We start from the raw sequence: 144,179 nt of genomic DNA on the forward strand, positions 1-144,179 counted from the left end.
TTTTATACATTAATTTATTGTATATAGGAAACTATAGTGATTGATTGTATTTCTTCTTTAATTCATTGATCCTTTTGAGCTTGGGCTTGAGTAGAGAGAAAACTAAGTTTTCATTTATTTATTTAATTTTTATACATTATTTATTGTATATAGGATTGATTGTATTTCATTGATCCTTTTGAGCTTGGGCTTAAGTAGAGTTAAAGCTAAGTTTTGATTAATATATATTATATTTTTATACATTAATTTATTGTATATAGGAAACTATCTTGTTCTTAATTAATTGATCCTTTTGAGCTTGGGCTTGAGTAGAGTGAAGGCTAAGTTTTCATTAATTTATTATATTAATTTTTATACATTAATTTTTTGTATATAGGAAACTATTGTGATTGATTGTATTTCTTGTTCTTAATTCATTGATCCTTTTGAGCTTGGGCTTGAGTAGAGTGAAAGCTAAATTTTCATTAATTTATATTATATTTTTATACATTTATTTATTGTATATAGGAAACTATCTTGTTGTTAATTAATTGATCCTTTTGAGCTTGGGCTTGAGTAGAGTGAAGGCTAAGTTTTCATTAATTTATTATATTAATTTTTATACATTAATTTATTGTATATAGGAAACTATTGTGATTGATTGTATTTCTTGTTCTTAATTCATTGATCCTTTTGAGCTTGGGCTTGAGTAGAGTGAAAGCTAAGTTTTGATTAATTTATATTATATTTTTATACATTAATTTATTGTATATAGGAAACTATCTTGTTCTTAATTCATTGATCCTTTTGAGCTTGGACTTGAGTAGAGTGAAAGCTAAGTTTTCATTAATTTATATTATATTTTTATACATTAATTTATTGTAATATAGGAAACTATCTTGTTCTTAATTCATTGATCCTTTTGAGCTTGGGCTTGAGTAGAGTGAAAGCTAAGTTTTCATTAATTTATTATATTATATTTTTATACATTAATTTATTGAGAGGAAACTTTTGTGCGCCTAATATTTGTATTACAACAATTTACTGATCATTAGCAAACAAATATAATATAAGAAAAGAATCAACTTTATATACTATTTTTACACGTAAATTGAGATGTATGTAAATAGTCAAAAGTAAAAACTTATTTATATTTCATAACCCAAAGATAGTAATGTTTTTTTATTATTATTACTGGCTGGTAACATAACAGATTACTTTATGCTTTATAGTAAAATACAATTCTTTAAAAAAAATTATAATAAATTTTATTTTAGTTGAATTGATATATTTTTAAAATACTTATTTATATTTCATACCCCAAAGATAGTAATGTTTTTTTTTATTATTACTGGCCGGTAACATAACAGATTACTTTATGCTTTATATTAAAATACAATTCTTTAAAAAAAAATTTAATAAATTTTATTTTAGTTGAATTGATATATTTTCATATATGCATAGAAATGCCAAAAGGAAATTTAAAGGTGGAGCTGAAAAATTAAGAAAAAAAAATGCTGTTGGTCTCAAAGCAGCTGGTGCTGATCCAAAACAACTTAAATTATCTTTTTTTGATAAATCAATACCAAGTATTTCAAATACTATTACTCCGTGTAAATAAACTATTTTTTTAGAGATATCAACAACTGCCTCCCATTCACCACTACCTGAAACAACTACCTTATTTAAAATATTTTCATGTATTATGGCATCACAATCATTGCCACTATCCTCACACTTGTCAGAAGCAACTACATCAATAATGCCTTCAGATATTTCTCAAAGTGGATTATAAGAATTGGATGTGCATACACATGAAAATTTTAAGTTGCAATTAACAGCCACTATATATCAAGAACTTAGATTTTTAATGCAACATCCTAACAACCAATAAACATTAAATATGATAAATTATATTATCGAATGGTAATGAGTGAAAAAAATACCTAGAAAATGGATTACCATAAAAATTATACGCAATAAAGCCCAAGCTGTGTACTGCTCAATCTGCCTGGCATTTGCAGTATGTGAAAACACTTTCACAACAGGCTCTACAAATTTTCGTCACATGCACTCAGTTATTAAAATAAATGAAAATTCAAAAGTGCATATTAGTGCTGTCGAGGCCTACCTCAGAGCTTCAAAAAACCAATCATTTAATAATTCAATTAGCGTTAAAATATTAAATGAAAAAAATCGACAAATTCATAACAATATCCACATAATAAAATCAATATTTGATATAATAAAGTTTTTAGGTAAACAAAACTTACCATACAGAGGATCAAATGCTACCGAAACACTTAGCCTCTTTGATAATGAAAATTTAAATCATGGCATTTTCCTGGAATTGATCCGTATTATATCAAAGAATAATCAAATACTTAGAGATCATCTAGTGAAGGCTATTTTAAAAAGCAAACGTAGAAAAGATACGCTTAAACTGTCTAACAAATCAAAATCGAAGGAAGAGGTTCTCTCATAACCTTGTTGTCAAAAACAACTGTCAACAAAGTTATTGATGCTGTTCTTGATCAAATCAGGAATTTAATAAAAAAGGAGATTGGTAACAAACGGTTTAGTTTGCAAATGAATAGTATTCAAGACATTTGAGTTTATGATCAAGCAACCATTTGCCTACGATACATATATAATGGTAAAATAACAGAAAGGCTTTTTGCACTTACAAAAGTTACGAACTTTCTGAAAAAGAATTTGTTGATATCTTGAGTGAATGCTTTTTAAAACATGAAATTCAAATGAGAAATATAATTGGAGAATCATTTGATGGTGCTGCAAATATGCGGGAGGATTTGTTGGGTTGCAAGCTCTTATTAGACAAGAGGCTCTAGGTAGCTTGTATATTTGGTGTTATAGTCGCATATTAAATCTCTGTATATGTGATTCATGCGATAATATTGAAGGCAAAATTTTATTTGGATTATTGAACAGACTAGCAACTTTCTTTGGTGAATCATATAAAAGGATGGACGCTTGGGTGAAACAGAATAACTCAACTGGCCAAAATAAACTGAGAAGGCTGCAAAAAATAGGCGAGACAAGGTGGTGGGCAGTTGAAAAAGCTCTTAAATGGATATATGGCAAAGAGAGCTTACTTCCAATAACGATAAGTGCACTTCGATTTATAATAGATAATAAATCATTTGAGGAAAAAATCTCATCAGAAGCGCAGTCGTTGATAGATAATTTATGTAAATTTAAGACTCTTAGTACAGCTGTAATATATTTAGAAATTTTTGAAATAATGGGGCCATTGTCATTGTATCTTCAAACCAAAAATTTAGATATTTTGTGGGCATGTAAGATGATAGAAGATGCTAAGTCTTCTGTGTCATCGATAACTATTACATCAATTCAAAATAAAGCAATAAAAATGGCTCTGATTTAAATGAAACACTTTCTTATTTAAAGCTTCCGGAGAGTATCTGTGTACAGACTGCTCTGCCAAAAATTCGAATAGGACGAGCAAAGAGAATATATAGTGATGAAGGCCAGGATGAACGTCGTCAAGAATGGATTGACCTTTATATGGTTGAAGTATTTCGTCCTATAATTGATCAAATTATAAACAGTTTGTCGGAACGCTTTTTTGCGAATAGAGAGCTTATTTTGAATGTGCGAAATTTGCATCCAAGGCATTTTGATGGCATAAATAGTAAAGGTATTTTTGAAATGGCCTTGCAAAAACTGACGCAATTGGCAAATATATTGAGTGATAAATTACATAACGAATTGTGTTCATTTTAGTGTTTTCAAAGATTTAATAGCAGAAATAAATAAAACGGACGATGATATCTTATGTACAAGTGAGGAGTCGAATGAAGAAGATGGAAAACTACAATATGATAATAACTCGAAGTGTGATAAATGTAACAATTGTTTAATATGCGTGTATGAAATTCTTAAGAGGTACAATATGCATACAAGTGCATACACTAATTTATTTTTGGCGTATGAATGCATTTTAACTTTATCATTTACCCAGGTTAATTGCGAGAGAACATTTAGCAATTTGAAAATTATAAAAAATAGGCTGAGAGCTAATATAGGCCAAGAAAAATTAGAGGCGTTTTTAATGATGTCAGTTGAACGAGAACTATTATCGCAGATTGAAATAGAAGATATTCTTGTTTATTTACGCAAAGGTTCAAAGTTAATGAGAGATTTATTAACATAAAAATTATATATTATTAAATCATTTATTTAAATCTTATTTATATCTATTACAATATGATCTCTAATTTTATAAGTGCAACAATTTTATTCTCTGTGCAATATTGTATAATTGTTATAATTTTATATGTGTAATTAATTGATTTTATATATTGAGTATGTATTATATTATATTTAACATGTGATGTATGATTTGATTTTATAGTGCAATATCCTTGTAAATCTAATATAAAATATATATGTGCAATGAATATTTTTTTATATGTGCAATGAATATTTTTTAATATGTGCAATGAATATTTTTTAATATGTGCAATGAATATTTTTTTATATGTACAATGAATATTTTTTTATATGTGCAATGAATATTTTTTTATGTGTTCAATGAATATGATTTTGGATGTGCAATTTTTTAAAATAAAATATATGATTATCGTGTCATTATTCTTTTCCTTTTTTAAAATGTAAATTGTTTGAACCTATAAAAAATAACAAGTAATAAAAATATATAATTTAAAGAAGCCATTTAAGGGAACCCTGCCGAAGGCCCGCAAAATAGGGGGTATGGGGGCGAAGCCCCCATAAAAATGAGGCCGCTAAAAATGCCCACGAGGCCGTAACGTCGCCAGTCCGCCCCTGCTCATGATATTGCGTAAAAACATCAATCCTAAAAGATATAAAAATTATAGATTGAAATATTGCATACTTAGAAGATTTATGGGTTCATTAATTGATTGAATATATGTTTAAGTAATTAAATTCCAATTTTTAGAGCAACAAAACATGCCTCCTTTTATTTCTAAAAATAGTTTATATGTTAAAAATATAGAGAATTATTAACTATGCTTGTAAGCTTGAAGATTACCAATTGTTTATAATATATCTGATGATAATTGATAAAAATATATTTATATTATAAATATACAAGGTTTAACCAAAATCTTCAAATAAGCATTTGAAGATTTTTTTGCCCAAAGAGCAAATAATCTTTGAAGATCAAAAAAATTGTAGATCTTTTCGTAAAAAAAAATTTTGATAACACCAATGATATATAGTTATATATATCATTATATATCATTGGATCACACTCAAAAGAAGATTTTTGAAAAAAATGAAAAATTTGTAAAAATCTTCTTTGAACATCCTCAAAATTTATTATTATTCTTTTTTAAAAAATAACATCAAAGGGAAAATCAAAGAAAATTCTTACAAAAAATATTTTTTATTTTGCTGAAATTTTTTTTTACAAATAATGTGAAGATTTTTGGATCATTTTTGAATTTTGAGCAACTGTTAAACCTGAAAAATATAGAAAATTATTACCTGGACTCAGTGACGAAGCGTCGAAGCAAGGGAAGCATTTCCCTTGAAATTTTTCTTACAAAATTTTTAAATAAACTTAATATAATCTTTGTACTAAATAAACTAAACTGACTTCGTTAAAAGATTAATATAATTTTTATAACGTTTATAATTTTTATAAAGTTAAAAAGATTAATATAATTTTTATAACGTTAAAAAATTAATATTATTTTTACTAAATTAAGAAATACTATTATTTTTTACTACATTAAAAAGTTACTATTTTTTTACTACGTTAAAAAATTTACTATTATTTTTACTACGTTAAAATAAATATACATGAGGGAAGCAAATTTAATATTGCTTATTTTTTTTAATAAATAAAGAGAAAATCATGTCATGGTATTGTGTAATTTTACCATTAAAAAATAAGCATTGGGGAAGTAAAAAAAAAATGCTTATTTTTTAATAAATAAAAGTGAAACAAATTTTTTTATTTAATATTTTTTTCCTTACTTTTTTAAATAATAAATTTTCGTTTTTAAAATCCTTAATTATTTAATAATTGTAGTATTATTGAAAATTTATTAACATTATCATTTAGCTCAAGAAATTTTGATGCGAAAAAATTGATTATTGAAAAAGGAAGACCAAAACCAATTTTACAAATCTTAAAAAAAGAAATCGAAACATGCATCCGTAATTATTCTATCGATAAATATGAAAAATATGAATCGCTCACTGGATGTGGATTTTCTAATTCTCTATATTGTTGGTTATGCCTATTATTCCCAAAGGAAAAATATGTTTAAAATGATAAAGGATTTTTGGATATGAATAATTTTCAAAGGCAGTTAAACGGCAAAGAATCAACCGCTCATTTGCAGTCGATGATTCAATTAAAAAAATTTGGCCAAAATCGTATTGAAAATATGATAGATTCGATGCGCAATATCAATCGAACAGCATAATTCTAAAGTCAAATCAAATAGATAAATATTGAAAATATTCTTGGAATTCAGGAGCTCGTATTCCGTGGTGAGGATGAATCTTCTAATTCAGTAAATAGAGGAAATTCTATTGAATTAATTTATTTGTTCGCGGAAGAAAATTAACTATTAAAACATCATTTAGAAATGGTGCAGTTTTTATTGAACTATCAAGCAAACCAAAAAATATTAAATTCGCCGAATTGTTAGATATTAGTAAATTCCAAATAATCAAAATTTCCCAAAATATTTTTTAGATAATTTAAACGACACTTGTTCTCAATTTTTCGACTTACACAAGCTGGAAACCGAATTAAAGGTAGTGTTTCCGGATGTTTAATTTAGAAAGAAAAAGAATGTTAAAGAAATACTTGAATTTTTATATGCACCGATTTGATGAAAAGTTTTAAAGAGTTTTTTAAATTATGCAAATTCATCTTAACTTTGAATTTAACAACAGAAAGTGCAGAACGGAGTTTTTCATCTTTAAAAAGAAGCAAATCTTATTGCAGAAACAGGATGCGCTAAAATCGATTATCAAATCTATCTTTGATTTCGATTGAAAATAAATTATTAAAAAATTTAAAATCTAGCGATAACTTTTATAATGCAGTACTTGATAATTTTACTCAAAAACAAAGACGAATATTACTTATTTATAAATCTTAATTATGTTTGAGCTTGACTAAAATAAAAGTATTTTTTGGATTTCTTCCCTAGTAGTAAACTTGACGCTTCGTCACTGCCTGGATTTCATTTTCTTAGGAAATGATTGTATATAATAGCCGGGATGTTATTATCCAAATATCTGCTCATTTAAATATTTTCGTAAAATTCTATCTATTCGTTTTCAGGTAAGAGCAAGAAAGAAAGATAGCATTTTTTTTCTTGCTAATAGGCTTATGGAGTACAGCATCATCTTTCTTAATAAAGTAGAATCTGATCTTATTTTATTATAAAAAATTAATGTTTAAAATATTTATGGATAATATTTTTTTAATAGAATGTTTCAATGTGCCGATAGCCACACAGCTTCCATAGAGTGCCATTGTAATAAAGTAAAATATAATCCCATCAACACTGTCGATTGTTATTGCTTTTTCTCCAACCATTACCGATTTTATTAGCCTTTCTTTTAATTTAAATAATTAATATTATATATTCTATCTTCAATTTTTTCCCCCTAATATCTAAAATTGTTAAAATGAGAGAAATCATATGATTTATATTTTCTATCTTCAAATACTTTCATAATATATATAATATTATTAAAATGAGAGAAATTAAATTTTTTAGTTTAGTTTATAATAAAATACTAAATGAAAATTAAAATATTAAAAAACAAAACTTTGTGCTCTCTATCTTCTATGCTTAAATAGTAGCGTCCACATGATAAAAAATTTACTGTAGGCAAACCCCCTGCAAAATTATACTACTACCCCCATCCTCCCGAAAAATTGCGGCCTTTGGTCGGGATATTCAGCGTCTACACGACAGGATTTTTACACCCCTTTCAAAAACCTTCGCCTAATTATTGTTTTCACCTTTTTAATTTATTGATACTCTTTTCAGAGAATTTATCTAAGATAACTTAAATTAATCTATCTTTACTACCAACTATCGATATTTTGTGAATATAAAGAATTTATTTTTTAGATAATAAATTCAATTAAAACCTCCATTATTTACAATGAATTAATTATCATGGCATTATGAGCTTGCTGATATATCTAATCCTTTTAAATTACACATTTAAAAGGATAGCAGAAAGATTTATTTGGAAAACAATGTGTATGATTGTTTGCAATATATAGATTTGGTCGATGAATTGCATTATAATAATTCTATAATAAAAGTATTAATTTTTACAGCAATAAATTTTGTCCTATTTCATCTCGAAATTTAATAGATAACCCCCCAAAAAATTTATCCTACCCCCATTAAAACAGCCTATCCCATACCCTCCTCAAAAAATAGGATGCAAACTGTTCCTACCCCTACCGCTCATGTAGAGACTGGGGATATTTACCGACCCATTATGATTTAATAGTCCCATATTATTAATTCAAAAAATCTTATAATGAGTTACCATTTAACAATCATAAATAAACTCTTTCAGGGCTCATAATTATTTATGACTGGAATAACTAATCATTAGTTGGTAATAATCAACTAGATGTTACTAACCATGCGTTTATTTATTCAATATTTGATCTGAGCGAGCTGGATATTAGAACGATGGAAATGGTGTGGGGGGGGGGGGGGGTCGACTACGGTCGATGGTCCAGGAAGAAAATGTGGGCTGGGGAACCCTTTTTTGTCGAAATCTTGGTCATGGTTCCTTTATTATGCATGTATATCCAACATTTTAAACCAAGATAGCGACTTTCCATGTTACTTGAAATAAAAATGGATTTCTCTACATAGTAGTATAAGTGCGGGTTTTTCATTCTAATTAAATTTTAAAAAAGGAATGGAGATCCCCTCACCTTAATATAAGTGCGGCTTTTCTTCTAATTTATTTTAGGGAGCTGTACGGCATGGACCACAATAAAAGTGTGGATTTGTATTAAACAGGGTTAATATAGTGAATCATTTTGTTTTTATTCAATTTCAAATAAGTAAATTTATCATTCTATTTATAATCTTCGGTAAGTAAAATAATTTATCGCCGAAATAAGAAAATAAAATAATCGTCTTTAATTTCGTTTTTCATGGTCTATGTATCCAAAAGAAATCCAATAATCAAACAAAAAAAATTAATTTACTTCAATAATCGTATTATTATATCGTGAGGTTAGGTAACCTAGATGGAGATGTCCATATTGGGTATAAAAAAATATATCAAAAATGGTATTTATTTATACAATTGAACGATAAAAGGAAAAACAGAACACTGATTATATTTTTACAAATTTTGAAAACACAAAGAGAAAAAAATATATTTAGTATTGAAAAAAAGAAAATTAAAATACTATACGAGTTATATAGAAAAAAATATTTCGAGAGTAAATGCAACATGAAAGAATGAGAAATAAATATCTGAAATGTATTTATCAGTTATTTTTATCTTTGATTTACAAATATATTTTTACTTTACCCTACCCCCTTTGAATGCCTACTCCCTCCCCCAACTTTGGATGCCTACCCCATACCACCCTTTAAATGCTTACCCACCTTTAATTTCCCTACCCCCCCTCCTTAAAATGGAGGCAAATTGCTCCTACCCCCCTTCACTCATGTAGATACTGTATAAAGGCGTCTGGCTATTAAAAAATATATTAAAAGGGATTCTATTTTTGAATTTATAAAAATTTTAATTTTTCTACTAATAATAAAGACTATGATCTTTTAGATAATTAAATATCTGTTTCAATATCATTTTAATTGGATTTGGGATAGAAGTAGAACTCTCTTTGAAATAAATTATCATGTTCAAACCGAAAGAATATTCATTAGAAAAAGATCCCTTAATAACCTATAAACCCTTCCCAGCCCCCCCCCCCCAGAAAAAAGTTATCAATCACAAGTTTACAATTGTAATGGAAAAAGAATAACTTACATTATCAATATTCGATCCTCTACTACAAACTATTAAAAAATTGTTAATATAATTACCTTTTAAGAATATGAATTAAATTAATTCCCCTCATTTACAATAAATATATTATTTTCAGTTATGTATTGCGAGTGAATCTACGGGAAGCTAAATTCCTCTTCATTAATTATTTTTTGATTTTGGGCTCCCTTTCCAAAAATTTAATAATTCTTCAAAGGCGTTAATTTTAAACCACTTTTCTCTTTACAATTAATATAAAAATTTTATGGCCACGGTGTGGCGTTTAAAATTTTTAATATGCTATTTAATTATATTTATATATTAAATTATCATTTTTTAAATTTGAATTTAAAATATGAATTTCATTGGTATATAATTATATTTTCTAATTCAATTATATAAACATAATGTATATTATTAATATATTTATCTTAATGGATCAACACATTATATCCAATAATATACAATCATGAAACAACATCTAATAATCTCTAAAACTTTTTCAATGACGAATAGAATTTAGTTGATGAACCATTCGCATTACTAAATAAATTCAGAGTGACTGTAGAATTTAATTCCCCCCAAAAGGGATCAACGATTAATGATGGTTTATTATTTTGCAGTGATATAAAAATAAATATCAGAGACTTGCTGAGGTAAGATTGCAAGGTCCAGCCCGCCCCGGGTTTTATATTTTCAAACCCAGCCCGGCCAAACGTTTTAAATGAACCCTGTTTTAAATAAATTCAAATTTAGTTATATTGATATTTATGACTGATGCATATATATTTTTAGTGAAACTGACATTTATGACATGTAAAGATTAAATGTAATATTTTTTATTGTTATAAGCAATTTTGCTTTATTCTTTTTATAAAATTTTGTATTTAATATTAACTCTTAATGTTTTATATATTAATTAAAGGTTAAGTTCGAAAATGTCAAAGCTTAGAGATAAAACAGTTTTAAAATGTAGGTAAGATAATCAACTATTTATTTTCATGTTACCACTTAAGGTTAGAAATAATATATAAGTTATTAACAATTTTTCAATAATTTATTTCTACCACATAAATTATATTTTACAAAAAAAAATGGACAATATGCTTATATCATTTTATATATATAAACAATAATGTGTATCTTATATATAATACTTTATTTAATTTGTATATAAAATTTTTTTGTATATATAAAGATTAAAAAAACAAGTCAAAAGATATACGATTTAAATAAGATAATATAAATAAGATCAATTTGTGATATAAATAAGATTAATTTGTGATTAAAATAAGATTAATTAAAATTCATTTGCGATCAAAATGCTCGCGATAATTTCTTAAATATATATTCAAATTAAAATTTTTTGATGTTAATTTTTAAATTGGCGTATAATATGCCCTTTATAAATAGTGTGGATAATTATATTTGTCTGAAGCATAACTTCCCTGGCAACTATCTCCACCTCTGTTCCATCCCAATTTCTGTTGATGGGAAGAAAAGGATTTACATCATCTTTCTTGGAAATTACAGTCATCACTGTCAATTTATTATCTAAACTAGTAGAACACCCGTCAAAAATGACAGGGAATGAGATTTTTATTTATTTTTTGCGATAGATGTCATGCCAGGTTCAAGCTCACAATATTAGGAAGCATCCAAGATCTTATAATTATAAAAAAGTTTATCAAGCCCAGCTCAACCCTTAATAATTTGTAAAAGATATTCCCAAGTCAGGTGCAAGCTAATATTAATTTTGAAGTTCCAAGCCCTGTCCTACCCATTATAATTTTGAAAATTTTTTCCCGCCTCGGAGATAGTTAAATTTTTAATATCATCATATGAACGGGAAATATCTGATTTATCAATTAGTCTAATATGGAAAAAAAACATGTAAATTCCGTATTAAGGGAAACTAGGAAGGCCTGGGCAACCACTTATTAGAGAATCATGACAAATAAAATAAAAATAACCGACTCTTACTTTTTTGTAATATGATCAATTAAAATTATATCTAAAAAATATGTTGTTTATTATATAAGGTTATTGTTGTTTTTCAGATAAATTTAATGTATGTCTTGCATTTCTGAAATTATTTGTCAAAGAATTTGATAAGGGATATATATTTGTTTATGTTAAGTAAAAAAATGCTGTCTATTTAAATTACAAAATGCCATTAAACACTAATGAAACTTATATGCAAATTATTTATATATTTTTTAAGATATTTTTTTTTATTGACATATAAATTTAGGATAATTTTTTTAAAAAATAATGAGGAATATTTATTAAGTATTTGATAAAATTAAGAGCAAATCCTTGTTGAAATTTTAATTTTTGATGGAGAAAGTGACAAAATAAATCTGGGCGGTCATCTGGAGAGGAAATAATTAATGTAAAATTTTATATCATTTAGGGTTGTAGATGAAAGTAATGACGGATTACCAAAGCAGTGTACAAAACACAATACGTCCTGATAAAGATGATATGCCTATGCCTTGGGATACTGGTAAAAGAAGAACGCAAAACGATATTTCTGTCAATGTCAGCATTGATATCCCCCTTTAAAATAGAATCATGAACGACAATGTTAACTAAACCATAAAACGGTCGTAAGTATTGTTATAAAGGCCACGACAGAACTACTGCATAATTTTCCATTAGTAAAGTTGATGAAATTGGCTGTACTGTACATTCAAGTTTGAACACGCAAAACGATATTTCTGTCAATGTCAGCATTGGTATCCCCTTCTAAAATAGAATCATGAACGACAATGTTAACTCAACCGGATCGTAAGTATTGTTATAAAGGCCACGACAGAAATACTGCATATTTTTCCATTAATAAAGTTGATGAAATTGGTCGTACTGTACATTCAAGTTTGAACATTCCTCTAAATATTCATGAAAGTTTCTCAGAGAATCGGATAAAGTAATATTTATATTAACTCCTAGTGAAGTGAATGATAGTACAGAATTAAATGTTTATATTTGTTAAAAAATAGGCGGAGGTGGCATAGGAATTGTGGTAGTGGTGATAGAAATATCATTTGGAGAAATGGGTGAAAATAAAATAAACATAGATATAAAACATAAGATAAAAAAAACAAAATAAACCTCCAGATGAGTTCATTTCAAGCGTAGTTCTTTATTATTTTGTATACCAGTAACTCTAGAACTGGTAAGGGGTTTGTTTAATCGTCATTATTTTCTTTGCGTATCTTTAATAATAGATTCATCATGTTTTGTAGCAATGTGAGGGATTTTTCTTTATAAAATATTAATAATTTGTAATATTTGGTAAATAGACATATTTAATGTATATTAACATAAGACTAACATTTAACTTTGAAAATCCCAATTTAGGTTCAAGTCCACAATATTTGGAAAAAATTTCCAAGCATCCAAGATCTTAATAATTTAAAAATATTTTATCAAGCCCACCTCAATCCATAGTAATTTTGAAAATCAAGCCAATATTCATTTTGAGAAATATTTTTTAAACCAAGTCCAACCCATAATAATTTTGAAAAAATTTTCCCAAGTCTAGAGATATTAAATTTATAAATAAAGGGGAAATATCTGATTTACCAATTAGTCTATGGTTAACTCCGGGGTCCCTATTAAAATTAGGAGTATTCGGCTATATATGCAAAAAAAAATGTGAATTCGTAATAAGGGAAACTGGGAAAGCCTGGGCAACCCCTTATTAAAGAATCATGACAAAATCAGGTCTGCCCTAATATTATTATAAGAAATAACAAATCTTACCTCGTAATATTGGATTTATAAAATGCTTTTATAAAAAAATACTATTTAAAAATAAATTAAGACTGTTGGTATTTTATTGAGTAAATATATAAAATATTAATGATAATATGAATAATTGTAATATTTTGTAAATAAATATATTTAATGTATTACTTTGATATCCAATAATTGAATGAATATTATATTATATTTTACTAACTTATTGTTTAGAAATTAGGACTTCGATTATTTGGGGATATTTATTTTGCTCATTAAACAATCATCTCTTTATTTGTTTGGCAATGATAGATTAACCAAAATTTGTTCAGCTATTAAGAGGTTAAGATAGGGCCTGTTTTCTAAAATAAAATCAAAATATAAATATAAAAAATAATAATGCATTGAACCTGCATAGGAGACAATATTAGGAATAACTCTCTAGGAATTGTGGAATTATCTTCAGATGTAAAGCTAAAATAGTTTCTTTGTTTGGCAATGATAGATTAACCAAAATTTGTTAAGCTATTAAAAGGTTAAGATAGGGCCTGTTTTCTAAAATAAAAGCAAAATATAAATATAAATATAAAAAATAATAATGCATTGAACCTGCATAGGAGACAATATTAGGAATAACTCTCTAGGAATTGTGGAATTATCTTCAGATATTGGTAAAGCTAAAACAGTTTCTTTGTTTGGCAATGATAGATTAACCAAGATTTGTTCAGCTATTAAGAGGTTAAGATAGGGCCTGTTTTCTAAAATAAAAGCAAAATATAAATATAAAAAATAATAATGCATTGAACCTGCATAGGAAACAATATTAGGAATAACTCTCCAGGAATTGTGTGAATTATCTTCAGATATTGGTAAAGCTAAAACAGTTTCTTTGTTTGGCAATGATAGATTAACCAAGATTTGTTCAGCTATTAAGAGGTTAAGATAGGGCCTGTTTTCTAAAATAAAAGCAAAATATAAATATAAAAAATAATAATGCATTGAACCTGCATAGGAGACAATATTAGGAATAACTCTCCAGGAATTGTGGAATTATCTTCAGATATTGGTAAAGCTAAAACAGTTTCTTTGTTTGGCAATGATAGATTAACCAAAATTTGTTCAGCTATTAAGAAGTTAAGATAGGCCTGTTTTCTAAAATAAAAACAAAATATAAATATAAAAATAATAATGCACTGTACTTGCATAGGAGACAATATTAGGATTAACTTTCTAGGAATTGTGTGATTATCTTCAGATATTGGTAAAGCTAAAACAGTTTATTTGTTTGGCAATGATAGATTAACCAAAATTTGTTCAGATATTAAGAGGTTAAGATAGGGCCTGTTTTCTAAAATAAAAGCAAAATATAAATATAAAAAATAATAATGCATTGAACCTGCATAGGAGACAATATTAGGAATAACTCTCTAGGAATTGTGGAATTATCTTCAGATGTAAAGCTAAAACAGTTTCTTTGTTTGGCAATGATAGATTAACCAAAATTTGTTAAGCTATTAAGAGGTTAAGATAGGGCCTGTTTTCTAAAATAAAAGCAAAATATAAATATTAAAAATAATAATGCATTGAACCTGCATAGGAGACAATATTAGGAATAACTCTCTAGGAATTGTGGAATTATCTTCAGATATTGGTAAAGCTAAAACAGTTTCTTTGTTTGGCAATGATAGATTAACCAAGATTTGTTCAGCTATTAAGAGGTTAAGATATGACCTGTTTTCTAAAATAAAAGAATATAAATATAAAAAATAATAATGCACTGAACCTGCATAGGAGACAATATTAGGATTAACTCTCTAGGAATTGTGGGTATATTTACAGATATTGGTAAAGCTAAAACAGTTTTTTTGTTTGGCAATGATAGATTAACCAAAATTTGTTCAGCTATTAAGAGGTTAGGATATGGCCTGTTTTCTAAAATAAAAGGAAAATATAAATATAAAAATAATAATTCACTGTACTTACATAGGAGACAATTTTAAGATTAACTCTTCTAGGAATTGTGGGATTATCTTCAGATATTGGTAAAGCTAAAACAGATGTAATCTAAAATGTAAATTTATCGTGTTTTAAAAAATTTATTTACTTTAAAAAAAAAAATACGTACCGATGACATGACGTAGCGATCACATGACGTAGCGATAACATGACGTAGCGATGACATGAAGTCACGATAACGTAGTGAGGACATCGGAAAATTATAATATAGATAATATGCATAATTAAATAATAATACAAATTTACACCTTTCTCAATAAACAGGCCTATTTTGTCAATTACAGCTGGTACATTAGGAATATGGGGCATAACTAATAATTTAAAATACAATTAATATCAATTTATAAAAATATTACTGTTACCTCGATGGCTACCAGGCTCTACCATCTTCGTTTCATCATTTAATATCTTAACCCTCTGCACCATCTAAAAAATACGTATAATATTGAATATTTTATATTTTTGGTCTTCACAATTCTCATCCTCTTCTTCAATAATCGTGTTGAGTAATTTTGAGACTAAATATTTAAAAAAAAATTAATGTGAGTTTTCAAAAATAAGACCTTTCAAGTGATTTTCATGGGCATTTAACTCCTCATCATAACTCACTACCTCAGAGTTTTCATCATCTAAAAAATATGTATATTACTAAGTAATTAAGACAATTATATACTTTTTTGCAAAGTAATGTTTTATATTACATATATTTGCTTTGCTCTTTAAAATTCTACCACTAGCATTCATGAGCTCAACATTGCCTAAATATTAAAGATAATTTTATAATAATGATAAATTTTACTTTTAAGAGTCCTAACTATTTTATAAGGACCCATCCAAGGCCTGGTCATTTTAACGCCTTTCCTATCAGTCCAACGGCTGTTCCAGATAAGCACTTGATCATTAACTAAATAATGATTATCCGTACCAGCATTACGACTTCTATAATCGCTCTGCTGTTTAAGCTGAGCAAGATCTATATTACCCGCCTATCTCATGAATATCATTTATCCTGATCTTGAAAACAAGATTCCAAATCTGCTTCAGGTACATTATCAGGATCTAAATCCTCTTTCTCGTCAACCATAAATAGAGACATAATATATAGTATATGATTTAAAAATGATATATCATACATCAGCTCATAGGGTGTAAATTTCGATGATTCACTGAGAGACGTGTTATAGGCAAATATTATGCCAGGCAAGGCATCTGTCCAACTAATTAATAATTCTTAATAAACTTTAGTAATGCATTTTGGATGATCCTATTCACTCTTTCAAACATGTCATTTGTTTGAGGGTGATAATTGATAAGCACTTGTCAATCTGCATGTCTTTACGAGTTTGTGATAACTCACGTCCTTGATCATTAATTTGAATCTAAAATATAATATTAATATTTTATTACCAAATTTATTAAACTTTTGCCTTACCAGTGTACATCAGTGGCGTCGCTAGGAGGGGGGGGCGCAGGGGCTCGAGCCCCATGAAAAATTTGAATAGCGCCCTGAAGCAAAAAAATTTTTTTAATGGCTCCTTAATATCCCCTTGAACTAAAAATAAATTTTTTTGATTGCCCACTGAATGATTTCTTTTATAATTCTATTGAGTAATATATAGATTTAATTTTATAATTTAAAAATTAATAAGTCTCTCTAAATTATTCTTAAATGAATACTATTTTAATTATTAGATTAAATTAATAATAATACTTTCACTATGTCAGCTTGCAATCAAATTATGTGTTAAAAAAGAATATTAATATCCACTAAATATTAAATTAGCATTAATAGTTAAAGCTATATTTACTTTTATTATTTAATTTATAATATAACCCTAAATAAATATTAATTGAAAATTAATAAATTTAATATTTTAATTAGCCGAGTTCAAAATCCCTAATTAACTATATTATTGATATTTAAATTTAATTAACATGCTTCTTCTTAAAATTATTTTCAAGGTCCAAATCCAAATAAGTATAAGAGATTTATTTATAAAAAGTAAGTAAACATATAGATTATAATCTCTATTAGATATAATTGCTTGTAAGATATTAGGTTAAATACCACTTTTACAGACGTATTTGACATTTATATAATATATTACAGTTAATATTTTAATTAATTTTTCTAATAAATGCTTTTGATAATAAATATAAGCAATAAATTGCTTTTAAATATTTAACGCTATCTATTTATTTAGAAATATGTTTATAAATTTAACATCTTATTATTCATCCCACAATGGATGTAATAAATTAGATATCTTTTCTTCTCATTTTTTACGTTTATTTAGAAAAGCTATTTTTTTCTTCTTTGAAAAACAGTTTTGATTAAAATTTTTAATACGAATATATTTTAGATATTATTACAAACTACTATTAATTTAAGATATAATATACCAACTAGAGGTGGAGCGACAATAATATATAAAATCTTAATTAATTTCTTTTATCATATCATATCACTCTTGTTCTTATTTTATAGTTACAAAATGTCACATTTCTAATATGCCATCTCTGCCTTGTAAATAACTTAAGGCTTCAATACATTTACATAGTTTCTTCTAAAGTTTTTTAGTGTTTTTGTTTTATCAATTTATCTAGAATAATAAATTCTGATATAAGTTAATATAGTGAGTGTCTTGGCTATGACTGCAAATTAACCAGCATCTATTATTTGTGTGGTTATGTAATTTAAGATTATTATTACAGCTGCTGAGAGCATATGATTGCATATTTTATAAGCAATAATGGTCAACTTGTAGTAGTTTATATATCATTCAAAATGGAAGATAATCTTTTAGAAATTTAATATCTCACAATTTTTTTCTCAATTACTTATCTAGCTACCATCATGTCATTTAAGAGGAAGCTCTAATCACTATATAGTTTTATGATTTAGATTGGTCGTTTATATTCTCTTCTCTGAGAATTGTTGATTTGGTTAGGCCTATAAATTTTTCCTTATTATTCCATTCTATAAAACATTGTCTAATTCTTGACCTTTTGTTAATGTAAGTTGTTAATTTTATAATATGTAGTTTTTAAAAACCATTGTTAATTGAGGCATATGTATGAATTAATTAACCTTTTTTCACTTGTTATTCTTTAGACGCAATTTTTTTTATATCAGCAATCGAATATATTTTATACTGTAATAAATAGATTTTGTATTAAAAAATAATATTTTTAAAAATGTCTTAATGTTAGTTTATTTTGTATGCATAATATAATAAATGACAAAATATGAAATTCAGAAAAATTAATCAGTTAGCAAATATTTAAAAAGTATCATATATTAATATAAAACCCGGCCGAAGGCCCGGAAATGGGGGTATGGGGGGCTTCTCCCTTCTATAAAAATTTTTTTTAGTTGAGCCCCCTGAGATAGTAAAGGCTAGCGAGCCCCTGGTGTACATAGTACCGAGTAGAGGAAACGCGATACCGATTTCGCTGTTTTATCTTTTAGACATGGCTACAATATATTTATCAACTGCTATAGCAATGTATTTATAGCCATCCTCACTTTCAGGCAAAACACTTAAATCAAACCTATTTGTGTCCATACCTTTTGTAAAATAAAAGATTATTGTTATATTATATACTCCATTAGGAAGGGAAACAAAAAATTTTAGTTAGCTAAAAATAGAAATTAAGTGTCGTAATTTTTAAAGAGATCAGACCTATCCGGGATCATAACGGGTTTTAAAGGGATAACTAAAAAAATTAGGGTTTTAAGTTAAGGAATGATATGGTATTATCACGTTTTAATCGTGATAAAGAGGAATCTTATTTTTAAAAGCATTTACGCGCGCTTTGTTTTATTTCTTTTTAATTTTATTATTATCTATAAATTTTCAATGTTGTATTTTTGGCCTTATGAAATAAAATATGTCTAATATAGGGTATCAATCGATAGCTGATCTATTCAACTAGAGGTCAAACTCTCCCCCTTAATGAGCGGATCTAGGTCTTGGGGGGTCAGGAATATTTTTATCATAGCAAAATATCGATATGGGTATCAAGTAATAGTTAATTTAAATATCTTTTGAATGAAAGTCTTCATTCTGGGTCTTGATGGGTATGACTTGGTCTGGGGAGGTGAATAAAGGGGGGGGGGGCAAAAAATATTTTTTTTTGATATGGGCATCAAATAAAAGATAATTAAAATATTTTTTATTGTAATAATAACAATCTCTCATAGCGGGCGGGTCTAGGTCTTGAGGGAGGAGGGGGGGGGGGTCAGAATAATTTTTATCATTACAAAATATCGATATGGGTATCAAATAAAACCTAATTTAAATATCTTTTGATTAAAAGTATTCATTCTTGGTCTTGATGGGCAGGACTTGGTCTGGGGGGGGGGGTGAGGGTGGTAATAAAAAGATATTGATATGGGTATCAAATAAAAGGTAATTAAAATATTTTTTTTATTGTAAAAGTAATTAAAATACTTTTTTATTGTAATAATAATAATCACTCAAAGTGGGCGGGTTTAGGACCTGGAGGGGTCAGGAATATTTTTCAACATAGAATATCGATATGGGTATTAAATAAAAGGTAATAAAATATCTTTAGATTTTAATAATAATCATCACTCTAAGTGAGTGGGTTTAGGTTTTGGTGTTCAGGAATATTTTTATAAACACAAAATAACGATATGTGTATCAAATAAATGGAAATAGAAAATCTTTTGATTGTAATAATAATCATCACTATAATTGACGGGTCTAGGTTTGAGGTCAGGAATATTTTTATCAACACAAAATAACGATATGGGTATAAAATAAAAGTTTATTAATATATTTAAATGTATTAATTATACTCTAAGTAGGCGTGAGGTCTTAGGTGATCAGGAATATTTTTATATACACAAAAATAGGAATTAAATAAAAGTTAATTTAAATATTTTGAATGAAGTATTTAATCGTATCTTAAAGGGCTGGATTTGATTTGGGAATAAGGGGGGGGGGGGGATAAAAATAAAAATTGATATGTGTATCAAATAAAAAGTATTAAAAAATCTTTTGATTATTTTAATTTTATCTTAGTAAGCGGGCGGGTTAAGATGCCATGAATATTATTATTAACACAAAACATCAACATAGGTATCAAATAAAAGTTAAATAAAACATATTTGGACTTCAATATTAAATATCATTATAAGTAGGGAACATATATAGTCATAGTCAATGCTTTTTAAAAATTCATTATAACCTTATGATAAAATTATTTTCTCGCAACTAATCTAATATGTGATATTTTTAAATCTCAAAATTTCTGGAGGCTATATTTGAAACCATCAATTCCCATATTTCACAATGACATTATAAATTTTGAAATTATTCCAGTATAAATTATTACACTTCTTTACAAGTAAATCATTCCTATTATTAAATTTTTTTTCAAGACATATATAAACAACACATATTTTATTTGATTTTAATAATTGAAATTTAAAATATAATTTTGAACAATTATTTATTATTTACGCAAATAATATTTACGTGACATTATGTCACTATAAATAATGCCATTTTTAAAATATTGGTATCTCTTATTGTTGCAACTTTTTTGGAAATTGCAAATTGATTTACAATTAGGGGAGACCAGGGCTAGTCGGTGCAATTTTTGTCAAAATCATTATAGCTCCGAAAATAACGATAATATAAGATCTTACAAAATATCAATAGATACCTTAAACATCTACCTATAAATATATACTGTTATATTTTTTAAATATTTAATAATTATTTCTCTAGAAAGGTTTAATAAAAGTTATTTTTTGAACCTAGTAGCCCCGAAACCCGTGGTTAGTCGGATCATCGATGGGGCTAGTCGAATCAAGTGGTTTATTAAGCTTCTTATGGGACAGAATTTTTTTTTTTAGATTTTAATATATAACTATGATACTTTATTTATATAATATTCTATTTACAATTATAACAAATAAAATAACAATCTTTTTTGACAGAGGACCACTCTACATTGAAACCAATCTTCAAAATTGTGAAAACTTTTATAATCCTGTTTACATATATTTTTTATTAATGTTTATTTTTTATTAATAATAAATTTACTCAAAATTTATCTAATTCTATATTTAAATATAACATCATTTGATTTTATTATCTGGCTAAATATAATCTGATAACTAAAATGTTCATGTCCAATAAAATGAATTAATTTGAATCATATTATATTGTCAATTAAAATAGATATATACATAAATATTTGTTTGTTAGATATAATTCATTTTAAATATATTGATATTATTATCAGGCTTAAATTTATATGCTAAAATGTTCACATCTAATAAATTGTATTAATTTGATTTGAATCATATTGTATTGTCAAATAAAAAAAATATATATATTATATTTGTTTGCTAGATATAATTAATTTAAATAATTGATCTTATTATCAGGCTAAAATTTATATATGCAATATATATAATATCTATGACAATATATAATATATTATCACAATGTTTATATGAAGATTTTAGTTTGCAAGATATTAATTTAGGTCTGATATTATATTATTATTGAAATGTATTATGAAAAATCAATCATATTAATAAATTTATATAAAATGATTATTTAATGTATTACATTTATAAAATATTATATTTTAACCTGTAATAAATGGTATTTTTCTTAATGAGATATCATTTTCATACAGTTTTATAGTTTCTTCATAATCTTTTTTAGTAAAAATTTTACTATTATGAATTTTGCATATATATTTGGATACCATAATAATATATTAAAAATTGACTGATTGCGCCGACTAGCCAAGATTCTACCAACCTCAATGGTGGTAATATTACTAATTTGATCTTAACATATAAGCATTATATATCAATCTGAAACTTTCCCAAATTAAAATAGATATTTAACTTTCATGTTCATTTGTCATGTTTAAACTTTTAATTTTTTTAATACAACCTAATAATATTAAGTGAAAATATTGTAATTTTTACGTCAAAAACATGTCATAACAGATAAAAATTTAAATAGCTAAATATTAAAAATTATTTTCATCCCCAATTATGGATATTATAGAATTCTATTTTAGAACTAAATTTCAAATTTTAATCTTTACTAGTTTTAAAATAAAATCCTTTGAACCGAAAAGCCCCTTGCGCCGACTAGCACTGGTCTCCCTTACCATAAGAAGGTGCACTTCTTGATGCTGTTATTATGGAGATGGTCTTATTAAGAATGGCTAAATTTTATTGATTTGTGAACGTTCATTTTTAAAAATGGGGAATCAATTTTTCCCAAATTAATTCCGACCCATAGTTTCTCGCCCCCCCCCCCCCCATTTGGAGAATTTTAGCTTCAATATTTTGGGGCATCGATTTGATCTATCATTTTTATTTATTGAGATCAGTACGTGATCCCCAATGAATAATTTTATTTTTTTGTATTGTCTCTCTTATTCCTATCTATTAAACAGGCAATAAACGAAGGCTATCTAGCTAAAATATTTTCTATGCTAAATCCTATTGAGTAAGTGGTATTTTTATCTTGCCATAGTATTGTGTTTCCTATTTTATATTTCCTTCTCTCCGAAAGAATATATTTAATATTGTAAAATTATTCGTAGGAATTTTCCATTTTTATTTTGTGAGCAATCACTATACCCTCAGGTTCATTAGTAATATTATGGTTATAAAGAAGATATAAAATATTTGTGAAAATCGGATTAGAAACTGAGGTGAAATCTGGTGTAAAATAAAAATATATAAAGATGAAGAGTTAAATTAGTAGGCTAGAGTTAGTAAAATATTCATTACTTCCATCAGAAAAAGAATAAATGATCAATTCATTGACATTGTATGATGAGCTTGATATAGAATGTTTACTTAGAGTATAATTATTATAATCAAGCTTTAATTACCTTTTATTTGATACCTATACCGCGTTATTTTGCGTTGAAAAAATATTCCAGACCCCCCCCCCCCCGGACCCGCCCATTTAGAGTGATAATTGTTATTGCATTCAAAAGATATTTCTTTTATTTCATACTCATATCAATATTTTTTATTTTTTACCCCCACACCCACCTTGACCAAGTCCTACTCCTACCCATCAAGAGCAAGAATGAATGCTTTCAGTCAAAAGATATTTAAATTCGCTTTTATTTGATACCCATATCAATATTTTATGTTGATAAAAATATTCCTGACCCCTCCTAGGGCCTAGAAACGCCCACTTTGAGTGATAATTATTAGTGTTGCGTAACCGGCTAATTTTAGCCGACTACAAAACGGCTTAGCCGAGATTTTAGGTGAAAAAATCGGATAAACTTTTTAGGCTTAGCCTAAAAATCGGCAAACCTAATTAGGCTTAGCCTAAAAATCGGCTAAAACTAAATTGGTCGAAAATTCTGCATCGGCTAAATCGTCCGCCAGCGTTACATACAGTGGCGTAGCTACAGGGGTGGTTTTCGGGTTTGGACCCCTCCCAGAGCAAAAATTTATTTTTAGATTATACATTCAAAAGACTTATAAGTGGTGACTTTATATCAAATAAATACCAATAATATTTATATTTTTCTGATTTTGATGTTTGTGGAAGGATATTATATTACTATTGAAATTATTCTGGATAGTATTATTATAAAGTCATTGAGAATAATCTACTAAATTATAAAACAAATTATTGATGCATTTAAAAAATATATTTATAATATATTATCGAAGATATGGTTATGATTTGTAAGATAAGGGGGTCTGGGGAGCCCCCAGGCTTTTATATGTATGGACCCCCTCTAAGAAAAATTCCTAGCTACGCCACTGGTTACATAAGATATGCCTAGCATTAATTATTATTTAGTTATTGCCACTTTCGGGGGGGGGGATTTTATTTTTTTTAATTTTACTTTTTTATGTTATTTTTTTTGTTTATTTTTTTAAATTAATATATCAATTTTTTATGATATTTTACAAAAGTTTTTCCTACAAATTTTTATTTAAGATATCTTAAAAAGGTTTTTTTCTACAAAATTTTGTATTAGGGGTAAAATAAAGGAATTCTTAATTCCGCAGCGTTTATATATATGGAGGGAGGAGAGGGGTAGGAGAATTTTGCCTACAAATTTAATTTCGGGTCAATCATTCGCAAAATTTTGTTGATCCAAATGACAGATCGATCCACACCCAAAAAGTCGAAAGACTGTGGCGGGATCTAAAAGCAACTATAAAAGACAAGGGGATCGGGATAATATTCATAAATATCTTCTTGAATATAGATATTTTCGAAAATGATTATTAAATCGTTTTTATATTATTCATTTTATTAATGATTGTATAAATTTCAATAATATATTTCAATTTAATGAATAAAATAGCGTCATTTAATACTATATTTCATGTATAAATTTTAATACTATTTTTAATTGCGTCATTTAATATTATATTTCAATTTAACCCTTCACTACAAAGGTTAAAAAAATCACTTAAGCTTCAAAGGCAGGGTATATTTTACCCCTAATACAAAATTTTAGATTATTATTTATTTCCAGAAAAAAGTTATGCTAATTTTCCTAAAGTTGCTTAAATTTTATTTATTTATGAGATCTTCCTTTAATTAAGTATTATAACCAAAAAAAAATTAAAATGAAAAGTTTCTTCTACCAAAAATTTACCTTACCCTTATGTCCCCTTTAAAAACTTTGTAGGCAATAAGTAATTTTCCTAAAATCGCTAAATATTTTTTTATTTATGGGATCTTCCTCTAATTATAGTATTTTCACCAAAAAAATTTAAAATGCAAAATTTCATCTACCACAAATTTTGTAGAAAAAACTTTTTTCAAATATCTTAAATAAAAAATTGATATATTAATTTTAAAAATATAAAATTTTTATGATTGTTGATTCGCGATAAAAATTTCGCTCTAATGTATTCGCTTTAAAAGTTTCGCGATAAGGGTTTAGCTATAAAAAATTCGCGATATTTGTTTCGAGATATTGTCTTCGCGGAAAAGTATTCGCTAATGTGGATTCGCGATAAAAGTTTTGATATAAAATTCATTCGCGATAAACGACATTCGCGATAGAAGTTTCGCGAAAAAGTGTTTCTCGATAAAAGTTTCGCTGAATTGACATGGAACTAATTTTAATATAATATACAATCTTTTAGGTGAATGAAATCTTTTATAGTTTTTTTTTATCGTTTTACTGAAATTATTTTTTACGTATATTAAAAGAAGTGGTAATTTCTAAATAATTTATTTTTAAAAATTTATATCAAACTTTGTTATGTTATTTATAAGATTTTTTTAAGGATAATATTTTAATGTGTTAATTGTCATAATATTCGTTATTTTTTACCATTTTTGAAATTTTTTGGCATAAAAGGTTTTATTATAAAGATAATAAATTAAATGAAGATGTTCTTTGAATAAATGCTAAATATATCTGTATTTTTAAGATATTTGACTCATTTTGTCGAAAATTGGAAATAATTAATATTGCAAACATTTAAATAAAACTTCAGTTAATATGTACTTTGGTTAAGTGACAATTGTCATAATCGTTATTTTTATGGTTAATAGAATTTTTTTGACACAAATGGGCAAAAATAGATGTAGCAAGCATATTGAAATAAAATTTCAGGGAAGATGTACCCTAGATAAGTGACAATTGTCATAATCATTAATTTTAAAGTTTATTGTTTTTTTGTCACAAATTGGAAATAATTAATATTGCTAACATATTTTAATAAAACTACAGTTAATATGTACCATGGATAAGTGACAATTGTCATAATCGTTATTTATAAGGTTTAATAGAATTTTTTTGACGCTAATTGGAAAAAATAAATGTAGCAAGCATGTTTAAATAAAATTTCAGGGAAAATGTACCCTAGATAAGTGACAAATGTCATAATCTATAATTTTAAAATTTTTGAGAGTACTCACCAGATCATCGACTCGAGCACAAACTTATATTATTTTATTGTGAAATGAATGTGAATATTTTGCTCAATTATATTTTGAAAGAGGACGAATATTTCAATATTAACAGAAATATTCATATATATTATTTAATATTTAAAAAGTTCCTTTCATCGACCCAAGCATGTGACCGGAGCACCTACTCCAAACCATATTATATTATTGAGAATATTTTGTCCAATCATATTTTTATGTATAGAGGACGAAATATTAACAGAAAAATAATCATATATTTACTGTTGTTAATTTGCTTGGTCGAAACAATAAAATAATATAAGTTGGTGCTCGGGTCGATGATCTGGTCGGTACTCTCAAAAAATTTTAAAATTAAAGATTATGACACTTGTCACTTATTTAGGGTACATCTTTCCTGAATTTTTATTTAAACATGCTTGCTACATTTATTTTTGCCAATTTTTGTCAGAAACTTTAAAAATAACGATTATGACAATTGTCACTTATCCAGGGTACATATTAACTGAAGTTTTATTTAAATATGTTTGCAATATTAATTATTTCCAATTTTCGACAAAAAAATTCAATAAACTTTAAAATTTCTCTGAATGCCATTAAATTTACATTCTTTATTGAGTCGTGCTACACGCGTGACCCAAGCCGAGAATGTCTCATCCTTGCCTTGAGTTGCAGCATAGAATAATGATAGTTTAGCATTCTCGGTCTTCGATGGATGTTGCAACTTGAATTTGCCAAGCAGGGTGATTGAGTCTTGGATGTCTTCCTCAGTACAAATTGCCCCAATATAATTGAATTCATCATCAGGAAGACTTCGGAGAAATAAAGCGACCTTTTCTCCATTGGAGATCTTGCTGGTGTTGAAGAAATTCTGCAATTTCCCTATGTAGGCGCTGTCATCGCTACTAAATTTGGGGAAATCCAGCTTGACAAATTCAGTCATATATGTGGAATTGTTCAAAGCATCCATCGTAAGAGAATTATATTAGATAAAGGCGTGAAATAGAATATGTGTACATCAATAAATCAAGATCACATTTTGCGATAATACTTACGCAGAGTTCAGACGTTGATTGGCCTCCATATTAAAATTGAGTTCATATCCACATTATTATTTGAGAATCATTTTATATAGGTTTATTTTATTTTCTTATAATAATTTAAATTTTCATTATAATAAATTACATTTTTATTTTCTCAAAAAAAAGATGAATTACATTTTTTTTATGCTCCCTTTTTTTAACAAAAACAATCTCTATATATATCTTTTTTTAAACAATACAAATTGATATATCAAAAAAACGTTAAGTGAATAAACAAATGTCACATTAAAATGATATATATAAAAAAAAGTTAATATAAAATTTTGACCGAAAGGTATAATCTCTATTATTTAACAATGATGTTAATATAAAATTTTAACCGAAAGGTATAATCACTATTATTTAACATATATTATATTGAGAATCATTAGGATTGCTTGTTAGTTCATCAGGTACATTTTTAAAGCTAGTAGAAACATTCAAATTATCTAAATTTTGTATTTGTTCTTCTTCATCATTTTTAGACATTTGATTGTTATAATATATTAATATAAATTTTATATTGTTAATTTGGTTTTAAGCTACAATTTATTGTAATAGATTAAATAGATGAACAATTTTGTAAAATATATATAGATATATATATTTTCTTATGCCTTAAATTTTTTAAACCGCTATTATCGATTAATTTGAATGGTCTGCTATTAAAAGTGACCATCTCAATACAAGCATTGATTATTATTTATTTATTTTTACTGATATCGTTTGTTCTTTTAATGATTCTTTTATCGTCTGTTTGGTGACATCTTAAACTATTTTATTTTATTCGACTTTTGTTGTGATATTTTGTTAATTTTATCGAATTCTAGAGGGTGGTTTTTTTTTATGTAACGTTTTAGATTTGTTCCATGATGGCCTTCCATATTTATTTGACAATCAGTAATATTTTATTTTGATGTGTTATTTATAATATTATATGTAAATAATTTATATCAGAGACCTGCAGAGGTACCATTTGCACGGCCCGGCCCGGTTTTAAATTTTTTAGGCCCGGCCCGGATTTAAAAATTTTAGGCCGGCTCGGAATTTTTTAAAATTATATTCGACCTGGTATATACAAAAATTCACCTATGAGGTATTTTACCATATTTTTCAGCGAGTATTATCGCTTATTATTTAAAAAATACATGTAAAAAGCTAATATTTTGAGAATATTATATTGAATTTATAAAAATTATAAAACTGTTATTTATAAAAATGGATATTTTGAGCATATACTATATTTTATATTGCATTTATAAAAATAAAACTAATATTCATAAAAATGGTAATAATATTTTGAGCATATACTATATTTTATATTGCATTTATAAAAAATAAAACTAATATTTAATTTATAAAAATGAAAAATATTTTGAGAATATAATATATTGTATTTAATTTACTATTTAATTTATAAAATAAAAATAAATCGCTATTTAAAAAAATGAATGTATAATAAATAGTGTATTGAAATATAATCTAATTGCACAATATTAATATAATTTATTTTATAATATAAATTTTTAACAAAAGAAGATAATTGTATTATATAATATTGTAAAGAAAAATAATGAAAAATGTTGGATTAAAAACTTTCATGACTCAAGGTAAATATAATAAATGCAATAAATATTTGACAGTTTGCAAAGTAAAAAACCAGCATGATTGACGAAACCCTATACTCAAGAAAGATATTAAAAATTCACAAATTATCATGAAGAAAGAGAAGCATATCTACCTTTTCAGGTTGAAGATTACTTCTTCTTTCTTCAAGAATTCTCCAAGTAGTGGAAAAATTCCGCTCACAGCTTGCACTTGAAGCAGGAATTGCCAATTTTGCTAAAATTGGAAATTCGCTTTGATGAGCCGCCCACCACTCTAACAAATTATCCACCTTAAATGTTTCATCTATTTTTTTATTTATGTAATTATAATATTCATCATCGGGTATTGACATATTACCAGAATTACCATCGCCCCATTTGTCATAAAACGATTCAGTTTGTTTAACAACAGTCGTAATTTGACTGGTCGATGGTATTTCATTTACTTCCTGAGCCTCTTGTAATTTAATATAATCTTTTATATAGTTTTCCGTCATCTTGCGATCTGTCCCTGACTACATACGTAATTGCTTGAATTTGGGACAGAGAAAAAGAGAAATAAAATGATACTTGTGTAAATCAAATTTTACAATTAAAAAATGCTTTATATTAAGTAAAATCAATTTTATTTCTCCTTTTTCGCTTTGAAAGGTATTACAAACTTCAAGAAGTGATATTCCTTTATTTGATTGTTTTGGTAAAATATATTCTAAAAATTTAGATATGAATTATAAAAAAATATATTAATAATACTTGAATATTAGGGCTTATTTAAAATATTCCTATATTTGATTGTTTTGGTAAAATATGTTGTAAAAATTTAGATATGAATTATAAAAAAATATATTAATACTTTGATTAAATTTGCAGGAAATTAATAATTAGATCGATCTGTGGGTGTTAGGTAATGTTAACCATCACCCAATATTATATTAATCATAACTATAATATAATATAATCTTATAACCATTAACTCATAATGTAAAAATTTTATAAAAAATATTAAGGCCCGGCCCGGGTTTAATAATCTTAGGCCCGGCCCGGATATATTTTTAAAAAAAATTTTTAGGCCCGGCCCGGATATATTAAAAAAAAAATTTTCTAGGCCCGGCCCGGCCCTGGTATATTTAAAAAATTTAAAATACGGTGCAGGTCTCTGATTTATATATTGGATTTAATTTTTCTCTAGGGTATTAATTTATAAGCTTAAAATATTTAAAAAATGTTGTGAAATGGCAATATACTAAAGTTTACAAAATTATGACTACATATCAATCAAATGTGATCGATAGTGGTTTAGTTCAGGTTCGGCTAGAAATTTTTTAGCGGTTTAGGTTCGATCAAAAATACCTGTTTTTAGCGTTTTAATGGTTCGGTAAGGTTCAGTTTGGATCCCTGGATATTATTGACCCACTAATATTTTAAAAATCAAATTTTCTTTGAAAAAATTTATAACTCCTATAGAAATTTTCATAGATCCCCACCATTCCCCCTTTTTTTTAACTTTAGAGAGTAATTCCAAGTAATGATGATAAATGACTCAATTTTTAGTAGGTTTTGAGCCGATTCTAATAAGATCAAACCGAATTTTTAAGCGCAAACTATTATCTTAGTCTCGACATTTTAACTTAAAGAATAGCTCAATCTTGAAAAAATAATATACTCTTGCCCAAGGCTCAACAAAATTTTTCAATATTAGGATTGAGCCGATTTACACACTACAGGCAAGAAATTATCCAATGTTATTATGATTAATCAATCCACTTTGAGAGAAATAATAAATGTAGATATTTTTTTTATCAAATACTTCGGTTCCCTTTGCCAATGAACTATTTATTTATTGATTAACTGGTTAAAAATATCAAATCATTAAGAACATATTAACAGTAATATTTAAATATCATATAGGTGGATATTTACATATATCTCTCGATTCATAAATTATACATTCATTTAAAATATACTATTAAAAAAAAATACAGAACTAGGTAAGAAAAATAGAACAATTTATAATTCCTCTAGAAAGCATTAAGAAGTCCCCCATCTAATGGATAGCTTTTCTTTTAAAACGGGAGTAAAATGACTTGAATAAATTTTATTGAAATTATTTTTTTCATTTTAAAATTCTCTCCGATATAGTCTTTATTCAAAAATAAAATTGACTTAGGAACCTAGATACGCGATTTGGCAAGAAGAAAATAAGAATAACAAAGATTGAAACTTAATAAATATGAAACGATTGCTGGGCTTCGACAATATGTCGATGATCCCAAAGAAAAATTAAAAAAAAATTCTTTAATTGTTTGAATACTTTTTCAAACAGTATTGCCAAGTGTAAAAAGGTCTTTTATCATATGAATTTAATCCTGGTAGATAATCTAGCGAGTTTAAGTGTAAATAATTTGTCAAATTTATTGTATATGCAAAAAAGACTATGTATGAGACCATCAGTCAACAGAAATTTATGTTTATAAAATAATATATGGAAAGGAAAATTACCTTTTGCATCACGTTTTCTTTTTAATATATATTACAGTTGATTATTTGTTTTACTAAATAAATCGTTGTTCACATTTAATTTTTATATAAAGTATTTAAAAATACAGCCTAAAGAAAATGAAAGATTTTATGGGAATTTTTAAGTATTTATATATAGATTATAATCTGCTTAGATATCAATATTAAATTTATGATATTATTTTTATAATATAATGAATAAAGAATTTTTTCATAAATAATAATAAAAAAAATCGATTTAATACATATCATATTTTTGATAATATATTTAAAAAATTGGTACTCCTCAGCCAAATTTGTAAGCAATACACCACTGATTATTATAATGAATTGTTTATCATGAATATGATTCTAATATAATGTCTAACCTCTATAAATTAAAAGTAGAAAATTATCGTAAAATAATTTTTATTTAAAAAATAATGGCAGTGATTTTGATTTTATGCAATTAAATTTGGTCTATGTTTGGTAATATATGTATATTATAATAGGTCTATAATGAAAGAATTATAAATTTTTACTGCAATATATTTTGCCCTATTTAATCTAAAAATTGAATTGATAACCCCCCAATAAATTTACCTCACCCCCCTTAAAAATACCCACCCCTCTCATGTAGACGCTGTTTGGGCATTTACTATGCAATGATTTTTGAAACAGCTTAAGATATTATTGATTTTATATCATTTTGTTTATATTATTCAACCTATCTAAGCTATATGGATATGTAATAATAGCTAAAAAGGTTGAGTTTGTTTTACATAAACTTTAAAATATCTTCCCGATATTTAAACCCTTTAAAAGTGGTACACAAGAACGTGTGAAAGAATTTAGTTTCTTATAAAATTTCCTCCATCTTCAACCTAGACGTGGCGTGGATTTAATATATAATTTACGGCTCGCTCGTGCACGCACTTTCAGGCTTACTACTAAAAAAATTTGACCCGACCCGCTCACGAAGGATAATATTTTGATTATGCCCGAAAAATAAAGGTGTTTTAAAATTTTCAAAACTTGATTGTTATAGCTTTTTTGAATTTATTCTATCATAGTTTTTATTTCACTAACCCCATTAATTAAAATTTATAAATAAAATTTTTATTTAGAAAAAGAAGAATGCACATGTTTTTTTATTTCAATTGTGTCCGCTTCTCTAATAAACAATCGGCTATAGAAAATAACCATTAAACTAGAAATGTCAGGACTGACAAAATTAACTAAATTTTCTCAAAAAAGGAAATTAATTTTCCTGCTTCCAAAACTAATTGTCATCGTTATTTGTTTTATGAGCTATGAAACTTTTAAGTTCATCCTCACAACTTTGATCGGTAAATGTTGATCAGAATCATAAAAAAATTCTCTATGTTGCATTTAGAAAAATTTATAAATGATAGGCATTGACTTTGCATATCAAATAATTTTTTATTTTTAGTTGTTAACGTTCCTTTTTAAAAGTAGCTAGCTCCCGCTTCTAACTTCTCAAAAAGAGCTAGCTCCTGCTCCCGCTCCTACCTTCTCACGAAGAGCTACTCCATAACCTCTCCTTTGATTTTCATTTTTTTAGAAGTTACACGAAATAAAATCATATTTTTTTATCAAAAGGTTTTATTTATATTAAATGATCTTTCAAAATATTTATAATCTTTTATTAACCTCTAAAAGTAATAAATTTTCTAAATTATAATCTAACAAACATTCATGCCTCTCCCCTACCTGTTTTGCAAATACTAAATAAGCGCTCCACAGGAGCACTATATGGAAGCGGGGTATTGTATTTTATAAAGATATTTTTTAATTCAGGTATAAAAAATGAGGTTGAACAAGTAATGAGTAAATTAGAATAAATATTAAAATATATTTAAAAAAGCATCATATTTAACAACCCAGGCTTAACTATAATGAAGTGCCCAAAAATAATTATAACCATTTTAAAAAAATTATTCCAAAATAAAAAAATAGTTATCATTTTGTATTTAAAAGAAAGGTTTTTTACTTTTAAATGCTTTTTTGATTGAAGCTGCTCATTTTTGAAAATAAAATACTTTTACTTAAACACAAAAGGCATTTTGCCCCCTTAAATTTGTTTGATCATTTGGATCAACATCTTTTAGAAGTTTCAAATATTTTTTGTATGATTGAAATGGAAATTCGATTTCTTCTTTTATGATCTCTAAATCAATAATATCTAAAACTATTTTTTATTATATATCTATAAAATAAATATTAATATGATTTACAAGATTTTCCATAAAATTTTCAGTATGAAAATGAAAAACTTGATGTTTAATATTTAAAATGATTAGATGAAAAACCAATATAAAACTCGGCTCAACATTTATTAATGGATAAATTTTAATAAAATTTCATTTTTATTGAATTTTAATTAACAAACATTATTAATATTTAAAAAATAATTTAATTTATACCTTAAATTTAAAGGAGCGGTGGAGCGGCGCTCCTCCACTCCAGCCCTAAAAAGAGCTAGCTCCCGCTTCTCATTTTTATAAAGGAGGGGGCTCCAGATGTATTTGAAAAAATATAACTCGTCTATTAAAAACTTACGACTTTCGAAATTAGGATCTATAGACCTACCCTATGTAGTGACTGCATAATAAATCCTTCCTTTAGAAACGTCCTGTTTTTAAGGTTTTGATTATTATTGTATCACCTTCTGAAGGTATATAAATTTTACTAATTTTTGCTTCCATTAATAAACTTCATTTATTGTGGGAGAATCTGCACTCTGATTATTCAAGTATTCTTTGAATATTGATAAAATTTTAGTAAAGAAATATGAAAATAAAACATATTTAAATTAAATTTATTTGAGATTTATTTTTCATTGAAATTTTATAAGACGGAAAGAAAAATGTTATTAATAAAATGCGGAAGTTTTTTGCAAAAGAACTAAATTAAATTAGAAAATACATATTATAATTATAATTGCAAATTTATATTCATAAAAAATCAATTTTAAAAATCAAAACTTCCGTGATTCATAGGAAATTTATGTTCACGCCCAACCATGCCAGGCAAAAATCTTGAGAAGGTCGGTCACGCCCAATAATTTAAAATTTATTCACACTCACGCCGTGACTCATCGTGTCACGTGTAATTTTACCTTCAACCTCGGAGGTCTTAGACTTTTAATAATAGCCGCCTGATGACTTGTAATACTTTTTTATCTTTAACTGGTAAAGTTAATTGCTGATTATTTGTTTTTGATGATTCAATAGACTTAATTATTTAAAATTATTATATTGTGTTAGCAAAGGTTGTTTTCTCTAAAAGAAGGAACAAATGGTTAATAAATATACCCATTTGTTTTAAGAAATTAATGGTGTTGTGATTGTAAAGCTTTATAACTTGATGGCAGCTTGTACAAGCATCACTTATGGTCTTTTTTTTAAAAATTTGGATTGAATATTAGCAATTTAGATTTATCTTCCAGTGTTAATGGAATATTCCTAAGGTCAGGAATGATAACCAAGATTTTTTAAATTATTAATAATCGTTTTTGGTAAAAAATTAAGATTTAAGAAGAGTAATTATAAAAATACTTGTAATTACTAATTTTACTTCTTTTTTTAAGTGAAATTAATTAGTTATTAATTTTTAAAAAAAGAAATATAATTAGGTAATTAATTTTTGCACAATTTTGCCGCCACGTCTAAAAAAAATTGCACATTTATGTGTTATAATAGTGCCACGTTCTGGTAGCCCTTCTGCTATAACTCCTCAACTCTAATATCCGCGATGACTATTTAACCGACTTGGTGTATTATCTCCTCCAAAAATCAGCTATGGCTCTTAATCACATAGTAATCTTGTAGACGCTATTAATAATATGTAGAATTTATATTAATGATTGACCTGTGACATTAAAATGGCGTCTAAGATTTCTATTTATGTCGACTTTTAAATGCATGTATAAATATATCGTCAGTCTAGACTAGTATATCAATGTGAGGAATAGTGTCAATAATTTATTATATTAAAGAAATTATAAAATTATTTTAATATTTTTTGAATATTCTTATTACTATAATATTATAATCTCCAAATAAATATTATAAATATATCTAAAAAAAATAAATTTATATAATGAAAACATTATTAGTTTACAAGGAAAATAATAAATTAGGTTCATATTTTTTTTGCTAAATAATTATCTATACATAAGATATTTAAAATAAAAAGAAAAGTTATATGAAATATAGATAAGAGTATTAAGATACAGTGTATAAATACCATTATTTATAAAATGTGCCAAATTAAAATATCAATGTAAGGCAGATGATTACTATTTTTTTTTCAAATAGGATTTATTACTACTATAAATTAATTATAATTTTATAAATCGGGAGGGGGGAGGGTGGGGGATTTAATTAGTTTAAGTAAAAGCCAGTCTGTTTCAGGGCAGTTAGGAGCCTAGTTTTGAGGATGGATTCGTGAGAATATTCTGGAAGTTTAAGGTAGTGAACGCAAGTATTGACAGAGGGATATGAGCTATCGGTTCCATCAATTTTTTTAACAATCGTAAGAGGCGGTTTAAGGCTAGAAAGACCGCCGGGAGGTAAAGAACTACAGCCTGTGGTAAATCTCAAAAAGGCTTTCCGCTCATCTCGCCCAAACTCGTTCAAAACGTTGACGAAGCGCAAAAAACCGGGGCTAATTTAAAAAAAATTTAATCGGAGATATACAAAATAATCGATGCTAGTTATAAAAATTTGTTACTTTTAATTGTGTGTAACAAAACGTGAAATCTTAAAATGACGGAAAAACTTTTATTATTACCTATCACGCGTATAACCGAGTTTGGGTTGGGTGAATTTAATGATATCGTCAATTGTCCAGTCTGGAATTTGCTCACCGCATATCATTAGTCGCAGTTCTTCGGGATCGAATCCGGATAAGGACTGCATTGGTAACACTTTATCGAACCCAACTATAGCAAAAAAGGGTGAGATTGCATCATGGCAATTACAATTTAATGTATAAATATTGCGACTATGAGGCAAATTAAATATGAGTATCACAGTTGAATTTCAAAAGAAGGATATAAAAATTTAGATTTAATTTAACGAAGATTTATAAAAATTTATTTTGGTAAAATAACTTTTAAATGCGGCCATTTGTTGATTTATACCAGTTTCCAGATAAAAATCAGTCATTAATTCGATATATTCCTCCATATTATAGATTGTTACAATCTATAAAAAAGAAACATAATAACTACAATTAAATAATAAATTACCTGGTTTTCTCCATCCGAAACCAAATCATGATGTAAGAATTGATATATATTTGCAGGGGGATTATACTGAAATGTCAGGCTATTAAATATGTGTAATAATTACAATTATAAATTGAACCATTAGGTACAAATAGAAATAACAATAGTATAATATTGTATTAAAAACCATAAATCCGATAATTGCACAAAGGTGGATGAGTGAAAACCGTCATTGGATGGAATCTCCAGTTGCAACATACTTATATCTTCTAATTTCTCATCTTCTGTCCTAAATTTATCACAAAGTATGCTATGCTTAAGTAGTGATAGTCGTCTTAAATGGTCAAGCATGCGAGCCCTGATGGGGTCAATGTCATATAAATCTGTCGGGTCAAGTATACCCTTGATCCAGCCATCCGTCTATTTGGTATAAGATATAAAGTAAATTATGAAACATGTTATTTAAAATTAGCTAATGGCGTCAACATAGAAATAAAATAAAATTATTGAACAACTTGATCAGAAATTTCTTCCGTTCGAGGTGGACTGGCAATGATGGTACCGATTTTCTTTAATTTTTTACAATTTTTACCATTGGCTCCATTATTATTGTTACCGTAAGCATAATTTAAATCTAGAGCTGAAATATCTCTACTTTTATCGAGTTGATAGTCTTGGACGGGAGGGGACGAGTACATGTAGGCGAAATTAAAAAAATTATTTTTTGTTTCATTTATATAGCTAATCTCTCCTCTATTCAGGTTGCGCCTGTGAATTCTATTATAAGCGCTTTTATCTTTTGCAAAATTTATAAGTTCTTCAGACCCGCCGAATTCTTCGGCGATTATCCCATCTTCTTCCGTACCTTCGTCAGCCGAGGATGAAGGATAAGGAGGAGACATAGCTGTATAAGTTTTTTTTTTAAATCTAAGATAAAAACAATGGAATTATATCATTTTTGTATCTATAGTAGTTTTTATGATGAAACCGATTTCTAAGTTTAATTTTTAGAAATTAGTAGATAGGCAAAGAGTATATTACTTTAATCTTAATTAATTCCAAGTGATTTAACATTATATAAGAGCAGGGTGTCGAACCTTTATATACACCGGTTATTCCATCCCGGTTCATAGTTTAAAAGGTTTTAGTTACCAACCGGTTATTTGGTTGGTACCGATTCTTATAAGTTTTGATTTTTCAAAATAAATTATAATATATATTTTTTTTATTGGCCCATAAAAATATATGTACAAAGGAACAAAAAAAATATCATAGCACTGAATGAATGGATAATTGCTTCTATATAGCATCAATTTTTTTGTGGCATACATAAGCCTGATCAGCCACTGAAATATTAGAACCAATAAATACTGTCAACTTAATTATTTTTATCCCAATAAGTAACAAATGGTGTTTCGAAGGTTAGCAAATTAATATTTAAGCGATTAGTACTAAATAATCTACATAAGAGAATCCATTGCAATTGCATATCCATATATTCAGCGTTTATTTAGCCTCTTAATAATCATTTATAAAAATATATTTACAATAAATGGTAAAATTGATATATATTTTTTGTCCTTTGTGCTATATATAAATATTATTTATTTAAAGCAATTTCTATAATAATTATTAAAAATATTTAAAAGTTTATTAAAAAATATTAATAAGATATAAGAAATTAAGTAACATAGCCAAACATAAATCTGTAATATTTATTTTATAAATATTTTAAACTATGCCAATTCTTTAAAATAAATATAATTAAATTTATGAACCAATTTAAAAATATTTATAACGGATCGGTTCTCCCCTTTGACGTTTATTAAGGTTTCATAGTTCGGTTCTATATTTGTATAAGAGTGAATTAAGCATACTTTAAAAATTAACGTTTTAAATAATAATGATAAATGTTTATGCGATAATTTGTTTATTCTTTTTAAAATTTGTATATAATAATTTAATTAGCATCCAATTTTTTTACCGTCCTTTTAAACAAAATCCCGAATTTTTACGTATAAAGGTTATTTTTAGGGGGTTAAAGATTATAAAGCCCAAGTTTCAGTTAGGGTTTTTGAACAATATTAAAAAATTTAGTGGCTTTTGTTTTTTTACATAATTTGATTAAGGGTTTCGTACTCCCCATCCTGCTTAAACTAACGACCATTTTCTTTTCATAAAACGTTTTAGAATGTAACCATAATATTCATCGTAAATAGAATCGGGAATAGAGGTGTCGAGAATCTGCTGCGATTGAGGAGAACTGTTGATTAATTGCATATCACGTGATACCAAACGTATGTAGGTCAAAGCTTCATTTAAACCATTTTGCCTTACTTTGTTTTGGGTCAGGGAGTTATCTTAAATTAAGCAACAATTTTATTAATATTATTAGTGATTGATAGAAAATATATGCTATAATCAATCATTCGTGCAATTAGTAATATTTTTGCTATAAAAAACGACTGGCAATACACTAAAATAAGAAAAGATAAACTCAAAGTGAACATAGTAAAACTTACCAACTCCCGCCAAAAGCTTGAAGAAAGCCGGGGAAAGAGGTAAATCCAAGTACCTACCATCTTGCAAAGCCTTAGCCATAAGACCACCTAAAAAGGCAAAAGAACTCAAAACGCTCTGTATTTTATTGCCGTCATTTATATCTTTAGTAAACAAAGGGTATGGATAAATAATAGAACAAATAAAATTTGATTAAATAAATAAAAAATCAGAAATAAGTTTCAAGCATGTATCGATTCAAAAAAATTAACTTTTTGGCTAACCAAAATGTTAAGAAATATTAGCTAATATAAACTCCTAGATAAATATAATTCCTTAGTTGGTTGTCCATTTAAATTATCTCAAATAATCAATTTATATACAGTGTTGTGATGATATAATGAAACTATTGACGATTAAATTCAGAGTTGTTAAAAGATACTTTTTATATGGATCTAGATACAGATACATCGTCTAAAATAATATCTAGATACAGATATTTTAATCAAAAATCTATCTAGATACAGATACCACATTTTTATATCTAGATACAGGATCTAGATACTTGTATCTAGATCCTTTAACAACTCTAATTAAATTAAAACCCATCCACATAAAATTATTTTCTTTGCAAAAATAATTAAAATAACAAAAGGAGTAATAAAAGAATTTTCAATAATGCTTTGTCTATATTCTAATTATTTTTACAAAGAAAATAATTTTATATGGATAGGTTTTAATTTAATTGTCAATATGTTTCATTAAATCATCACAACACTCTATTTTTATATATACAAAATACCTATATCTTTTATATCACGATTATTCGCAGCTTTAAATCGAAATAATGAGGGAGGGTAAGGAGCCGGAAATAAGCCAGTGGGCCAGGTATCGGATTCATCCGTAAATAGCCATAATGCGTGGCGATGATGACGAAGTTCGGTAGCTATGAGGGCATAAAATTCGAGGGACGGGCCAAGGCCGGTCCCTTCTTCTCCAACATATTCGATCTAAGAGGTAAGAGAAATAAATATATTTGATTTAATTAAAAAAATATCATTATCAGGCTCATATTTTTTTGTATGGCTGAGATTATTGCATAATTAAATAATAAAAATTTGCATTCATACACAAAAAAAATATTTTAAAATTCAAAAAACCAAAAACTGCGTTTCTTATTTTTTATTTCGACAACCCTATTATGTACTATTGATAGAATAGCAAGAAATCAAATGTGATTTAAAGGTTATGAAAAGTTTACTGTCATGATTATTAGCTATTAAAAAACTAGCCTTCAAAAAATTGATTATAAAATTTAAAAAAAGAAAATAATGAATTGGAATAAAAGCCCCTATATTCTTAAATTCAAATATCTTTGCATATTAAGCTCAAATATTTACAAGAGAAAAAATTTTAAAACCTCCAATACACTTTTTCTCGATGCGTGATATCGCATAACGCTAAAAGCCCACTCGATAAATTGATTAGAATCCGATCTAGGTATCTTGATTCTGTCGTGTTTTAGTCGGCCTCTAACAGCTATTTGCCTGTTCCGGTCCAGGGCAGGATTTAGGTTAGCCTCGAAACGCTGTTGGAGCCATACGATTGATCTTATTAAATGTATTAGCATTACTTTAAAGTAATACTAATTATGCCGTATGAATGATATTATTATAAGTATATTTGGGAAATTAATAAAAAATAATAATTTTGTTTTTATAATTTAACAAAATTGACCAATTGTAGAGATTCTGTAATAGAAATTTTAAAAAATGTTTATAAATAAAAAAGGATAGATAAAAAAAACATAATGGGAGTTGGCAAACCTTAAAGGTTCGAATATTTTCAAATTATCGAATGAGGTTGTTAACCTCAACCCTAGCTTTGCCTTTTAGTTTCAGTCGAAATATATTCTTTCCTAATTTTCATTCACCTTTTATTTTATATTATTTCACTAAACATTAAAATCAATAAACAATTTTAAATGAAAAAAAAATAGGATGAGATAAGACTGCATCTTAACTTGACTTAATTTATGAAAAGCTGTTTGGACACTATTTTTTGAATTAAACTATCAATTTTGACTCAAGGTGTTGATATTTTGGCGGTCTTCATACGTCTTTTTACTTTATAAAATTATAAATAGCTGTTCCTATTAGTGATTTTAGATTTTAAAAATAGGAATAAGTAAATCTTTAATCGTATTTTTAAGATATCACCATCCTTACGCCAAAATCTATTATTATAAAAACCAAAAAATGATGTCCAGGCTGCTTTGCTGAATAGAGTTCAGAATAAAGAACAGAAATTAAGTCGAGTCAGGAGGTGGCGTGAAAAACCTGGTTATTCCCAATTTTGAGGCGTAAAAGAATAACGATCGGATGTTAAAGGGGAAAATCATTCTGTAATTAGTGTAAAGATGCTGACACCAATTTGGCAAGGAGTTGGTAGCTAGGGCTAATGGACTCTGTGATAATATAAACATCATTAATTGTAATCAGTAATTGAAATCTTTGCGTACATATATATATAATGTATAAAAAAATACGATTTTGGTCAACTAGTTCTATTAAATTAAAATTGCAATTTGGAGAAAATAGCCCATTATAAAATTTAAACTCAATCTTCAGCTAAATTGCAAAAAGCACAAGACAAAGAATACCCAAATTAGAAAATAAAAATAGAACTAGCATAGTTAATACCAGAGGTCTGCAAAGCCCGGTATCCGGCCAATGGGCCGGGAAACATTTGCAAATTTTTATTTGGGTCGGGTCAGGTAAAATAAGCCTTGTATTTAAAAATACCGAGCCTGATAACCTTAAAAAATTGGAAACAGGTCGTGCTGGGTAAATGGTCAGGCAGGGCAAGGTAAAAGCTAAATTCCAACCGGGCGAGGCTGGGTCTAAAAATTTTGCCATTTGTAGACCCTCTAGTTAATACTCAATTATGTTTAAAAAAAATTTCCAAACGTGAATTTGTTGGATAAGTTTGTTGGTGAGTTTCTTGGAACAAAAGAGATTGTGTAGCAGGGAAGTATCACGGTCTTCGTCATTAAACGTGAAACCTAAAATGAATATATAAATTGGCTCAATTATTGAAAGGTTCTAAAACTCCACTCATTGTCGAAATAAATTAGGTTCAAAATCTTTTTCTTAAAAAGCTTATCCTCTACCTCTTTCACAACCCCGGCCCCATTTAAAAATAATAATGTCTCCTTTTGCAAAACTGATAAAAGAAAAATCAATGTGATTGCCAATAAAGACGCAAAATTAATATTTAAATTAATAAGTGTATATATATTATTTTTAAACCTTCAAGAGGTTGAATGGGGTATTTGTTGCGTTCCCCAATTATGTAATATATCATTTTTAATAACTTTAAGGTTGTATGAAATGCGTCTGGTGATAAAAATTCATCCTTTAAAAAAACATAGATGAGTTTTATATAAAAAAAAAGAATTAGTTAATCATTATAATTTTATTAGGAAGCTTTACTTTGTTGGAGTTTATATTTGTAATGCAGGAAGGGGATGATGTATTTTGAAGGTCCGAATCAACAATTTTATAGACCAAGCTAAATAATATAAAAAATTTAGATTGTAAAACAGTATATAATCAGAGCTATTCTTAATTTAATCTCAAAAGTTAATGATGCCTTAGCTAAACTAAAATAGAAGAAAGTAACTCCAATAGTACGGCGTGGTTACTTAGAATGTAACGCGCCCTTGGTTACTTTTGAAAATAAAGCAAGGAACAGTGTTACTTTAAAACAAATATTTAATTTAATCGATAACTCACGTGAACATCATAGGTTCCCATATCTTCTTTAATTTTTCGACTATAGAACAGCACTTTAAGTGTCGCAAGACAAATTTTTGTGTAACGGAGAATATTGTATCATTTTCGTCGATATTTTCAGAACTCAAATCCATTTCACCAACATACTTTATGTATATTTTTTTAAATTTTACTTTTTTTATTTTATAATATAAAAAAACAATTTTTTTACGAAAGTTTAGAAAAGAGGTTTCCCGAAAAATAAAGTTTTATTCTATATTTGCAGTTAGCCTTAGAGTAAAATATAGCTTACACAAATCGCTGTGAGTGTGCTCATTTTAAAAACACAGCTAAAAAAATAAAATGACTATTTATTTCTAGATAATATGATGCAGCGATGGACGTCATTGTTATTTTCACTTAAAATGATAAGCATTGAAGAAATATTCAAAAAAATTTATTTTTAGCTATATAATTTTCTAATTTTTTACGATTTTGCCATGGAAAGCTTTGAGCGTAAGATGTAAATTAATTTTGGCAGGCTTTTGGACGCATAACAAATCTTCGCGATCTTTTATATATATAAAAAAATATTTATTTAAATTAAATACACGAAAATGTGAGGTTTGTAATTCCTTCAATCAAAATCTCATTAAATATATAAGTTAAAACTGCTATTTAATAGCTTCAGGTTCAATCATCAGTTCAAAAAATTCAGGTTAATAATATTTTTGATCGAGTTATCAGTTAGATTTCACCGGAAGGGTAGATTGACGTTCAACTTTCAAATGATGAAGCAAAATAATTTTGACCTGCCTTGCTAAATAACCAAAACGCATGCAGGCTTTCTTAATATATCTGTATTCAATAGGACAGGCAGGAAAATATGTGCCAAATCCCGGCCTTTCAGTTATAAAATAAATGCCCTAATTACTGACCGACCCAATCCCGCTAAAAAAAATTAGGAAATTTTTGATAAAAACTTAGAGAGGATAAATCGACGTCGACCGTTTGTGGTAAGTTATTTCGGCCGGGTCGTGGATCGAAAGCGGGTATAATGGCGGAATATTTGCGCGTTAAAATGTACTCGGATTCGTTATTGCTGTTTAAAGGGGGAACTTTGGAGTATTTCGAGTCCGTCAATATACTGGTGGTGGTGGGGTAAGACTTTGACAAGCAAAAATAGATTTAAAAAATGGAACAGCGGAGGAGAAAAAAATTTAGTGCAAATAATTATGCTTTTACTCTTGTTAATATTTGATAAACATTAGGGCCTTAAGTATTTCCTATATCAAATTAACCATTCGCTCCCAACTTTTCCGCCAAAAAAAATATTAATACTTTTTCACTATTTTATTTGATAGCACCTTTAAAAATAAATATAACACGATATTAAAATGGCATCCGTGATAAAAATAAATATGCATGAAAATAATATTTATTTTGTAAATGAAAAAAATAATTACCCCATTTCAATGATATCCGCACTCTTATTTTATTCTTATATAAATTTTTAATTAAAAAAATAGAAGCGTAAACACTCGAATCATATTTCAAAATTTGTATTTATTCTTATATTTAGGAAGAATAAAATCTAGACTCTAGATGATGAATGATCCAAAACAAAATTAATATTATTATCTTTATAAACATTTTTAAAAGAATTTAGCAGTTTGGAAAAGGCTTTTTTAAAAATTCATTGCTTTATGGCTTTTAAAATTATTTCGTTTTATTTTCTAACCCTTAATCGTCTTCTGATCTCTTAATAGTTTTATATTTTTAAAACTATTGATATTTTTTTATATCATGAAGATTCATTTTATATTAATATTTATTATTATTTCTTGGTTATAAGAAAAAATTTATAAAATACTAGTAGATAGCTCGTCAAAAATGACGGGGAATGAAAATTTTCTTCTTACTTTTATGCATGTTACTAGTTATTTGAAAATAATATCCAATTTTTATTCTTCTTACCCCCTCATCCCTTCAGGCCAGGTTTAATCCATTAAAACTAAGTGCTATGGTTTGAGTAAAAATAAATTTAAAGCATTTACTTGATAATACCAATATTATTTGTTAAATATTACTGATTACTTATACCTAATATTTAATATTAAAAAAAATTCCCAGGCATAGTCCAAAGCCATATTAAATATGAAAAATTCTTCCAAGCCCAATGAAAGATCATAATAATTTTGGCAGTTAAGAACTGAAATAAAATATTTAAATAATCATAATGAATTTAAAAATACAATCAAAATTCAGACTTTCATGGGCCTTGGTTTTTTGATCAGGTCAAGCCCAGGCTGCAAAAAAATTTGTTTTGAGCCAATGTCTGACCTATAATTAATAATAAAAAAATTCTCAAGCGTCCAAGCTCATAAAAATTTTAAAAAATATTTTCCCAAGCCCAGCCCAATATAATTTATAAAAATATTTTACAAGCCCAGCCCAACCCATAATAATTTTATAAAAAAATTTTTTCAAACCTGGCCAACCGATAGTAATTTAAATTTTTTTTCCAAGCCTGGAGATAGGCAAATCTCTAAAAACCATATCTATTTTTTAGTCTATTTTTAACCCAGCTCACCCCAACCAAGGCCAACCCAATAAGACTAAGAGTGAATACTATTATTTTGAATAAAAATATATTTAAATTAGATTTTACCTGAGGGCCATATAAATATTCTGTGTTAAATATTACACCTATGCCTAATATTAAAAAAATTCCCAAGCCAGGTCCTAGCACTTGGTTTTCTCAAACCCGCAAAAGACCATAATAATTTTGATAGTTGAGGACTGAAATAAAATATATAAAAAGTCACAATGCATTTAAAATGGTTTTTTGAACAGGCCTGGCTATGTCTGCAAAAAAAATTTCAGACCAATCTATAACCCATATTTAAAATTCAAAAATCTTAAAGCACCTCTATTTTAAATTTTATCCAATATGATTTCCATCACATTTTTAAATATTGATATTTCTAATACATGCTCACAGATTACATTGCAACAATTTTACCTCTTTTACTCTTAAATTTTAATAATTATATAAAATTTATTAATAAAGTATATTTAATACCATACACATAAACTAAATAATTACCCTTCAACACATGGTTTTTTGATCAGGCCTGGCTATGTCTGCAAAAAAAATTTCAGACCAATCTATAACTCATATTTAAAATTCAAAAATCTTAAAGCATTTCTATTTTAAATTTTATTCAATATGATTTCCATCACATTTTTAAATTTTGATATTTCTAATACATGCTCACAGTATACATAACAATTTTACCTCTTTTACTCTTAAATTTTAATATTTATATAAAATTTATTAATAAAGTATATTTAATAAATACCATTACACACAAACTAAATAATTACCAGGCTTGTTAATCAATCCTTTTAAAAAGATCGAATCCCGATCACGATCTTTTGAAAAAAAGAGGATTGAAATGATCGCGATCCTATTCTTATTTAAATTTCTGATCGATGCAAAATTAACTAATATAAAAAATAAATAAGCGATGGGATACAACAAGGTAACCCTCTAGGTTCCTTTTTGTTCTGTCTGGGCATTAATAGTCTAATACGATACATTAATGACCAATGCAAGCATCTTCATAACTGGTATATCGACGATGGTATACTAGGCGGCCCACCGACTAAAGTTATAAAGGCAATCCAAATAATAAAATCCAGCGAGAAAAGTTTGGGACTTCGAGTTAATTAAGAAAAAGCGAATATTGTCCTCTTGAGATCATTGACCTTAACCGCAATATATGTTTAATCATACACTATTGAACGCTTTATCACATCTCGGATCTCCAGTAGGTAAAGACGAGTAATTTATCAAGTTCTTTGCCGCTATTTCACGAGAGATATCCTTTATGCGCGATACACTATCTAGCCAAGCTTTCTTCTTATTAAAAAACTACCTTCTAATTCCAAGAATTTTATATCTTTCAATATGACGTCAACCTCGCTGCACACGAACTGGAGATTAAACGCCTTACAGAAGATATACTCAATCTTAAATTTGGGGAATTATCATGGTTACAGGCTACCTTACCAAACAAATCCGGCGGCATTGGCATAAGATCACCTTCCCTACTTTCCGTTAGTGCGTTCATATCCTCTCGCCTGTCCTGCGAGCCCATCATACAAGGTAGATTCATTAGGCATTCAAAATGCAATGATACCATTGCCAGGGCCTTAAAATCCGCCGGCATCCCATCAACCCTCGAACCTACTGGCCTTTACAATTCCGATGGTTGGACTATGATCCCTTGGAAGAGGGGGAATTCCTAACCTGGGATTTCTCATGCATAGATCCTCTTGCCCCTTCCAATATAAATAGAGATGTCATACTAGATGCCGAGGCGAATACACCAGCTAAATATTCGCCATCTCTTCCCGCCAATTATACATTCCTACCATTAATCGCCACGACTCTAACGTTGTTCGGCTCTCATGCCCTGGCCTTCTTTAAAGAGCTGGGAAAACGGATTTCTGCTAGGGCCGAGGATCCCGACGAGGGATTCTACCTACGCCAAAGATTAGCCATAAACATAGTAAAATACAATTATCTCAGCTTTATCTTTTCAATATCCGAAACCCCCTAATTGAACACTATGCAAAGGATAGACTTTGGCCAATTTGCTGCCTATTATAATGTTAACGCTAAAAGGGTACTTGAATCTCAATCAATAAAAAATAGCAAGAATTAATAACTTTATATAATTGTGATTTACTAATATTATATTTTTTTTACTATTATAACTTACTTTGTAATAACATATTATAATAATATATATATGGATTATATATACAATGTTCAGATAAAATCTTTAATTAATTTATTGTAATTGAATAATATAATATAAGTATAACAATTAGAATATATTTATTTATAATTAAATTAGCCTTAAATAATAAAAAATTTTCTAAATTATCATCATTTAAACAACCACGTTTTTCATTAAGTACATGTTTAGCTTTACAAAACAAGCGCACTACAGGAGCGCTTGATGGTAAACGTGTGTTATATTCAATAAATGTTTTTTTTTAAATTAACATAATTATTAAAAATATTCACTGAATCATCATTAGAATAAAAAAAATATATTAATGGAAAGAGCATTTTGGTGACGAGTTTTTCCCATAAAATGTATCGATCCATGCATTCATTTGAAGGATCTGCATATGGTTGACCCTGTATTTTAACAACAATTTGTGGCAGATTAATAAAAGGCCAATTAAGCTTAAATTTTGGGTGAATTATTGATGCCAATATTTTACTGTCATCATATAGTGAAGGAAATCTATCATTTTTATTATATGCATATGGTTATGAACTTCACAAATAATAAAAATTGTATTTTTAAAAGAATTAATTACTTCTAAATGCCTCTTTAGGTTTGAACTGCAAATCTTTGAAGAAGATATTTTGTTTTTGCATAAAGAGCATTTTTCATAGATCATTATATGGTTACTCCATCCGTTTTACATAAAGTAAAATACTTACGTAAATTATGAAATGGTAAAAGATTCTCATTGTCACTTATATCTGCTGTCACATCAATAGAAGTAGATATATTATCTTCTAAATCTATAATGGAGGACATTATTAAAACCTAGAATTTGTATTATAATATAATTAATAAATATAACTTGTTCTTACAAAAAATTTGGGAAATTGATATAAAATCTGGTGGAATGGTGGTTGATAAAATATGATTGTAAAGATATATATTTTTTTAAATAATATTTAAATTTAATTTTCAAAATTTTTATTTCATTTATTGCTTTTTAAGTAAAAAAATAATTTTATCGGGATCGAATATTTAAAAAAATGATCGCGATGACGATCCACATTTTAAGGTCAGGATCTTAAATCCGAGAAAATTGACAAATTAGGATCGATTCCAGGATCGGCGATCTTTTGATTCGATCCTTTAACAACTCTGATAATTACCCTTCAACATCTATATAATTAATATTTTAAATTTAATTATGTTCAAATTGGTGCATGCGTGAAACTTTAATATATATATATAATTAATATTTTAAATTTATTTATATTCAAGTTGGTGCATGCGGTAAAGCATATGCCTTTGAAACGGGAGGCTCGAGTTCGATTCTAGTTGAGAGCAAAAAATTAACATTACACTATATAGTCTCCTTAAATTTAAGATACATTAGGGAGACACGAAAACGATCGTTTTATGTTTATGGAGATTATATATATTAGATTAGGGAGATACGAAAACGATCGTGTTATGATTATGGAGATAAAATTAACATTACACTATATAGTCTCCTTAAATTTAAAATACATTAGGTAGATACGGAAACGATCGTGTTATGATTATGGAGATTATATATATTAAATAAATAAAAAATAAAAGTTTTGTCGAAACATATATCGTAGTAAAAAAAAATTTGTTATTTATTTCTACATCAATTTCTTTATATCATTTTTTGCGAACAAAGGAAAAGTCAATAAAACGAATATTTACCCTTAAAAAAATATATTTATATATATAAAACAACAAGGATTTCCTCTAAATAATCATTTTTATCACTGTTAAATATCAATGTCTAGAAGGCTACCCGCCAAACCCATAAAGAAGGTCCTTTGGAAATTTTATTTGTGGCACCAGTCTTTCTGTCATTATTGCTGTCCGAGGTCTCATTATCGTATCTTGTATAGGCCTAACTTTACGTTGAACTGCTCTGGGAACGGGCCGGACCGTTATCGTTTTAATCAGGGGTGAAAACCCAAACTCTCAATATTTCGCTAAACCCAAATCCTTTTTTAAAATTTAGGGGGCCCAAGCTTTTTTTTAAAAAAATTTTATTTTAAACTTTCATTTATTTATTTTAAGTTATATGTTAAAAATAATATAATATAAAAACATGTAATTTACGATTTTCATTTATAAAAGATTTCCTATTTAAAAAGTGTTCTTATCAAAAAAAATGTTAATTTAAAAAAAAAACATTTTCGCGGAATTATTTTTGTCGGCCATTTTTCATAAAAATTTTAAATTTTACCCAAAGCTGATTTTTAAAGTTTTTTTTATAAATGATTATAAGTAACGAAATCCTTGTTAAAATTGATTTCTCTAACGCCTTCAACTCCATTCGCCATTCTCACTTTCTCCCACAAATATACCACTCATTCCCCACCTTTTCTCAATTCTTCCATTCCTGCTATTCCATGCCATCTCATCTCCAATTCAACAACTATTTACTTTCATCATCAAAAGGGATCCAACAAGGCGATCCTCTGGGCTAGATACTTTTCTGCATTGGAATCAACGAAATGGTCAAAAACATTTCTTCCAACTGCAATCTTCCACTGCACACTTGGCATATTGACGACGGAATACTCAGTGGTCCCCCTAACGAGGTTGCTAAGGCACTCACCATCATCAAAACACATTTCCATGCTATCGGTCTCTCACTCAATAAACAAAAAACTGAGATCTGCCCATTTCATTGCTCTATCCCATTCGCCCACAACCGAACTCTCATTCCTCAGTCATCTCGGCTCTCCAATCGGTGGTCTGGACTGAAATCCATCAATCACTTCTTCACTAACGCATCATCCAGCTTACTTCATTTCAAAAACATCTCTAAGTTTCTCCCACCCCATCAAGCTTTTTTTCTCCTCAAAAACTTTTACTACATTTATAAAAATTCTCTATACCCTTCGATCCACCTCAATTTTCAAATTTCCCGACTCATTAAAATCATTAGAAATCTCCATCAAATCTCTTGCTGAAGAGATCCTTAATCTCCGCTTTAACCATATTCATGGTTACAAGCATCACTTCCATGCAAGCTCGGGGGTATCGGCTTACGCTCACCTCTAACTCTTTCCATCATTGGTTTCATCGCCTCTCGTCCTTCATCTGATTCACATATTAGCCAGCTTTCTAACTCCCCTGACCCCTTATTAGCAGAAGCCCAGACATTTTGGGATAATTCCGTTGTCCCAAATACTCCACGATTTTCCTCATGTTTACAGAGAGACTGGGATATTCCACTCAACGAAGGCTCCGTCGCTTACCTAAAATCGAGCCTTCACGACGATGATCTCACAGTTTTTCACCAATTGAACCAAGGATTCGGTTACGAGTTTCTGGAAACCATACCCTCCAACAACCTCGATTTGTTGCTCTCCGCTGACGAGCTAAGATTTGCTATTGGACTACGGCTCAATTGTTCTTCCGTACCAATACAAACATTGCGAAACCAGCGTCGACCACAAGGGCAGGCACTGCCTCCATTGTCGCTTTTGTCGTGGCCGTTTTTCAGGGCACACCAAATGCAATGACATCGCGCCCTCAAATCAGGAGGCATTCCATCTAGGCTTGAACCAACCGAAATTTTTTGAACCGATGCGAAACGTCCTGATGGAATGTCCTTGATTCCTTGGTCAAGGGGTCAGCTCCTGGTTTGGGACGTCACCTGCATTGACCCAAATGCACCATCAAACCATAACGTCGATGCCCTCGCCCTCGCAGAATCTCGGAAAACCATAAAGTACAGTTTTTTAGACCCTTCTTTCCTATTCATACCCATCGCCTGCTCCATTCTCACCACCTTCGGTAGCAAAGCTCAACGTTTTTTCAAAGAATTAGGCAAGCGGATCCGCGAAAAAACCAATCAGCCTAAGGAATCCCTATTCTTACGCCAAAGACTGGCTACCGCCATCATCCGCTCTAACTATCTAAGCTTCATCTCTTCCATTGAATAACCTTCCATATTCAATTCCTTTTTTTTATCCCTATCCTTTCCCGTAAATTCTATTTCTACATTTTTCACCATTTTAAAAAATTAATTATTTGCTACTACATTTTGACAACATATCAGTAAATATTCAAATAAAGTAACCCATGACTGGAAAAAAAAAATATATAATAATATTTATTTTAGGATATTTTTGTTTAAAGAGAAGTACAAAATCACGAATATATTATATTATAATTAAGGCTGTGCCAATCGGCACCGATATTTAGCGTTTTCCAAAAATATCGAATCGGGCCGATATCTGTAAAAACCGATCAGATTTGATCTTTTTACTTTTCTTTTTTTTGTTATTTTACGTTATGTATATTTATTTTACATTATTATAATATTTTATAAATAAATTTTTTTTAAACAATGCAATGCAAATGCACAACACCCTCTAAATTTTATTTCTTTTTTAAAATAGATTTATAGTATTATAAAAGTTTTTTATAAAAATAGAAAGGAACACCCACAGTTTTATTTATTTTAAATCTTTTTAAATAATAACGCCAATTTTATTATTTATACTTTAAATAAAAGAATTTTTTTAAATATGGTATCTGAATTATGGTAATATTTTACAAAAGACAAAGGTAATTTTGCAAAATGCGTTATCTGCGGAATCATCTGAGTCTGCCTTCAGTACGGCAGGGGATATAGATAATTCATATAGTAGACGCTTATTGCCAGAAAATCTAGAGGCTATCATATTTATTTTAAAAAATCTAATATATTATAATTTTTATATTAAATATTACAATTTTATAATTCGATTTATTGCCTAAAAAATATTGATTTCTTAATTACATTTGGTTAGTGTAAATATCGGATCGATATTAAAGCAATATCGGATCGGTGAAAAATATGTGGATCGGCACAGCTCTAATTATAATGATTATTTTTATGGCAATACTAATTCAAATAAATTTTCAAAAAAATGATGTTTCTGTTGTTTTAACTAATTTTAATAAGCCATTATTTTTCTGGCCTCCGAACCCTGAACCCGAACCGAGTTCAAAGATTTTTCACTGAACCCAAACTCGAACCCATATTTTTAGTAGGTGGGTTCACACCCCTGGTTTTAATATTCATACTTGGAATACTGGCAAATATCAAACAGTACAGAGTGATGCTGCGAATCATTGGCGTTCCGCAGATGGCCGACAAATGGATGAACTGTATTATGAGTAACCAATATATTGGCCAGACGAATCACGTAGCAATGGCGCCAGTCGCATCAGATAATAGGTCCATATCAGGACACACATGAATGGTCAGGGACCCACACAATTTTGGGGATGCTATCACTGCCATAGACAAGATCATATTAAAAAGTACTGTCCACTCCATAGTAGGAATGCGACCTCGGACAGCAACAAAACTGGTATCACAAAAAGGGAACGAGCCTTGGAGACATTGATGTTAAGCAGTGATGAACAATAATTTTTCTAGTAAGAATGTGTGTTGTGGATTATATTATATAAGCTCTTTATTTTATATATTTATTTTTTTTAATTCGGCAGCCATATTACCGAAGTGTACAATTTAGTTGGTCTAAATATGGATTAATCGAGTAGATCAGAACAAGTAATATTTGTTTTTGAAAAGATTTTATTATATTTATAAACAAAATAATTTTATTACTTTACTTACTCAAGTTATTAATACCGGAAGTGTCCTTTGGAAAGGGGCAAGGGCTGGACTCTCCTAAAAAAATTGATATCTTTTTTAAGATAAAATTTTGCTTTTTCTCATTTTAGAATAGAAATACCATTTTGTGCTAATTTAAAAATTTCCCAAAAAGTGACCCCCCCCTCTTGATGTTATAAAAAGGATTCAAACTATTTACAACATCTGCATTATATATTCTTTTGGTATTTAACATTAAAAATAATATTTCCCTATTTCATATATCTAATTATGCCCTTTTAAATGAATATCTTATTTTTATGATGTTGCTAAGGTTCAGTGAAATCGCATGAATGTGAACAAAATTTCAAATAATTAATTTTTAAAACGAGTAATTCAATGCTTCTTTTGTTATATAAACTAATCTTTCAATTACAAAAATTCTCTTGATTGTTATCTAATTTGCCAGCATCTTTAAATTTAATTTCGTTATTTTAGTAAATCCCACAAGACATAAACTACGGATCCAACCGATATACAATTCTCTGGAAGTAAATAAAGTAGTCAATTGTCTAAAGGCTTTGGGGTGTATAAAAGCTAAAGACGATAATGCAAGTATGTGTAGAGTTGATTTGAACATGTTGGAGGTATGATATTGTACAGATTATAAAATTAAAGCAGTTAGATTATATGTTAATTGATATCCGTTAAATAGATTCGTGAGTTATCAATACCTGCCTCAACACCATATGAAAGCACTGGATATAACGAAATACATATCTTATCAGAGGGTTGATGCCGACCTAAAAGAATCTTTCTGAGAAGATCATTATAACAATAATTGGGCGCCAATAACCAATATTGAGCGCACCGGTGACCAAGAAGCAGAGAACGAAAATGGTAAGTGCATCATCAGGATTTTATGTTATAAAGTTATTATTTTACAATGGGGTATTTTTTTAAAATATAAGATATCAAAATAAAAGAAAATTATTTATAACAATTTAAATAGTACAGTGGTGTACTATGAAGATAAAAAAAATAAGAATCGAAAATTTCGAATATAAACGAATATTTTCTAATAAACGAATATTAGAAGTAAATTAATATTTGATGAATAAATTTTCATCATTTTTCCATTTTAATTGAATAATGCGTTTTAGGTTTACTAGGTAAAAATTAAAATCTGTTGCACTATATACTATAAAAAAAACATACAAATTTTTTTAAATTACTTTTTGATAATTATTTTCGCTGGTAGAATTTTTCTTATATCGAGCGCAGGTAGAACTTGAAAAAAAGGAATCCGCTTTCAATTCCCCCTTTGAAAAGTCATCGGTGCCTTTGCTATTATCGTTTTTGGGAGTCGCTATTTCAAAACGAGTAATTTTACAATATAAATTAATTTTTTTTAAAGTTTTCAATGCATTTGGTTTAGGTTGAGGCAGAGCCTGTAAAAAGGCTTGGGTTGCGTTTGTGTTCAAACAAAATGCCTAAACTAGTTTCTCAGAATCACAGTTAAAATCCCTGTCACAAATTAAGATACATTGGAATTGAATCAGGGGCTTAACTTTAGAGCAGGGATGTGAACCTTTAGACAAAAAAAAAGGGTCCGGGTCTAGTAATATATTTATAAGGACCCGGGTTCAGGGTTCGGGTTCAGAGAACATAAAAATAATGACTCAAAATAAGACTTTTTTTTAATTCATTTTTTATTATACTTCAATATATACACATTCATAATTCAAAATGAAATATTTTATATATTTAATTCAATCGCACAATCATGATATCTTCTAAAATATCATCCTTCAGATTTCCACGTAAATTAGACAAAATATATTTCAACGATGAAAATTAACGTTCTACGCTTACATAAAATAGATAGTTATTTAATTGTACTTGTGTCGCCGGCACAGCCATGACGATTCTAGACAAGGTATATAATTCTGAATATCTTGAAGGATTTTCCTCCCAGAATTTTAAAATATTTGTATCTCTATTTATTCTCTTAACTTCTGAGAACTTTTCTATTAAAGATACAATAGATATTTTTTGCTCCTTTCTATCTGATGATAATTTGATTTTTTTCTCTATCTATTAGTAAAATTTCAAGATCATCAATGTTGCTATAATTATCATTATTATAGGTATTGTCATACCACCAATATATTGTAAATAATAGGAGTTTTGGGTATGCCATAAATCCTCAAGATGGTCTATAGCCATTTGTTTTTGCTCAATACTTAATAAAACCTGATATCGAGGGTCTAAATATATTGAAGCATATACAACACTAATTTGTAAATATTGTTGCTCTCTAAATTTCATATTTTCTAATACTTCATATGAAAAAGAACTTGTAAACCTTTCTAACTCTAATCCACATCTTATCCATATGCCATAAAAATCCGATAAACATAACTGTTCTGCTTGCAATCTTAATGTAGTTATTTTTAAAGGAACCAACACACTACTAAGGTCTTTTATTTGATTCCAATCATCTTCCGACAAAATGACTTCACATGCTCCTATAATAAAATCATTACAGAAATTTTTCAAACTTATTAATCGCTTTAGCATCATACAAATAGAGGACCAACGTGTTGTGCAATCTAATATTGCCATTTGCCTTTTCATAGATTTTAATATTCTTACAATTGTGGGAGTTTTTAAATATTTTACATCCCTTGCTTTATCAATTATAGTTTTAAAGTGATTATTTTTTAGGGAATCATTAATAGCCAATTGTAGTGTATGGGCTGCACATCTGATACAGTATATTTTTGTGGAGAAATCTTTTATTATTTCCTGTAAATCAATTTCACTTATGTCCTCATAATTATTATCATCTATATCATCCATTTCTTCCAGCGAACATTCATTTAATAATTTGATTGATTTTACTAGATTAGCACCATTATCCATAGTAATTGTATAAACGTTTCTTATAGAAATCTGAAATTTATTTAATGTTTCTAATATCATTCTTTTTATATTTTCAGAAGTTGAACTCTCTTTAATCTCCTTCATAACTAAATTTGTTAATATTATATTATTTCCTTTTATATACTGTATATTTATTCCTAGAATATTTCTCCCTAATCTTTGGGAGGAATCAATTTTTAATGAAATTAATTTGTTTTTTGTTTCTTTTATTATTTTTGCTTGTATTTTTTTCGATTCATTAACCACTAAGTCCTTAATTTTAAAACGGTTAATTGATGTTCCAATTGCCTTACTAATAGGATCAATAATTTTTTTTAAACCAGAATCCTCAATAATATTGAAAGGTCTTCCATTTATTGTAACAAGCTCAACTAAAGCATTCATCAAATTCACCTCAGACATTTGAAAATGAAAGCATTTTTTAAAGCAAAATTTTTCAATATTATTTTATTTTCATCCTTCTTTATAATACTGACAGTAGACTTTGTAACAATGTCTTCTTATAAAAATTTGGTTTTTCTATTTAAATATTCCTCAAAGATTATAGAATGATGTATTTTAAATGTCTTTCCAGGTTAGTATTGTGTGAACCTTTTATCATTATGTGGCAGGTTTTGCACTCAGAATCCCCTTTAATTGCATTATAGTACTCTAAAAATACCTTTTACTTTCATACTAAAAAAACAAAATTTAATTTGTTTAAAACTTAAACATAGAATGTATATATTTTTTATTAAGGCTGCATCCAAAATCTTAAAAATATAAATAAATAAATTTTGAAGAAAAAAATTACATAATCTATTTTTAATGTAAAAATAAAATAGTGTCCAATTTCATTTTTCATATTTATAAAAATTTCACAAATTACAAATTGAAATTTTTATAAAAAAAAGTACAATTCTTCTTAATGCTGTTAATTTTTATAAATTTACTACCCAAACGATTATAGCCTTTTATATTAATATATTTTACGAAAAAAATTATAAAAATTTTATATTATTTTTTAACATTATTTTTAAAAAACTATATTTTTATGTTAAAAATTTTTTTATAACACCCTGAACCCTTGGACCCTCCACTTTTTAAAAGGATCCGGGTCCGGGTTCGGCCAAAATACGAGGGTCCAGGAGGGTTCAGGGTCCGGGTTCACATCCCTGCTTTAGAGTGATCGTATATTACTTGATATCAACCAATATACAATTATATTTCTTTAAGCTCACTTTCATTGATCTCTTCCCTATCATCCAATACGTCTTCGCCTAAATTTTCAACAGAGGATAGATACCAAACTAAAGAAGATGCCTCGGTAGCGCTATTGATACTGTTATAATTATCCACCTGGCTACTTCCATCTAACAAAGAAGTGACGAAAGGTTCTTTGTTGGCGTCGCTGTTTAGGATAAAAAAATTGTGTTCTCTTGAAATATAAAATGAAAAAAGGAGTTCGAGGTGTACCGATATAGCTTTTAAAAGGCCAATACGATATTGCCTGATCGTTCTTTAAACGAGGCATAAATGTTACTCTCTTATAGTCCATTTATATAGTGGCGTAGCCAGAATTTATCTAGAGGGGTGGGGAGATTAACAAAATGGGAGCTCAGCCGGGTCCTACCTATGTATCTGATTAGGTATTTTTGTTTAAGAATTATAATCAATAAAAAGATTTTTTTTTAAATCGTATGAAGATATTTAATCTGAAGATTATAAAAATGTTTAGGGTGTGTCCTGGTTCGACATGTTTTTGATAATCCGTCTGGTAGATAGTAGGCTAGGGAATGGGAAAAGCCCATCTTGACACACTGAACGTCGGCCCCAATTCATTCCCAAAAATTGGTTTTACTAAAAAATGATCAGTCCTTTATATGCGTCTGAAGACGAGTTTGTCTTGAGAATAAAAGAGCGAGAAAGTGATTTTCAAAATTATAAATAAAATGATCAGATCTGTAGGTAATTATTATCTAAAGCTTTTAATCGTCAATTATGTATTAGTGTACTTTATTGTATTTCGTTTATATTACAAGTTGTTTTTAAATTAATAATATATATTAACATTATACAATTTCCATTCTACATCCCGGTCATTCCATGTCAAATGAGCAAAAATTGAAATTTTCTATCGACCCCTTTCATTTGTAGGCACGTTATAAATATTGCAGTTTAATCAAAAACAAATTTAACTCGTTACTAATTATATTATCTAAGATAATGAGGATTAAAAGTAAGAAAATCTTCGATTTTTACATTTTACTATGTTAAATAATTAGTTTTTAATTATATCGCGAACAATGCATAAATAATGATATAAATAGTGCTATATATGCACAATGCAATAAATCTTTTTTATTATTTAAAATCATAATAGATATATTACTCACAAAACAATAATATTCATGCTGTAAAATAATTTTAAAGATGTAAAATGACTAGTATTGCAATGAAGCTTTCATATATAGCGCCACCTATACCAATTTTTATACCCTATTAATAACTAGTCAAATAAATTATTAGAAAAATAGTAAAAGAATAATAGAAAATAAAAATTGGAGCTCATGGTATATTCGAAATATTATGTTTTAATTTTTAATTGTAAATAAGATGACTAATATTTAAAAAAATTGTTTCTCCAATAATTATCAATTAAGTTATTAATATTAGATTCAATATTTAGACTTTAATTAAGTTTTTAATAAGACTAATTATTTAACATCAGTAAAAGGTTTATAAAAACTGATATTTTATCTTTAATCCCTATTATCTAAGATAACATAATTTAAAATGAGATAATATTTTATTTGATTCAACAATCCTATCTTATATATAATCTCCATAATCAAAATATGATCGTCTTTGTATCATCTAAATGTTAAAATATGATCGTTTAAACATATTAACGTTATTAAAATTTATTTTTTGCCATCTACCAGTATCGAACCACAAACATCACGTTTCAAAAGTACACGCTTTAAGCATGCACTAACTTGAATTATAATTATATTCAAAATATTAATTATATATATTAATAGCTTATATTTTTAAAATTTTGCCGTTTATTACCATACTAGGTAATAACACGTAAAGAATGACGAGGTTGAGGGATAATTAGTTAGTTTGTGTATATGGTACTAAATATACTTTATTAATATATTTTATAAAAATATTAAAATTTAGGAGAAAAAAAGGTAAAATTGTTGCAATGTAACCCGTGGGCATTAAGAAATTTGTGATAGCAATCATATTGGGTATTTAAAATAGAGATGCTTGGAAATTTTTTAATTTTAAATATGAAATTTCTTTTTGCAGACATGGCCAGGCCTGATCAAAAAATCAAGGCCCTGCAACTATGATATTCTGATTGTATTTTTAAATGAATTATGACTTCATATATTTCATTTCAGTTATCGCCGGGGTGGCCTAATGGGTAAGATGTAGGCTTGGAAACACGAGTATGAACAAGGACGCGGGTTCAATCCTGGTAAGAACCATAAAAACTTTCAAGTTTTTCTTCGATGACTGATGTGTAAAGACATATGGTATGATGAATTTCGGAGCTTAGAGATGACACCCCGGTCACCGACAGGCCTGGACAGCCGGGTGCTAAGGATACCTGTCCAATAAACAAAATGAAGGACACAAATGAAAATATGAATATGAAAGCTAGGGCGTTCCCTCCATGCGACGCGCAGGGTGTAGACCTCCATCCTGTGAAAAATAAAGTAAAGGTCAAAGCAAAGAAGACAAGACTGGCAAGTTTGAATATTGGGACGCTTAAAGGTAAGACGAGAGAATTGGCATCAATGTTGAACAGGAGAAAAGTTGATATAGCCTGCATACAAGAGACGAAATGGAAAGGACAGAAGACTTTGATGATTGGAGATGGGTATAAATTGTACTATAATGGACTTGTTAGCAATAGGAACGGTGTCGGCATCATCCTCAGTCAAGATCTAACCTCCTCAGTTGTAGAAGTCAACAGGATCTCTGATAGACAAATGAGGATAAAACTCTGCATTGGTCAATCAATACTACACATCCTATCAGTATATGCTCCTCAAACGGGTTGCAAGGAAGAAGAGAAAGATGACTTTAGAGCTATCCTTGATGAAGCCGTAATGGAAATCCCTAAGGATGACCTAGTCATAATTGGTGGTGACTTAAATGCGCATGTGGGGAAAGCAAGAGATAGCTACAAAAGGCATCATGGTGGTTTTGGATATGGAGAAAGAAATGATGAAGGAGAGCACGTACTGAAATTTGCGCAAGCCTTCGACCTTGCCTTAACCAACACCTACTATAGGAAAAAAGACAGTCATTTAATAACATATGAAAGTGGTACTAGGAAAACACAGATAGATTACATGCTAATCTCTCGCAGAAGATTAAAAGATGTAATAGACTGCAAAGTCATCCCAGGAGAAGATATCGCCGCTCAACACAAGCTACTAATCATGGATTTACAAATCTCAAATAAATCCACTCAAAATAAGATAAAACTGGAACCATGCATCAAATGGGGCAAATTAAAAACAATGACAGATGCCTTTGCAATCAATGCAAACATTGAAACAATAAATTGCTCACAAGTCAGTGAAAAAATCTGGACAGACCTTTCATCCAGATTAATAGACACTGCAAAATCGACGCTAGGCTTGACAAGAGGAGGCAACAAATCACACAAAGAACTATGGTGGTGGAATCAAGAGGTACAAACCACTATACAGGAGAAAAAAGCCCTTTATAAAATATGGTACAAATCCAAAAATGCAGATGACAAGTCAAGATACAAAAAATCCAAGAGATTAGCTACAAAGGCGGTGGCTAGGGCCAAATCTATGGCATACGATGACATGTACGAAGATCTACATACCAAAGAAGGGCAAAATAAAATATACAGATTAGCCAAACAGCGAGAAAAGAACTCTAGGGATATAAACGGAGCTCCGAAAGTAATCAAAAATAAAGATGGGAAATTGATAATAAAGGAAAAAGAAATAATGAATAGATGGAAAGAATATTTTCAGGAGCTTCTCAACTTTAATTCCCACATATTGCATCTCGATGAACACTCCCCTTGTCAAAACCTTGTACAACCTATAACGGAACAAGAAATAATCACATGCCTCAAGCATATGAAAAACAACAAAGCTAGGGGTCCAGACGATATTCCAATAGAAAGCCTTAAAGCACTAGGAGATGATGGAATACATCTCCTCACAAATCTGTACAATAAAATACTTGGAAATGAAGAGGTCCCCCAAAAATGGAGGCAGAGCTATCTAGTTCCTATCTTCAAAAATAAAGGGGATCCACACAATTGTCAAAATTACAGGGGCATAAAACTAATGTCACACTGTCTAAAACTATACGAAAAAATAATAGAAAAAAGATTAAGAGATATAATCGAAATAGGAGAGACACAGTTTGGCTTTATGCCTGGAAGATCAACAACCGATGCTATCCATGCAATTAGGCAAATGAGTGAAAAATACAGGGAAAAGAACAAAAAGCTACACATGGTCTTTCTCGATCTAGAAAAGGCCTTCGATAGAATCCCAAGAAAACTTATCTGGTGGGCGCTACGCCACAAAAAAGTTCCCGAAAAATATATAAGAATAATAGAGGATATGTATATGGGACATACAACAATGGTCCGTAGCACAACAGGTACTTCAGCAGGCTTCACAATAGCCGAAGGAGTTCATCAAGGGTCGGCTCTCAGCCCACTTCTCTTCATTACAGTAATAGATGTATTAGCACAGTCTATACCTCAAACAGTCCCGTGGAATATGATATTTGCAGATGATATTGTGATACTTGCCGAATCCAAGGATGAAATGAAAGAAAGGTTAGTGAATTGGATAAATATCCTAGAAACGCACGGATTAAAAGTAAATAGAGAAAAGACGGAGTATATGGTGATAGGAGGAGATGAAACGGAGAGTATTGATATAAATGATTGGCAGATATCCGCAATTGAAAGCTGCAAATATTTGGGCTCCACTATACAAACAAACGGCACAATAGAAAAAGAGATAAAGAATAAGATTAATCAAGGGTGGTTAAAGTGGAGATCTTTATCTGGAGTGCTATTTGACAAAAGAATCCCACACAAATTAAAGGGAAAAATTTACAGTTCCATAGTACAACCAACTATTCTATATAGTTCGGAAACATGGCCAACCAAAGAATCAGACGAGAGAAGTCTACAAACTATGGAGATGAGAATGCTGAGGATGATTGCTGGGGTAACAAGAAAGGATAAGGTGCGCAGTACAAGAATACTAAATAGTTTAAAGGTAGTGCCCATTAAGACTAAGTTAATGGTAAACAGACTTAGGTGGTATGGGCACACAATGAGAAGGCCTATGAACTACATAGGAAATAAAGTTGAAAGATTGGAAGTGATGGGCAAACGTAAAAGAGGAAGGCCAAAACTTCAATGGGGCCATAAAGTTAGAGCCAATATAAAGAAGTATAAAATAGATAAAAGAGATTGTACGAATAACATAAAGTGGAGAGAGATGTTGAAGGAGCTTACCACCAGAAAAGGTGAAAGCTAAAGAGAAAAAAAAAAAAAAAATTTCATTTCAGTTCTCAACTACCAAAATTATTAAGTCTTTGGCGGGCTTAAGAAAATTTTCCCTATGATGTGCATGAACCTGGATTGGGATTTTTTTAATATTAGATATTAGGCATAGGTGTAATATTTAACACAGAATATTTATATGGGCCTTAGGTAAAAGCTAATTTAAATATATTTTTGCTCAAAAATTTTAAAATTATTATGGGTTGGCCAAGTTTGAGAAAATTTTTTTAAAATTATTATGGGTCAGGCTGGGCTTGGAAAATATTTATAAATTACATTGGGCTGGGCTTGGGGAAAATTTTTCAAAATTATTATCAGCTTGTTTTTTTATTATTAACTATGGTTCAGACATTGACCTAAAACAAATTTTTTTGCAGGCCTGGGCTCGGCTTGATTAAAAAATCAAGGCCCATGAAAATCTGATTTTGATTGTAATTTTAATTCATTATGAATTTTTAATATTTTATTCCAGTTCTCAACTACCAAAATTATCATGATCTTTGGTTGGGCTTGGAAAACTTTTTCAAAATTATTATGGCCTTGGACCTTGCTTGGGAATTTTTTTAATATTAAATATTAGTAAAAGCATTTTCGGCGGCGGTGTTTCTTTTTATAAAATAATCGGCTGGCGGCGGCGAATCGATTTAGACGCAAAAATCGGCGGCGGCGTCAAATATTTTTATAACTTAAATTTTTTTAATTAAGATTATAAATTCATTGGAAACACTTTTAAAATAAAATTTATGCTTTATTATGTTTATAACTATAATTTAATAATTTTATTAAGTTATAATTATCATGTATAAATATTATTTTATTTAGATTTATAGGACATAATAATGATCTTTTAGAGTTGAGTGAGTCCAGCTATGAAAAATACACGCTCGCTGGGTGTGCTCGTACCTGGAACGCACTAGCTACTATTGAAAGTTTAGGAAGACCCAATGCTCTTATTAACTCTAAGAAATATTTTATCTCTAAATTATAAGGCTAAAATAATGAATAACACTCTTTTTCTAAACTAGTTAAATAGTCTTGTTGTTTCAGATTATTGTTATGAATAGATGAATGTTTCGTAGTCAATGACTTAAGATAATCGAGTTTTGAAGCAACTTCCGTCGTTTCATATTAATTTAATTTGTCCGTGTAAGGCCGTAGAGAGGTAGAGTGTTAACATAAAAATTGCACCGAAGTAATATATTTTTCCTTTAAATATTCATTTACTATGTTTATAGATTGAAAACGAAGATCCAAAAGTGCTCCTAACACCTAAGTAAAAAAATAAAACAAAGAGAAATAATATATAAAAATAATTTATGTATTTTAAAATACTACCTGAAGATCGGTTATTGGAAATCTATGATCAAATTTAGTAAGCATATTTTGTTTAAAGGATGCTATGGGAGGACTATCATATCCTTTTACAATAAAATGATTTCTAATTTCACTACAAAATAATAAGGATAAATTTATAGTAACTCCTTTTTGGGTAGATAAAAATTCAACAGTTTTTTTGAAGGTTTTAAGAAAATTTAAAAGTTCATGCACCAAGTTCCAATAGGAGTTAAATAATTTGAGATCGGGTTTCTCCATCCTATTATAGAATGTTTATAGGATTTCTGTTATTGCCAGTCACACTTTACAGCATTATTAAAATACTACGCCAACGTGTAGGCCCATATAATTTTAAGGTTTTATGTTTTTTCTCATATGATTTTTGATTTTCACTATCATCATCAAACCCCAAACGATCTTCATAAAAAGGATCATTATCATCCAAATCTAAAATATCCGATGTATATGATATCGATTCCAAAAAATTTTCTATTTTCGATATCGTTTATATTTTTGAAATCCGATGTTTTGAATCTTAAGGCAATTATAACTTCCTTCTTTCACTTTTTTAAAGAGATTTTCTATTTTATTAACTTTTTTATTCCATCTACTGTCACTAGATTGTGTAATCCATGCCCCAAACATAAATGATGATCATATTCTCCTAGACGAACACTTTTCTTCACATTGGGTCCTGCATCCGTAACCATTTGAATTTTCTGACCCTAAATCAAATTCATTTTCAACTTTTTCTATCTCGGAAAGAATAGTTTCAGCTGTATGTTTTTGAGTGACATGATGTGTCGCCAATGTATATAATACAATATTAAAATTATTATCTATTTCGTGAAATGTAAAGTTAATATAATTTTGACGTCTTTATTTGTCGGTCCACATATCAAAAGTTATAGCACAAAATTTAGGACCTATATTAATTTGTTGGCATATGTATGCTTTCATTGATACACATCATCTAATCCACTCCGGCTAAGTGTTGTTCTTTCTGGTAAATCTTTTGTATCTGAAATAATGCCATATTTATATATAATAAAAAGTTAATAATAAAAATATTATGCCATAAAAAATTCTAAATGTGGGATGATTTCAGTTTTATTTAAATATTCTATCATAAAATAATTAAATATCTTAACAGTTAAAATAAAAATTAGAATTGCCCTATAAAAAATTATAATGATTTTACAAATAACCTTTAGAAAATCTTGCATTCCAGTATTATTTATAGAAGAGAATGAATATAATTCCTTACCAGAATCCATTTTTTATCTTTTATAGGGTCAGTTGTATCTTTTACAATGGGTTTGAAAAATAACTTTAAATTTTGTTTAATTTCTTCTTTACATGATAAATCATGTTTGTCAAGTAAATATTTTATTATGTTTGATAATATTTTTAAAATAATCAAAAAATTTACTCTGAAAATGAATCATTATTTTCATCCCCACCATCTTTATCAAGTGCTATTTGCAAGCATATATTACAAAAGACTTTATCTGTAGCAACACCGGTTCTCTTATTATTTGTATCAGTTTTTAATATTAAGGATCCAAAATGTTTCCATGCAAAAGAGGCTTTGCTTGCAAGGATATACTATATTTTCTTACAGGGTATTGCAATGCTGCATCCATTATAATTGTTTTAGTCCTGCTATTTTTATATATGTTATAGTGGCAACAAAATAAAAATCATTAATTAAAATTTCCTTTTATGATAAAAAATTAATTTTATATAACGAGTTGTAGATTATTTGAAGCATCAAAAATTAAAAGAATAAAATATAGAATAATATCAATATCTTTTCTATTTTAATCTTATTTTATCTAGCACGTTGGTCACAGACCTGCCCAAAGTGAGCGAAAGTGTATTATATGGATTGTTACAAATCAAATTTATAGCAAATAATATTTATTAATTTTAAAAAATAAAATCGCATTTTTTAATAATTCAAAAAAAATTTATTATTTTATCTAATTACAATTCATAAATAATATATAAAATAAATATTATTTATAATAATAAAAAATATGTATCACGCCGCCACGCCGTCGAATTTTTACATAGGCGGCGGCGTGGTCAAAAATTACCGGCGGCGGCGCACAATATTTTAACAAATAATTTTGATATGGATCAAGTAAACTTTAAATATATTTTGACTCAAAACATAGTATTTACACTTGGTTTTATAGGATTGAACCTGGGAAGAGGGGAGGGGGTTATAAAGAATAAAAATTGGATATTATTTTCAACTAACTGGTAACAACTATCATAAAAGTAAGGAGGAAATTCTCATTCCCCATTATTTTTGACGGGTAATCTACCAGTAACAACATTATTGTACATTTATTAATAATTTTGTTGTTATTATATTTATTTTATATAATCACATAGTTTATTGTTTGAAGGAAAAAATTGCGCTGGATCAGCCCGGAGGAGGCCTTTCACATTTTTTAGTAAATAATATAAGGAAAAGTATTTAGTGAAATAAGAAAAAATTGGCATCAGACTAGAAATTAAAACATTATCTATTACGGGAATATTTATGCCTAAATATTGCTTATTAATTCCTCAATAGGCATTGTTAACCATATAAATAATCCATTATAAATAAAAGTAATATATTATCTCATGCTTTAAGTGTGAAATGAGTCAATATTCTGAAAACATCAATTTTGAAACTTATTATACCAAATCATTGAGTTGTGCTTAATTAATTATTATATTTTATAAGTCTTTGTAATAGATGGATTTTTTAATTTAGCCAACTATAAGCAAAATAAAGTCTCTCTCATATGTTCCATGGGATTCAACCCCAACCTCTACTTTTCGCCTAGATATCGATATAAATGTATTATGAAAGCACATAATTTTATCCTATCATATTTTCCATAAAGGAGGGGTTCGTCCCAAATCCCCATTGTCTACGCCACTTTTATAGTAGTTCAAATACTAACTTACTGAAAAAAGACCATGTTTCTTTTTAAATTTTTATGTCATTAACAATGACCATAAATATAAAATGAATCCAGGTCAATATAAAAATATTGGCCGCTACTGATATTTCTAAAAAAATTAATGATCGGACCAATCAGATAGATTCATATAGAGGTAAAGGTATGCATCTTTATTATACTCAAATCTTTTTTAAAAAAAGTCGTATTTGCTGGGAATATTAATAATTTTTGTTAAGTTTAAAAGACTCACAACACGCTCTGAGCACTATCACTAAAACTAGCTAAGGAAGTGGAAGACGGAATGGAGGCTAAACTGTCTCTGGAAGCCATTGCCGGGCCACGAGGCTTTATGAAAGCTTTCCCCCTATTTGTACGGTCTATTCCAGTCATCCTGTTAGCATTGATATCACTATTCATCCCTTCACCTTCGGCGCTGTTAACTGCTTGAAGCAGTAGAGAGAGGGGAGGCATGGATACCATGCTAACCGTGTTTTGAGGCAATTGACCTCGGCCTAGTAATGTGTTTGTCAGGAAAAGAAGCTTTTCACGCTTAGATTTGGAGAGTTGCTGTTGATTATGGTGTGTAGTAGAAACACACATATTATCCAATATCTTTTTGGACACGGTGGGATTTTCCTAAAAAAGAAGAAATTATTTTCATGATTAAAACAAAATATCCCCAGAAGATTTTGTTTTAAAAAGTGGGGTCAAAGACATTTATCCTTAAGGTTTTAAAAATATCTAGTGATATATCGTGATTATTATAGAATTCTAACTCCATTTTTATCAATTAAACTGGAGCTATTTAAATAAACACTGTCAATGGAGTAATTATCACGTAAAAACATATTTAAAAAATAATCATTGCGGTTTTATGCAATGTAAAAAGGATGGCTGGGGACCTCAAAGGATAGCACTTCAACCAATAGTAAAATTATATACTATATAATAAGCGAATAAAAGTTTATTATTTGAAATTATAAGTAAATTTGTAGTTAAATAGTCCCTACAAGAAAAAGATAATTAAAAATTAAGCTTTATAACGTTATCTTAGGCCATATTTTATTAAAGTTTATCGGCAACAAAAAATAAATTTACCAAAAATTTTTCTGCCGATTCATTCATATTTGAAGTGTTGGCATTGAGAATAGAATTTAAACCAGTATTGCAATTATTACTCCCTATAATCAGATTAGGAAAACTTTGAGCCGTACTCAAGGATGTCATATTAGGCCCTTTCAAATTTCGATAAAGTATATATATATTTTTTAATTATAACGACTTTGATGATTCAAAAAAAATTACAGTAATCAATTATTAATTTAAAAAAGCTCACAATCATGGAAGTAAAAATGGCGTTGTTTGGAATTGGGAATGTTTCGCTGAAGGTAAACTCCCCTATCCTTCCTTCTCTGTTCTCTCAGAGCGGCCATGGCCAACTTATCTAGTGATTTTCTTCTAGTTCCAGGGGCAGAAACATAGGCACCTGTCTCCTCGTTCTCTTCTTGTAAAAACTCTTCGTTATCGTAAATATTGCTATCCCTGGATGATGCAATTATGTCTAGGGATTGATTCAGGCGGTTGTTAGGCGAGGATATTATAAAATTATTGACATTATTCTTACCGTGGTCGTTGATACTTGAATTGTTAAAGGAAGCGTTCAGGGTTTTTGAATTAAGGTTAGTATGGAAGGAAGAGGCCAAGGTAGGCAGCTGCTGGAAAGAGGAGCTACTTGAGATGCCCTCCGTGGAAGCCTTAAAAATTTAATATGGGAAAAATTAGAGGAAATAAAAGAAGGTCTAAAGATTGCATGAAAATATATACCGTGGTGTTTAGGAACTCGTTTGAAGTGGTAGAAGCGACGAATTCGTGGGATTCGAAAACTGTCTCACTTGGCCAATTGTTACCAGAGTCTTGCCGCCAAGCGGTACATTGTCCTGGGGAATCCAGCAAATTTGATGTAGAACTACATTTACGATTTATCATAGGTGACACTGGTTTATTTACTAGCAATAAGTTGGTTTCCAGATTTTTCTCATCGGCACCTTTTAAAGAAAGAGGCGTATTTTTAGGTAGATCACTGGTATTCGTCGTTTCTTCTTCAGCAAGTTTTTTGAGGGGTTTAAGGGGATAAGGAGGGCTGGCAGGTAGATTAGAATAGTTATTACGGGTCGTGTAGGTAACATTGTTGTTATTGGAGGAGTAAAAATCGGAAAAGTATTTATTGCTAGCATTGTTTCGGTTGTAAGGTGATAAGGGTACGTTATTGGTAGGTCTTTCAAAGCTGAAAACGTTTTTATTAGTTAAAGAAGAGGAGGAGGAAGCAGCAGGTGGAGAAGAGGATAGAAGTTTCAAGTCACGTCTTTGACCCTCGGCACCCATACGATAGGAATTATTAATGCCCGTTATGTCCCATATTACGTTTACCCAACCTTGAATTTAAAAAATATATATATCCAAATATCTTATTTTAAAATTTGTGTATCATATTTGTTGTATACAATGATTAGTTATATAGTTAGTAAGGTTTAAAAAAAATCTTTACCATTTTTGACAGGTCCTAAAACGGTTCCAGTCCCTGGTGGGTCACCGTCTTGATTTTGCCACTTCCAATCCGGTCCCCTAACAACTTTACTCCCTAAATTAAGATTGGGAGAGATGAGCGTTGGAGAAATTGAAGACAAGTTGTTGGTGTTATTCGTAAGGATGTGCGATTTATAGGGTTTAGGTTTATTTAGTTTTCGTTTCAGCTTATTTATAGCTTGAAAAACGTGACCAGATTCGAAAAAGAGGGCTGAAAAAAATTTAAGTTTAGTATACAAAGTTTTTTTTTAAATCTAAAAACTTAGTTAACTTATAGCAATATTGAAATTTTCTTAAAATTAAATAGATTCAACAAATCAATATTATAAAAAATCTTTGTACAAACTTTTAAAATATAAATAATCGCGCACTTATTTTGTCGCAAACGCCTACTATGGACCCATACAGTTCGAGCCCCGTTATATTCAGATAGTATTGTGTTGGGCTTGATGTAGAAGGACCTGGATTATTATTCATTAAAGCATTGTTATTAGATTCGGATGCATTGGATACCGATGATATCTTAAAATACCTCCAGCCATCTCTACCATCTTCAAAACTGGTATTAAAATCCTTTACGAACCAACATGTGTAGGTGAGTCTTATAAGAAAAAATTTTTAAAAAGGCAATTATTTATTTTATTGGTTATAAAAGGTTTTTTTTTTATTTAACTAAAAAAATATATATGGTTCCTGTTATTATAATTTAAAATTTAGGTAAGTAAAAAAAAGGGCATGTGACTATAATTATTAAAATGGCGCTTTATATATAGATTAACAAAATATGAGAGCTAAATTTTCAAAATATCCGGAATAAGGGTTTACAGTAAAGCCGACGATGTTTTACAATTTAGGGAACAATATTATATTGTTAACAAACCCCCCCCCTCCCCATTCTAGAACTAACCCAGCTTTATATTTAGAAAACCTGTTTTTTAATGTTTATATAAGTATTTTTTAAATTTCTAGAATATTTTTGAATGGAGGGATTAACCTGCCTAATATAAAAGTATTTTTCATTTCTAACCCAGAATCGAGAGGTATTTTCTCATCGGTAGTGAAAGTCATCAAGACCCATTCTAGCGCATCTTTGGAGACGTAAAAATTTTGACTTATATTTTGGTGAAGAGATGATCTTTTAAAATAAAAAAGATGTTTTTAAATTTCAAAAAAAATATGACTAAATTGCTTAAGTGAGATATCAGAAATTGACCTGTTTAACTAAAAAAGATTCTAACAATTAAACCTATTATAAAGAGTGATCATGTAAGAGCTGTTATGTTATTGGTCAACGCAAAGTAGAAAGGTGATCAATATTGTAAAACATTTTATTAGAAATCTTTAAATAATTGACAAGGAGTGACAGATCTAATGGGGTTTTGATTAAATTTTGGGCAGGGCTTGACAACTTATGAAATATTTTTAGGGGCTAGACTACAGTTTTGAAACCTTAAAATTATGAATTAGGCTCATTTATATCATTTCCTATACAAAAATTCGGGCTGGAGAACTTGGATAAAAAAAATTATAAGGGCTAAAATTTCGGGCCGCTATGGCATTATATAATAGAAATATACTTTAAAGACGGTTTTCCGTTCCTCAATGTTATAGTTGTTGGTAAGAACCAAAGTCCCAAATCGATTTCTAACCATGATTTTCTATTTTAAAAAAATTTTAATTTAAAAAGAAAGTAAACAATAAAAAAAATTGAAATTAGTTTTTAAAAAAATTTCTCAATAGCTTTGTAAATTGTAGTTAACTGTCGAGATTCGCTCAAAAGTAATTGAACATATTTTTAATATTCATATGTAAGAATTAGCTCAACACAACGTATAAGTGATATTTATTTCAAGATTAGGTGTTATATTTTGACGATCGCTAATTTGTATAAAGTCGCAAATAATAATATTTATATCGTTTATTAAACTTGTTTATATATAAAATTACCCCCACCTTAAACATCTAAAAATTTAGAAGTCTTTTTTTAAAGAGAATATTAAAAACGTGGCCAAAAAATTTGTTAAATTTTAATATTGTGATTCCTTATAAGGTTTTTAAACTTTTGAAACAAGTTTTGCAACCTACGTAAATATTCATTGTTATTATATCAACTTGTCATCAAAAATCTTGTGAGAGGGATTTTCTCTGTTAAATATATCCTCAATTTTAAATTGATTTATGTAAGGAATATTGCTGCCGACCGCGTTATGATTCGATGGTCCACATCTTATGCCAATGAGATTATGAGTGGCTGGATTAACCCACTCTTTGCAGGTCCTGTTAAATTGTTTCAAATATTATAAAAAAAATAAGAATTAAGTTTATAAAAAATCTTAAAAGTGATTTTAGTAGATTGTTGCTTTTTATAAACTACAATTACAAATAAAGAATTTAATAAAATTAAGTTATCAAGAAAAAATCCTAAGCTGTTAAAGTAACGAGATATCGTATTAGATATATTTAAGGGTAACGGCGATACATCTTTTACGGTGTTTTACCATATGAAATTTCTGCTTAAAAGTAAGCTAATATAAAATGGCGCTTAGGACCAAATTTTATTCGAGTGACTGTTGTATCTGTTGATATATAATTGACATTTATGGACGTTTTTCAATGACTTCGAATAAAAGACATATAATTTTTTTATCTTTGTTCTTTTTAGAAGTGTGACATTATTATTATAGTGATATATTTATGAAATAAAAGAAATCGTGGGATTATCATTATAGAATCATTTTATTTTAAGAAAAGTTACGAAATTATATTTTTACTTGGCGTTGGTGCCCATCCAATAAAACAATCCCTTTTCGTCAAAATCGGATGAATGCACAAAATTGATAGATTCCGACGTTTTGTTTTTGATAGTTTTAACAAACTCAAAGGTCGACCGTGGGTAATCAAACCATTGTTTAGAAACCTTATAGAAGAAAATAAAAATAATTTAAATTCCAGTGTCATAAAATAAATAAAGGATAAGCAAAATAGCATAATTCTAACTTATCCTATAATTATATAAAACATGTCTATATATAATATATAAACTTTCATGTGATCTATTTATATAACATAACATTAACTTTTTGATTAACAAAATGTCTCAAGCTATTGATTTGAACTAGAGGCTCTATGCGTAAAATTTTTCCGGTTTTGTCTAACAAGACGTTCTCTTCAGGATGCTTCTCCAAAGTAAATCGCAATTTTTTGACTAACATCTGCAATCGAAAAAGATTTTCAGAAAAATTTTGTTAAACATTTTTTACATTTTGAGATCATTTAAACCAATTACACAAGACAAGACGCATATAAACTAGTGCTGTAAACGTTACTACAAAAAAAAACGCATTACCGTTACTCGTTACATCTGAAAAAAAAGGAACGCGTTACCTTTACTCGTTACTTTTCAAAAAAGGAACGCGTGTTACCGATTTTTCAAAAAGTAAAGGGCTACTCGTTACTTAAAAAAATTAAATATATACAAAAATAATTTTTATTTTTACAATATATAATAAAATAAAACTATACAAAAAGAATATATAAGACCGTTTTATAAAAAAAATATTCATATATTTAATTATAATATAAATAAAATTATACAAAAATATTATATTATAGATAACATCTTTATGTAACAATTTTTTATTTATTTTTAGCACAATTGATTTCAAAATTTTGATCAGATAAACCAGAGCGCTTAGTGCTCAACACAGCTGGTTAAATAATGGGATGTTATATATAGAATTTTAATAATAAATAAAATCTATAATAAAATTCTCTGTAAAATTTTGTTATTGTATAAATCCTGGTTATGCCACTCTTTCATATTTATTTATTATTTAAACAGTTTTTTAAAATCACTATTTTTATTCTTTAAATTTATTAATGGAGTCAAACCAATAGCAATACTAAAACAAGAAATAGAAGATATAAAAAACTCAATATAATACCTTGAACCAAAACCAATATTTTGTTAATTTTGGGTTTTTAATATTGGTTTCCAGTCCAATACTGTAGTATAATTTAATTGCTTATATTTAGGGCTAAACCGATCCACATATTTTCACCGATCCAAACCGATATTGCTACAAAACTGATGCGATACTGATACCTATCCGATATTTATATTGAACCAAATGTAATTATAAATCAATATTTTTTATGCAAAAAATCAAATTGTGCATAATTGAATTTTTTTTATTTCTACAATTAAGACTATAATTTAAAAAACATATATTTATAATATATCCATTTTATTTTGGTATGAATTATACAATTGTTTAATAAATAAAATTATAATATATTAGATTTTTTAAATAAATACAAGAGCCTCTAGATTTTCTGGCAATAAGCTTATACGATATGGAGTATCTATATCCCCTGCCGTACTGAAGGTGAACTCAGATGATTCCACATATAACGCATTTTGCAAAATTATCTTTGTCTTTTGTAAAATATTTCCATAATTCATATACCATATTTAAAAAAATTCTTTTATTTAAAGTATAAATAAAAAAATTTAAAATAAATAAAACTTTGGGTGTTCCTTTCTATTTTTATAAAAAAAACTTTCAAAATATTATAAATCTATTTTAAAAAAGAATAAAATTTAGAGGGTGTTGTGCATTTGCATTGTTTAAAAATAAATTATTTAGAAAATATTATAATAATGTAAAATAAATATACATAACATAAAATAACAAAAAAAAGAAAAGTAAAAAAATCGGATCTGTTTTTTACAGGTATCGGCCCGATCCGATATTTTTGGAAAATTTTAAATATCGGTGCCGATCCGATCCGATATTTAATATCGACACAGCCCTACTTATATTTTAATGACATGATTAAGCTTTTCAAAATATTATTCTATTATTAAAGTAATATTTAAAATAATGATATATTAATTTATCTTTTTACCTTCATATGCTTTTTTAAGTTTAAACTGCTGGACATTGAGGTTGAAATATTTGTGTGGGGATATAATTTACATTTCCCAAGTGTAGACTTAATACCATTAATTATCTTTATTGGTTTAAAATATATTTCAAATTGGGGCCAGGGAAAGGTTAAATCATCTTCTGAAGAAGTAAGTACTATGGACATAATATTCTTAAAATAAATTATAAGAATAATAATATCATTATTAACATTTACTTTGAATTTTGATTGAATATTAATTTCGACAGAAAATTTAACAACGAGAATTTAAAATAAAAATGAAGGCAGTGGTTGATATGAATTAAAACTCGGATTAAATTATTTATATTAATAATTAAAAAATAAATAAAAGTAATTTTATAATACAATAAAATATGTTTTTCTTTTTGTTGATATTTTTTAAGAAAAAATATAAAGTAACGAGTAATGTTTTGCGTTAACGTTACTCAAAAAAAAGAAACACGTTACCGTTACTCGTTACCTCTAGAAGAAGGTAACGAGTGGCATTCCTTTTCTTCAAAAGAAGTAACGTCGTTAGTATCGATGTTCCTTTTTTGACGTTACTTCACAGCACTAATATAAACTAAAGACTTTAAAAAATTTCAATTTGCCCAAAATTTTAAGCAAATTAACCAATGTTACACCTCAAAATTAGTTCTTTACTGTTCTTAATGGTAATTTGTAATATGAATATATGTATACTATAATAAAGAGAAAAAAATATAGACGATATATCAAGATTAAAATGGGTAAATTTTAATTAAAAAAATTATGATTTATTGTATCTAAAAATTATTAGTTATTTATTTTCATTTATCTTTCATTTTAAATCTTATAATTTTACTAGAGTTTTAATTAATTACTTACTAATAAATGATTTTATATAATTATTAATCCCGAAAATATTTTTCTGATATAAAATTATTTAAATTGAAAAGAATAATTTATTTTCGATTAATATTGACTCAGAGTTATTTTCCTCCGAGGTAAAAATGTATTTTTATTTAATTATAAAACCTGATTTTTATCAAAGATCTGCAGATGGTCAAAATTTCAGGCCCGGTCCGTATTTGAATATTCTTTAGTTTTAGACTAGACCAGAATTATTTTAAAATGTTTAATTTTAAATACAAATTTTCTCACTTTTTGGCTCGGCCCAAATTTTTACGGCTTGGTGCGGAATTTTTAATTAGTTATTTTGAATAATTTTGCATATTTTTTCAAGGAGAAATTGAAAATTTGATTAGCAAATGATTTTTAAACGCTTCATTAAGCTGAGTCCTAAATATTAATTCGTAACTTTAATGAAAAAAAGAGGAATAGGCTATTTTTAATGTAAAAATAGCATAGTGGCCTAATTACGTTATAATTCTTTAAGTTCGAAGAGTTATAAAAATTTTAGCTTAAAGTTCACAAAGTTGTGAAATTTTACGAAAAAAATATAATCAATAATAAATTTTCATTTTTCAAATTATAAGAAATTGGCAGTTATATTAATGAAAATGGGAAGTCTTTAATCGAAATGGAAAGTATTAAAATTAAATTGAAAGTATAAAAATACAAAACTTAAAAAAACATTTAATGAAAGATTTTGGACATGTTTCATAATTTTATAGTTAAGAAAGGTTTGAAATTTTTTTTAAAAATATTAAAGGCTTCATTATGATTTTCCTTATAATTATTTCATATAAATTTTAATATATTTTTTTAATCGGAACAGCCCAGATTTCTTTAATAAAAATTTCAAGCCCATAAAATGAATTAATTCTTAAGCCCAGCCCGTCCGGGGATTCCTGATTTATATTAAAAAATATCATGAATTTGCCAGTTCAAGTGGTAAAAGCTTTCTTATAGCCAATTGAAAAAATGTTTTATAATAAAATAGGAATTTCAAAACTTTTTTTTTACATGCATATTATTGTGTGACAGTGAACTAGCGTTATCACCATTGGTGTGATAATTGTGAAGATAAACGGGAAAGTTTTCCAAAAATTCCAGGACACCAACTAATTTCTTGATCAGTATAGCCAGGGGTGAATTGAGTATATTGTCGCTAACAAGAAAAAATATTGAATTAAATATACGCTTTGAAATTAGGATATAATAATTATGTTGGATATTGAAGAGATATATTGAAACCACAATTAATCTTATAAAAAATAGTGTTACTGCTGGTGTAAATATTTTTTTTAAAAATTATCTCTAAAATTGTTATGGTTCAGTCTAAGGTAATCAATTCGATCTTGTGTGTGGTTCAGGCAGGATGACCTCTACTCATTTATATAGAATAATGTATTTAAAAAAGTTTACTAATTCAAAAGTGGCGTAACGAATATCTTTAAGAATATTTGAATTCGTTCGTAGGCTTGCCAAGCCACAAATTTGTCAATGCGAATATCCCACTTGAAGAAAAATAAATATAACAATTAGCCATTATTGAAAATTTTATTCTGGTAAATTTTATGGTAAGAATTTAATAAAAAAATGTCCGTTTTTTCATTAATTTATAAAAAATAAATAAACTGTCATTTATACATTTTAATACATTACATTTTCATTCTTACTGGGGTTCTTAAAATGAAAAAATAACAACTAATTGATCAGATTATGTACAAAATTTCAAACTATATATTTTTTTAAATATTCAATAATCCTAATTCAAATCAATAGCTCACTTGCTATTAATGACTAAAAAACTCCCACCGAACTTATAATAACTCATTTCTGTTTAAGTTCAAATAAAATTAAATTCCGAAATTCTTTTATTTCAAAATTTATATCATAATTACAACTTAAAAAATTGATTTGCATGAATAAAAAAATTACAAGTTAAAAAGTAAAAAACCAAAAAGTCAAGAAAAATAAAAAAGTGAAAAGTTTATAGAATCATAATCATTATTTTTATCAAAATCTATGATTGACATATTATATAAAATATATATAATTATTTTTAAATAATTACAATAATTTTAATCTTGCCTTTGCCTCAAGGTGCTGGATCAAAATAGAGCTCATTTGTGTGAATATTAAAATGACTCCATTAGTCTCATCTCTAGGAATATTTCTCCAAAGAGCCTCATTTTATTACCACTTAGCATCATCTTCTTCGACAAGTAATTAAAGGAATTTATCCTAAATACCATCACAGCCTTTTAGATTCATTTTTTGATCTTGAAACGACCAATCCTAATGCACCCACTCAAAGATGGAAATATCTTAATCCACCTTTTTCCCTTAATTTTCATTCTTTTAACTATTGAGAGAATATTTTTTTACATTATGTTCTAAATTTGTAATCAAAGATAGGTTCAAGGAAATCAATAGTTAAAAAAACAATAATTATTCATAAAAGTCTAATCCAACCTTCCACAAAACCAAGATCAATAACGAAAATATAATTTTTGATAAATGTTTCCTCAAAAATGACTGCTCTATTAAATTTGTATAAGAGGTTCGAACACATATTCAGTTAAGAAATTAAAAATTATCTGGTTAGAAATTTTCAAACATCATTTCTATTTTATATTACTGCTATTAAGGATGCACCAATTTTTAATTTTGTATCTGCCATATCACATTTTTAATGATCAATACTCTCAAAATGGTAGGTAAAAAAATAGCCAATATCAACTTATAGGTTAAATCGGATGACATCGAATCGGCATCGATGCACCAGAAAATTAATTTGATAGAAATAGCGTGCCACAAATATATTCTAAAAATAACCCATCTCCGCAATTACGCAACATTTATCCAATATAGAATAACATCTACAAATTGGGTGGTCAAAAATTTTGCTCCAATTCATAAAATATATCAAAACCTCGGGCGTTAAAGCTTTCAATAGATTTTCGAGCAACCCACTTGATAACAATTCGTAGGGGGTAATATCCGTTTCTAGATCCGCTTTTTGAGTCAGCATTTTTTGCAAACGTTTAAACGCGCTTCCCATATTGTGCTTCCAATCCATTTCATCCTCCTAAATGTTATTTACATTAAATAAAATTTAAAATTCCTGCGGAGATTTATGAAAAAAATGTATATTTATCTAAAATACTAATACACCTTTCTAAACAATCTATTTACTAAGAATACATTTTTGTTAATGTTGGGTCATGAGCTATTACATGATTATTCGTTTAAATAGTTTATATGTCACTCGAAGTATTGTTATAAAAAAAATATGTTATTTAAAAATCTCTAATTTAGTTGAAGAACTTTATTTAAACTCAAAGAAATGGAAATTAAATTTACCCGATTAACACCATATTGTCCATAATGGTAATATATTATAATTTTTTAAATTTAAAAATTAATTTAAGCCATGAAGTGTTGGGGAAAAAATCTCGATTTCATAAATTTTACCTTGAGAGAAAACTTTTGTTCTTTAAATTAATTATCATTTCTCTTTTCCAGTATACAAATAATTAAACTTTTGATTTCATTAATTTAATAGTGTGTTAAGTATTATTTATGCTAAGTTTAGTTATTTTATTCTCTTTCACTTTTAACCAATTTAGTTATTCTTTAATAAATATATTGCTTCATTATCCAAATTCGCAGAGCAACTTAAGTCCATATCAAGTGCAAGATTAGATATTAATTTTGAATCACCTAAAAAATCATCTTTCTCTTCAATTGCTAATGAGTAAACAAATTTTATTTTGAATAACAACCAAAAACGCTATCATATTATGTGAAATTGACCAATATTATCTAAGATTATATAAATATATATAAGAAGCTTAAAAACCTTTGCATTTATCCGATAATTCTCACTCAACTTTATATTTAAACGAAAATAACAAATATTTTTCAAAAAATATTTTCAAAATGGTCAATTTTTTTCGCATTTAGGAATATTGCATTAAAAAATCAATTTAAATTAAATAATAAAATGTGCTATATAATATTTAAAAAGTGTGGTTGAAAATCAGAATTAGCAAAAAAAATATTTCTATGAGCGTCATATTAATTTGGAATCGGATTATTAGAATAAAAATAAAGGATAAAAACCGATAAAGTTATTTTGATTTGTTGTAGGTAAGCCGATTCAATGAGGGAAGAGATGGCGCCAAGCTTATTTATTTTGTTGCGATCCAATTCGTCCAGATTGGTAAAGTAATTTTCACATATACTTTTACACTTTTCCGCTAACTAATATTTATAAAACGTTTTTTAAATAAGATTTGTAAAATGTACTTTAGAATTTAATATTATGGAACATCAATTTTATCACATAAATTCTAGTGAGTCTAATTATCTAAAATGGAATCATTTTTTGTAGGGGGAAAATATTTTTTATCCGAGAAACATTTTTTTTTAAATTCATAAGGGGAAGCATTTTTTTATTTTAAAAAATACTTTGGTAGAACGAGGGAACCCCTCTTGTTCATCCGAATAATCCTCGGACAATTCCGTGGCCAAAGAACGAATCTTTTCTATGATACCCATTCGAAAAAATTTAAGCGCGAAAAACGCTTTACAGTTTACCATCAAATTTTCGATAATGTCCAATATCGATTCCCTGCAATCATTTTCCTCCTTGAAATATATATAATTTTTTAATTGAACAAATATATGTAAAAATACATTTATTTCTATGTTTCAAATTTATATTAATATACATTTTAATACGAATCTTGTTTATAATTCATAGTTACTCTAATAAACATTTTTATTTAATAAACCTAAAAAAATGTAATTTTGTTAAGTTCTTTTAATTCTTATAATTAAGAACAAATCCGAATTATTATTTCAATTCATACAATTGATAGATTTGTCATTAACTGGTCATTAAAATAATTAGTCAATTTTGTAAAAATAATATTAAATTCATTCAATCTTATAGAGTCCAGCAAGCAAAGTTCGAGTTTCAAAATTCAGAAAAATTGATTAGTCCTGGTCCATAATCGCAACTTAAATCGGACCGGGTTTGGTCATTCCATGTCAACTTTTGGCCAACCCCTTTCAATTTTATTAAAAATTTGTAGCCATATTATTTATAATCTAGTGATGTTGTAAATAAAATTTTAGCTAATTAGTTATATTACCTGAGATAATGGGAATTAAAGGCATAAAAATCGGATTTTTAATAGCTTTTTACTAGTGCTGTAAACATTTTTAAAAAAATCAAACTCGTTCGCGTTCAACGTTCATTGACAAAATCGAACGCGTTCACGTTCACGTTCAAAAAAAGGAACGCGTTCACGTTCATGAACGCATTCACGTTCGTTCAAATTTTATGATAAATTTTTTTTTAAATTTAATTTAATATAAATAAATGTCTTATATTTTTTAACACAATATATTAGCCATGTTAAAAAATAATATAGTTTTATTTTGATAATATAATTATAACTGCAATATAACATAGCGAATAAAAGGATTATTTTATTTATAAAAAATTCTTATTAATTTTTAATAACAATTGTTCTTCAAAATTTTCATCTGATGGAACGCTTGGCAGTTAATATGATATTAGCTAACTAAAAATGCGCTCTACAGTTCACACTCTAATAGCGTTTCGCATAGAACTTCATGATTAACATTATCAAAAGCTCTAAATCCACGAAAGTGAAGTAGAAGAGTATTTTGTATTTATAACATTTTTACATAATTATTTTCAGGGCTATTGGCTCTAGTATGTTTTTGTTTGGTCTGTACGACATATTGGGTAAAAGATGAAGTGTAGATATGATTTTATTTTTTAAGAGGACCATCTTTGAGACAAAGGATGTGAGGGCTAAGGTTCGGTAATAAGCAAATTTTTGTAGGTCTTTGATTTTAGGAAATATATAGGAAAGGTTCCATTCCACTGGAGTATTTCCGTTCTCCCATATTTTATTGAAGAGGGCTAATAGGAAGGAAGATATTGTCAATAAGTGCGATTTTAGGTATTCAGCTGTGATATTATCCAGCCCCGGAGCTTTTTTCCGTAGTTTTTGACTACATTTAATATTTTATTTATGGAGAAGACCGAGGTGGGACGAGGTTTGTATTTATGTTTGTTGGCAGAATTGCTTTCCGTGAATCGAAGACCATCATATAATGATCAAGTCATAATGCCATTTGTTCGTCGGTCAATGATTACTTTTCCGTTTCCTAAAACTGGATTTTCTAAAACTACAAGATTTACAGAAATATTTTAATTTTTCATAGGCATCATAAATCCTATTTTCTTTTATTTCTTTATAGATATCAAAAGCTTTTTTTACTATGTATACTCATCTATCACTCCGCAGTAATCTCTATATGTTTTCCACAAGTCGTTATTCGAGCCATTCTTCAGTCTTACTTTATTTATTTTTTCTAATGTCTGACTAGACTCCACTCTTTCCTTGAAAAAAGACTTACATTTGGCGACATCATTTTAAATAATTTTCAGCATTCTTCTACGTTTCCGTGCAAAGTTATGTTTAGAAAGTTGGCTCTTTTCCTATATAATGCTTGATCAAAAATTATTACATCTTCCTGCATTTGTAATTTATTGAATTTACGTGTAAAGTTTGTTTTCAAATGATTTGTACTATGTACAGTCGAGTTTTGTATAATTCTGTTATAATAGCCCCTTATATTTTTAACGGTAATATTAGCTATAAGCCTTCTATGATCTGACAGGTTTATATTAGTTAATGCTTTAACACCGTCAAACCACTGGTGAATATTAGATAAAGAAATCAATTTGGGATTTGCAGAACCCTTACGAAGGTGTATGTGTTTATTTCTCCGTGGCAAAAAAAAAGTATTTTCGATTTTAAAGTTCTTGTTTCTGCAAAAATCAGAAGTTTCTTGCTATCCTCGTTATTCGGTTGATGTATGATAGCATACCCGGTGACATTACTGCTAACATATTCTGCTTCTTTGCCAATTTTCAGTTTTAGATCGCCTAGAATTATTACATTATATCAGCATGGTAGGGAGTGGATCGTATTTATCATTATGTCAATGATGCCTATTCTTTCATTTCTATTTGGTGGGGCATAGAAATTTGCTATTATTGTGGGTCTAAAATTTGTGTTTTAATGGAAAGGATCACATCTTTCAGATAGGATACGAATTTGATGATGAATTTATGTATTCGTTTATTTATTAGGAATGCTATCCCAGACCAGCTTTTGGAAGTTGTACCCAAGCAAAATATTTTATAATCGTTAAAGTTTGTAGTGTTATTCCTTGGACAGTGGGTTTCTTGAATACCTATAATGTCTACTTTCACCACTCTAACCTTAAGAGATTAGCTAGTTTGTTTTTCATCCCATTTATTTTAAGAACGCAATTTGTAACTTGCCTGTGAATTTGTTCTCCATTTGGCTATATTAACTTGAACCCAAGAAAATTTTATAAAGATCCAGGTGGCGTTAAAGAATTCAGCTCTTATCAGTTAAAAAAATTTAAATATGAAAAAGGAAAAACAGCTGATAAAAAAAATATCAAAATTTTTTCTTAAAAAATTCGGATTAATATTAAATTTTTCAAATAAATAAAAATAAAGTGTTTTTAGAATTGAATGAACGTTAAATTCGAATGCGTTCGTCAAAAAAAAAGGAATGCGTTCACGTTCAAAGTTCGTTAAAAATAAAAGGAACGCCGTTCATCATTTTTTGCAAAAAAACGAACTTCGTTCACGAACGCGTTCGTTTACAACACTACTTTTAACTCATTTAAATAAATAGTTTCAAATTAAAAACTAAATTAGTTAGAATATTGAATCTATTAATAACTAAGTCAATGATTGATAATTAAGGAAAAACATTAAAATTAGATTATTCAAATATTCGTCATCTTATGTCCAGTAGAAAATTTAAAATTAATATTTCAAAATAATTATGAGCTACGATTTTTATAAAATTTTTTCCTATTATTCACTTACCATTTTTTAAAATTTATCATATTACAATAAAACGTTCATATATAGCGCCATCTATACGTTTTCAAAACATTATTGGTGATTTTTTTTAAATAATTAGCCAGCCGAGCTATATATTGAAAAAATTAATAGAAAAATAGTAAAAGAATATTAGAAAATAAAAATTTGAATAATGGATATAAAATAAGTAATATTTTAAAAAATTTAATTTTGATGTTTCCCCCATAATTACCCATTGTTGACTTTTTTAATATTAGATTCAATATTCGAGACATCAAGTAAAAAGTTTTTAAAAAGGCGGTTTTGTATCTTAAATCCACGTTATCTCAGGTAATATAATTCGTTCTTGATATAACTAGAACATATATAACGTGACTACAAATTTTGATAGAAATTGAAAGGGGTCGGCTGAGAATCTGATTTTGTTGCTCATTCATTAAGTTTCTTTTCGGTATAAATGCAAATGAAATGAATCGAAAACACAATTTTTATTTAAAAAATTTAAAGATAAAAAAAGGGTTCATTTTAAACTTCATTAGTAAGGATCGAGTTTATAACGCCACACATACGGTATACAAAGTTCGGGAAATCGCGGTGTATTTTGTCAAAAATGTCTTGAACTCGCAAAGCCTTTGATTTGTTGGTCAAGTAAACCAATTTAAATACCAATGCTAAAAGAGCTTTCCTTATTTATTTTTATTAATATAAACAAATTTTAAAGTCGATCATCATGAAAAATTTGGAACTAGATTTATAAATTATTATTATAAAATAGGCATTAAGATGCTTTAAAAAACGTCGTAAAATTGCTAAAGAAATTAAACCTTTTAGAGTTCCATAATAAAATATATTTCAAGGATTCTTGGGAAAAATGTATAAATCATATATTTTTAAAAAATAAATACCTTAAAATAAAGGAATTCAAATCAACGTATGAGTCCATTAATATGACCAAAAAATTATGAAGGTATCTCTGTGCCATTTCTATATTTTCTTCCTCTTTTGCCTTCTCCTCTTCTATAAAATATTTTGTGAATAATATTTATTACAAGTTCTGGCCTGTAAAATATATTTTGTTCAAGTCGTCCGCAATAATTTTTTATGAAAAAGATATAAATTTTTATTCAATTATCAACTATAAAAACATTTCAAAACTTTGCCAGGTCCGTAAAAATAATTTAAACAATTTGTCCAACCCAGCCTCTAAATCTTTTTGTCCATTATATTCTACGTTGGCACAACCCAGTTCAAAACAAGATTTTCGGGCCGAGCTGGACAAATTAAGCAAAAAATTTTTATAGGCTAAGCAGAAGATTTGAAATTTTTTTTTGAGCTGATAAAGCCAATTTATTTTGTTTTCTTCATAAGAAATGTTGTACAAAATGTATTTTATGGGCCAGGTAAAAATAATTAAGTAATTAAGGGCCAGGAACTAATTACTGCAGACGCCTTTCAGATAGTAATAAACCCGATAAGTTTCTATTCCACAATCAGAATAGGATATAAAAAATGATCGGCTGCTCAGATAGCGTTTAGAAACAAAAATGAAATCTAATTATTTTATTGGCGACCTGAACTCTATTCACTACCATAATACCATATTAATAATTCCTAATAAAACAGTTATTTCTTTATAAAAAGTCGTATAAAAGTTAATTATAAAATATGAGTATAAAACCAATAACGATGGAATTTTTAGAAGCCTGCATAAACGGATTCTTTGAAATGGCATTTACAAGCTTAGATGACGGATTTTCGATGTTGGCGACATTAAACGAATTCTCGTCATATTCGCCCGCATTTTTTTCGATGTTGATGATAGTGGATTCAGGAGGAGTCTGACTAGTTGATGCCTCCTTTTCTGGCTCAATATTTAATTTGGTGGGACTTTCCTGAAAGTAGTTTTTTTATGTAATCATTTTAAAATGTATATAAAAAACAATGGCGTTACTAATATTTTCAAAAATATTTTTTTGGGGTATCCGATATTAAATATCAATATCGGGTTGGTCTCAAGAAAAATATCGTATCGGCAGATATTTTATAAAAAAATAAACTAATACAAATTTTATAAAGTAAAGATAAATATTTTTTTCCACATTTTTTATTTTATATTTGAACTAATTTTTTTTCTCGTAATAAATTTTCACAACTCCCATAAAGAAAGTGTGAAGGGAGGCAACACTTTTTTACATTTTATTGATGATAGAAGAAGTAAAATATATTAATAAATTAATAGGAAAAGTAATTTGAGCTGCTATTTTTTTAAGAAAAACCCCGAGGCCAAAGTGATAGTTTTCGGCAACTAGGATTAGCCTATTTTTTAGCCTGCTAAAAATTGGCTTACGGCAAAAAATATAGCGAACTATAGTGTAGAACTATTAAATATACACATCCCTAAATTTAAAAAAAATAAGAAAGCATGTCTAATATTCTAAACACAGAGAATGAAATTAAAAATTGTCTCCTGTAAAGTTGGGAAAAATGGAGATAGAATAATCTAATTCTCAGGCGAAGAAATATTAGAATGGAAATCATTTAAAAAAAGAAAAGTAATTATGAACATATTAAATCATTTAGATTAATAACGAATATTATTAATAATTTTCAATGTTTTTTCCAAAATTTCCAATATTTTCTTTAAAAGACCATATAAATTCAATCGAAAAAAAACGTTTAATTAATTAAGTAATTTTCAATTATTATTTAAAAAATTCGTATTCAAATCAATAGAATAATTGTGATATTTATGTTTGTAAAATCGAATATTATCGAATAAATAATAACTAATAATTCATTTTATAGGCCAACCTACTATTGTAAAAATAAAATTGAACTTCTTTACCAATAATACAGATTTCTTTAAAGCAGATGCATAAGTCAAAACATTTTGGTGTAATTCGTCAAACATAGTATTGTCCATTTCTTTATATTTTTATTATAAAATAATCAAGAAATGAAAATATATCACGGGATAATTGCAGATATCATACAAAATTCGATAATGCCAATTCTGATATTTTAAATATTTTCGTAAATGCTGATACTTTCCAATTTCGATGCTGACAATTCTTTTATATCATATTAAAATAATTTTTTTTATGCTTGTTTATTATGAAATGCACTTTAGGTACATTCTAAATCAAAAAGCAAAACATTAGAGATAATTCATTGTAAAATTTCCATAATACAATAAATAACTAAAAAAATAATACTTGAATTACTATTTATTTATTATGTGTGCTAGTTAAGATTTTGGCTAATAAAAAAATCAATTTTATTAAAAACGTGATTTAAATCACCCAGATTTTTTAATACGATTTTATTTAATAAATTCGATCAAAATACCAGAGTTTTTAAAGTAGCGCGCTAACTTTTTTGGTAGCTATAACTAATAGCGGCTACTTTTTTTGTAATTATTTAATTTTTTAGCGCGCTACTTTTTATAAAAGTAGCTAAGTAGCCGCTACTTCGCTACTTTTAAAAAATATAATGAAGGTAAGTATAAACATGAAAATTTAAATATAATATCATAATTATAATTTTTATGATTTATTATTTAATTTTGAAATTAAAATATAATTTCAATTTGTAATTTATATTTTCATTTGTATTATAAACCTAAATCACGTGTTAATAATTTAAAATGTCATCGCCTATGGATATCCAAATCGTTGAAAGTGATTCAGACAATGATATTAATGAAATGGAAGTTACCATTTAATAGCTATAATACAAATTTCCCATTCCCTAGATTTGAAATTTTTTTTAAATATATATATAACCTTTCAAATTTATTTGTTTAAAATGTAAAAAAAAATATTTCCCCAAATCAATCCAGTAGCTATAACCTCAAGAAACACCTAAAGGTAAATTGTCATTTTTACATTCTAATATTTATTTTATAAGACTGTTCATGAGTGTTAAGGAAATGGAGAAACATCTAAATAATTTTGGTATAGGCGACTCTACATCCAAAAAGACTAATTCAATTCAAACCAAATTAATTAATAATGCAAATGACAATATTTCTCAGAAATTGGCTGTTAAAGTTATTGTTGATTTTATAATTTATACAGTTGAGCCAATGTCCTTAGTTGATAATCCATCATTTACCATGATGATTAAAACTCTATTCCCCTGGTACAACAATTTTATGCTGCCAGACACTAATGAATAAAATAGCAGATAACTTTAAAATGATGAAAGATGCTCTAATAGTAGAGTTATCAGGGATATCATATATATGTACCACGGCAGATAGTTGGACACATAACAGAAGGTAAAAACTTATTTATATTTATAAATTGAACTGATTAAATATTTTTGAGCTTATTTTGGAATCACAGGCCATTGGCTAGACCCTAAGACTTTAAAAAAAAGATCTGTGGCATTAGCCCTCAAAATGATAATAGGATGCCAGACATACGATGTATACAAATAAAATTATTGATAATCTATCTTATATTAAAAATATGTATATAAGATTAAATACGCCTTTACCCCCAAGTGCTAGTGTCGAGAGATTATTTAGCAAGGCAAAACTTATACTTTCTGATCGTTGCTCTAGACTTGGGGATGATAATATTGAAATGATTTTATTATTAAAATGGTTCAAATTACCATAAATATTTATTTTTATTATATAAATTTTTTTATAATCAAAACTAACTATATTTTAATATTTATAAATGTTGATTTTTATATATTTACTATACAATAACATTATAAGCAAAAAATAAAAAATTTGTTTGTAAATTTTTTTTATAAAAAGTAGCTAATAGCGAGCTACTTTTTTTAACAAATAGCGATAGCGGTAGCGCGCTACTTTTAAAAGTAGCGTTTAACAACTCTGTCAATATAGTGAAGGAAAGGGATTTAGAATCCAAATATTTAATTTTTTAAATCAAAAATATTAAATTATTTGATTTATTTCAATTTTCAATATTGATAAAAAAAATTAAGAAACTTGTAGATTTATCAAATAATTTTATATTATATTGAGACAATATTTAACAATTATTTTATATATTGGGTCAAAATTTGAAATAGAAATAAAGTATTTTTAAAATTTTTTTATTGAAGTAATGATTACTATCAGGATTGCCAAATCTCCCGCTTTTGGCGTAATTTCTCGATTTTTTTACTTCAATTTACGCCAAAACACAATATCTATTGATTTACGCTTTCTCCCGATTTTTTTTATTTTACAAAATAATTAAAAATAGCTTAACCAGATAATTACGCTATCATTTATTTTAATTCCATTATACATTTAAAAGGACTTTTTTTTTGTATTTTTTCCCCATATTTTGCGAGGAAAAAACAAAGAATTCCAAAAAAAAAAAAATTTTTTCTATCTTTACTTTTCAATTTAAAATATAATACTATTTAATATTTTCATTTTAAAATAAATTGTTATAATAAATCATATAATAATTACTTCCTCTAATTCTGATGATGAAATTAGTTACTATGTAAATGTGAAGTAAGTATTTTGTATAATTTTTAGAAATCCATCCATATAAAATAATATTTTAGAAGTAAGCAATTTATTATTTAAAATTCTAACAGTAATAATAATTTATGATTAATTAAATAAAGTTTTCTTATATATCATTTCTTTTCCAATTTATTTCATTAATTTAAATTATATACAAATTACAGTTTAAAGACATGTTTAACATCCAAAAAAAAATGTAAATCTCAATATCTAATTAACTGAAATTCCATTTATTCATGGGTCAGAGAAGTTAAAGAATATAGCTTAAATGCAATATGTATATTAGTGCTGTAAACATTTCTAAAAAAATCAAACGCGTTCACCTTTCAAAAAAAGGAACGCGTTCACGTTCGTTCAAAATTTTATGATAAATTTTTTTTTTAATTTAATCTAATATAGTTTTATTTTGATAATATAATTATATATACAATATAATTAGCAAATAAAAAGATATTTTTATTTATAAAAAAATTTTCTTATTGTTTTTCAAAATTTTCATCAGATAGACAGGAATACTTGGCAGTTAATACGGCATTAGCTATACTAAAAACGCGCTATACAGGGGCAGATGAGGGGATTGCGGTAATATACTTAATAAGCAACTCTTTTAACGTGGGGAATTTATTGAAAACATTCATTGTTTTGTACTTTGCTTCAAAAAATTGAGATAAGTTATCCTCATCCAATCCATCCTTTATTTACTCGTCAAAAAAAATGATATCTCGAAATTAACAGTTTTTGCATTATCATTAGTTTTCAATGCATTTTTTCAATAACGCTATAAGTTTATTTTTTATAGGTTCGTTCTGTGGAAGTTTTATCCATGGCCATTATAGCTTGTATATTGGATGTATAATTGCAGAAAGAACATATTGATCTTCATATATATGTTCAAATCTTTAAAAAAAATAAAATATATGTAATTAATTTGATGATGATTTAATACATTTTATTAATCCCATTTAATAATACGTCTATCAATAGTTGAATAATTTAGGCCACTAATTTTTCGTTATTGTTGGGGTCAAATAACCTAAATGCATTTTTTCTTCTAGTTTAATGATTTTGCTTAGTTATATATATTATATAAAATAAAATATTTATATTACAATCAAATGTCGTTTTAAATTAGAACTTGAAGATTTTGAAAGTGATATAATACTTTTTGGGCACATTTTATATATGGTATGTATTGAATTGTTTCCTTCAATATAGGATGTTACTGTAAAATATTTATCATATTTGGGTCATGGTAATGTTAATTCATCTGATTTTAAATTTTCAGAATCAGGTGATGATGAAATAATAATATCCATGCTTATGCTAATCTATTAAATTACAATATAAACAATAATATTCAAATTAATAAACTATAATAATGGTGTTTTAAAAAAAATTGAAATGTGAAAAGGAAAAACAGTTGATTATAAAATATAAGACTTTTTTCTTAAAAAATTAGGAATAATATTAAATTTTCCAAATAAATAAAAATAAAAGGTGTTTTTAAAATTGAACGAATGTTAAACGCGTTGGTCATAAAAAAGGAACGCGTTCAAGTTCGTCAAAAATAAAAGGAACGCCGTTCACCATTTTTTTCAAAAAAAATATTTAAAAAATAAGGAATCATTAAATAATATCCAAACATACTCAAAAACAATAATTTATGTGATGGTAATACTGTAATACCCGAAACGACATTCATCTATAAGATGATAAACATTCGCTTAAGTTATTAATGTATAGATTGCGCTACAAATATATTGCCTACACCCTTTCCTGATTCAAAAATAGTCAAAAGTCTAAAATGTAGAACAAAACCTAGGTCCTTAAATGAAGTAACACATCTTATAGGATTGAGAAAAAAATCATCCATTTTCTCAATCAACTGATACATCAAATAATGGAAATACTAAAACATTCAATGCTGCAGCCTATTTTAATAAAGAGGTTTCAAGGACCTCTAAAAAAATTTGACTATGAGAAATCGACGAATATTGCGTCTGTGCTTGCACAGAACCTTGAAAATTGCAACCTTCACTATCAAATGTAATAGCTTTTGGTGCCGATAACACAAATGTAAATTTCGGAACGGAATTATTAGTTTTGAATTGAAATATGGTTGCCTATATACAATTCACAATACAGGAAAAAGGAGCATGCTTCATTATCAATAGACATGGAAATAATTGCTATGAAATGTTATGCTGAGCAGATCCACAAAGAGGGTATGTTTTAAAAAAAATATGGATTCTCAAGATATTTAGTTAATTAGGGGCGAGGACGACCTTAAACAACGTGTTTAAAAATTTTCAAACCTAAAATTCAATTGCAGTGAAGATGTTTTTATTAATGAATAAATTAGCTACATCATTAAAAGCCCAGGTTATCAATAACTTTTACGGCTCGGTTATAGGACAACATATAATAAAATGTGATGATCATGATAACCCTCATCATTTCAAAATTAAGTTAATAAATTCGTTAAAACCATAATTTTGTATTTAGAAAAAAAATATGAATTTACAAATATATAATAGGAAAAAAGTATTCTGAAGCTCGATAATAAATTCAATTTCGAGGAAGTTGAATTATAATTTTAATTTAAAAGATATCGAATTAGATGAATTATTTTAGGAATTAGTTGCTTTAAATACATTTATAGAAAATAAATAGATATTTTTCCAATGATGCGCTAAATATTCAATATTATATTCTCGTTACCATAATCAAAAGCTGATTCAGAGCGCATATTTAGTTTATTGGAAAGTTTCTGGTGGAAAGACTGTAATCGGTTAATCAGCTTTAAAGAGGAATTAATGATCATAATTCTAATTATGCTTGAAAAGATTTTAAGAAATATGCAAAAAAAATTTCCCAGCCCGGATTTTATTTTTTTAAAAAAAATATATTCAGGCCCGGCCCGAATTTTTTTAAAATATATTTTATTTATTTTTGATTTTTACAGCTAATAATGGCGATTTTAAATATTTGGTTTTAAAAAATAAGGCCCGGCCCAGATATTTTTTTATTTTCAGGCCCAGCCAGGGTAAATTAAAAAAAATTAAAATAAGGCCCAGGCCAGGCCGGGTTGAGGGTCGGGCCTGCAGATCTCTGATAAAAATATATACTGATTTTTTTAATAATATCTATTAATTTATTTTAAAAAATAATAATATGCTATCTTCCTTTATTTTAGATTTGCATTTAGATATATTCATTTAAATAAAGAAATAATCACCAGGAAATCTTATTTGATATAAAAAAAAATTATTTTGAATAATGAAATTCTCCCACTTTCTGTTTGAATGAATCTGGCAACCCTGATTACTAATGTAATTTGATATTTCTGATTTTAAAAAGATTAACTTTTAGAGTAATCTAATTTTAAATTTAAATCAAATTGATTTCTTATTAGCCAGCCTTACACCATTGTTTTTTCCTTAATGTTTTAGGTTTAACATTTTAGGTTTCAATTTGTTATAAATTCTTGAGTTACATCATTTTAAAATCATGTAATTTTTTTTACATCAATTTTTTAATATATATATTATTCTTATATTATTTATTTGAAAATTAGCAATAATCATTATTTTCAAAATCTCAGAGAATTCTTAAAATTGGCACCAATCTATTCTATGTATCGTGCTTCTCTATATATTTTTTAAAAATTTACTGCCTCTTCCCAATAATTCAAACAAATATTCGTTGTCTCTGTTATTGTATATGTATTCGATGATTTGATGATGTGATGGTTTTAAAAGGGATGAACAACTTTTCTTCAAAGCTAATAAATTCAAAGTTGTATTTGTTTTATTGTTAAGTCCCAAATTAGAGGCATAACTATTAGTTACAGCATTCAAAAATTTTTGGACAGCTTTTCTTCCTTCAAAAACAATGGTGATAAAAATGTGTACAATACGTAAAGCCTCAAAAGCTATCCTTTAAAAAAATTATTAAAAGGGAATCAGAAAAATTTAATGAATACTTTTCATCTAGTTTAAAAGATTTTCTTATTAATAATAGAAGATTTAGGTCTAAGAAATCCTATATATGAATTAATTAAGCATTAAAAATTAAAAATAAAAGGTGAAACTTGGGTTATGTCATGAGAAGATACACAAAGATTTGCAATTAAGTTTAATAAGGTTGTTATAACTAAAACATTATTTTTCACAGAATTATTATTGTTGACATTGTTATTTTGATTGAAAGAAGATTCGTGATTCTCGTCATGGTTATTTTCAAATTCTAAATCTATATTATTCTGTGTAACATTTTCATTATCATTCAAATGTTGACCATGTGTGTATAATAAAAATTCTTCAACACCATCACTATCTTGATTAGAGAATGTAAATGATTGTGGATTATTTGAATGTTGATCTTTTAAGACTATAATTAAGCGCCTATTCAGCTGTAAAATTAATTCCTTAATAATAGATTTATGTATTATGCTTTTTAAATCAGATCCTTGTTTGGTAAAACGATCAGATATTGAGACTAAACATTTAAGAGCTTTTTCTTGAACCTATTTAATTTAATATAATTTATAAATAATTTATATTTTAATTTACTTCAATATCAGGATATGTCATGAGATTTGAAAGAGAAGTAATATAAGAAGAGAGTAATGGGTCTTTGAATTCTAATTTTCCATATAACTTTGACAAAACTATCATAGCAGAATTCAGTGTATCTTTATGGATAATATCCCCCATATCTTTGATAAAAAGAGTAATTGAGTGAAGGCCACCTAATTTATATACACTAGCTGATTCTCTGGTGCATAGAAGCTCTAATACCTACAAATTGCAATAGAGTATTTAGTTTAATAAAAAATTACTTTAACACATTGTTCAGATAAATCAATGCTGGTTTTATTATTTTTTTCAATACTAATTAATTTTAAACATATGGCTTTAATAAATCCCTCTGTAGATACTATTCTCCTAGTACATTCAGCAGAAACATCTAAAAAATATGTCAAAGCTCTTGCTGCTACCTCCAGAATATTGTCAGGTGAAGTTTCATCCAAAAATATATTACATAAAGGTGGAATAAAATTCCTTGGAGGACATCTTAATGATATAAATAAGTCAATAAACAAATTGTTAATTTTTTAAAATCTTTAACATACAATTCAAAACACTGGTCAATGTTATCAGACATTAAGAGCATCATACATAATTGTTCCAATGCAATCAACTGCATATCACGTTCTTCACCATTCCCACTATTTAGCCATTCCAGTAGTGTGTCAGGATCTGGATCACTCATCATTTTATTCTAATTTTTGAGAACAATAAATCAAGTCTCATCCAAATCAAATATCAAAGCATTTATCAGTTATCCTTTAGGAATCAAATATTAATAATTAATTAGTCAGTTTTTCATATGAGACTCTAGTAAAATAACATAATAATAGAATAAATAACAGCCTCATATTTAGACTTGCAAATCAGAAAAATAACTGCACTCAACGTCTTTGAAGTATTTTTTCATAATAAATTCTTCTGCCCTGAAGTTTTTCCCCCTTATGAAAAATATACGTATAAAAGAAAATAATTTATCGACCTAACTGTTGGATTCTAAGGTACAAGGGTTATTGGGAGTAAGGGATATAGAGGGGATGAGGGCAGTCATCAGATTAGGCGCGCCGGCTAACTCAGGTTTTAGACTATGAGTATAAGCTTTAACCATTGGCAACGGAGGTTGCTCAGGACGGCAGGGGCGTCGCAAGCCTACAATCTTAGAGGACTCAACTCAAAAAAAATTTATAGGGGGCTTCGCCTCCCATACTCCCCATTTTGCGGGTCTTCGGCCGGGTTTTATATTAATATATCATACATTTTTAAAATTAGCTAACTCTTAAATAATTATTCTGAATTTCATATTTTGTCATTTATTATATTTTGCATACAAAATAAACTAGCTTATAAATAATTAAAACAATATAAGACATTTCTAAAAATATTATTTTTTATACAAAATATAAAATATCTTCGATTGCTGATATAAAAAAATTTTGCGTCTAAAGAATTACAAGTGATAAAAAAGGTTAATTAATTAATACATATTCCTCAATCAATTGATAATGGAAAAACCACGGCTATATAATTCTTAGCAATTACATTGACATGAGGTCATGAAACTAATATAACTCACTGTTACCATTTTAGACAATGTTTTATGGAATGGACTAATACGGAAAAATTTATAGGCCTTACCAAATCAACAATTCTTGAAGAAGAGGATATAAACGACCAATTTAAATCAAACCTATATGGTTGTAGAGCTTCCTCTAAGATGACATGATAGAAGCTAGATAAATAATCGAGAAAATTATTGTTATTTATAAAAGTCCAAACTATAAACTTCCAATTGTAAACGTCCAATTTATTCATAAAAATATCTAATTAGTATCATAAACGATAATATAAACATTAATATAAAAATATGTAAACAAATAACCAATAACTATCCCATTAAATTTCGAAATCTTCAAGATCAATCCCGGCTTCCAATATATCCTCTTTGTTCTTTCCCAGCTGGCATCCCGTGATCTCCTAATTTTCTCTTCTTCCCCCAAGAAAAATTAAATGTTCCTGTCATAAAAATGACTGACATTTAGTATTTATTTCTTCTTTTTTCTAACTGCTACAACACGCTTTCCCTTCACAGGCCCAGCGTCCCTCTCTCTCTGGTGGCATTGTATCGAATCGCACATTTGAATTGTATCAACTTTCGTTACGCCTTGAAAACGTTCGGGGAATTTTTCGAATCGCCTAATATCTCCGATACATTTCAATATATAATCGTTAACAAAAATGTTAACAATAATGACATTTACATCGTGGTATTCATATTTGTAATCTATGGAACAATAATATTGACAATATAATATACAAGCAAAACATACTAATTAATTCCTTTTAATACATTTGGAAAATATGAGTTATAATATACATTATTCAGGGTCTGATTAATGAGAATTAGGAAATCATGATTTTACATATAATACTGTTATGTGAACAAATTGTTTATGTGTGAAATGCAATTTCAACATATGTAATTTTCCTTCTGTCATGTGAAAAAAACAAAGCTACATTTTTTATAAATATCTTCTAAATTTTTAGGTATTAAAAATAATTGCGAAACTTTGCCGAACAAAGATTTTAAATAAAATTACAAGGAATATGTATAGAAATAAATTTAATATTTTATAGGGAGGAAAAATATATAATACGTAGAAAATAAAATATTTTTCTCCTAGGAATTACTCAGTATCCTAAGAAAATATACCATTTCTACTTAACCCGGCCATCACAATTAGCACGGATTCACAGAAATGTAGAATGCAAAATAACAAAAATTGAGAATATAATGGGCTATATGGTATATATGTAGAGAATTTTTAATATAACATTCACAATATAAAAGAATCTGAGTTTTTTTTTAAAAAAAAATACATGTTCATAATATACATAATAAAATGTGATGTGCTATAAAATTATTACAAAGATAAAAAAAAAATGTAATACACAAAAGAAATTTACAAAAAAAAAATTTTTTAAAAAAACTTTTTCAAGTATTTAAACTAAACAATATTTCCATCTTAAGACATACCCATCAACACATGGCTGACCTTATCCATAAAAATATTTTCCTTTTAATAAAAATTCCAATAAACACGGTATAATACATGCAAATAAAAATTTTTATAAAATTTTATAATTTAAAATATATATATTAAATATAAAGATTTCACAATTTAAAAAAATATATTTACCATAATTTCTACCAATATATCATATAAATCCATGCCAAATTTATATATATATCAAACTTATACTTAACTCATATATCATATAAATCCATGCCAAATATATATATATATATCAAACCTATACCAATATATCATATAAATTCATACCAAATTTATATATATATATCAAATTCATATTTAACCCATATATCATATAAATCCATGCCAATAAATTTCTAAAAATTATCTTCCATTTTTAATGATATATAAACAACTACACAGTTGGCCATTATTGCTTATCTAAAATATGCAATCATATGCTCTCGGCGGCTCTAGTAATAATTTTAAATTACATAGCCACACTAATAATAGATGCTGGTTAATTTGCAGTCATAGCCATGACACTCACAGTGGTACCCATATCAGAATTTATTATGTTAGATAAATTGATAAAAGAAAAACACTAAAAATCTTTAGAAGAAATTATGCAAATATATTGAAGCCTTGAGTTATTTACACGGCAAGGATGGCATATTAGTAATTAAACATTTTATAACTATATAAAAAGAACCAGAGTTATATCATGAAAGTAAATAAGATTTTATATATTATTGTGGCACCACCTCTAGTTGGCATATTATATTTTTAAAATAGTAGTTTGTACAATGACATAAGCTGGTGACGCTATTGATGAAATGCCAATCCATTATTATATATTTTGTTTAGTGTATATTTTATAAAAAATCAGAGGAAGTTTTTTCCCTGAAATTTAATAATGTTTTTGTAATTAACATGAATTATTTTTCTTCAAATTACTATTGGAAATAAATGATTGTAATAGAATTATTTTCTACAAATTCTTATCTGGGAAATAACGACTAGTAATACTAGCCAATTGCAAGGTGGTAATACATGTAGTAAAATATCATAACCACCTTTGTCTTTACATTATATAAATTGAAGAGTTGTTTATTACTTTCAAATTATAGTAAGGCTAGTCAATGTTAATAACAAAAGAGGAAGTAATTAAAAAATAAATAATTTCAGTAATAAAATAAAAGGAGTAATTAAGAAAATATATTGTACAACATTAGTAAATTTAAAATTTTCGTAAATATCTTTTTAAGCTAATAAAAATTTCCACGTTAGTCTACCCCCCCCCCCTTCCCCGAAGAGAAATTTTTTAAAATAATTTTTTTAAATGACTTTATTATTCTAAATTCACTTAATTAATTAAGAATTTATTATAATTAAATGCGAAATATAAATAAATAGTTTAATATAAATTTAAAAATCTTAATTCACTTCATTTCTTTAAATGATTTATATTTTTTTTAATCGCGTATTCTTTATTTAGATGATAAATTTTTCATAAAACCATGAAAGATGATGTCGTGTTATCAACAGATACAGAGGATTGAAGTGAATGGAATAAATCCACTTCCACATAGTTTACATGAAGCTTTGGGGTAAAGGGGGGAGGTAGGAACAGTTTGCATTCAATTTATGGGGGGGGGTAAACGGCAGGCTAGGGGGTATTATTTATTAAATTTATTCTATAAAATAAGGCAATAATACTTTTATTATTGATTTATTTTAATACAATGATATTGCTAAACATCAAACAAATCTATATATTACACACAATCATAAACATTATTTTCCAAAAGAAACTATTTCTGAATAATTTTATACTCCCTTTCTAAGTGTAATTTAAATGGGGGGAGGGGGGGGGAGGCATTCTATCACTAAACTCTTATTATGCCAAACAATATATTATAATGTATTCATTGTAAATGAGGGGGTTATTTATTAATTCATTTTTTAAAATAACTCTTTTACATTCACATTCTTTGATAGTTGGCAGTAGAGCATTAATATTTTAAGTTATTCTTTTAAAATTTATAAAAGGAGTACCATTAATTTTTTTTTGTGTGGGGGGGGGGGGGGGTGTAAATATAGGTTTTTGAGGGAAGTTTGCACCCAGTGATAACACCACATATTAAATATTTTTCTCTTCTAAAAGAATTATAGAAAGCAATATTGAAGTTATAGGCGTAGCCAGGGGGGGGGGCAAGAAGGAATCACCCTCCCCTTCAGAAATTTATCACTTTTTGTGAATATCATTTTAAGCTAATAAAATATATTCCCCTTAGTCCTCCCCCTACTCCCTGACCCTCAAAAATGTATGCATATATCTTAAACAACAATTTGAAAGAAAGAATGTAAAAGTTGATATTTTTTTATAAAACTATTCATCATAGTTTATACATTTTTGGAAAAAAGCATTTATATATAAAAAAAGTGAACCAAAAATGTTTTTTAAGAAATGGAATATAAGCCAAAGATAAGTTTTAAGACAAAATGAAAAGTATTATAATTATTAATAATAGATCCATAAAATTACTAAATAATATAATATATCAAATATAATTTTTTATAAAGTGAGTAATTTTAATTTATTTATCTTAATAAAAGTAAAATATAAATATAAAACTATTGATAAAATTAAATCATAAATTAAATAAAAAAATTAAAGCACAATACAAACAGTGGAATATTATATGTTGTAGATTTACAGTTAATATTCATATGACAATCAAGTAATTTTTACCATTTTAGCGAATTATATATTTTACAGAAAACTATAAAATATTGATAAGGACATCATAAAATATCTTTTAAATACATTGTGAGGTGAATAATATAAAGATTAATTTTTAATACGTTAAATAATTGAATGCAAATTGTTGCATATTTAAAGAGCATTGATTAGTAAAATTTGTTAAAATATTAACTGTAATATATTCTCTAACTGTCAAATATGTCTGTAAAAGTGGAATTTTACCTAGTATTTTGTAACCAATTATATATAATAGAGGAATATCAACTATATGTCTATTTACTTTTTATAAATAAATTTTATACTTGTTTGGAATAAATTATTACCATGCTTTTATATTAATGTATATACAAGTAATTTATTATATTTTATAGAAACTAATAAAAATATATTTCATATTTGTTCCAGGCTTATTTTTTTTATTAAAATTAAACTCCTATCTTGTAAAAATATTTTATGACTCTATATAGACTAAGGTAACCCGGTCGAAGGCCGGGCAAAACCGGCCCGAAGATCCACCCAAATGGGGTCTGGGAGCAAAGCCCCCAGTAATTTGTCAATCCCCCCCCCCTTAGGAAAATCTTGGATACGCCTATGATTGTCAAATATTTGTTGTGTATAAATACAATATCATTCTCAAATGTTCGTTCTTACAATTTGTTGTAGTTTCCATTTTTTAACATAGATTTAAGTTATTTATTTTAATAGCTGTATTAATTTCGAAATAGCTGATTAATTATATATATTACATTAAAAAGAATTTGTAAAGATCACTTTATCATTTGTGGTTTTTTATAAATATTTTAATTTATTTTAAAAGAATAAAAAGAAAAGAAAAACAAGAATATCATTGCAAATTAATTATAGGGTATCTTCATTAGCATGATACACTTATATATATTTTTTTTTAATTAAATATAAAGCACCTTTATAAAACTTTGCATGGTAAAAGAAAATATATTAATATATATATGCAATATAAATATACCTGTTAAAAATATCAATATAAAAAATGTAGTGCTGTAAACATTTCTAAAAAAATCCGCGTTCGCGTTCAACGTGCATTGACAAAAATCGAACGCGTTTCCGTTCAAGTTCATGTTCAAAAAAGGAACGCGTTCACGTTCATAAAACCGTTCAAAATTTTATGATAAATTTTTTTTTAATTTAATTTAATATAAATAAACTTATATTTTTTAATACAATATATTTTAGCCATGTTAAAAAATAATATAGTTTTATTTTGATAATATAATTATAAATGAAATATAATATAACATAATATAATATAATATAGCGAATAAAAAGATATTTTTATTTATAGAAAATTTTTCTTATTAAATTTTAATATCAATTGTTTTCAAAATATTTATTTGATAGACAGGAACACTTGGCAGTTAATACGGCATTAGCTATACTAAAAACGCGCTCTGCAGCGGCAGATGAGGCAAAAAACAGCTCTTTTAAAGTGGAGAATTAATTAAAAACATATTGTTTTGTTACTTGCAAAAAATTGAGATAAGTTATCCTCCTCCAATCCATTCTCTACTCTCGACAAAAAAAAAGGATATCTCAAAATTAACAGTTCTCTCAGGTTTTCATAGCATTTTTTTTCAATGACACTATAAGTTTATTTTTAATAGGTTCGTTCTGTGGAAGTTTTATCCATGGCCATTGAAATTTGAATGCTGGATGTATAATTGCAGAAAGAACATATTGATCCTTATATATATGTTCAAATCTTTAAAATATATGTAATTAATTGAGTAGTAATAGGTTTAATACCTTTTATTAATCCCATTTAATACGGCATCTATCAATGGTTGACCATATTTGAGGCCACCAATTTTTTAATTTTAAAATAACTATCGTTATTGTTGGGGTCAGATATCCCAAATGCATTATTTCTTCAAATTTAATTATTTAACTTAGTTATATCATATAAAATAAAATAATTAATATTAAAGTCGAATGTCGTTTTAAATTTGAACCTGAAGATTTTGACAATATAATACTTTTTGGCCACATTTCACACTTGGTAAGCATTGGATTAGTTCCTTCAATATAGGATGTTAATGTAAAACATTTATCATATTTGGCCATGGTAATGATAAATCATCTGATTTTGGATTTTCAGAATCAGATGATGAGGATTAAATAATAATATCCATGCTTATGCTAATAAATTAAATTAAAATATAAACAATAATATTCAAATTAATAAACTATGTGTTAAAAAAATTGAAATGTGAAAAGTAAATACACAGCTGATTAAAAAATATAAATAATAATTTTTTTTAAAAAAATTCGGAAATATTAAATTTTTCAAATAAATAAAAATAAAAAGTATTTTTAAAATTGAACGAACGTTTTTTCAAAAAAATGAACTTCGTCAACAACACTAAAAAAATGTGATTTTTTAAAATCAAATGAGCGGCTATGAAGTGACGCTCCTTCTTAGGATAGAACGGCAGTCCCTCCGTTTAGAACTCCGGTAGCGGGAGAGAAGATAGCTCTTCTTAAAATCTTTCATGTTGTATCTTTATTTATATCGATCTCGATACATTTTGAATTACATCGATTCCTACCAGCCAATAAAATCCACCCAGTGGTCTAGCAAAATCTAAATGCAACTTTCCCAGGGTTGCGATGGCGGGTATACCGCAACACCTGATATATCTCTGCGTTATCCTATACAGCTGTTAACTAGTTTTTAACATCTTTATCGAATTGTACCCACCATATATAATGTCTAGTAATGGATTTCATTGAAGTAATAACCGGATGTCCAGTATGCAATATATGTAAAATCTTTTTTAAAGTGAGTTCGGAATGACTAATCTGCCATTCCAAAACAAAATACCGTTGTCATTATCTATTTTATCTGTTCGTATTCTACAAGCTTGTAATTCTGCTTGATTTTGTATATTTGTACTATTTATTAATATTTTTACTCTTCTTAAGATCGGATCTTTTGCGGTTTCTTCTCTAAGTTCATTTTTAGATAGTTATTGTATCATAAGTAAGATTTCTTATATACATCACTGTTTTATTTTCGCTTGTTATTCTATCATCATTTTTCTCTATTGGATTTCCCGATAGAGCATCTGCAATTATATTATTAGGGCCTTTCTTGTACATAATATCGTAATCATCTGCGGATAATTTACAGGCCCAACGTGATAATCTTTGATTTGTTAATGACCTTAAATCTCTTTTATTGCCATATATCTTTATTAGAGGTTTATGGTCCGTTCGTATTATAAACTTATGTCCATACAGATAGTTATGAAATTTTTCTACGTCGATTATTATTGCTTTAGCTTCTTTGTCTATTGTAGAATAATTCTTTTCAGCGTCTTGTAAAGTTCTTGAGGTGTACGCTATTGAAAATTCGTTTACTTTATTATAATTTTGCAGGAGTACAGCTCCAAATCCTTGGCTAGATGCATTAATATTAACTCGAGGTCCAATTTATAAAACTGTATAGTATAATTTGTTCTGTTACTATACCTTTTACTCTTTCAAATATTAATAATGTATCATCTTTTTAGTCCAATTATTTAACATTTTTACTAGTTTTATTATGTAATTCGGCTATAACATATAAGTTTGGTATTTAATATACCTAGAAATATTTTTATGTCATGTCTATGTTTTTGGATATTTTTGTATTCCTATTATTTTATTTTTAATCTGGATGTATTCCATTTTCACCTATCATGTATCCTAAATATGATATTTTTCTTTAAAATTTATTTTGCTTGTTTGACTTTTAATCCCTTATTTCTAATTTTTTTGAGGACTTGTTTTATATTCTCTACATATTCTGTATCATTTTTTCCTGTGATTATAACATCGTCTAAATAAACTGCTATATCTTTACAGTCAGTTAATAAATCACCCATATATCATTGAAATAATATTGGTACTGTAGCTGTATCGGTCGTATTTATTTGGTGTTACCATAGTTAATAATTCTTGCGATTCTTCGTCAATATTCATTTGTAGATATGCGTCTTTTAGATCTAATGTTGTATACTTATGTCCATTAGCGATCTTTGCGATTAATTCTTCAAACGTTGATAGAATGTGATAGTATTTAGTAAAAATTTATTCAATGTTAGTTTGAAATCACCACATAATCGTAGTTCACCTGAAGTTTTACGTACCACTACCATTGGAGTACTCCAGGTTACTCTTGTTGTTGATAAATCTATTTTCTTTTTTATGTTATTTTCTTCCAAACGATTCATTTCATTTTCAATTTTTACTTTTAAAGGCAACGGTACTCTTTTTGCTCTTGGTTTATTTTCTTCTAATTGTAGTTTTATTGGTTCTACTTATTAATCCTAATTTATAATCAAACACGGTAGCAATTTCAATATTCACGTTTCCATTACCATAATTATTATATTTATAGCTGATCATATTGACTAACGATATACCTTCAATAGTCCATGGAAATCCAAATAGCGTGCATCTTTAGTTTTTATAACTAATAACGGAAGCCATTTTATTTTATCATCTAATTGAACTTTTACATAAGCTTCTTCTATAATTTTTACTGTATTGTTTCCATATGTAGTTGGAACTCTAACCATTAGTGTTGTTAATTTGCTTGGTTGTAAAATTTACGAACAATTTTGTGCTCAGGCCTGCTCGGAGCACAGGCCCTTGGTTCAGACCCGTGGTGGGACCCTTGGTTCAGACCCGGGGTTGTTTTAATTGTTAGATAATATAGCCCTGCAAGCAAGTCAGTTTCGGGATAAAAAAATTTATATCTGGTCGAGTTATGGTTTAATTTAAAAAATCCAAAATTATAGTTTACTGAGAATAAACGAAAGAGGACAAATACTATAAAATTTAATATAAAAATTAAAATGCTTTTTATTAAAATAAATTTAAATATTTTCAGATTCAGGGCTAAAGAAAGGAGGAAGGTGCTAGTAGTGCCTAAAAATCAACTGGTATATATATATCAATAACTGAGATAGGGTTTTAGAATAAGTTACAATGGGCTCAGGCTAAATAAAAATTTAATTTGCATAGCCTCTACTTGGGTCAGAGACCTTCAGGCCCGGCCCTAAGCCCGGCACGCGGGCTGGGCCGGGCCTAAAAATTTTTTTTTAAAATATATCCGGGCCGGGCCTTAATATTTTTTATAAAAATTTTTACATTATGAGTTAATGGTTATAAGATTATATTATATTATAGTTATGATTAATATAATATTGGGTGATGGTTAACACTACCTAACACCCACAGATCGATCTAATTATTAATTTCCTGCAAATTTATTCAAAGTATATATATTTTTTTATAATTCATATCTAAATTTTTACAACATATTTTACCAAAACAATCAAATATAGGAATATCTTAAATAAACCTCAATATTCAAGTATTATTAATATATTTTTTTATAATTCATATCTAAATTTTTAGAATATTTACCAAAACAATCAAATAAAGGAATATCATGGCAAAAAATACTAATGATATAATTAATAAAATTATAAATACTATTTATTCTTTTAGAAATACAAATAATAATTTAAAATCTGAAATATGGGCTAAATTTAACATCATCATAGATGAAAATAAAAAAAACATTAGCTACGTACAATGTAAGAATTGTTCAAGTATATTATCTTATAATTATAAACATGGTACATCACATTTAAAAAGACATAAATGTGATGGTAAATCCATGAATTAATAAAAAAATTTTACACCTGAAAAATCAACCTATAAATGTAATATAAAATATTTAAAAGAAAAATTTATAGATCATTCCTTAACACTTTGCGCAAAAGATATTAGACATTTCGAAATGATAGCTGGGAATGGGTTTCTTGAATTCAGCCAGGCTCTAGTCGATGTTGGGGCAAAGTATGGTAAAATAGATATCAACTCATTGATTTCACATCCCACCACTCTATCACGCCACCTTAAAGAAAAATGTAATAAAATAAGAAACATTTTGGTTGATACTATTGCCCCAGTAATCAAGAATCGATTTATGGCTGCTTCCACTGATATATGGTGCGATGGCCATAAATAGAACTGGTTTATAACAGTTAACATGCACTATATATCAGATGACTGGAAGTTAGTGAAGAGAAACCTATTTACCGCTAAATTTAAAGAAGTGTCAAAAACTAGCAAAGTAGTTAAGGATGAACTATTAAAAAATTTTCATATTTTTAATTTTAACACTAACGATTTTATTAATATAATATTTGTTACAGACCAAGGTAAAAATATTATAAAAGCATTGGAGTTTAATGAACGATTAAATTGTTCTTGTCATATATTAAATACAATTTTAAGAAATTCATTTAAAAATATTTGGAAAGTAATGCCCCATTAATAAAATCAACAATAGATAATACTAAAATATTAGTGGGCCATTTAAAACAAAGTAATAAATGCCAGCATTTGAAAGCTCTTTATCAAGATATAGAAGTCCGCTGGAACTCTAAATACAATATTTTCAATTCTGTTTATTCTCAAAATGAAGAAATTATAAAAGTTCTTCAAGAACATGGGGGATCTGAAAAGTATTATATTATAGACTTTCCGATCCTTCAGGATCTAGTCAAAATTCTTGAGAATTTTAACAGAGCTATTGTTGAGTTACAGTCGGACTCTTGTACTCTTTTTAAAGTGGTAATTTGGTATTATGAACTTCTTGACGTTTGTAATACCTTTCAAAGCGAAAAAGGAGAAATAAAATTGATTTTACTTAATATAAAGCATTTTTTAATTAAAAAATTTGTTATACACAAGTATCATTTTATTTCTCTTTTTCTCTGTCCCAAATTCAAGCAATTAATGTTGTCAGGGACAGATTGCAAGATGACGGAAAACTATATAAAAGATTATATTAAATTACAAGAGGCTCAGGAAGTAAATGAAATAATTACGACTGTTGTTAAACAACTGAATCGTTTTATGACAAATGGAGCGATGGTAATTCTGGTAATATGTCAATACCCGATGATGAATATTATAATTACATAAATAAAAAAATAGATGAAACATTTAAGGTAGATAATTTGTTAGAGTGGTGGGCGGCTCATCAAAGCGAATTTCCAATTTAAGAAAAATTAGCAAAACGGGTATTGGCAATTCCTGCTTCAAGTGCAAGCTGTGGGCGGAATTTTTCCACTACTGGGAGAATTCTTGAAGAAAGAAGAAGCAATCTTCAACCTGAAAAGGTAGATATGCTTCTCTATCTTCATGATAATTTGTGAATTTTTAATATCTTTCTTGAGTATAGGGTTTCGTCAATCATGCTGGCTTTTTACTTCGCAAACTGTCAAATATTTATTGCATTTATTATATTTTACCTTGAGTCATGAAAGTTTTTAATCCAACATTTTTCATTATTTTTTTTTACAATATTATATAATACGATTATCTTCTTTTGTTAAAAATTTATATTATAAAATAAATTATATTATATTGTGCAATTAGATTATATTTTCAAAATACTATTTATTATACATGCATTTTTTTAAATAGCGATTTATTTTTATTTTATAAATTAAATAGTAAATTAAATACAATATATTATATTCTCAAAATATTTTCCATTTTTATAAATTAAATATTAGTTTTATTTTTTTTAAATGCAATATAAAATATAGTATATGCTCAAAATATTATTACCATTTTTATGAATATTAGTTTTATTTTTATAAATGCAATATAAAATATAGTATATGCTCAAAATATCCATTTTTATAAATAACAGTTTTATAATTTTTATAAATTCAATATAATATTCTCAAAATATTAGCTTTTTACATGTATTTTTTAAATAATAAGCGATAATACTCGCTGAAAAATATGGTAAAATACCTCATAGGTGAATTTTTGTATATACCAGGTCGAATATAATTTTAAAAAATTCCGAGCCGGGCCTGAAATTTTTAAATCCGGGCCGGGCCGTAAAAATTTTTTTAAAAAATATCCGCCGGGCCGGACCTAAAAATTAAAACCGGGCCGGGCCGTGCAAATGGTGCCTCTGCAGGTCTCTGACTTGGGTAGAGTAAACATGTTTTTTTAATCACAGTTAGTGTGATTTTGTAGTGAAATATACTTAAATTAAATTTTTATAAGGAAAACTTAGAAAAATTATAAACCTTATTTATTAATCTTATTCTAATTATAAATAAAAAAGCTTTATTATTTTATACTACGTTGATGGGTGTAGAGGTTGATTGTGTATCATTGAAAAAATAATCAGACTCAGACTCCGAAATTGGTAAACATATCTATTATAAAAAATTTATAAAAAATTAAAGTGATATTTATTAAAAATATAATAAAATAAGAGCGATAAAAATTGTAGAATAAAAAAATTTTTAAATGAAAATTAATAATATTTTTATTCCTATATATAGTAGCAAAGAGAAGCTTATGGAGTAAAGGGGGGGGGGGAGTACTTTTCGTAATAAAAAAATTATTTTAAAATAATATAAAACGTTTTTTAAAGAAATTGTGTATTATTTAACTCATTTATAAAGTCTTCCAGTTTATGCACAAAAATAAATTTCAAAGAAAAAAGGATTATTTTAATTTTTTTTACAAGTTAAAACTTTTTATAAATTGCAAATGCTTTCTTTATTTTTATTATTTTTGCAAACAAAATAAAAATATTTTTATATGGATGGGTTTTTTTTATCGACAATGTGTTTCATTAGAATCATCACAATTCACAACAGTAATTATAAATAAATTCTGTGGCCACTATGGCGAGGGTGAGGAGGGGTATTTTTACAGAATAAAACTTTTTTTAAAGTTACATAATAAAAAAAAATATTTTATTTCCTATATACAAGTGTTGTGTTGTTGTGAAAAACATAAAATTATTTTCTTTGTAAAAATAATTAAAACTTAGATGCCTAACTATTTTTTATAAAAATATATATTACATTTTCCAAATTTTGTTCTTGAGTCCGTTTTCAGTACGATTTGTATTTGTACCATCACCATTTTTGAGATATTCAATAAATATATATAACTTAGTTTAAAATATGATTTTCGAGATAAATTAAAAATTAATTTAGAGAATCATCTTTAAGAAATTTAAAAAAAAACTAGATAAATTGAAATTCGATTAAATTATTGAAGAAAATATAAATTATTAACAAAAATATTTTCATTCCCTTTCATGATTAAGGCTGTAAAAATCTTCCTTATGCACTTAATAATATAAAAATAGTTGAAATCCGAGCGATTCAATTATGAAAATTAAAATGGGAATTCAGTAAAAATTGTTTTAAGTTGTTTTAATTTATGAGTATTGGGAAAAAAATAGTATATGTTGAAGCACCAACCTACATGTATTGTTTTGCTATTCAGATTCACACCAATGTTATTAATGCTTAAATTTTTAGCTATAACGGCTCACTCAAGAATTTTGTAAAGTTAAAATAGGTATCCTATAAATCCCATAAAAGTTTAGTTGAAGATGCTTAAGTAACCGTAAACTAGTAATTATATAAAGCTTTTGCTCAAAGCTCTCTATTTGCCAAATATGAATACTTACATAAAATTATTTTAGCTAAAATATTAATCGGGCCGTTTTAAAATATCAACCCAAATCAGGTTTTTTAACAACACTATTGTGATTAATGTGGAATAAAATAATAAAGCTTTTTTATTTATAATTAGAATAAGATTAATAAATAAGGTTTATAATTTTTCTTAGTTTTCCTTATAAAAATTTCATTTTTGTATATTTCGCTACAAAATCACACTAACTGTGTTTAAAAAAACATGTTTACTCTACCAAAGTAGAGGCTATGCAAATTAAATTTTTATTTAGCCTGAGCCCATTGTAACTTATTCTAAAACCCTATCTCAGTTATTGATATATACCAATTAATTTTTAGGCACTACTAACACCTTCCTCCTTTCTTTAGCCGAGTCTGAAAATATTTAAATTTATTTAAATAAAAAGCATTTTAATTTTTATATTAAATTTTATAGTATTTGCTCTTTCGTTTATTCTCAGTAAACTATAATTTTGGATTTTTAAATTAAACCATAACTCGACCAGATATAAATTTTTTATCCCGAAACTGACTTGCTTGCAGGGCTATATTATCTAACAATAAAAACAACCCCGGATCTTACCAAAGGTCTGAACCAAGGGTCTGTGCTCGGGGTTCGTGCTCAGAGCTGGTTTAGTCGATTTTTAGACCAAAACCCCGGGTCTTGGTTTATACAACCAACCAATCAACAACACTACTAACCATTCTAAGTTATGGCCTCCCAATTTTATTCCATATTGTTGCTTTAATGATGGTTACTTAAGAACCTGTATCATATTCCATTTTAATTTCGAGGTTGTTTATTAATACCATAATTGTTGGGTGCTGTTCATATTTGTAAAAAATTTTTATTGAGAAATCTGAATCTTCGTTGTTACTATTGTAATTTGTACCGTAGACTTTTCCTCCAATTTTACAACACACGGCAAAGTAGTTTAATTTCTTACATTTGTTGCACGTTTTTCCGTATACTGGACAATTCCCTAGCATGAAAACGATTACAAAAATAACACGGTTTTTTTGTATTATTATTATTCGTGTGGTAGATATATAACCTTGAACTGGTTTTCTTTTTACGTATGTTTTATTATCATTTTGATACTGCCGATTATCATTATCATCACACTGCCGATTATTATTATAATTTTAATTTAATAGTTTATTCTTATCATTATGTTTAGTCGTCTCTTTAATTTTATCCATTTTAGTATTATATATTTTTAAGTTGGCCCGTTACATCGCTAAAGCCATTTGTATAACCTTGTTTAGCTTAACGGTTGCTCGTATTTGGGTATCTAAATCGTAATTTTTTTATCTAGTTGTGAATTCATTAATCCAGCGATTAATAATTGATCACGAATTCGTAGTTCTATATTATCTTCAGATTGTCATCTACGGGCTAGTTCCTTTATATTTTTTAAATAACTCATACTTTCTGTTGTTCTGCGACTTAATCATAAATCAATTCTTGATTCCAAGGCAGTTCTTTCGTCTTAAAGTGTTTTGCAATTTTATATAAATCTGCCCATATCACATTATCAATTTTCCTTGAAAATAGTAATTTTTTTATATCTGTTATTATATTTATTTTTCCATATGCTATGAATAATTTTTTTAAAGTTGAGTTTGTTTGAGTAATATTCATTACATTCAAAATATATTTAATATAATCTAGATAATCGCCTAAAGAAGTTTCCTCCGAAATTCTGTTTAATGTAATCTTTGAAATATCACCCATAATTTCTAAAGATATTATTATAATTTAAAAAAATATATATTTCTATAAAATTCTATTTAATATTTAACTTGGCCGAAGCCACGTCTTTTTTTTTATCTTATCGCCAATTTTATAACTTGAAGAAACCTCATAATATATGGTCTGGTAACTTTTTATTCTCAATTCTTGTATATATACTATTCTTTAATTATTCAATTTAACTGACCTTTTATTTATATAATATTAAATATAAATACGCTATATTATAGTATAACAAATATATTATTTAAATAACGTTGAATATTAACCCTTTAAAATATATGAAATATAACCATTACTATTGTCGTATGACAATTTTATTAAATTTACCACTCAGTTACTCATATTCTTGCTTCAAGTCATAAAAATTATACAATTCTCTAAATCCTATGACAAAACTCGTTGTTAAATACTTATCATAAGGTTGATATTATTGATAATATGTTATCAAATATACGATTTTGTAACATAAATTATAATGTGAACATAATTTTATGCTAGACAAATGACATTATTATATTTCCATTAACCATAATAGACTGCCTTCCCTGAATACTAAAATGACAGAAAAAAATGTATTATATTATAGTAATTTACATTAAAAAGCTTAAACAATGTATTTCTATGTATTTCATTCTTGGCACTCCAAAATCAATATTTATTGTTTGTATAAAAAACAGGCTAAGCCATCCCGCTACTTATTTTTATACACGTTCTCACATTTTGAGGAGGAGCTGAGTCCCTCCCGCTAAAATATTTCAATATTATTTATAAAGTGTTCAATTTGAATGCCCTTTTAAAAATCAAAATTTTTATAAAGTCAAAAATAGAACTTTTTTTTCTTTTTCATATTTTTTTATAGTCAGACGGCACTTTATTACATAGTGTTGTTAAAAGCCCGATTTGGGGGTAATAAAATTATGGAATTCTCGAGAGTTTTTATAAATCGACCCGAATCGGGCTTTTTACCAACAGTAATAACATAGAAGAAGAGAAGCAAAAAGTTTTATTTTTCCATATTTATATTTCACTATTTTATTTTATATTTAATTATCAAAAAAAATTTACAATTTTTATGAATATTAGAAGATTAAAGGTAAAAAAATTATTAAAACCAAAATAAAAACTAAGAAGTATACCGGTTTGAGAATAAAACGCTTAACAATTGACAGTGATAATAGGTTTTTAATATTTTTTCTTTATTTCAGTGGCACCGATTCTTGGGATGGTGGGGCTCTCATTGAAAAATTTCACAAAATATATATTATGGATCCAATAATATTTTAAACAGTGAATTTTCATAAAAAAATTAGATCTTCATATAAATTTTTTGCCTCTTTTTTATTGACATTTAGAGTGAGATTCAGCATTAGAAAGAAGGGGGATAATTGGCTCCGAAGGCAAGTTTTGATTTGGACCGACTCTAAAAAGGCAAAACTGATTTTTAAGATAAAACTACATCGATAGGATCGAGGCTTAAACCTGATAGCTCAATCTTTGTAAAAGTCAACTCGTAAAGGCCTGACTTATTAACTGCTAAGACTGAACCGATTTTGCAACACTATAGGCAAGAAATAGTCCAATTTAAAAAATCTTTTTAATGTAATAGGATTTTAAGTTTTCAAATAGGTAGGTTAGTTGGTAGTAATTGGGATTAATCAATCTACCTTGACTGATATAATAAATTGTTCATCTTTGTCCTTATACCAATGAACCATTTTTATATTGATTGACTGATACTTAAAAAAATTAAATCATTAAGATATTCATAAAGAAAAGTTTAAAAAAATCCCAACTGGGTGTGTACTAAATCGTGTATTACTGCCGAGTGGAGTTTTCATCTTATGAATTTGATCATGGTAAATCGAGCGAATTTAAGAGTAAATGTATCAAATTTAATTTTCTAAATATTAATGGACCTTCGCTATAGGAGTGGAATTAAGATCCATATATAAAAATATGAGAAAGAATTATCGCGGGAGAATATAATCTTTTCAAAAAAAAATACAATCCTAAGGAAAACGAAGAAATGAAACATTTATAGAAATTTTTTAATTAAAAAATAATAGCCCCCCTCTAAATTTTTGAGTAATATACCACTGACTGATGACATGCTTGAAATATTACTAACTATTCCTATTTTATCTTGTTCATGTGAACAATCTCAAAACAGCGTTGTTAAAAAGCGTTGTTTCATTTTTTGAAAAACACATGGAGCGCTGCTATTTTTCAAAGCTCAGAAGCATTCCCAGCCACTTTTTGGAAAAGAGTGAAAGAGAGAATATTATTGTATAAATTTGCTGAAAAAATCATCTTAAATTAATGTATTTTGTTGAATCGAATAATAATAATATTCACTTAATTAAATTTATAAAACTATTTTTTTTATTAAACATTGATCCGATATGTTACTTATTTCCATAAACATGAAGAAGATATTATGTTATTAACAGGTCGAAATCGAGTTGTTATTTATATTTGTAAACATCATGAATACGATATCATGTTATTAACAGGTCAAGAAAGTATTGAAATGATGAATTATCATTTCCATTTCCATCAATAAATATGCTTCTCTTCTGGATAATCGATGATAAGATAAAACAGAGCAGAAAACCTTGATTTTATACCACAACATTCACGCTATGTCTGTCGCAATATTAATTTAGTGGCCATAATTGATGCGGAGAAAGCTTAAGAAAGTAGAAAATTTAAAATTATATTACAAAGCTCATATTAAATGTCAGTCTTTATAGAATAAACTTTAAAAGAATATAATTAAAAAATTGGGAAGGATTTACACGCTTTAACTCTCAAGAACGTAAATTAAAGAATATATCCAAGTAAGATTATGGAGTCTTTAACAAAACCCTATGTATATCTTTTGGGAATTCAGGGCTCCTTTTCAAATGGTAGGAGCGGGAGCGGAAGCTAACTCCTTAAAAAGGATTAACAACTCTAAAAATTTATTTAAGATTATGTTCTTCAATAATCGAGCGTAACCGATTTATTACGATATCTAGCTCAAGCTTCATTATGAAATATGATATTTCAAGTGATCATTATATAATATTAATGGACAAATTCTCAAATCGTCAAATTGCTGAAATAAGTTAATATTAAATAAATTTTATTTTTCATAAATCAATTTTTTTTTTATAAATAACTTAATTAACCACCTATCTATTTTTTGTTATATGTGCTTTTTACAATATATTTTGAACAACCCCCCCCCCTTTCAATGAAAAATATAGCTAGCTGTGAACCATACTATGATTAACCCGCCATTTTTTTTATTTTATAATATTCATAAATACAAAATATTTCTAGAATTCAAATTAACAAATACAATATATTTTTGTCTCAACATTATAATTTTATAATGAATATCATGTGTTCAATGTTTGAATTAGCCAATGATATATTTTACCTATTAAGTTTGACTTATATAGTAAATCAATTTCAGGGATTATTAGCCACAAAGAAAATCCCCAAACCATTAATTATGGGTAACATAGGAAAGTATGGACCAAATGACAATGAATTTTCAAAAATTATTGATAGCAACCTTAAAACATGCATAGAAAATGAAGATATTTCCGATTCTTGGCTTATTATTTACATCGATGGTGGCACAAACTACGCATATGAAATTGATGAAATAGAAATGATTGTAGAAAGCGAAGGTTTTTTTATAACTTTTAATACAATATTAAATAAACCATTTAAACTTATATTATGGTTTCGATGTTCACTATATATTATTTCGTTCCTCAAATTTGCTCCCCGATGTTATTTTTCTAATTAAAAAAAAGGGAGATGGTATAAATGTATTTAACAGTACACTTATGCCTCATTTATGGTAAGCGCGTTTGCCTCTTTATGGTAAAGCGTTATGTTCGTGCGTTATGTTTAAGTGTTGCGTTATTTAGCGCAGCGTTCAAGCAAATAAATGGGTCAACTTATAAATATGGAGCGTTATGGTGATAATGATAAAATTTGTAAAATATATGTTGCCACGATTTGATTATAAAAATAATAGCGAATTCAATAAAAAAATATATGATAATTCTGAAATAATATGTTAATTTTTTTTATTTATTTTAGCATGATCTATTAAATTATCGTTATGAAGAATCAGCTGTCATTTAGATATCGTTAAATAAAGCAACGCTTGAACATAACGCGTTTACTATATGCGTCGAACGCGCTAGTAGCGTATTATAGTAAATGTTCTGCCATAATTCAAAATTTAAATAAATTTACCTAAATCTAAGTCTCTGGTTTATGTAAACAAAATGATAAAATTTAAGAAACAAATCTTTTAGCAATTCATTCTTTGATTCTCTGACCTATTATACTATATTAGCCCTCTGTTTCCTAGTGATATAATAAAAATTGAACCTTTTAAATCTTTGTTTTAATGAATTCTTAGCTAAAATTCCATTTTAAATTAAAGTTTAGTATAAATGTATTTAAAAAATTATCAAATCCTCAAATATTGAATTATTTTTAAAATAACATCTATAATATATGCCCCCATTTTTTCAAAATATAAAAATCCTGGCTCATATTAGTTTGACATCACTGAAGAAAACTCAGCTGCTATAATTAAATTATAACAAAAAAATGACCTGAAAACAAAATCCATAAAATGGGGATAGACTCAATGGCCTATTACGAAGGTATGATATAGAGGTTTGTAACCCAACCAGGAAATTAAACTCTCTGACCTCATCTGGTTGGGGTTGGTTGATAAATTGTGACTTTTTATTTTTGACTGGGCCGGGTGTGGAATTGCATCAGGTTGGGTCAGGTTAAATTTTTGTGCCATTTTGAATTTAATCAGTAATAGTATTAACATGATGTGAGGCAAACATCGTCTACACCTGGCTATTGGAAGAGATTTAACCTGTTTAACAAATATAAATTTGTATATCTACCGTATGGTTAGAAGTTAGGCTAACCTCTATTAAAGTGGTTTAATGTTAAATTTATAATATTCTATCTAACATGATCTTGTTGCATAAAATAATATAGATATGCTGAATGGAGACATAAGAGCTTATGTAGGGATGAATATAATACACACTAGCGAAACTGATCCAATTACTAATTTAACATTTTATGAAGTGCCGGGATTAAATGAATACGTTGAGTGCGATCGTTTTGACATTGCTAATAGTTCACTATTCCCTAATTATAAACAACCTGTTTTGAAGGCTGAATGTGATAGCAGAGGTAAAGCAATTCTCATAAAAATTTTTACTCATAGTGGATTTATTCCATTTTCATTATGCGAAATTTATTGGTCCCGTGTTGGAGACATGTTGAGTAAAAATAAAATTTATTTAAAAAAATTTAAAATATTTTAGAAAATCTTTTGGATATAAATATTCTTCCCAATTATACTGTAACTCAACTAGGTAATAATTTATTAGATCCTAAAATAGGTATGAATGGTATCATTGATAAAGCATGCTTGATTGGAAAGCCGGGATTTGGTAGAAAATATATATATAAGCGACAAATTTGAATTTATATGTTTGAAAAAAATACAGAATGTATGTTCATATTTTTATTATTTAGATCCCTCGATAAAAAAAAATACTGTACTTTTTTCATTTATAGGCTACAGGATGGCTACGTTTTGATTCATATATAAAGGTGGTCAACATAGAACATTTTTAATAAGCTTTTTTAATAGGATTCTTAAAAGGATAGTTAGTAATAAAAGGCCCAAGCACGGCTTTATGGAAATTTTTAAAATAAAATCTTTTAAATGTTTGTATTAATATTATTTTTATTCCAATTATTTTCAAAGATTATCATTGGATCATTCACTACGGCTACAGAAATCAGAAAGAAATTCTGCTAGATTTACAGAACATTTTAATATACCAAACCGACAATAAATTTGGTAAATGAATTTATAATAATTAATTTTTTTTTTTAATTTCAATTTTATTTTATTCTCAATTTCAAATATTCAAAACGTTTAATAATTTTAAAAAAATGTATTAGGAGGAGAAATTTTTTTTTGGAAAAATATATGCTAAAAATTATATAAACTTAAAATATTAAGAAATAGGGTGGGGGGTGGGGGGGAATTTAAAAGATCTACTGTTTTGACATAGAGCCAAGAATGGAGATAAAATAGATCTACATATCTTTGAGATATATTATTTGTCTAAGGTATAAATTGTCTTTAGAATCTCCAGTGATTGTTGTTAGCTTTTTCCAAAATTATAAAAATAGGATCGCTTCTTCGCCGATGTTCCCTAATGTGATAGTATGTTCTAATTGGGAATATTTTTGATTATGCGTTCGTTTTAGCAAACGCATCTATACAGGCATAATTCCATACCAAAGATTATCCTTTTGCCCAAGGCGTAATAGTGACACCATCTGGTTTTTTATTGTCAGAGATATTTAGTTCGACGGTTTCTACTCTGGAAGGAATTTTGACTGATAGTAGCGCCTTATGGATCAGGTTGTTAATTGCCCGGTGACACAAGTGTTTCTCCTTATAAAATTTGCAGTGTGAGGAGTGGTGCCTAGTGTTGTTAATTTGCTTAGTCGTAAAATTTACGACCCTTTTATGTGCTCAGGCCGACCCGGGGTCCAGACCCGGGGTTCAGACCCGTGGTGATATGGATATGGGTATCAAATAAAATCTAATTTAAATATCTTTAGATTGAAAGTCATCATTTTTTGTCTTGATGGCTATGACTTGGTCTGGGGGATAGATGGAGGGGGGAGGGGGTAAAAAATAATTTTTTTTGATATGGGTATCAAATAAAAGGTAAATGAAATATTTTTTTATTGTAATAATAATAATCACTCATAGAGGGCGGGTCTAGGTCTGGGGGGTTTAGGAATATTTTTATCAACACAAAATATCGATATATGGGTATCAAATAAAATCTAATTTAAATATCTTTACATTGAAAGTATTCATTTTTTGTATGGATGGGTATGACTTGTCTGGGGGTAGATGGAGGGGGGGGGAGTGTAAAAAATAATTTTTTTGGATATGGGTATCAAATAAAAACTAATTAAAAATTTTTTTTATTATAATAATAATAATCACTCATAAATGGCGGGTCAAGGTCTTGAGGGGTCAGAATATTTTTATCAACACAAAATATCGATGTGGGTATCAAATAAAAGCTAGTATAAATATCTCTTGATTGTAAAAATTATACTAAGTAGGCAGGATGTCTTAGTTAGTCAGGAATATTTATATAAACACAAAATATTGATATAGGAATCAAATAAAAGGTATTTTAAATATTGGAGCGTAAAATTTTTTTTAAATAATAGGCTACTAAAATATCTTTTATTGTAATAATAATTAAACTCTAAATGGGCTCTAGGTCTTAGAGGGCCAGGAAATTTTTTATCAACACAAAATATTAATATGACTATAAAATAGAAGTCAATTAAAATAACAGTATTCACTCTTGGTCTCTTAATAGTAGTGTTGTTAATTGGTTGGTTGTGTAAAACCCAGACCCGGGGTTTGGGTCTAAAAAACCGACCAAACCAGCTCTGAGCACGAACCTTGAGCACAGACCCGGGTACAGGCCCGGGGTTCAGACCCGGGGTCCAGGAGAATAATGTTGTATCAAATATTTCAAATAAAAAATATTTATCAATAATATCGAACTTAGATAGTAAAATCTTGCAAGCAACTCAGCTTATGGTTAAAAATTTTTAATCGGGACGACTTCGGGCTTATAAATACCAAATAGGATTAAAATGAATTATTATGTAGGTTAGCTGAGAGATTACTTCCAGCTATACCATCCTGATCCTAGTTAGAATTACGAACTGGGATTTGTTTAATTTTATCAACTAGAGGACGAATATTTTATAATATACTTTTTAAAAATAACATTAAATATCTGTAGCTAATCTTTTTGAATAAAATCCCATGTTTTCTTATTTGATAAAAAAATTAAATTATATATTTGCACATGATTTTAAAATCTAAAATATAGATGTGATATTAACGGTGGTGTGGCGTCTCTAGTTTCTATAAATATAATCAAATATTTTTATTTTACATAAAAAATTCAACATTTGATAAATTAAGATATATTTAAAAAAAATTCCGTGGCTCAACCCGACCTGTCCGAAATTTTTTTTAAAGATATTAGGCCCGACCCAGTCCGAAGCTGATTTTTTTTTAAATGGGCCCAGCCCACATTCTCGTTGGAAACAGTTTTAAATTATGAAAATTATTTTTTTTTCCCTTTTTTTAAAAAATTTTGGAAGAAAAGGAAGCTTTTCAAAAAAATTTTAAAAACACAGGTTTTTAATGTTCAAAACTCTTATCTTAATATCAAAAAAATATTCGTATTCGTAAATAATATCATCATCGCTTTTCTTTTCTTTTTATAATTATATAAATATATAACCATATTAAAACTGAAACAGAATATAAAATATAAAAATTAAATCAAAAACATATTTCAGTTGCGTATCCAGGATTTTCTTATTGGGGGGGGGATTTTTTGGGGGCGAAGCCCCCAAACCTACCTTATCTGGCTTTCGACTAGCTTTTCCCCGGCCTTCGGTCGGGTCTTATGTTTTAGCTGTTCTATTAAATTATTCATAATTTAATAATAATTATATTTTTATTTTTAACTATTACAAATTCGTGCTTATGGATATTACAAGCCTATTTTTTATTATTTTAAGTTAGGTATATTATATTTAATAAAGTTTTTTTGAATGTAAAGTTGAAATTAAGTTTAATGTCATTTTTTTTATAAAATTTGCTTTAAAAACTTGCCTCAACTTAAATTCTCATACAATATAAATAGAATATAATTTTTTTATTGAAAATACTAATAGTAGTGTGTATAAAATATTGACTAGAAAATAATTTAAAAAACAAGTTTTTTTTAACTTCTTATCAAATACAATATTATTCAAAAAATTTTATTAAATACTATAATTATAATGTGATTTTTAATTTTCGTGGGAATGTTGCCAATTTATCAAAAATTTCGTTTGTCGTTGGAATCAAATCTCTGTGGATATTTAACAGAGCTAGCCCATTTAGCCGAGATTCGGAAGTAGTACTTCGTAAATATGTTTTCAACCTTCTCAAGTTGGAAAAAGTCCTTTCATTCGTAATGTTGTAATAGGCTAACATGCAAAAATATAAAACAACTTCAAAATATTAGGAAACTGAGCCAAGGTTTCTTTAAACCGATTGAGCGCATCAATAGCATGCTCAGGTAAAATAGCTAAATGTAGTAAATATTTATACCACAATTCGAATTCACTGATTAATTTATTTCAGTATCAACATCATAGGAATAAAATTTTGCTAAATATTTAATTTTACCAATAGTGGCATTAAAAAACGAAGAAGGATCTTTGGGTAATAAAACTTGAAGATTGCTAAAGACTTGTTTTTTATCTAAAAACTATACTTTTATTTGCGATAAAAAAGTATCTAAGAATGGGATGAAAATGGATATTTTATAATATTCTTCAGTTGAACCAATATTTATTTTACATCTCAATAATTGCCTAGGTGCTAGACGAGGTTTAATTAGTGTTATATCATAAAATTTAGACTTCGATTCAACGTCTAGATAAATATTATGAAAATATTCATCTACATTCATTCTTATTGTATCTATCTGTTCATATATATTTTCCGCCAAATCAATAACCTGAACCAAATCTTTTGATTTTTGTAAATTTCTACAAAGTAGTGAGCTATAGGAAAATAATTTATTGATGCAACTAGCAGCAATGATAAACTCTGATTGATCAATTGAATTCAATAATGATATCGCTTCTAACGACACATTACTTTTTTTCATGCTCGGCCTTATTTAACTTTTGTATTTCTATTTCTTCTGTTCTACAAAATCGAAGTAAAAATAAAATATTTAAAAAATTATAGATATTTATTAATAATTAATATTAAAAATACTTATTAATTCTAATTTACTAATAATTTTGAATTTAATTAAATAATTATATATAATAATAATAAAATAAATTTCAATCTCTTTGACTAAACAATTTTCCATTTTATTAATATTTTTGAATAATGTTAATGTACTCACAAAGAAAAGAAATTTTAATATAATTTATTTATAAAAAATAAGTTTTATGTTGGAAAATTGATATTTAAATATTTGTAAATTGATTTTTTTGGGGGGAGGGGGGGGGGGAGGGTTAAAATTTTTATTAGCTTAAAATGATATTTATGAAAACAGTCTTTGCGATGCCCCCCCCCGGTTACGCGCCTGATGTTGTAATATGTGTTTTAATATTCAAATCTACTTTAAAACAAAATCAAGAAAAACGAAGTAATAGTCAAATCTACTTTTAAACAGAAAAACGAAATTATTATATTATTTGAGTTCAGACGATGTAAATGAATATTATAGAAAAGGATATATAATCGAGGATATTTTTACTTGTTACGATTATGATTTTTCGAACATAATTTTTAATCTTTTACTTTTAATTTTAATTTTTCTTATATAATTTCTTTTTTTAATTTTTCTTTTTTAATTTTTACTTTTATTTGATAATTAATATTTATAGTTTATGATTATGAATAAAATTTTAAAATCTTAAAATATTTTCTCAACTAAACTTCTCAACCACAACATAAAAGAGAATATTGAAGACAATGTAGATAAAAATAATATAATAAATCCTTATTATCAATATAAAAGAATTTTATAAAACTCTTAGAAATTAAAATAATAGATAATAAATCAATGAAATTGATTTCGGTTCAATATACATTAAAAAATATAAAATTGGTCGAATTGTTAGTCATTGACAAATTTAATCAAAATTCCCCCAAATATATATTGATCAAATTAAATGAACTTATTCCCAGTTTTTCGACTTACACACGCTATAATCCGAATTAAAAGTGGTGTTTCGGGACGATGAATTTAGAAAGAAAAAGAATGTCATTGAAATATTTGAATTTTTAAAATATGCGATGGAATGTTTTAAAGAGCTTTTTAAATTATACAAATTCAACCTAACCTTGGCTTCAACAACAGCAGTAGAACGGGGATTTTTATCTTTAAAATAATTAAATATTATTGTAGAAACAATTAAATCGATTATCTAATCTATTTTTAATTTCAATTAAAAAATTATTATTAAATTTAAAATCAACCTTTATAATTTAGTGCTTGATCATTTTACTTAAACCAAACATGGATTCGGCTTATTTATAAATCTTAATTTTTTTTATATGGTTTGACTAATAAAAAAAATATTTTTCAGTAGATTCCCTAGTAGTAGGGGTGGGACTAATACCAATATAATATTGGTTTACAATACCAATACCAATATAAACCAATATATATTTAAATATTGGTATTGCTTTTACAACCAATACCAATACCAATTACCTAAATATATTGGTTTTGATATATTGTTTAAATACAATTTTAACCAATACCAATACCAATATTAAAAATAACATAATTATTTGGGTTTATCGTGGATAATTATATCGTGATATTTTTTTTACTTTCATTGCAAAAACTGATTACATCTGTTATTTCTTCCAAATACTACTGTGATATCAATATTTCTGTTATTTATAATTATAGCTTATTTTTATTATGTAAGTAAATTTTTTACATGATATCTATCAATTTTATCTATTTATTTAGGATATTATAATAAATGAAGACCAAATAGAGTTAATAAATATAGATGCTGTTGGTACTAATAATAATAGCGATAATGAACAAGAAGAATTATCAATATCTGATAAAAGACGAAATTCAGCAAAAATCTGGGAATTTTATACTACTTGTGATAATAAAAAAAGGGCAATTTGTAATAAATGTAAAAAAAAATATCAATTCCCAATTTTGGAACCTCAGGATTATGGACACACTATAAATCCATCCACCAAACATTATATAAGAAATGTGAGCAAATAAATATTGGCAGTAAAAAAATTAAGACAATAAAATCATTTTTACTTAATAATATAAATAATAAAGCTAATTTAAATAATTTAATTATAAACTTTTTCATTCAAAATAATTTAGCCTTTTCAATAGTTGAGGATATCACTTTTAAAAATTTAATAGCATATTGTAACACTTCACTAACATTAGTTTCTAGAAAAACACTAAAAATAGAAATTATGAAACATTATCATAGTTCTTTTATCAATTTAAAATACTGTACTTTCTAACATTACATTTAAATTTTCCTTAACAATGGAAATTTGGTCCTCTCCAAATAAAATACTCTTTATGGGCATAACAATTCATTATATTGATAATGATTTTAAATTAAATAATCATTTATTAGATTTTATTCCTTTTAAATCAGCACATAATTCTATTAATATTTTTAATTCTGTATTAAAAGTAAAATTTGAAATTGATTGTGCTAATACTCCAACAATTTCAACAATTATTCTTTTATATTCCAGTATTTTTGAGCATGTGGAGAGTTATAATAATAATCCTAATGCTATTTTAAAGATACTTCTTTAGCTGCCCTAACAAAACTTAATAAATACTATAATTTTAATAAACACCTCTTTATTATTTCAACAATGATTGACCCAAGATTTAAACTATCAAGTCATTTATTAAAGCATAATAATATGGAAACTCTTATTGGATATCTTACTAATGAATACAATATTTATAAAATAAATAATAACAATTCAGCGGAACTTACAAATGAAGCACAAAATAACAAAAAATTGTCCTTATATGACAAAATTTATCAGGTGAAACCTCATAATAATAACAACTTAGAAATAAGTAAATACGTAGATGAAGCCACAATTTCCAATGATACAAATTCATTAGATTGGTGGAAATTAAATAAAAATAGATATCCAGTATTATCAAAAATTGCCAGAGAATATCTAACAAATTCGGCCACCTCATCTAGCTCTGAAAGGGCTTTTTCGGACGGTATGTTATAACAGACCAACGTTGTTCACTAGATGAGCATACTATACAAGCTTGCATGTGCCTAAAAAGTTGGATACGCATGCAGATTCTTCTTAAATACATAAAATTATTTCCTCTTATATTAAAATTATATCATTCTTTTGCATTATATTTTGTATAAATAGACAGTTATGTTACATTTTTAGTTTACTTATTTTGCTATGTTCTTTGTGATAAATAAAATGGTTCAAAATCAATACGTTTATTATTGTTGATACAAAAAATACATGATTAAATCAAAATTTTTTATATTCACATCACCTAATAAATTCCTAGTTTAAAAAATGAATTTGAATTCAGTAAAATTTTGAGAGTTGGTTCTTAGCCCTGATTTTATGGTATCATGATTTTTTTTTCCCATGTTTATTTAAAATTAGAAATTAAGGATTTTATAATCACTATTTCTATTCTTTTAATTAGTAATTTGAATTTAAACCATTCCTTTTGCGTTAAAGTTTTGCTGAATTAACGTGATATAGTAAATAATACTCTACTATTTTGATCATATATCACCAAGCAAAGTTATTACCTGCTTTTATTGTTAAGAGCTAATAGTCAAGCGGAGAGACAGATTCAATTAAAAAATTCTATTGCCACGAACCACCGTGTTTTATTAGGAATTCATCCCTGATTATATTATAGATATTTGTCGTAAGGGTTTAGCAAATCCAGGTTTTTAGTAAAATTTAAATAATTCAAAGCGCATTTTATTTAATTTTGAAAGACCTCATTTTTCTGGAATCGCAGGGCAACATGTTGGAATGGAATCCAGGCAAAATCAGATTGACCAATCTCAAAAGTGTGCGCTATAATTGATTCCAAATTTAAAATGCTAAAACTCGGATCAATAAAACATGGGATGGGGGGAGGGGTGTGTACAATGCAATTGTGTTATTTAAATAGGTGGGAGGGGTACCTTAGTCAACATAATATTCAGTATTCCTCTTGTAATTGAAAAATTAAATATTTTAGAAGGATCGAAATGCAGAAAAGAATCCAATTCAAAAATCAAGTTCATATATTGCAAAAATAGCTCAAAAGTATTTCACCCCAGGTAAAGATTCGAATAGTGTTAACAATTTGGATCTGCAATGATATTTCAGGTCAAATCCTGTACCAGAACAACTGAACTATCCTTTTCGAAAAAAGCGATTGATACTCCCAAAACTAGCTAATTTGTCTAGAATGGTTATTGCGTACCTTCAGCAACAAGTACACGTAGTAAATGATCTTTTCTGTCACTGGGTATACTTAACCCCCAAAAAACATCTTTATGGCCTACCAGTCTTTATAAAATCATATTCATTCATGTCAATTGTAATTTAGTTAAATCTAATTTTTACTTTATTTATATTTATTACCTAATTTCGAAATGAAATCTTTATGATAATATTGTTAGATAGTATTTATATATAAATTTGTTTTAATACTATATTAATAAATTGATAACATATTATTGATATAATTGAGTAAAAGGGAAATTTTTAAAATAATTTATGATAAATTTATTTTCGGAGAATGGAAAAAAAATTATATAGGCTGAAGAAAAGATTTAAGAACTTCAATAACAATGATGGAACTAAAAGTGCATTAATAAATTATATTAAAATGCATTAAATTATATATGAATTATATATTAATTTTATTAATTAAGACTCTTAAAATGCTGAAAAAATGAAATAAACCGTCCCAATTGATTTATATCTTCGGCCAACAGATTTATTTATATCATACAAATTAATTGGGTTTTGATACTGATTAAGAATAGGCACAATTTGGACCAGACAGTTAATCTAGGGCGATTATCTACCCTATTGAACTTTATACAATTAATACCCTAACAAATTTAGTTTTATTAGCTTAAGGGATGAAGAGAGATGGCGTCTCATTCTGTTCATGATAAGATAAGCACTCAGATACAATTTAAATGTTTATCATTATTTCAATATTGAATTTATGTGATGATTAATTAGGCAAATTATATAAACATAAATGGTTTTTATTGTGTAGAAATTTACGAGGAATTTCAAGAATACAAAATTAGAGTACATGCAAGCTTTTTGTTTGATAATTGGTCTAACAATAGTTCTATATGTGGCAAAACAAGTTTTTACGATTATAGGCACTGGGAGATATTACATTATTAGTAAAAATAATTAATTAATTTATAAGCTCAAATAATCACATCTCATCTTAGTCTATTACACTTTGGATTATCATCATTACAATTTTAAGAAAAAATATCTTATACTATAAAAATAGTATTATTAATAATGCAAAATGGTCAAGAAAATTTACATGATATCCCGGGTGAAATGAGCCATTTGTTGGGGCTAGTTTTAGTTTAAACACTATATATTAATATGTAATTTTTTAAATTAAACACATTTTTATTCCAATTTTAATCTTTTTAAAGTACAAATATATAGGAAATTTTTATTTTTATTTCTGTTTCTTTTTTTCTCACTTTCTCCTTTAAAATCTTTTAGGATTCGAGTTTGGTTTAAATAGTATAAGCTACAATAATATATTAAAATTTTAAGCCCTTAAGTCTCCATGTAATTACACCCCTCACAACCCTTTCGAATTTAATAAAAATTTATATGATGGCTTGCTAGATAAACTAAAATCAAATTTTAGCATTTTGGCACTAGCTTTTATATTTCCTGAAATAATAAGGGTCAAACGTCCGAAAATCAACCATTTACATTTTTCTTGCTTATATTAATATATTAGATATAGAAATTTATTATATTTGTAAATTAAATATATTATTTACAATTAAGTAAATGATTTATTAATTAAGGTGATAGGAAAAAGTTGAATTTTTTATTATGATGGTCATCTTATGTCCAGTTGAAAATTTTAAATTGTTTTTTGAAAATCTCATTAATTTCAATTTCCTCTAAAAAAATTTCTTCATTTACTAAATAAAATGATATTTTATAAAATAAAATTAATGAAGTCAACTTGTATTTAAAAAATATCATCAATAATGCAAACCAAAAATTATAGATGGGGTTAAGTATATTTATAAAAATGTGAGTTAAATTTACAAACAAGACCGTTTATAAATATATATTACAAATTGTCTATTATATCATAACGAATTATCTAATTAATACAATTAATAATATCGTTCTGATTTACTATAGGTTTGGCTTATGGGAGTAATCAATTTAATAAAAAGAGTACTCGATTCTAAGAATGGGAAATTTAAAGGATGCAGATGGCCTATTAGGATGTAAAACCTATATTTTTACCTCTTTTCACCTTGCCAATTACTAAGCATATCCACTATTTATTATCATATGCATATATGATGAATCCATACCCACAAATAACATCATGTGGGATGATCTCTTTGAAATTTGATGTGTTTTATATTAATCAGCACTTGAATAGGATTTGGTTTATTTTGACTGATGGGAAAACAAATATAAATTTTTTGAATCCCAATTATGAGTAAATCGTCCATGAAGAGCATTCTTCGTCATAATCTACATTAGTGAGGTTATCAAATTTGTTGAAATTGTCTTGTCATATGGGATCAAAATATGATTTATATCTGGCTTTTGTGAAGACTAACTCTTCTTACTAATCTTTTTACTATGCCACCAATGTTATCGCAGGCGTTCTTACCATGAGATGGAATCTAGGAAAATAATTCTCCGGAAGATAAATCACCGGAAATTTATTCTCCTGAAAAAAATCCCTGGGAAAAAAACTACCCGGAAAATTACTCCCCGGAAAAAAATTTCCCGGAAAATAATTCCGCGGAAAAAAATTCGCAAAGAAAATAATTCCCCGGAAAAAATTCCACTTTTTTTTATCCTATTAAATATTAAATTATTTTTAGAAAAATTAACAAAGGAAAAAAAATCTCCAAATAAAATATTTAAAATTTTTGAAAAAATCAACAAAACAAAATTTAAAAAAAATCTTGTTAAATTTTTCCAAATAAAAATTTCCCAAATAAAATTGTTAAACAAAATTATGAATAAAATTAATATTAAACCTAGTCAAATTTTTAATTATTATTAATTAACCCTAACCAATATAATGTATAATGTTATGGACATATCCCGAACCCAGGTTTGGTGAAAATTAAACAAAACAATATTTATAAAAATAAACGAATTGGATACCTAGTCTCTGTGATATTAAGCTTAAAAAATATTATTATAAACTAAGTAATCATAATGGCTAGCCAGATTTATTATTTTGGCCAGGATTTATAAATTCATACCATTTTTGACCCGGATTTGCATTACTTTAATTAAATCAAAATTTTTAATTCAACTTCCCTCGAAGATTTGAGGTTTTAAATAATAAAACTAATTAAATAAAACCTTTACACATTTTCATCTACTTTTTAATATTTATTGAAAATCAAATTTTTATTTAAAAAAAATATTTATTTTACACAAATTATTAATCATTTCCATGAAGTTTTTAGAATATTAAATTTAAATCAATTGGAGATAAGAGGCTTTTCACAATTGCTTTCAAAAATAGTTGACCAATTTTTGGTATAATTTTGTTATGAAGTCTTTTTCTGATAATTTTTAGAATATAAAATATATTGTGTTCTATGTCATAATTTGATATTTGTCATTAGTTGACAAAAATAATAGCATGATTTTTACCAGCTCTTAAAAGCGCCCTTTTTTATTTTTAAGCTAATGATGGGCTATTAAATGATATAATTATATATAAATTCTGTGGCGAAATAGGAATTTGTAATTCAATCTGGTCACCTCTATTTGATAAAAATTATTTCACTGAAATATTTAATGCCTACTATAAGAATTTAACTGGCTGAATACAAAATGAATATAAAACTTGCTAAATTATATTTTTTACTGCCCAATTTAAATTAAATACTGCAAAAGTAATGAAAAATGCTAACCATTTTAATCATAGAACATCTATTTCAGAGGTTATTATCAGCACTGAGTATTATTTAAAATCTTATAATTTTTATTTAGCTTATGAATTTTTTTTAAAAATTTACAGAAAAGAAATAATTATATTTTATTTTATTAGAATGATATATGAACAGGGTTGCCATGTCTCCCCCCATCAGTGGGAGTCTCCCACAATTTTTTAGTTTACCCACATACATCTCACTCCCACAAAACTCCCACAATTAGAAATCTCCCACAAAAAGCTCCCACAATTTTTTAATTTCTCCCACAATTTTTTTTTTAGCATTTTAATGTTTTTAATATATAAATAATAATTTTGAGAGACAGTTTTTGATTATTTTTATATTTTTAAAATAAATTTTAAATATTTATTCGAAAAATATGTCTAGTTCTTTTATTTTATTTTTCCGCTCTAAAATATATTTTTTATAAAATTCTCCAATTCTCCACTCGACATTTTCAAAATTTTTGTGTTAGAAAGAATAGAAGTTAGAACAGTATGTATAATTATTATAAATATATTTTAAATTACTTAATATATTTTATATCGTTATCTAGAATTGCAGTGCTCCACTCGACATTTTCAAAATTTTTGTGTTAGAAGAATAGAACTTTTAGAAGTGGATATTATATCCCATACATAATGGTAAATATAGCTGATTCAGGGTTATCAATGAGTTGCATGGCAGCTTTCTGCGCTGATACTCTGTTAATTTTGGCAAAAATCAAAGTGTATTTACCGAATTGAGGCAGCACAATAATGAATTAATACCAATTGGCTGTATATGCCATATACTGCATAATTCTTGCAAGAAGGCAATGAATGTACTATCTGTAGATGTCAAAGTAATTGTGATGAAATGATTTAACGAATTTAGTTCATCAACTAAAAGAGTCACTGAATTAAAAGAATTGGTGGAGTGGTCTGATTTGGAATGGTGTGAGTTGTTGCGATATGTACCTATCAGTTGGTTATCATTAATACCTGCCATCGAGAGAATTATAAAATTTTACGAACCCTTAAAGAAATACTTCTTAAATAAAGATTTTAAAAGCTGTCCTAAAATTTTGAAAAATTTTTTCGAGGATGAAATGTCAGAAGCATATTTGGGATTAGTTTCACATGTAGGAAATCTACTTCATGTAGTTAATATTCAGTTGCAATCAGAAGATTCTTTATTGATAAAGATTCACAAAATCATGCTACAGCTCTGTTCATCTCTACAGTTAAAAATAGATAATAAATTTTATGGCGCTATTGCTAAAAATATCATATTAAAATGTTCAAATATTACTATAAATAACGTATTTTTAAATGAAGCAAATATTTTTATTAAGACAATTTTGGAATATTTACAATCAAGATTTGATTTTAATAACTCTATTTACAAGTGTATAAATATTATGACCTTGGAACAGAAACCATCATTTGATGGTTTTTGTAATTTAATAAATATATTAAAATTACCGATAGACATTTAAGCCTTGTTTGAAGAGATTGTAATTTTTTCCATTTTTTATGATTAGCCAGAATACTTAAAGTTAGATGGTCTAAAAGCAGAGGAGAAATGGGTGGAATTTTTTCGTAATAACGATAAATCCCATGCTTGGAAAAAATATGCGAGTATGTTTCTCCTTACCTCATTCTAATGCCTCATCGGAGCGCATTTTTAGCCTGATGAGGACTGCCTGGAGAAAGGAGAGAAATCGAATTGCTTTAATAACATTGAGGCCGAGGTAATGGTTAAACAAATATATAATATGTCATGCCAGGAATTTTATAAATATCTCAATAACGACGGTAAACGTTTAGTTCCATTATTTAAATCTCAAATAAAATATAATTAACTATAACTATTTGACTTTCTATATTTTATAAAATCTTATTTATACATTTGCATAAAATCAAATTAATTTATTTTTTACATTGTAAAATTAATATTTTGAATATTTTGGCAAATCATAAAAATAAAGAAGCATTACAATCTCCTCAAACATGACATCATATTAAATCTTATTAATAATTATACGATAATAGTAATAATATTCTTACTTTAATATTTCTGCAGCATAATTTAGTGAACCTTTATTAAATTATATTCTTCTGATTGCAACTGCATATTAACAGCTTATAGTAGATTTCCTATATGTAAAATTCCTAAATATACTTCTGCCATTTATTTTTGAAAATTTTTTTAAAAATATTAAGACAGCTTTTATAATCTATTTATTTTTTAAAGGTTTGTAAAATTTTAAAATTCTACGATGGCGCGTATTAGGAGGAACCTGTCAACCAACATATGCTGACTCAATTCTGTAAATACACTCTGGTTTTTGCCAAATTCACAGAGGAATTATCAGATGAGAAAGCTGCCATGCAATTCATTGGTAATGCCAAATCTGCCATATTTACCATTATATATGGTTAGCTAATCTGGAGAAATTTTTTTTTATAGTTTTATTGAAATGACATTAATTTTGTTGAAATAGGGGAGGATCAAGGGAAATGTTTTGATATCTCCTTATTAGATGCATATGTTAGAATTGCATATGTTTGCACATCTTTCAAATCGTCAAGAATTGACCTTCTGGATTTATATCCTAAAACATTGATGATAGCCTTGCTCATTTGTGTTCTACAAAGTATACTTTTCATTTATATTAGTCGTTAAATATTATGGGGAAAGATTCTAACAACATTGTGATGTTAAGTAGCTCTCTGAATGTTGTACTGCATGATAGGTATTTACCATTTCCGCAACTGTAGTTGTATCTCTATTATTTCTTATTTTTGAAGAATATTTTTGTTTTGCAATAGATGTTGATAGACTGCCCTGTACTGATTTATGCTTTGAAGATTTTTGATGCCTCAAAATATCATATTCCCTTCCCACATTGTATTAACTAAATACTGTAGAACAACTTCCCCGTACTGATTATAATTATTTTTTACATTGTAAATTTAAAATTGTTTGTTTTTTTATAAAATCTTATTTATACATTAGCATAAAATATATTTTTTTACATTGTAAAATTACAATTTTTTTATAAAATTTTATCTTGTATACATTCTTTTGTATTTAAAAAAGATCGTTGGTTATTATTTTTAAACAAAATTAATATAATATAATAAATCAATAAGTTATTTTAAAAATAAAGATAGTATTTAAGAAATTTTGTGTCGTACTATAATTACCTATTTTGAAAAATAGTTTCGTATTTTATTTTGGAAAATAGTTACCTATTTTATTTTGAAAAAGAGTTGGATATTTTATTTTGAAAAATAGTTGGCTATTTTATTTTGAAAAATAGTTGGCTATTATATTTTGAAAAATAGTTGGCTATTTTATTTTGAAAAATAATTACCTATTTTATTTTGGGAAATAGATTCGATTTTATATTTATAAAAAATAATAAGCGGATAACTAAGTCAATTCTTTGCGGGCCTTCGGCCCGCATAGAAATTTTTTTTAGCAATTTTCATATTTCTCCCACAATTTTTATATTACTCCCACAAAATACCGAATTTCTCCCACAATTTGAAAATTTTGACCTGGCAACCCTGATGGTAATCATGAAAAAGAATCAAATTTTCCCCCCTTCACCTTAATTAGTCATCTTTTATTTAATTATAAATAATATATTTAGCATACAAACTTGTTAAGATTTAAGGCATAACAAATAATGTATTTTAAAAAAAGTATAAATGGTTGATTTTTGCAATTTTGACCCTTATTATTTTAGATAATAGCTAAAGAACTAAATTATCATTTATGACTTATTAAACATATGTAACCATTATACGAAATTTTATTGTAATCGAAAGGAATCGGCCAAAAATCTTCTTATTTTCATTTTACATGGAATTACTTTATAGCGGGATTGTTAATCTGCCTCAAGCTCTTCCCATTTTTTTCAAATTTTAAAAATTTTCAAATCAAAAAATATGGGACATTTTTTTAATTCTTAAAACTATATATAAATTTTTATTAAAGTCAATATTAAATTTTTAAAAGTTACTTTTTATGAATTCATTATCTAATATTTTATATAAACCTTAAAATTAAATTTATAGCCAGATACATGGCTGAAAATGATATATTATATTTAAAAAAAACTAACAACTTTAAGTATTTTAGGATTAAAGGTGCCCACCAACTCTGGATTTATACCTATATTATTTCGGGTATAACCACATTCCTTATAATATTTTGATATAAAAATTTAAACAAAACAAGTTCTCCAAAACATTTTAAACAATGTTTGGGTAGCGGGCTAATTATTTCTTCCCTGGGAAAATCGCACATCAAAATTTGTGAAGTTGAATTGTACGTTGGAGCCAGATCTAATGGTTTGAATTAAATGTTGAACAAGTTTACGAATAAATACTTTTCAAAAGGAAAAGAATTTGAGCCGCAAAAATTTGATATTAATAGCTCATACAGCTCTAATTTGACGGATAAATTAAAAGATGGCTTAATCCTCTCGCAACCTCTGGATAAATCGTATATATATAAATACTATAATAAATTTGTTATTATTTTATATTATAAGTATAAATATCTCAGGGTGTATAAACCTTGAGAAAATGGAACCTCAAACTCTTTTTATGATCGTTTTAACGAAAAACGAAGTGAATAAGGCTTGGGAAATATTTATGATAGCCACCCAAATGAGGAACTCGGTGAGTTTAATAAAATACTTCTAAAAATTTATTAAAAGTATATCATGTTTTTTATTTAAGTCGGGAAGTTTTGGTGATAGGATATCCGCCGAAATCGAATGGGCAGATAATGCATTGGCCAGAACTAAATGTGAACCTACAAGAAGTTTTTGTTTAAATATTTTATATCAATATTCTATATTATATATATATATATATATGTGAAAGTTGATCATATGGGACAGTTAACTTATCATATATGTCCAAGATTTTATGGTAAAAGAATTAATTTGATTTATGAAAGTACTGTCGATAAAAAGTTTATAGAAATATGCGAAGTGATAATTGGAGCTGAGAAAAAAGGTTTAATTATATACCACCTTTTAAAACTCTAACTTTTATATAAATTAAAAGAAATGTTATATTATATTTTATGATTATTTTAGATTTTAAAGTATATTTTATGATTTTTTAGATTTTAATTATTAAGTATATTTTATCTCATACAATTCCTTTAAATTCATTTAATTTTAAATATTTCTTTTAATACTTTAATTTTACTCATAACTATTTAAACGATATTTTAAAATATATTTCTTTATTCACATTAATTCATCAAAAATAAACAAACATAATATATAGGAATCTTTTAACTTTTCAGAAAAAAACCAAGAATATATTTATCATTCATTTTGCGAAAAATATATAATTATTCATAAAAATCGTGTTTGGAAGGGAGGTGGGGGGAGGGGATGGCAATGATGTAATTGAACTTTATTGAGTTTTTATGTATTTTATTTAAATATTAGATAGCTTTGTAGTTTTATCTTTATATACAAAAAAATTTCATGTTATAGAGTAGCTTGTGGTCTAATCGATTTAGGGCGTGTATCATAATCCGATAATTCTGGGCTTGAATCTAGCAAGAATCATGTTTTTTCTATAGCCAAAGGTGGTTTGTATAGTAAATGCAGGGATTGGCTTAGAGCTCAGAATTAGGATTAACAGAAGTATTATTAATTCAAGCAACGGTAAAATTCTAATAATATAATTTTTTAAAGCATAAAAAAAAGACGTTGGTGTAAAAAAATATTATTTAAATATTTACCAAAAAAAAATACTTAAATATATAAATTTTTCATTATATTAACTTATAACCGCAAACAATGTCCACAAAGATAAATATATATAATATAAATAAAAGACCATTAATATATAAAGTAATATAATATTACTGCAGTAAATTAGACTGATCACGTGATTCAGTTAATATATTAAAAAATAAATGAGTTTTATTGCATTAAATATGGCCGCTGTTTATCAAGCGGACTAAAATTATATTGTTACCCTATTTTTCTCTTAATTCTTTTTTTTATAAATAAACAATTACTTTGAAAATATGCAAATAAAACGAAATTAATCCCAAAATACCATAAAAATAATTTTTAAAAATCTAATAAATAATAATTTATAATAATATAACTCTAATATTATTATTATTATTATTATTATTATTATTATTATATAACAAGAGATTTGTATGATATTTTAATATAAAGACTTATTTTTTTATTCTCACAGAATTCGAATTAAAAATTCATTCTCATAAACATGGTAGCATGACTATAGAAGAAAAAACGAAGGAATACTTAGAATTATCGTGTCAAATCGAAGCTTTAGGTGGTCATTCAAAATCCCACATACATTCAGAACACAATCACTTTATGAATCATCCAGACTCACTTCTTTTAAACAATAAAATACTCAATTATGAATGGTATATAGGCACTGAAGTTACTAATGTCAAAGATCACGTTTTTAGATATCGCGTGGCAGATATGAGCTACTATGCTAGTAATGTGATAAGTTGCGCCATTAAAACTGAACCTCAATATGTTTTTATAGATCTTAGCGCATCTGCTAACCTTACTCTAACTCGTAATTTAATAAATATATAATATAATTTATATAATTAAATTATATTAGATGGCCCTGTGATCAATCAATTAACTGCATTCATATCCAAAAACTTGGGGGATGATTCAGATATAAAAGCGACTATACAAGCCAAGCCTGTCAACCTTATCACAGTATATTTAAAAAATAATATTTGCGACATATAGGTATTAAGATAGTAAAAAATAATCATCCCTGTCTTCATTATACACATTATAAGAGTTGCAGCATTGTCACTCTATAAAAAATTTTAGAATGCCCAAATCAAAAAATATCTAGGAAATTAATTATGTACGAAGGAATAATCTCTATTGTTCTCCTCCTATAAAAGATTTGGGTTAGAATTGAAGGTAACATTGATGCAGGTTAGAATTAATTTATATTAAAAATGGGCGCTATTGCATTTAATATATACTATAATTATTACCAAAGTTTGGGCAGAATTACATATGAATTAATTCCGTAATTACAATTCCTTTTTTATAACTAGTAATTGTGATTAATTCCGCTTTTAAAAAAAAGAGTTATTATAATTAATTACATCTTTTCAGACATGTAATAAGGAATTATCAATTACATAATTCTTGTTTTTATTTAATTAATTTTTATGAAAAACGTTTAATAATTGCAATCATTCATTCATATTTTTTTAAACTATTAATAATCGCAATTATTCATTAATATTTTTGGCATTAGGAGTGATTCTGAATCTTTAATTTTTATCTTGGACTCTGTCGATAACTCTGATAATTACTCTTCTAATATATCATATGTTCGGTAGAAGATTAATCTAAATTGTCAATAATTAATTGAGATTTTTTTAAAGATACTTCTCATTGAGTCGCGCAATAATTTTAGAGGCTATAATTATAGGATTTAATAAGAAAAATTCATATCAAAATTTGATTGCAGAGTAAACTCTATTTTCTTAGCTTCTATATATCACACATATTAATAAAAAATCATTAATAATTTCTGAAGCTGTTTCAATAAATACTTTAAATCTAAAAGTCCCATGATTGTCAAAAACAATCATATTCATTTCTACAGTTTGAGAGTTTTACTTAGACCCCAAATACACTATTAATAATATTTAATTTGAGGTGCTTAATTACCTAAAAGGCAATTGAGGTCATATTAATTTTTAGAAAGTTTTCCAACGATTCAAAAACTGTTTTTTAAGTATTACGCAAAGATTAAGTCGCTTTGAAAACTTTGCTAAATGATTAAAATAGAATTCGTTTAAATAAGGAGATTTCTGAATAACTGGTACTTAAAAATACATTTTTTTAAATATTGATTAAAAATATATTCAATTTCATGTTGATTATGGTGGAAAAGAGCTTCAAATGTTAATGCTATCATATCTATTTATATTTAGACATCATAAATTATATTGCATTTTATAGAATTTGATTTGACATCAAATGTATAAATATCATAATTGTTAAAGAGATACTGCATAATACAAGTTCTCTACATACTGTATCTATATATAAAAAATTGGTATCTGTATGTAAATATTCTTTTTTTAAGGTACTTTTAGGTACATTTGAATAATTTTATTATACGTTTTTTATATTAAAAATAATAGTATGTCCGAGTTTATATCATTATAAAAACAAACCATACAAATTTTATTTTGCGCAATGGATGCCGATTTATATATGATTTATTATATTATATTAATTTAAAAAATATTTACCATTTTAGATCAATATTTTTAGACAATCTCTGAAAATAAATATAATAATTAAATATTAGATTTTATTGTCAACCCTTAGATGATATAGATGTTGATATAAGTTTTGACACACAACACATTTTAAATAATTATTTTAAAAAATAAGTGTTGGGATTTAATATATTTAATGATTATACAAAAGAGCAGTTATTCATTAAATATATCAACTATTCTGCCGTCAAGTGCCCCAGTAGAAAGAATTTAGTATGGCTAAAAATAAAAATTTTGAGAATGTTTTATTATTGAAATTTAACAAAATTTACATCATTTAATTAAATATTTTGCATATGAATTAACAATATTATTTTAATTATATATTTTTATATAGATGTGATATAAACTAAATAAATTTTTTTATCTCACATCGAACTTTGAATTTTAATCATATAATCTTAAATTGTGTATTATGCACACTTTCATAAATATAATCTTTTTGGATGATGTATCGGAATCTCTATCTAATTTTGATAAACATAATATAATGCCAATCGTAATTTTTAAATTTTTTTGAATTTTTTTAAAGTAAATAGGTATAAATATGTTTTGCAAACGTTAAATTAAAATTCCAGTGAAGGTGTACTATAGAAAAGTGACAATTGTCATAATCGTTATTTTTAAACATTTTTGAGTTTTTTTAAAGTAAATAGATACAAATATTTTGTAAACATATTAAATTAAACTATCAGTGAATGTGTACTATGGAAGAGTGACAATTGTCATAATCGTTATTTTTGAACTTTTTTGAGTTTTTTAAAGTAAATAGGTAAAATTATGTTTTTTTAAACATGTTAAATTAAAATTTCAGTGAAGATGTACTATAAATAAGTGACAATTGTCATCGTCGTTATTTTTAAACTTTTTAAGTTTTTTAAAGTATATAGGTAAAAATATGTTTTGCAAACATGTTAAATTAATATTTCAGTGAAGGTAGTATACTAAAGAAAAGTGACAATTGTCATAATCGTTATTTTTGAACTTTTTTGAGTTTTCTTAAAGTAAATAGGTACAAATATTTTGTAAACATGTTAAATTAATATTTCAGTGAAGGTGAGAGAGCCTAGCATTATTCAATAAAATATAGTAAAAAAAATTACCCAAAGGCCTTCATTTCTTGAAAAAATCTTAGATAAACTTATAATGTTTGACGTATAATCTTAGTAATTGTTTAAAATAAATATAAATATGAGGGCTAATCGTATTTAATGTGCACTATATTGCAACATTGAAAAATGCTAAAATTTATTTCGTTTATAAATATATTCATGAAAATTTATTTCGAAAAGCTATTTAATACTTTGATAGATTTGAATTTCAATATTAGCTCTAACTTGTAATTTTAGATCGTTGACTAAAGTGAATAAATATTTAAAATATTCTTAATCACAGAATTGAAATAAATAAGTCAAAAATATTATATTTAGTTGATATACAAATAACCGATGCAGGATTCTATATTTAAATATATTTGGCAGTTAACATTTTAGAAAAAAATAAATTAATCTTAAAGTTATTTTAATTATACATCGGCCTACTATTATAAATTATGTTAAAAAAACATTTTCGGATGCTATGAAGATTAAAGTAATCATGATAGTGGAATTTGTCATCATTTAAAAGTGATTAATGTAATCATAATAAAATCTCCAGTTTAATCATATCAAGGCATTGACGATTTGCAGGAAAATAACTCATCATTAATTTTGATAATATAAATAAAAGCGAATTTAATCGCCGTGGTGGCTGGGTTAGATGTATGCTTGGAAACAGAAGGACGCAGAGAACGCAGGTTCAATCCTGGTAAGGAGCATAAAAACTTTCAGATTTTTCTTCGATGACTGAGGTTTAAAGAAATATGGTAGGATGAATTTCGGAGCTTAGAGATAACACCCCGGTCACCGACAGGCCTGGACAGCCGGGTGCTAAGGATAATTGTCCAATAAACAAAATGAAGGAAACAAATGAAAATATGAATATGAAAGCTAGGGCGTTCCCTCCAAGCGATGCGCAGGGTGTAGACTTCCATCCTGCGAAAAGTAAAATAAAGGTCAAAGCAAAGAAGACAAGGTTAGCAAGTTTGAATATTGGGACACTTAAAGGTAAAACGAGAGAATCGGCATCAATGTTGAACAAGAGAAAAGTTGATATAGCGTGCATACAAGAGACGAAATGGAAAGGTCAGAAGACTTTATTGATTGGAGATGGGTATAAATTGTACTATAATGGAATTAGCAATATGAACTGTGTCGGCATCATCCTTAGTCAAGATCTAACCTCCTCAATAGTAAAAGTCAACAGGATCTCTGATAGACTAATGAAGATAAAACTCTGCATTGGTCAATCAATACTACACATCCTTTCAATATATGCTCCTCAAACGGGTTGAAAGGAAGAAGAGAAAGATGACTTTAGAGCTATCCTTGATGAAGCTGTAATGGAAATTCCTAAGGATGACCTAGTCATAATTGGTGGTGACTTAAATGCGCATGTGGGAAAAGCAAGAGATAGCTACAAAAGGCATCATGGTGGTTTTGGATACGGAGAAAGAAATGATGAAGGAGAGCATGTACTGAAATTTGCGCAAGCCTTCGACCTTGCCTTAACCAACACCTACTATAAGAAAAAAGACAGTCGTTTAATAACATATGAAAGTGGTACAAGGAAAACACAGATAGATTACATGCTAATCTCTCGCAGAAGATTAAAAGATGTAATAGACTGCAAAGTCATCCCAGGAGAAGATATCGCCGCACAACACAAGCTACTAGTAATGGATTTACAACTCACAAATAAATCCACTCAAAACAAGATAAAACTGGAACCATACATCAAATGGGGTAAATTAAAAACAATGACAGATGCATTTGCAATCAATGCAAACATTGAAACAATAGATTCCTCACAAGTCAGTGAAAAAATGTAGGCAGACCTTTCATCCAGCTTAATAGACACTGCCAAATCGACACTAGGCTTAACAAGGGGAGGCAACAAATCATACAAAAAACTATGGGCAAAATAAAATATACAGATTAGCCAAACAGCGAGAAAAGAATTCTAGGGATATAAACGGAGCTCCGAAAGTAATCAAAAACAAAGATGGGAAATTGATAATAAAGGAATAAAAAATAATGAATAGATGGAAAGAATATTTTCAGGAGCTTCTCAACTTTAATCCCCACATACTACATTTAGATGAACACTCCCCATGTCAAAACCTTATAACACATATAACAGAGCAAAAGATAATCATATGCCTCAAGCATATGAAAAACAACAAGGCTAGGGGTCCAGATGATATTCCAATAGAAAGCCTTAAAGCACTAGGAGATGATGGAATACATTTCCTCACAAATCTATACAATAAAATACTTGGAAATGAAGAGGTTCCTCAAAAATGGAGGCAGAGCTATCTAGTTCCTATCTTGAAAAATAAAGGGGATCCGCACAATTGTCAAAATTACAGGGGCATAAAACCAATGTCACACTGTCTAAAACTATACGAAAAAATAATAGAAAAAATTAAGAGACATAATCGAAATAGGAGAGACTCAGTTTGGCTTTATGCTTGGAAGATCAACAACTGATGCTATCCACGCACTTAGGCAAATGAGTGAAAAATACAGGGAAAAGAATAAAAAGCTACACATGGTCTTTCTCGATCTAGAAAAGGCCTTCGATAGAATCCCAAGAAAACTTATCTGGTGGGCGCTCATAAAAAGGTACCCGAAAAATATATAAGAATAATAGATATGTATATGAGCCATACAACAAGGTCCGTAGCACAACAGGTTTACTTCAGCAGGCTTCACAATAGCCGAAGGAGTTCATCAAGGTTCGTCTCTCAGCCCACTTCTCTTCTTTACATTAATAGATGTATTATCACGTCTATACCTCAAACAGTCCCCTGGAATATGATATTTGCAGATGATATTGTAATACTTACCGAATCCAAGGATGAAATGAAAGAAAGATTAGTGAGTTGGATAAATATCCTAGAAAAGCATAGACTAAAAGTAAATAGAGAAAAGGCGGAGTATATGGTGATAGGAGGAGATGAAACAGAGAGTGTTGATATAAATGAATGGCAGATATCGGCAATTGAAAGCTGCAAATATTTGGACTCCACTATACAAACAAACGGCACAATAGAAAAAGAGATAAAGAGTAAAATTAATCAAGGGTGGTTAAAGTGGAGATCTTTATCTGGAGTGCTATTTGACAAAAGGATCCCACACAAATTAAAGGGAAAGATTTACAGTTCCATAGTACAACCAACTATTCTATATAGTTCGGAAACATGGCCAACCAAAGAATCAGACGAGAGAAGTCCTCAAACTATGGAGATGAGAATGCTGAGGATGATTGCTGGGGTAACAAGAAAGGATAAAGTGCACAGTACAAGAATACTACGTAGTTTAAAGGTAGTGCCCATTAAGACTAAGTTAATGGTAAACAGAGTTAGGTGGTATGGGCACACAATGAGAAGGCTTATGAACTACATAGGAAATAAGGTTGAGAGTTTGGAAGTGATGGGCAAACGTAAAAGAGGAAGGCCAAAACTTCAATGGGGCCATAAAGTTAGAGCCAATATAAAGAAGTATAAATTAGATAAAGGAGATTGTATGAATAACATAAAGTGGAGAGAGATGTTGAAGAAGCTCACCACCAGAAAAGTTGAAAGCTAAAGAGAAAAAAATAAAATTAAATTAAATTAAATAAAAGCGAATTTAGGAATTTTATTGTTGATATTACTGTTAGTGTCTATAAAATATAAAACATATCTAAACTGAAATTTTAATTTAACATGTTTACAAAACATATTTTCACCTATTTACTTTAAAAAAACTCAAAAATGTTCAAAAATAACGATTATGACAATTGACACTTATCTATAGTACACCTTCACTGAAATTTTAATTTAACATGTTTACAAAACATATTTTTACTTATTTACTTTAAAAAAACTAAAAAAAAGTTCAAAAATAGCGATTATGACAATTTTAACTTCTCTAGTACACCTTCACTGAAATTTTAATATAACATGTTTAAAAAACATATTTTTATCTATTTACTTTATAAAAACTCAAAAATAACGACTATGACATTTGTCACTTTTCTATAGTACACCTTCACTGAAATTTTAATTTAACATGTTGCAAAACATATTTTTACCAATTTACTTTAAAAAAACTCAAAAAAGTTTAAAAATAACGATTATGACATTTGTCACTTTTACCTAAAAAAATTAGCGATCAAAAGAAATATAATAGAAAAAATTACGTAAAAAATAAATATATAAAAATCATTTTAAAAATATATATTAAAAAAAAATATCAATCAAAAAATATATTTAAAAAAATAATATAACAAATTAAAATATATTTTAAAAAAATATCAAAATAAAAATATTTTTAAAAAAAATATCAATCAATAAATATATTTAAAAACAAAAAGCCAGCTACTGGTTTAGGATTTCACCTGCATTGACCCAAATGCACCATCTAACCTTAACGTCGATGCCCTCGCCCTCGCAGAATCTCGAAAAACCATAAAGTACAGTTCCTTAGACCCTTCTTTCTTATTCATACCTCGCCTGCTCCATTCTCACCACCTTCGGTAGCAAAGCTCAACGTTTTTTCAAAGAATCAAACGGATTCGCGAAAAAACCGATCAGCCTAAGGAATCCCTTTTCTTACGCCAATGACTTGCTACCGCCATTATTCACTCTAACTATCTAAGTTTTATCTCTTCCATTGAATAATTTTTCATATTCCTAGATTCCTTTTTTTATTCCCTATCCTTTCCCGTAAATTCTATTTCTACATTTTTCACCTATCTTTTAAAAAAATTAATTGTTTGCTACTACATTTTGACAACATATCATATCAGTAAATATTCAAATAAAACCCATGACAGTAAAAAAACAAATTAAAATATTTAATCTCAAAAAATATTATTAAAAAAATCATCTAACACAAAATAGCGATCAAAAGATATATCAGAAAAAAAATACGCCAAAAATAAATATATAAAAAACATTTTTAAAAAAAATTGAAAAAACGTTAACAATCTTAAAAATATTATATATAAAATATATCTAACAAAATCTATAATTATAAAAATAAATTTATACACTTACGTCCCTTTTTCATTTTTGTTTCCCTGCGCCACACCATCTCCGTTCTTTTTTTTTAAATAGTATTATTATATATTATAATAATATATTTTTGTTTTATAAAAAATTGATTTCTTTGTTTGTTTTGGATGATGAAAAATAAAGGTTGTTCCTAAAAAAAAAAAAAAAAAAATAATAAATTAATATTAAATAAATAATAAATTAATCTCAAATAAATAATAAATTTATTAATTTGTAAAATAGAATACATTGCCTGATTTAACCTGACAATGTTCACATTGCCGAAATAACAAAATCACCCTGCCTACCACTACCTCACATTGCCGAAAAAATTAAGGCAATGTATATATTGCCGAAAATTACACATTGCCGCTAACATATATAATAATAATATTTAATGATTTTTATTTTATGTATCTATTA

At 27.2% G+C, this 144,179-nt stretch overlaps 1 protein-coding gene and 2 long non-coding RNA genes across 5 annotated transcripts; all 3 read right to left on the reverse strand.

Moving 5' to 3' along the window:
- Positions 1–11,292: 11,292 nt before the first annotated feature.
- On the reverse strand, positions 11,293–15,689 carry LOC135928462 (uncharacterized). 3 transcript variants are annotated; one of them, XR_010572336.1, is made up of 11 exons: positions 15,554–15,689; positions 15,360–15,508; positions 15,167–15,311; positions 14,970–15,118; positions 14,775–14,922; positions 14,577–14,726; positions 14,380–14,528; positions 14,181–14,325; positions 13,994–14,132; positions 13,141–13,291; positions 11,293–11,688 (listed from the first exon to the last, which is right to left on the reverse strand). It is a non-coding gene; the product is annotated as an uncharacterized LOC135928462 (long non-coding RNA). The 3 variants fall into 3 exon arrangements; XR_010572335.1 differs by lacking the exon at positions 11,293–11,688 and adding an exon at positions 12,341–12,917; XR_010572334.1 differs by lacking the exon at positions 11,293–11,688 and adding an exon at positions 12,341–12,974.
- Positions 15,690–16,159: 470 nt separating this feature from the next.
- LOC135928465 (uncharacterized) lies at positions 16,160–16,378 on the reverse strand. Its single transcript, XR_010572339.1, has 3 exons — positions 16,350–16,378; positions 16,260–16,304; positions 16,160–16,212 (listed from the first exon to the last, which is right to left on the reverse strand). It is a non-coding gene; the product is annotated as an uncharacterized LOC135928465 (long non-coding RNA).
- Positions 16,379–36,061: 19,683 nt separating this feature from the next.
- LOC135928446 (E3 ubiquitin-protein ligase Ufd4-like) lies at positions 36,062–94,955 on the reverse strand. Its single transcript, XM_065464909.1, has 45 exons — positions 94,750–94,955; positions 94,456–94,690; positions 94,187–94,414; positions 93,706–94,140; positions 93,598–93,656; positions 93,286–93,551; positions 86,955–87,034; positions 85,788–86,001; positions 85,015–85,126; positions 84,641–84,794; positions 80,605–80,784; positions 80,257–80,397; positions 79,064–79,219; positions 77,551–77,642; positions 77,149–77,293; positions 73,386–73,520; positions 73,080–73,225; positions 72,421–72,585; positions 71,886–71,966; positions 71,336–71,443; positions 70,680–70,909; positions 70,271–70,519; positions 69,550–70,157; positions 69,062–69,479; positions 68,824–68,960; positions 67,976–68,361; positions 58,059–58,228; positions 55,125–55,258; positions 44,433–44,616; positions 43,941–44,020; positions 43,471–43,616; positions 43,168–43,246; positions 42,985–43,090; positions 42,643–42,737; positions 42,013–42,140; positions 41,094–41,283; positions 40,476–40,683; positions 39,697–39,837; positions 39,373–39,534; positions 37,690–38,078; positions 37,362–37,594; positions 37,196–37,274; positions 37,058–37,151; positions 36,736–36,886; positions 36,062–36,609 (listed from the first exon to the last, which is right to left on the reverse strand). Exons 1-45 carry the CDS (start codon positions 94,890–94,892, stop codon positions 36,327–36,329), a joined length of 8,355 nt encoding a protein of 2,784 aa, XP_065320981.1. The 5' UTR covers positions 94,893–94,955; the 3' UTR covers positions 36,062–36,326.
- Between the last annotated feature and the right edge of the window lie 49,224 nt (positions 94,956–144,179).

This window comes from Gordionus sp. m RMFG-2023, chromosome 4 (genome assembly GCF_954871325.1).
Source record: "Gordionus sp. m RMFG-2023 chromosome 4, tfGorSpeb1-WG-v2, whole genome shotgun sequence".
In the NCBI taxonomy this organism is placed as follows: domain Eukaryota; kingdom Metazoa; phylum Nematomorpha; class Gordioida; order Chordodea; family Parachordodidae; genus Gordionus; species Gordionus sp. m RMFG-2023.

Coding starts and splice junctions, on each gene's coding strand:
- LOC135928446 (XM_065464909.1), bottom strand. CDS start 94,892: ATGATGAGTGATCCAGATCCTGACACACTACTGGAATGGCTAAATAGT. Junction 69,480..69,549: donor ACGAGTTCCTAAACACCACG/GTATATATTTTC, acceptor TAAATTTTTAAG/GCTTCCACGGAGGGCATCTC. Junction 58,229..67,975: donor GATAGTGCTCAGAGCGTGTT/GTGAGTCTTTTA, acceptor TATCCTAAACAG/CGACGCCAACAAAGAACCTT.